This window comes from Salvelinus namaycush, chromosome 20 (genome assembly GCF_016432855.1).
Source record: "Salvelinus namaycush isolate Seneca chromosome 20, SaNama_1.0, whole genome shotgun sequence".
NCBI classification, from domain to species: domain Eukaryota; kingdom Metazoa; phylum Chordata; class Actinopteri; order Salmoniformes; family Salmonidae; genus Salvelinus; species Salvelinus namaycush.
The window spans coordinates 28,214,735-28,322,685 of NC_052326.1; the positions used below are offsets into that span (position 1 = coordinate 28,214,735).

The 107,951-nt window shown below is 44.5% G+C and overlaps 2 protein-coding genes across 2 annotated transcripts in view; both read left to right on the forward strand.

Annotated features, from left to right (window-relative positions):
- LOC120064553 (coiled-coil domain-containing protein 174-like) overlaps positions 1 to 1,956 on the forward strand; it is a 3,780-nt gene extending 1,824 nt beyond the window's left edge. The window contains exons 8-11 of the mRNA XM_039015145.1: positions 179 to 273; positions 402 to 549; positions 689 to 838; positions 1,100 to 1,956. Coding sequence (XP_038871073.1) covers positions 179 to 273; positions 402 to 549; positions 689 to 838; positions 1,100 to 1,734 — 1,028 coding nt within the window. The 3' untranslated portion in view covers positions 1,735 to 1,956. The remainder of the gene's footprint in view (positions 1 to 178; positions 274 to 401; positions 550 to 688; positions 839 to 1,099) is intronic.
- A 52,337-nt stretch (positions 1,957 to 54,293) lies between these two features.
- Positions 54,294 to 106,497, forward strand: LOC120065196 (FYVE, RhoGEF and PH domain-containing protein 5-like). Its single transcript, XM_039015987.1, has 21 exons — positions 54,294 to 54,513; positions 58,638 to 61,413; positions 74,477 to 74,633; positions 74,751 to 74,809; positions 76,648 to 76,678; positions 77,761 to 77,912; positions 78,226 to 78,382; positions 89,101 to 89,188; positions 89,411 to 89,461; positions 90,126 to 90,184; positions 90,391 to 90,462; positions 90,763 to 90,831; positions 101,435 to 101,518; positions 102,381 to 102,460; positions 102,761 to 102,857; positions 103,103 to 103,240; positions 103,381 to 103,483; positions 103,665 to 103,801; positions 104,112 to 104,237; positions 104,567 to 104,721; positions 104,949 to 106,497. Exons 1-21 carry the CDS (start codon positions 54,504 to 54,506, stop codon positions 104,983 to 104,985), a joined length of 4,638 nt encoding a protein of 1,545 aa, XP_038871915.1. The 5' UTR covers positions 54,294 to 54,503; the 3' UTR covers positions 104,986 to 106,497.
- The last annotated feature ends 1,454 nt before the right edge of the window (positions 106,498 to 107,951 follow it).

The following is a 107,951-nucleotide window of genomic DNA, read 5'->3' on the forward strand; positions in this document are numbered from 1 at the left end:
AACTCATCAAATAAAACGCTATTTACTGTACATTTTACAGCAAACCCAGAGAGGTGTGTTCTCTGTGGATATGGATTGACTTGTGCTCTTCTCCACTCTCTGATCTCCGGCCTCTTCCTTCTCCATCTCTCAACCTGCTATTTTTCCTCTCTGTTATCTTTCCGTCTGTCCACATCAGAGGCCCGTGAGCTGGGTGTGGGCTACTTTGCATTCTCTCAGGACCAGGAGCAGCGCAGGAAACAGAGAGAGACCCTGGACATGCTCAGAGACCAGGTGAGTTGCTCTCAGCCTTCGCAACCCCTGAGATTAGGACCTTACTTATATTATGTATCAGTTAATTTAAATGACTGAGTTTGAAGCAGATTGTCAATGTTTTTTTTCTCTCCTTTTCTTTTTCATAGACAACAGACCAGCGCAGTAAGAGGGACCAGCTGAAGGAGAAGAGAAAGACTCTGCTGGATGCTCGGCTGGCCAAGGTGAGGCAGAGGAAGATGAAGGCGGCCAAGCTGGACGGAACTGGGGACGACCAGGGAGATGAACACAACCAAGGTTAGAGGAAACTCCCACAACAATACTGCATCAGGGACAACTGATCACGCTAGATTGAATGGCTATGACTACTGCTCTGTATACTTTGGGCTGTAGTGAATGCTATTGTAAGTGTTGACGGTTGTATTACTTCTCTCAGAAGGGAAGGAGGACCTGATTGGGCCCCTACCCCCATCAGGTGGAGCACCTGAAGAGGCCCCTGCATTGAAGAAGGTGGTGGTGGAGATCCAGGAGAGGAGGGATACCAAGCCAGGAGTACCCCACGTCAGAGAGTGGGACAGGGGCAAAGGTAAACGCTACTCCTTGTTTGGGGCTGGCATGGGTCTTTTATAATTAATGGTAATCATTGATGATTCACTTCTACCACACTAACTCAACATGTATAACATGACAAATTCGAGCAGGAGAGATCTAGGTGTAACCAAGGCCTGTCATCTTTGGCAATTTCCTCCAGTGGGATACTGAAGACTGGTATGCTGCCTGGGGTCGGGGGTTAAGTCATTAACTAACTGTCTTCTCTTTCCAATATGACAACACATTCCTTTCCTAGTGGACTTTTTTGGCGAGTGGACGAGTCGGCGGCGGGATGAGAGGGAGTCGGAATTTGCCCCTCCCTCTGCGTACTTCAGCAATAATAAAAGACAGAGCTATGGGAAAGAGGCCAAACGTGAGAAGGACAAACCCAAAATGGCCTTCAAGTGGTCAGAGGGGCAGGGTGGAGGGCGCAAGGTGCCCCAGGCCAACCCCAAAAGTACTCCTGTATCCCAGCCTCAGCCCAGAAGTACTCCTATACCCCAGCCAAGTACCCCTGTACCCTCACAACCTCAACCCACACCATCCCCTGCTCATTCCCAAAACACTGTCCATCTCCAAAATACACCTGCACCTCCAGCCCCTCAGTGCCCCCCCCAACCCCCACCTCAGTACCCCCCCTCCCAACAGCCCCAACCCTTATATACACCACCTCCACCACCACAAACACACCCTCAGTTTGATAACCCATTTCAGCCCCAATTTGCACATCTACCCTTTCATCCTCAGTATGCAGCCCCACCTCACTACCCCCCTCAATACACCCCACAGTATCCCCCCCAGCCCCAAACTCAGCCCCAGTGCCCCCCTCAGACCCAGCCCCCCTCCCAGAGCCTGGATGACATGTTGTCCTTCTACAAGAATTATTCTTGATCCTCACAGACATGTCTCACACAGGTGACACACACACCTGTATTAATCTACCCTAACACACAAACAACGTCAATGTGTGTTAGACTATAATGACATTACCATGATCTTTGACCTATCAGAGGGCACCAAAGAGAAGGAACCATTTTTGTAATTTGACCTTGGATCTGTAACCTGCTTTCTTTATTTATGATCTGTTATTAAAAGATAGCGTTTTTCATTTGACATTGTGTCTTCTGATTTGCTATATTTGTGATTCAAGGCACTTGTCTATAGCTAAAGATGGTTGTTTAATGGATCGATGCATGACTGAATCAGTCCATAGTTCATTTTGTTTAGACTGGTGATCTTGGTAATATTTGATGATTACGTGTTTTGAGTGACAGGACAATACAGAGGATCAGCCATGAGGTAATAGCTGTTTTCTGGTTAGGTACAGGCATCGAGATGTCTGAAAGCTCGTCATTATATTAAAGCATGTGCAATTACCTGTGCTCAAAACTCAACCTATTTGCATTTAGATGGATCTACAGTGGATTCGGAAAGTATTCAGACCCCTTGACTTTTTCCACATTTTAATACATTACAACCTTTTAAAATTGATGAGAAAACATTTTTTAAATCAATCTACACACAATACGCCATAATGATAAAGTGAAAACAGGTTTTTAGAAGTTGTAGCAAATTTATAAGAAATAAACAGAAATACCTTATTTACATAAGTATTCAGACCCTTTGCTATGAGAATTGAAATTGAGCTCCAGGTCATCCTTGAAATGTTTCTACAACTTGATTGGAGTCCAGCACATATATGGGAAAGACTACCAAAAAATGTCTGCAGCATTGAAAGCCCCAAGGACACAGTGGCCACCATCTCTCTTAAGTGGAAGAAGTTTGGAACCACCAAGACTCTTCCTAGAGCTGGCCGCCCGGCCAAACTGAGCAATCGGGAGATGGGCCTCGGGCAGAGAGGTGACCAAGAACCTGATGGTCACTTTGACAGAGTTCCTCTGTGGAGATGGGAGAACCTTCCAGAAGGACAACCGTCTCTGCAGCACTCCACCAATCAGGCCTTTATGGTAGAGTGGCCAGACGGAAGCCACTCCTCAGTAAAAGGCACATGACAGCCCACTTGGAGTTTGCCAAAAGGCACCTAAAGGACTCAGACCATAAGAAAAAGATTCTCTTGTCTGATGAAACCAAGATTTAACTCTGGCCTGAGTGCCAACCGTCACAGGAAACCTGCCACCATCCCTACAGTGAAGCATCATGCTGTGACAATGTTTTTCAGCAGACTAGTCCGGATCGAGGGAAAGATAAACGGAGCAAAGTACAGAGATCCTTGATGAAAACCTGCTCCAGAGCGCTCAGACCGGGGTGAAGGTTCACCTTCCAACAGGACAACGACCCTAAGCACACAGCCAAGACAACACAGGAGTGGCTTCGGGCAAGTCTCTTAATGTCCTTGAGTGGCCCAGCCATAGTCCGGACTTGAACCTGATCGAACATCTCTGGAGAGACCTGAAAATAGCTATGAAGGGACATTCCGCATTCAACCTGACAGAGCTTGAGAGGATCTGCAGAGAAGAATGGGAGAAACTCCCCAAGTACAGGTGTGCCAAGCTTGTAGCATACCCAAGAAGACTCAAGGCTGTCATTGCTGCCAAAGGTGCTTCAACAAAGTACTGAGTAAAGGGTCTGAATACTTATGTAAATGTATTATTTCATTTTTTTCACAAATGTCTAAACTTGTTTTTACTTGGTCATTGTGGGGTATTCTGTGTAGATTGATGAGGGGAAAATGTAAAAAAACAACTTACCTTGACTTTTTCCAGATTTTGTTGTCTGAATGCTTTCCGAATGCACTCTATATAATTGATCATGTTTGGGGATGGATATAGTTTTAAGTGAGGAAGGATTCACTGACATTACTGCAGAAGGAGCCTCTAGATGGTGCTGTGTCCATTTACTTTTTGTGAGCCACCAGACTAAGAGCAGGGGTGTGTTCAGATTGTGTAACATTGCAATGTTTTTAATGTTTTTCAATCCAGCAAAGTACACCCTGGCCTGAACTGTTCTGGTCCATTTCATGGGCTTGACAGGGAGGCATATGCGTTTGTCCCATCAAGAAGGCAGGTCATGGAAATGACACTGATTCGGGAAAATCTTTCGCTTCTTCAAACGGCCAGTGAAGGGTAACTTTAATCATTCTGATTAATCATTGGATTTTATTAAAGAGTTATTTATGCCATGTGAGTGTATTATATAACACAAGGAGACAATAATATAAACTTTACTGGGTCACATGTTAAATAGCGTTTCTGTTTTGGAGCACTCATTACATGTTTAAACCATTTTGAATACACCTCTGAAGTAAGCTCAGGTAATGTCACCACTGTTTTGCAAATTATGTTTTATCACCTTTTTATAGTTTTGTTTCTTGCCACTAAAAGGCATAGTATCTTACTATGTATCTAATCACTAACAGGCACTAATACAATATTACACTGAACAAAAATATAAATGCAACATGCAACAATTTCTACGATTCTACTGAGTTGCAGTTCATATAGGGATATCAGTCATTTTAAATAAATTCATTAGGCCCTAATGTGGGCAGGGTGGCAGAGGAGATACCCAGAACCCCCACAGAGGTTATTAAAAAGCTCCATGATCTGAGACTGAGCTTCTCATTAATGGATGAATGGGTGGGAGGCTTCCCACACCTGGGCTGCCTGCCCCTTTGGACCCAGCAGGAGGTGGCACTGCCTAGATAAGAAAGCCCATACAGGTAGCAAAATTCTGTATTGCTCATATTTCTGTAAAGTACTGTACAGTAATTGACAGTTTTTGGTCATGCGCAGTGTCTACTATCTGTTCTTCTGGCTAGTGAAGTGTAACAGTATAGATTCCATCCCTCTCCTCGCCCCTACCTGGGCTCAAACCAGGGACCCTTTGCACACATCAACAACTGCCTCCCACGAAGCATCGTTACCCATTGCTCCACAAAAGCCGCGGCCCTTGCAGAGCAAGGGGAACAACTACTTCAAGGTCTCAGAGCGAGTGACGTCACCGATTGAAATGCTATTAGCGCGCACCCCGCTAACTAGCTAGCCATTTCACATCGGTTACAGAAGCAGCTGGTGTTTGTCTGAATTGCGGCTAGCAGAGTGGAGAGCTGTATCGCAATGGTGACCACTACTCACCTTGTGGCCCTGCTGCACTGGATCCTTACAGCCAATTTGTCACTTGAAGAGCCAAGCACAGCAGGTTAGGGGGTACTGGGGGGAGGAGCACTCAACATTTGGTAGATGGCTGTTACTAGGCTGCTTCTGCCATATAATTAGGAATTAGACTACTCGAATTGACATGGACCTTCTTATGATGTGATAAAGATCAGTCATTTTGGTCAGGGAGTTGGTCAACCATGGTTTGCCAGTGCTGTGATAAGATATTGTGTAAAATACTGAATTTGAAGAATTTCTTTGCACTGTATGTTTGTTTGCTAGCTAGCCAGTCAGTTTTAAACGAACGATTCCTTTAATGTTTCAAATTAAATGCCAATATGTCAACATTCCATTCAAACAATGCTGTGAATCCACAGCCATACATACACTGGCTGAAATCTGTTAATGATAAAACTTAGACAAGTTGTAAATGAAACAAGAACATATATTTTAGAGGCTATTTTTACAGAAAATTGGTATGAAACCTGTATAAACTGTTTTTATAATTATATGACTATTTTAGGTTGACAATTCTAATTCTATTGCACATTTTTTTTATATATCAAATGCCGAAAGTGAAATCAGGATTATGCCTCTACTGCCATTCATTCCAATTAGACTGGTTTGGATTTTTACCTGACCAGTATGGCTTCCGTTTTCACCCCATTGTGGAACTTTAAGGGTTTATGACATAGCCCCTCTAGTAATTTAATAGAATCTCTTTTAATTAGGCCTCTGAAATGTTTTGTCTTAAAGGTATACTTAAAGCTGCAATACATAACTTTTTGGGCAACACAACCAAATCCACATAGAAAGTTATAGATCTGTCATTCTCATTGAAAGCAAGTCTAAGAAGCAGTAGAGCTGTTCTATGTTCACTATTTCTATGCTTCTCACTCAAGTTTCATTCTTGCTTACTTTCGGTTTTGTACACCAGCTTCAAACAGCTGACAATACAATGTTTTTGGTTATGGAAAATATATTTTACAGCGGTTTAGACGGTACAATGATTCTCTTGCTTGTTTTGTCACATAAACTGAAATTAGGTGAACTATTAGAATTTTAGCAACCAAGAAATGGAGTGATTTCTGCAGACAACCCAAAAGGTCTTATTGGTTTCAAGCATGACCACCATTCATGAAACCAGCTATTCTGTTGTCTGATGTTATACAGTATTAGAAACGTTGTATTTTGTCTGAGAATTTATATTTAAGCAAAAAGGCACGAGAGGGTGTGGTATATGGCAAATACACAGTTGAAGTCGGAAGTTTACATACAACTTAGCCAAATACATTTAAACTCAGTTTTTCACAATTCCTGATATTTAATCCTAGTAAAAATTCCCTGTCTTAGGTCAGTTTGAGACCAAGCTTTAACTTCCTGACTGATGTCTTGAGATGTTGCTTCAATATAACCACATAATTTCCCTTCCTCATGACGCCATCTATTTTGGGAAGTGCACCAGTCCCTCCTGCAGCAAAGCACCCCCACAACATGATGCTGCCACTCCCGTGCTTCACGGTTGGGATGGTGTTCTTCGGCTTGCAAGCCTCCCCCTTTTTCCTCCAAACATAACGATGGTCATTATGGCCAAACAGTTCTATTTTTGTTTCATCAGACCAGAGGACATTTCTCCAAAAAGTACGATCTTTGTCCCCATGTGCAGTTGCAAACCGTGATCTGGCTTTTTTATGGTGGTTTTGGAGCAGTGGCTTCTTCCTTGCTGAGCGGCTGTTCAGGTTATGTTGATATAGGACTCATTTTACTGAGGATATAGATACTTTTGTACCTGTTTCCTCCAGCATCTTCACAAGGTCCTTTGCTGTTGTTCTGGGATTGATTTGCACATTTCGCACCAAAGTACGTTCATCTCTAGGAGACAGAACGCGTCTCCTCCCTGAACAGTATGACGGCTGCGTGGTCCCATGGTGTTTATACTTGCGTACTATTGTTTGTACTGATGAACGTGGTACCTTCAGGCTTTGGAAATTGCTCCCAAGGATGAACCAGACTTGTGGAGGTCTATAATGTTTTTTCTGAGGTCTTGGCTGATTTCTTTTGATTTTCCCATGATGTCAAGCAAAGAGGCACTGAGTTTGAAGGTAGGCCTTGAAATACATCCACAGGTACACCTCCAATTGAATCAAATGATCAGAAGCTTTCCAAGCTGTTTAAAGGCACAGTCAACAGTTTATGTAAACTTCTGACCCACTGGAATTGTGATACAGTAAATTATAAGTGAAATAATCTGTAAACAATTGTTGGAAAAATTACTTGTGTCATGCACAAAGTAGATGTCCTAACCGACTTGCCAAAACTATAGTTTATTCACAAGAAATTTGTGGAGTGTTTTTAAATTTGTTTTATTTCACCTTTATTTAACCAGGTAGGCTAGTTGAGAACAAGTTCTCATTTGCAACTGCGACCTGGCCAAGATAAAGCAAAGCAGTTCGACACATACAACAACACAGTTACACATGGAATAAACAAACATACAGTCAATAATACAGTAGAAAAAGTCTATATACAGCATGTGCAAATGAGGTAGGATAAGGGAGGTAAGGCAATAAATAGGCCAAGGTGGCGAAGTAATTACAATATAGCAATTAAACACTGGAATGGTAGATGTGCAGAAGATGAATGTGCAGGTAGAGATACTGGGGTGCAAAGGAGCAAAAAAAGAAATAAATACAGTATGGGGATGGGATAGTTGGATGGGCTATTTACAGATGGGCTATGTACAGGTGCAGTGATCTGTGAGCTGCTCTGACAGCTGGTGCTTAAAGCTAGTGAGGGAGACATGAGTCTCCAGCTTCAGTGATTTTTGCAGTTCGTTCCAGTCATTGGCAGCAGAGAACTGGAAGGAAAGGCGGTCAAAGGAAGAATTGGCTTTGGGGGTGACCAGTGAGATAAACCTGCTGGAGCGCGTGCTATGGGTGAGTGCTGCTATGGTGACCAGTGAGCTGAGATAAGGCGGGGCTTTACCTAGCAGAGACTTGTAGACTTGACCTGGAGCCAGTGGGTTTGGCGATGAGTATGAAGCGAGGGCCAGCCAACGAGAGCATACAGGTCGCAGTGGTGGGTAGTATATGGGGCTTTGGTGACAAAATGGATGGCACTGTGATAGACTGCATCCAATTTGTTGAGTAGAGTGTTGGAGGCAGTGTCCAAAGAAGGGCCAGAGGTATACAGAATGGTGTCGTCTGGGTAGAGGTGGATCAGAGTATCACCAGCAGCAAGAGCGACATCATTGATGTATATAGAGAAGAGTGTCGGCCCGAGAATTGAACCCTGTGGCACGCCCATAGAGACTGCCCGAGGTCCGGACAACAGGCTCTCCGATTTGACACACTGAACTCTATCTGAGAAATAATTGGTGATCCAGGCGAGGCAATCATTTGAGAAGGCTGTTGAGTCTGCCGATAAGAATGTGGTGATTGACAGAGTCGAAAGCCTTGGCCAGGTTGATGAATACGGCTGCACAGTATGATATCGTTTAGGACCTTGAGCGTGGCTAAGGTGCACCCATGACCAGCTCTGAAACTAGATTTCATAGTGGAGAAGGTACGGTGGGATTCGAAATGGTCGGTAATCTGTTTGTTAACTTGGCTTTCGAAGACCTTAGAAAGGCAGGGTAGGATAGATATAGGTCTGTAGCAGTTTGGGTCTAGAGTGTCTCCCCCTTTGAAGAGGGGGATGACCGTGGCAGCTTTCCAATCTATGGGAATCTCAGATGATACGAAAGAGAGGTTGAACAGGCTATTAATAGGGGTTGCAACAATTTCGGCAGATAATTTTAGAAAGAGAGGGTCCAGATTGTCTAGCTCGGCTGATTTGTAGGGGTCCAGATTTTGCACCTCTTTCAGAACATCAGCTATCTGGATTTGGGTGAAGGAGAAATGGGGGAGGTTTGGGCGAGTTGCTGTGGGGGGTGCAGGGCTGTCGATCGGGGTAGGGGTAGCCAGGTGGAAAGCATGGCCAGCCGTAGAAAAATGCTTATTGAAATTCTCAATTATCGTGGAATTATCGGTGGTGACAGTGTTTCCTAGCCTCAGTGCAGTGGGCAGCTGGGAGGAGGTGCTCTTATTCTCCATGGACTTTACAGTGTCCCGGAACTTTTTTGAGTTTGTGCTACAGGATGCAAATTTCTGCTTTAAAATCTAGCCTTAGCTTTCCTAACTGCCTGTGTATATTGGTTCCTAACTTCCCTGAAAAGTTGCATATCACGGGGGCTATTCAATGCTAATGCAGTACGCCACAGGATTTTTTTGTGCTGGTCAAGGGCAGTCAGGTCTGGAGAGAACCAAGGGCTATATCTGTTCCTTGATCTACAATTTTTGAATGGGGCATGCTTATTTAAGATGGTGAGTAAGGCACCTTTAAAGAATAACCAGGCATCCTCTACTGACGGGATGAGGTCAATATCCTTCCTGGATACCCGGGCCAGGTCGATTAGAAAGGCCTGCTCGCTGAAGTGTTTTAAGGAGCGTTTGACAGTGATGAGGGGTGGTCATTTGACCGCAGACCCATTACGGATGCAGGAAATGAGGCAGTGATCGCTGAGATATTGGTTGAAAACAACAGAGGTGTATTTGGAGGGCAAATTGGTTAGGATGATATCTATGAGGGTGCCCGTGTTTACAGATTTGGGGTTGTACCTGGTGGGTTCATTGATAATTTGTGTGAGATTGAGGGCATCAAGCTTAGATTGTAGGATGGCCGGGGTGTTAAACTGGGACATGCTTAAGTCACCTAGCAGCACGAGCTCTGAAGATATATGGGGGGCAATCAATTCACTAATGGTGTCCAGGGCACAGCTGGGGGCAGAGGGTGGTCTATAGCAAGCGGCACGGTGAGAGACTTGTTTCTGGAAAGGTGGATTTTTATAAGTAGAAGCTTGAATTGTTTGGGTACAGACCAGGATAGTAAGACAGAACTCTGCAGGCTATCTCTGCAGTAGATTGCAACACCACCCCCTTTGGCAGTTCTATCTTGTCGGAAAATGTTATAGTTAGGGATGGACATTTCTGGTGTTTTGGTGGTCTTCCTAAGCCAGGATTCAGACACGGCTAGGACATCCGGGTTGGCAGAGTGTGCTAAAGCAGTGAATATAACAAACTTAGGGAGGAGGCTTCTAATGTTAACATGCATGAAACCAAGGCTTTTACAGTTACAGAAGTGGAGCTAGGCACTGCACGGCCTGGATTAACCGCTACATCACCAGAGGAATAGAGGAGGAGTAGGATAAGGGTACGGCTAAAGACTATCAGAACTGGTCGTCTACTACGTTTGGAACAGAGAGTAAAAGGAGCAGGTTTCTGGGCGTGATAGAATAGATTCAAGGCATAATGTACAGACAAAGGTATGGTAGGATTTGAGTACATTGGAGGTAAACCTAGGCATTGAGTAATGATGAGAGAGATATTGTCTCTAGAGACGTTTAAACCAGGTGATGTCACCGCATTTGTGGGAGGTTGAACATGGTTGGTTAAGGCATATTGAACAGGGCTTGAGGCGCTACAGTGAAATAAGACAAAAATCACTAACCAGGACAGTAATGGACAAGGCATATTGATATTAAGGAGAGGCATGCGTAGCCGGGTGATCATAGGGGTCCAGTGAGTGGCCGGGCTGGCTGGAGACGCATGGCGATTCAGACAGCTAGCAGGCCGGGGATAGCAAGCTAGCAGAAGGGCCTTAGAGGGACGTCTATAAACGGGTTACCAATGTAATTAGAACAGTAAAAATAAATGTTTTGTCATACCCGTGGTATACGATCTGATAAACACGTTATGGCCTTCAAATTAGTGGATTTGTCTATTTCAGCTACACCCGTTGCTGACAGGTGTATAAAATCGAGCACACAGCCATGCAATCTTCATAGACAAACATTGGCAGTAGAATGGCCTGTACTGATGAGCTCAGTGACTTTCAACGTGGCACTGTCATAGGATGCCATTTTTCCAACAAGTCAGTTCGTCAAATTTGTGCCCTGCTAGAGTTGCCCCGGTCAACTGTAAGTGCTGTTATTGTGAAGTGGAAACGTCTAGGTGCAACAATAGCTCAGGCGCGAAGTGGTAGGCCACATAAGCTCACAGAACGGGACCGCCGAGTGCTGTAGCGCACACTCACTACCGAATTCCAAATGGCCTCTGGAAGCAACGTCAGCACAACAACTGATCGCCTGGAGCTTCATGAAATGGTTTTCCATGGCTGAGCAGCCGCACACAAGCCTAAGATCACCATGTGCAATGCCAAGTGTAGGCTGGAGTGGTGAATCACGCTTCACCACCTGGCAGTCCGACAGATGAATCTGGGCTTGGCGGATGCCAGGAGAACGCTACCTGCCCTAATGCATAGTGTTTGGTGGAGGAGGAATAAGGGTCTGGGGCTTGACTGGCCGGTCTGGGTCAGGTTACCGTGGACCACAGTCCTACAGAGATACATGTCACACCCACCAGAGGGGGGGGGGGGGGGGGGGGGGTAGAGAAGTGGGGGGGTTTACGACATTTTAAATCTTAAGGCAGCAGACAAAATCCTTTGTCCTCTCAGTGTGAAGGATTGGGATGTGTGAGTGGGACGTATGGAGAATCTAACTCAGAACAATAACATGCATTAAATGGACTTCGGGACAAATATTTCATCAGCCAAAATGGTGGTAATAACAATAGATGGAATATGAAAATTAATGTCGTTTTTTAAATGTTATTAAAAGTTAAATGACGACGTTATAATGAAAACATTGTAACTTGAAGAGTTTCCATAATATGCACATGATGTTTACATATTGTACATTGTGTGGAAATGTCCAGATCAAAGAGAATGTTAGTTGTCTAAACTTGATCGGAGTACAATCTTGATGTCTTGCCTCGTAACTACATTCGCCCAGAGAACTTGCCATGAAGGCGGAAACGCCCATTTCTTCCCTGGGGTATAAAACATGTGAGTTAAGAATTTACATATCAGACTAGGTGACCACATGCTGCAGCCAAAGTTTGAGTAGTCACAACCCCAAAACGCAACACCAGATTGGAGAAGACAAAATAACCTCTTAATAATCTATGCTACAGATGAGTAGCTGTGTCTAAGAGGGGGAATTCAAGCAGGACCACCTGGTTATTCTATCCAAGGAATTGTGTGTCTACACTGATTTCATTCCCACGCTGGAACCATCTATACAAGGCTGATCAGCCATCCAGAGAAGACCCCGTTTGAGAACAAGGGCGAGGAAACAGACCACTAAGAGAGAAGACACTGACATCGTGTGGACAATCAGAGACTTACACCAGGTAACCAAAGAGGTACTGACATCAGAGGAGAGAAGGCGAACTCCGTCCACGAAGAGACACCCCCGACAAGTAATTACATCATTATATTCTGACCCATAGGAGCGGCAGTTCGGGGCAAGGTGTTAGGGCTAAACTAAGCATAGTTTACAAATGTATCCAAGTGTGCTTTTTCTCATGCACTCTCTCTCTCTCTCTTTCTAAATCCTTATTTTGTGTAACACGTGTCATATTGTGTTGGCCTGCTAGGGACCTGTTTCACTGTACTAAGTTCTAATCAGTGGCCTAGACTGTGTGTCTGTGTATCTTATGTTATCATTTAGCTTGTTAGTAAATAAATAATCAACTGGTGTGGTACGGAATAATTTAGTGAGACTTGCGTTTGTGCAGATTCCCGAATTATGCGACGTTCAGGATGAGACTGTAGAGGAAATTAATTAATTCTGATTCTTTTGGGAAACGGAAACTCAATAAAAACAACTTTTCCCATGGTGCCCCAGGTTACTGATTAACTTAATCACTTATTTATAAACAGTTAATCATTCGATGAACAACAGTCGTCACATGAATCAATAGAACGTTACGACAGGCTGTTTTTCATGGTTCGGGCTAGGCCCCTTAGGCCACTTAGTTCACTGGAACTATGACATTCTAGACGATTCTGTGCTTCCAACTTTGTGGCAACAGTTTGGAGAAGGCCCTCTCTTGTTTCAGCATGACAATGCCCATGTGTACAAAGCGAGGTCTATACAGAAATGTTTTGTCATGATTGGTGTGGAAGAACTTGACTGGCCTGCACAGAGCCCTGACCTCAACCCCATCGAACACCTTTGGGATGAATTGGAACGCCGTCTGCGAGCCAGGCCTAATCGCCCAACATCAGTGCCCAACCGCACTAATGCTCTTGTGGCTGAATGGAAGCAAGTCCTCGCAGCAATGTTCCAAAATCTAGTGGATAGCCTTCCCAGAAGAGTGGGGGCTGTTATAGCAGCAAAGGGGTGACCAACTCCATATTAATGCCCATGATTTTGGAATGAGAAGGTTGTCGAGCGGGTGTCCGCATACTTTTGGCCATGTGGTGTACCACAGCTTTCAACCAATCAGCATTCAGGTCTCGAACGACCCAGTGTTTCTGACGTACAAGGATGACATCATGGCTGCCGCTGCTAAAGATTGACCTGAGGACACTGACCTCCAGCCATTAGTGAAACATGTCGTTTCTAGGCTGACTCATAATCACCCTTTAACAGATTTATCACCTCTTATTGTGTTCTAGAACTCTTTTGATTGTGACCAACATACCCCTGTAGTGTTGATCCTCCAGGGCAACTGTCTTTGCCTTTCCTTTATTCACAACAGTTCAGTAATTTAATATTTTCCTGTGAATCTTTCTGGCTGGTTAGGAGCAGTGTTGATTATATCTTCCTGGAGCCTAGGGGAAGATCATGGTGCTCCGCATGCACCTGGCCACAGGCTCTTAAGACAGTTCAAAAGCTTCCTGTCTGATATTACACGCCAGGAACACATGGTGAGAGTGAAACCACATGTCTTCATCATGGGGTTTGGACTGTTGGGGGTTTAATGGGGTGATATCAGTTATACCTGACACCATTCACCAATTTGCCTCCTACATTTTCTGCTACTAGACTTTTCTAAGAACTAATTTGTCTTTCAGGTCTATATCTTTATGGAGGTCACAACTGGATGTGTACACCGCTGCACCTCTGCAGATGGACTCAGCCACAAGCCTGGGAGACACAAGGCCATCCCACTGGCCTTCATCAGTGTTGCCATTTTCTATGGCTTATGGGCATTTGATGCCTTTGGATGACAGGCCTAGTGGTTGAAAATAAACAAGTACTATTTTTTTTATTTTATTTTTTTATTTTTTTTATTTATTTTATCCCCTTTTCTCCCCAATTTTTCGTGGTATCCAATCGCTAGTAATTACTATCTTGTCTCATCGCTACAACTCCCGTACGGGCTCGGGAGAGACGAAGGTCGAAAGCCATGCGTCCTCCGAAGCACAACCCAACCAAGCCGCACTGCTTCTTTAACACAGCGCGCCTCCAACCCGGAAGCCAGCCGCACCAATGTGTCGGAGGAAACACCGTGCACCTGGCCCCCTTGGTTAGCGCGCACTGCGCCCGGCCCGCCACAGGAGTCGCTGGAGCGCGATGAGACAAGGATATCCCTACCGGCCAAACCCTCCCTAACCCGGACGACGCTAGCCCAATTGTGCGTCGCCCCACGGACCTCCCGGTCGCGGCCGGCTGCGACAGAGCCTGGGCGCGAACCCAGAGACTCTGGTGGCGCAGTTAGCACTGCGATGCAGTGCCCTAGACCACTGCGCCACCCGGGAGGCGGAAACAAGTACTATTTGCTGCTAAATGCCAAAAGTACTGTATTTGCATGAGACCTTGTTCAAGTGGGTACTGTCAACCATTTCACATTTGTCACAAAGGGTAATCCAGTCATCACACAAAAGAATGTCATTCGAGATAAGTTGTTAGTTATGTACAATCGGCTCAAATGCAACATATCCCCTCAACTACTCTTAAAATGATCATATATATAAGCAACAAATGTCTAGATGAACTATAGTTGATTCGTTTTAAACAGTAGTGCATCTCCAGATGCTCAAATCTAAAAATGCATTCAGATATACAAACTACTTTACACCTAGAAAAGGTGTCACCAGCTTCAATGGATGAATTAAAGTTGAGTCATTTTTCAATGTAATAGCAGCAATTTATAATTGTGTATTCACTTTCATTTAATACATTTTTAGGCCTTTTAGTTTCCACTGCTGGATAAGCAGCCATTAGTTTTGTGTGTTTCCATCAGACAAGCCTTGATATTAGCCTTGTGTGACTTTGACCAGTTGACAGGGCTGCCTAGTTGCCCATTGATGTCTGGTTCTGCTTTATGATATACAACAAATCCCATTTAATGGGACAGTCAGTACAAGAGCTGCTCTCCTTGCTGTCACTCCAGTGCCATAGAATGTTTTCGGAGAGTTCGGAACAGAACTGCATCAGAACGCTCAAAGTTTGGTCATAAAGAGTCATTGTTGACCCATGTTCTAGAATGGACCAGGAACCACCTCAACATTCTATGGGCCAGCCTGAACAGAGAAATCACATGTTCCATTTCCAAAGTTGTTTTCTAATTGTTACACTAATAATCTTCTCTAAATGAAATAGATTATGAGAGTTTGCTGTGTTTAAAGCTAATCCTGAGATTACACTTGACCAATGTTGGCCTTAGCGTTTACCCGGTGACCTGAACTCCAGGGGACAGACATGGACCTGAAGACATTCCAGCGCTACATGGCTGAGGCTCCGGACCTCTTGGAGCATATAGCTCAGCTCCTCCAGGAATGTCGGGAGAAGGAGATCCTGCTTCCCAAGGGAATCCGGAACCTGTGTGCCCTGTCCTGGGAGGAACTCTCAGACATCCCTGCTGACGCCAAACCCTTCCACCAGACCAGGGTGTCTGGTAGACCCCCGCGGCCCTACACCACCCAGGTCGCCTTACCCCCGGACACCCGGGACAGGATGTCCATTGTCACCAGTCAGATCCTGCTGCCCGCTGAGTCCTCCCTGTCTGTCCGCCAGCCAACTGCTCGCTTCAGCACCTTGAAGTTCAAGAAGAAGTTCCCTGTTGACCGTGACAACAACAGTGAGAAACAGATATGTAAGTCACACAAAGCAAAACACTCCCGGTTACAGTATATCTCTGTGCTCAAACAATGCAAATATCATGTGGCATCATCGAGGGAAATGGCAAAGAGGTTGTAAACTATTGGGTTGTGATTGAAAGAATGTTTATTTTGTTCAAAGTGAAGTATCCTGTGGATGAGTGGTACATTGATCTCTGTCTGCAGCGACCTGTATTCCTGTGACGTCCACTCTGAGGCTCTGCCTGGAGGAGTGTCTGTCCCATCTCTCCTTCTCTCTTACGTACAAAGGTAACACACTAATGACAGCAGGACAGGACCCAAGGCCATGCCTCTCCTTTAAAACACTGTCAGCAAACCACCCACACCATCACCATACAGATGGTGACAAAATGCTTAGCAGAGCCTGATGAAGACAATTTAGAGTTGTGAATGCTACACTATTGTCTGGTGGGAAAACATGAATTTTCCGTCCAGACTAGGCTGTAGATATGCAGTAGTGTTGCAAGTGTAACCCTCACCCTTTGTCTCTCTCTCTCTCTCTCTCTCTCTCTCTCTCTCTCTCTCTCTCTCTCTCTCTCTGTCTCTCTATATCTGTCTCTATCTCTCTCTCTCTCTCTCTCTCTCTGTCTCTCTATATCTGTCTCTATTTCTCTCTCTCTCTCTCTCTCTCTCTCTCTCTCTCTCTCTCTCTCTCTCTCTCTCTCTCTCTCTCTCTCTCTCTCTGTCTCTCTCTCTCTCTCTGTCTCTCTCTCTCTCTATATCTGTCTCTCTCTCTATATCTGTCTCTCCATCTCCCTATAGAGGTAAACAATGTCCCCTGTACTCCACGTCTTCACAGCAAGACTCTGGATGTGTGTTACTGGGCTGTCAACAAGCTCAGACCCATCCTGGATCAGATGTAAGTGGTATAAACCTATGGAGCAGAACTCCTCTCTCAGCACTACAGATCAACCTGTAAAACCAGATTCTCATTCCCCCGTCTACCCTTCTACGTCTTCACATATATGACTTACATAGACACTTGTGTAGCCGTTGTGTTGATTTGATTATGCTCCTATAGAAAAGAGGAGAATGCCCGGCTGGATCCGAGAGGCCACACACGCCCCATGGTGGCTCAACACTACCAGGACTATAAGGTCCTCCAGCTGCCACAGCCAGTCCCAGCCCATGCAGAGGACTGCCTCTTCCCCTTAATCCCCAACACCAAGTACTTGAGCTACAGCATCTCCCCAAAACTGCACTACGGCCTGCCTGATGGAACCAGCTATCTCTAGTATCCTTGCCTCGCCACTTCTGCTTTCTACCACTGCTGACTTCCATGTTTTTCCACCCTCTCTATCTCTCTCTCCCTCCCTCTAACCTTTCCCAATGCTCTCTGCTCCTTTCACATCCTTAATCTATTTTAGCATGGAGCCCTCCTCTCAGTGTTGTCCCTGACTGTGTCTCAGCTACCCATCTGGTTCAGTAGCAGTGTGCCAGCTGCCCAGTGCCATGCCCGGAGGGGGCGTTTACACAAACATCTTCTCTGACAGTCCCTATGACATCCTGGTGGCCTCCTTCAAGCCCAGTGGCCATGGTGTTGTGTACCACACAGGCAAGCACAGGTATGGTCAGATCACCAGCTTTTTGAAACCAGAATACACTAACACAGTTGTTCTCAAAGTGTGGTCGGCGCACCCCTGGGGGTTCGCGATGGTGCTGCATAATAAAAAATGTAAAAAATGATATTACTAACGACAACAGATTCAACACATTTTGGCCAAGGGATCCGTGGAATAAGTTAAGATGGTCGAATGCAATACAATGTAATATTATTCATCTACAATGGATGTTCTTAACCCTGGGCAACATGGGCCTGGAAGGCTCACAGGGATATTGGTATCCACAGTACGCCACCAATTCTACAATTTTTCAACTCAATACTTCTTGTATTTAAAAAAAAATGTAAATGCACTGTATTAGCTTTAAATTTGCAACACCAAAAAATCTCTCTGCCACATGACAAAATATGTAGAATTGCAGGAAATTAGCTTGAAAACTGCAATATTTTCTCTCCGATGCCAAGCGACGGGCCTTTAAAAAGTTTCTTCCCAGGATCAGAGACTTGGTTTGTCCGGCACTGCTGAAGTCATAGTACAACTCATTGTATGTTATTTTTTTTTATCTCACTCAAGTTATGTTCTGATTATGAGGGGGTCCCTCATTTGCTACCACAAAAGAGGTCCCAGGCATCAAAAAGGTTGAGATCCTCTGCACTACAGATGTGCAGTAATGGTAGCCATGCAATCACAAACTTTAGCAGTAATTTCAAGAGTAAACCTATGAGAGTCTGTAAAAGAGTCTGTAAACTAAGGACCGTGTGTTGTGTGATCAGGTCCAGCTGGGTTGCCTTGTTGGTGGGATCCTTGGGAGGTCAGCAGTACACAAGAGAGGGCTGTCTCACCAAGGAGTGGACCTTCAACCCCAGGTCTCAGAATGAAGTTCTGCACAAATACAAGGTGTGTGTGTACGTATGTGTGCGTGTGTGCAGCCCAAACACATCTACTATAGATTTTGTGTGTATTCATCAGGTGAACGAGAACATAACACTGACCTTCAGTAACCACTTGAACATGACCCTGATATTCAGCGTCCTGGCGGAGAATGACATCACCTTGAGTCTGAGGGAGGAGGAGCTGGTAAGAACCCAGAATCTAGGGTAGAGCCCCTAAACAGTCCTACATACTGAATATTGCCTCTACATACTCTAGGCACAGAGAGAGTGAGAGCAAGGAAGGGAGGGATATCAGGAGACAGCATGACTGCATTGGGCCTGCTATGATATACTACTGAGCAAAACAATGTGATTGACTGATTAAATTCAGCAGAGCCGTCTCTAGTCTTTTGGGGGGCCCTAAGCGAGATATAGTTGTGCCCCCCCCCCCCCTTTCACCTCGTGGGCAAAGCATTTTAGTGGACCCCCTCTTGATGACAGAGCAATGTTGATTTTAAAGTTAGTGTCCTGCAATTCTACACATTTTGTCATGGGGTGTTTACAGTACCTAAAATTAGCATCCGGGTCATTCCTATTATGCGGTGACTTTTGGACCTCATAACTTTCTGGAAAAAACGTATACACATACAGTACCAGTCAAAAGTTTGGACACACCTACTCATTCAAGGGTTTTTCTTTATTTTTACTATTTTCTACATTGTAGAATAATAGTGAAGACATCAAAACTAAGTATTCGCTATTAAAACTATGTAGTAACCAAGAAAGGGTTAAACAAATCAAAATATTTTTTGGGATTTTAGATTCTTCAAAGTAGCCACCTTTGCCTTGATGACAGCTTTGCACACTCTTGGTATCCTCTCATTCCTATAAAAAGTTTAATGTTTAAGAGATATCTATTTGGTATTTGTTTGATGTGGTTTACTTAGTGTCAGTATGGAAGACTAGACAGCCTTCACTGTAAGCGGTTTATGATCACTATGGAAACAGCACTTTTTTCTGTCTCTGCTGTTGTCTAATGCATCTATTTTACTTATCTTCTTCCCTCTATCCCCTCCTCTCACATCCCTCTCACTCCCCCTCTTATCCCCCCTTCTCTCCCTCTCCTCCTTTCCTTCCCTCAATCCCCTCCTCTTTCATCCTTCTTACTCCCCCTCTTATCCCTCCTTCCCTCCCTCTTCTCCTTTCCTCACACTCCTCCCCATGTATAGCTTGTGAGTAGTGGAAGGGAGGGGCCAGGGGCAGCAGTGGTGGAGTCAGTGGAGGTCGAGGCCTACAGGGCGAAGTTACAGGGGATCAGGAAGAGAGTGAGAGAGACAGCGCTGCGCTGGCTTCAACTCTACCTGATGGCCACAGGTATCCCATCACCCCATGGGCTATTCTCCATGATTGATGGCCCTAGAACAACCCTGTTTGTTGTGTGATGTTTATTTCTTGTAAACTAAACTACTAGTCTTCTAGCTAAACTCCCTCTGTTCTTCATCCCCCAGGCCTCAGTGATAAACCACTGCTCCCAAACTACAAATCCAGACCACCTAAACGCAAAGAGGCTTGGACCGCAACTCCCAGAGTACCTCTCACCATTGAGGAGATACCACCTACCTTTGTGCGTCCAGCCCGTCTGAGGAGGAAGGTCCCGAGGCCAGCCACCTGCAGCCTGCCCATGTCCACACCAGCCAACCTGTACAGACCTACCTTACACAGGTAACACACACACACACACACACACACACACACACACACACACACACACACACACACACACACACACACACACACACACACACACACACACACACACTAATCTTACAGTCTCTCTCTCCCACAGGGCAAAGTCAGCAGGCCTGCCATGCGTCTCATCCCTCTCAGCCCTCTCCCCCAGTGAAACTCCTCCATGCCCTGTGGTTCTCAGACTCCTCCTCCTCCTCCACAGCTCTCAGACTCCTCCTACTCCACAGGGCTGCCACTGCTCAACCCGCCTTCCCCTCCTGTCTGACCTGGAGCTGGAGCTGTTCCTCCGGGCCCCCTGGGCCCCCCGTGGCCACATCCTGGTGATCTACGTCACTTCCTCCCTCTGTCCCCCACCCAGGGCCCGCAATGTGGAGGTCATACTGCGGAGGGTCCATCACAGGCAGGTCCATGCCTCCGCCAATCCCTGTGCCAAGGTGAGGAGCTGGGGGTGTGGAGGAGGTGTTACTTCTGTCCAAATGATACTCTTACTACCCATATATGGTGCACTGCTTTTGGTCTCTGATCCCAAATGTACTCAGTATTTTAGAAAGTAGTGCACAATATGGGGAATAGGGTGTCTTTAGGGACATACTGTATATAGACTATGTCTGATCATGGCTCAGACCAGAGTTGCCAGGTGTGGATAAAATGACTTGATCAAACAAGGCCTGAAAACGACCCACATTTATTGGCGGGCAGCAAGAGAGGAGTTGCCACATTTATCCAATAGGTGTTTCCATTCATGACGTGCGCACATGCTGCTCTCCTCTCACTCACGTGACTCAACTGCCTGCTGCAGTGCTCTCTCAACACACACACCCTTCCGCCCCCCCACCCACTCAGAAACACACATACACCGCTCCTGCCCTCCTCCTCATCACTCACTCAACAGAGAGAAATGCCATGGCGTCTGTGGTGAAGTTTAGAAGTAGCCCAAAAACCTGAAACCCGCGACCATTACATTTTCACGCGCAGCATTGTTTTCAAAGTAGCCCAATTTGCAGCAAAACTGCAGACATGGCAACCCTGGCTCAGACATACAGTGGGAATATGCTAGATGATTTTGCTATTTGTTGAGTGTTAATAATTATGATGTTTATGTCTGTGATAGAGTTCTCAGGACCCGTTCAGGTTGGTCAAATACGACACAGACACGGCCACTCGTCTGACCCAGTCATCACTTCCTGTCCTGGTCCAGAGGCACGGCATTGGACCTGGAACACTTCTGGTACACGACATGGGGGCACAGGGAGGAACGGGGGGTTTGGAAGTAGTTGATTATGGTTGGGACAGCCCAGCTAGCACAGAATGTTCTGAGAACCATATGTTTCTTATAGCTTGACGAGAGCATGGATGTCCTATGGTTATTTTGCATTTTCACAACTTTCTGGGACTGGTGCAGGATAGTTGCTTGGCTTTGGAACATTCTCAGCACGTTTAAGGAACTTGACAAAGTAATGTTATTTTCTTGATAACATTACTTTAACAGAATGTTTCCTAAAAATTCAAACATGGTTACATTTCATAACATTTTTGGTAATGTTCTACATTTGTCATTTAGCAGACGCTCTTATTCAGAGTGACTTAAAGGCGCAATTAGGGTTAAGTGCGTTGCTCAAGGATTTTTCACCTAGTCAGCTCGGGGATTTGAACCAGTGACCTTTCAGTTACTGGCCCAACTCTCTTAACCGCAAGGCTACCTGCCGCCCTAGAAAGGTACTCCAACTGGTTTGATATTGCGAATTTTCTCAGAATGTTCAGAGAACGTTAAGAAACAACATTCTTCTGTGGGAATTTCAATACTTCAGCATAACGTTTTCTGCAGGTTTCCTTATGGTTCTTTTTAAAGTCATATTCTCAGAACAGTAAGAGCTTTTCATTCAAAGAACATTCTAAGAATGTTATTACAAAACATATTCATTCTGCTCTCAGTGTCAACAAAACTCTCTATCCTCTATCTTGTTAAAAAAAATCTGAAAGCGCCAACCACCGCAAGGTGACTAGGAATATGGTCGAATACAAACAGTGTAGTCATTCCCTCCGTAAGGCAATCAAACAGGCAAAACGTCAGAACCGAGACAAAGTGGAGTCGCAATTCAATGGCTCAGACACAAGACTTATGTTGCAGGGTCTACAGACAATCACGGATTACAAACGGAAAACCAGCCAAGGACACCCACGTCTTGACACCCACGTCTTGCTCCCAGACAAGCATAACCCTTCTTCGCCCGCTTTGAGGATAACACAGTGCCACTGACGCGGCCCACTCCCAAGGACTGTGGGCTCTCGTTCTAAATGGCCGACGTGAGCAAGACATTTAAGCGTGTTAATCCTTGCAAGACTGCTGTCCCAGACGGCATCCTTAGCCATGTCCTCAGAGCATGCGGAGACCAGCTGGCTGGAGTATTTACGGACATATTCAATCTCTCCCTATCCCAGTCTGCTGTTCCCACTTGCTTCAAGATGTCCACCATTGTTCCTGTACCCAAGAAAGCAAAGGTAACTGAACTGAATGACTATTGCCCCAACCTCACTTCTGTCATCATGAAGTCCTTTGAGAGGCTAGTTAAGGATCATATCACCTCTACCTTACCTGACTTCCTAGACCCACTTTAATTCTCTTACCGCCCCAATAGATCCACAGACGATGCAATCGCCATCGCACTGCACACTGCCCTATCCATCTGGACTAGAGGAATACCTAGGTCAGAATGCTGTTCATTGACTGTAGCTCAACCTTCAACACCATAGTACAATCCAAGATCATCATTAAGCTCGGGGTCCTGGGTCTGAACCCCACCCTGTGCAACTGGGTCCTGGACTTCCTGACGGGCCGCCAAAAGGTGGTAGGAAACAACACCTCCACTTCGCTGATCCTCAACACAGGGTTGTACAGCCCCCTGCTGTACTCCCTGTTCACCCATGACTGCGTGGCCACACACGCCTCCAACTCAATCATCAAGTTTGCAGACAACACAACAGTAGGCCTGATTGCCAGCAATGACAAGACAGCCTATAGGGAGGAGGTGAGGGCCCTCATGGACTGGTGCCAGGAAAATAACCTCTCCCTCAAAGTCAACAAAACGTAGGAGCTGATCGTTGACTTCAGGAAACAGCAGAGGGAGCATGCCCCTATCCCCATTGACAGGACCGCAGTGGAGAAGGTGGAAAGCTTCAAGTTCCTCATCGTACACATCACTGACAATCTGAAATGGTCCTCCCACACAGACAGTGTGGTGAAGAAGGTGCAACAGCGCCTCTTCAACCTCAGGAGGCTGAAGAAATTTGGCTTGGCCCATAAGACCGTCAGAAACTTTTACAGATGCACAATTGAGAGCATCCTGTCGGGCAGCAGGGCTCTCCAGAGGGTGGTGCGGTCTGTCCTATGCATCACCGGGTGCACAGTCTTGAAGGGAACTCCTTCAAGACTGTTGGAAAAGCATTCCAGGTGAAATTGGTTGAGAGAATACCAAGTGTGCTCGGCTGTCATCAAGGCAAAGAGTGTTCATAGTTGCGATGTCTTCACTATTATTCTACAATGTAGAAAATAGTCAAAATAAAGACCCTTGAATGGACTCCCGAGTGGCGCAGCGGTCTAAGGCACTGCATCTCAGTGCTAGAGGCGTCACTACAGATCCTGGTTCGATTCCAGGTTGTATCACAACCGGACGTTATTGGTTGTCCCGTAGGGCGGCGCACAATTGTCCCAGCGTTGTCCGGGTTAGGGTTTGGCCGGGGTAGACAGTCATTGTAAATAAGAATTTGTTCTTAACTGACTTGCCTAGTTACATTAAAATAAATGAGTAGCTGTGTCAACTTTTTTCTGTACATAGACATGGAATCACTGGCCACTTTAATATTGGAACACAAGTCACTTTAATAATGTTTACTGACTGCTTCACTCATCTCATATGTATATACTGCATTCTATTCTACTCTATTTTAGTCAATGCCACTCCAACATTGCTTGTCCTAATATTTCTTAATTCCATTCTTTTACTTTTATATTTGTGTATATTTGTGTATTGTTAGATACTACTGCACTGTTGGAGCTAGGAACACAAGCATTTCACTACACCAGCAATAACATCTGCTAAATACTGTATGTATATGTGACCAATCAAATTTGATTTGATTTAATTTGTGTACAGGTGTTGGCCACACCCACTAATTAGCCACACCTGATCTTAATGAGGGTTTCCTTTCAAATGGGATTTGTTTGGATAGACTAAAATGAACAGCTTTGTAATGAGTAAATAAAACATGGCATGCTAGCTCCATTCTGTTGGCGCAGTGGACTAATTCCATGGGATAGAGAACAGGAGATCTTATGCTTGAATCTCACTGACACTGTGACACAATAAAAAATAAATGCCTAAGCAAATGCATTTCCATCTGTTTTATCTGTGCTTGGAGTTCAAACCCATTAACCCAAGCTAGCAGTGTTATTAAAAGTCTTATTGAAACATTCAGTGAACATTTTAAGGAAGTTATTCATAAACCTCCAAATACCCTTTACATTTTGTTCAAAACATTCACTACAGAATGTTCTCAGAACGTTATTTAATAACCTTCAAATAACCTATGATTTCTGTTCTCAGAACATTCATTTGTTAAACATCCCAGGAAAACTTTCAAGGAACCATAGTGAAACATTCTAACAACATCCCTGCAACCTAAAAAGTAACGTTCCCAGAAAAGGTGAAATTTCTACTTCCATTCTCAGAATGTTAAAAAACGTTCTGTTTTACCTGTCAGGAAAATGATGGCTTTGTTCACAGAACCAATGGGAAAACAAAAATGTACGTTCCCACAACTTCCAAGGAACCACGTGTGCTAGCTGGGAGTGTAGGAGATCACTGTCCTACAGAAGGTGGGGGTGCTACTGTATAGTTGTCTGTTAATAGTTTTAACTTCCTCTCGTCTCCTTTCCTCCATTTATCACTGATCTGGCATCATTTGAAAGGTTGAAGCAATATGGTGGAAACTTACCCAGTTCTCTCATGAAGGAAAGGAGACAAGGAAACGGAGCCCATGTTATAGTATTGAGAGACTTCCTGTATGGGGGGGCGAGGCGCTTCCTGGTTTGGTGGAGGGAAGACCCCCATGTGACCTTGAGACCCCCCCGCCCTCTTTGTTTCCATTTGCCTCTGGTGAGACCGGCCCAACAGACTGGGAAACAATCACTCAGACAGTCACAGCTCTTCTGTCACCATCTGTGTGTTTGTTATGTGTGTTACTGTTTGTGTGTGTGCGTACGAGCGTGTGTGTATGTGACTGTTTGTCTGGACTCCCATTTATGAAGATGCATATATGTGTTGCTACCAGGGCACATTTTGGAGAGAGGGAGAGAAGAAGAATCTAATATGTTTCTAAACATTAATGCGGATGCTACCGTGATTATGGATAATCCTGAATGAATCGTGAATGATGATGAGTGAGAAAGTTACAAAGGGTCAAATATCATACCCCCGAGACATGCTAACCTCCCCTTTTATTTGTAATGGTGAGAGGTTAGCACAGCGTTTCCCAAACCCGGTCCTCGGGACCCCAAGGGATGCCTTAACACTACGCTGATTCCAATGATCAAAGCTTGAGAATTAGTTGATTATTTGAATAAGTTGTGTAGTGCTACAGCAATAAATAAGACGTGCAACTCTTGGGGTCCTGAGGACTAAGTTTGGGAAATGCTGGATTAGCATGTCTTGGTTGTATGATCTTAGACCCTCTGTAAATTTCTCACTCATCATTATTCACAATTCCTCCTGGATTCCTTACATTTTTTTGAGCATACAACAGCTCAGCATATGAATTATTGTATACAGTCGTTATTGCTAGTTTTAGTTTAGTTTATGAATTCGACCATTTAAAAAAAACAAGCACACATAAAACTTGAAAAAGGTATACATGCACATGAGAAAAAATCATTGAGGATAACACACAATAAAGTCTGGGACTTATTTCAATTGTGGTCCTCTTGAAACAAGATGGCTAGGCAAGATCGAACACGGTTGAACACAGTGCTCATATCTTTATCAACAGTGTCAATAATTTCAGACCCCACTATACATGCATATACACTGAGTGTATAAAACATTAAGAACACCTACTCTTTCCGTGTCATAGACTGACCAGGTGAATCCAGGTTAAATCTATGATCCCTTGTTGATGTTGCTTGTTAAATCCACTTCAATCAGTACAATGAAGGGCAGGAGTCTGTTAAAGAATGATTTTTAATAAGCCTTGAGACATGGATTGTGTATATGTGCTATTCAGGGGGTGAATGGGCAAGACAAAATGTTTAAGTGCCTTTGAACGGGGTATGGTAGTAGGTTCCAGGCGCACCGGTTTTAGTGCATCAAAAACTGCAACGCTGCTGAGGTTTTCACACTCCACAGTTTCCCGTGTGTATGAAGAATGGCCCACCACCCAAAGGACATCCAGCAAACTTGACAACTGTGGGAAGCATTGGAGTCAACATGGGCCAGCATCCCTGTAGAACGCTTTCGACACCTTGTAGAGTCAGTGCACTGACAAATTGACGCTGTTCTGAGGGCAAAAGGGGATGCAACTCAATATTAGGAAGGTGTTTTGTACACTCAGTGTATAATGCAGTGCAGGGCAGAATGCACAAAACAATAAAGAAAAAGCCACTTATTGAAGGTTATGACCAAATAATTCAACCTAATAACAGCAGAGTGATACACACTGATTTTGCTTGCCTCAGATGAAAAACGATAAGCCATATTTTTTGCCCTGTTGTCATTGCTTTATTTTATATGTTATTTATATGTTATTGTGCAGCTAGATAGAGACACTGTAAAATTACCTTCTCTGTGCTAGATGGCCACGAAATTAGATTTTTTGTATTTTGCCCTAAAGTTGAGGTTTCTAACCAAAACCATATCCAAATGTGCAATTTTCTTCTATTTATTTATACCAACCTGACACCCTTTACTGTTTTCTCTCCTTGTGTTTGCAACTGGTCATGTGTGTCCACAGATGTATGCTGGGGGAAAGTTGATTTTCGGAGGCAGTGCTCTGAATGGCTATGGCTTCAGCAAGACCAACCTCCTGAAGCAGATTGCCAAAACCCAGAGTGACTATGCCAAGGGCAACTTCCTACCTCATGATTACAAACTGGGGTGAGTCTGGCACAGAACCACATAGGACCATCACCTCGCTCACTGACTACTCAAACAGCCAAGGGTCGACCCAAAATCTGCCTGTGGGTTAACATGATCAGTGGGGTCATCTAGACCAGAGGTTTTGTAAACTTTTCATGCCCAGGGACCCCCGCCCAGGCAAACCGGCTACCCAGGGACTCCATAGTATGTGAGCAAAGAAAATGAATCATGTCTTGTCTTATCATCAGGTGAATGATGATGGCAAGTAGAATTAATCAACATTTTAAAATGAATATATTTGATAGACAGTTTCATTATTTTGACCTCACAGTTCATTGGAACAGGAAGTGTAAACTCTAACATAGCCTATTAACTAGAAAGGGAACATGGCGCCGAAGAGAACATTTTGCTGTTGTAAAGCTATTTCTCTGCAATTCTACACATTTTTACATTGAACTGAGATAACATTTTCATTTTGGAAGCACATTTCCAGCAATTCTACAAAGTTTGGTATTGAGCTGAGAGAGAATTTTACAGTTTTAAAGCACATTTCCTGCAATTCAATGCATTTTGCCATGGCTAATGCTGTGTTCCTCTGCTCAAACATAACAAAATCATTGGGCAAGTGCCCTGAATACACTGTTTTTCCAATTTTCGATTCTCCCTGACTGTGGTTTTATTTGATTGTTATAGTTCTCAAAGATGGTATTATTTAAAAATATATACACTACCGTTCAAAAGTTTGGGGTCACTTAGAAATGTCCTTGTTTTTGAAAGAAAATCACAGTTTGTGCTGTTCTGTGAAGGAAGTAGTACACAGCGTTGTACGAGATCTTCAGTTTCTTGGCAATTTCTCGCATGGAATAGCCTTCATTTCTCAGAAAAATAATAGACTGACTAGTTTCAGAAGAAAGGTCTTTGCAGGGCCTCCCGGGTGGCGCAGTGGTCTAGGGCACTGCATCGCAGAGTCTCTGGGTTCGCGCCCAGGCTCTGTTGCAACCGGCCGCGACCGGGAGGTCCGTGGGGCGACGCACAATTGGCATAGCGTCATCCGGGTTAGGGAGGGTTTGGCCGGGAGGGATATCATTGTCTCATCGCGCTCCAGCGACTCCTGTGGCGGGCCGGGCGCAGTGCGCGCTAACCAAGGGGGCCAGGTACACGGTGTTTCCTCCGACACATTGGTGCGGCTGGCTTCCGGGTTGGAGGCGCGCTGTGTTAAGAAGCAGTGCGGCTTGGTTGGGTGGTGCTTCGGAGGACGCATGGCTTTCGACCTTCGTCTCTCCCGAGCCCGTACGGGAGTTGTAGCGATGAGACAAGATAGTAATTACTAGCGATTGGATACCACGAAAATTGGGGGAAAAATGGGATAAAATTTAAAATAAATAAATAAATAAATAAAATAAAAAAGAAAGGTCTTTGCTTCTGGCCATTTTGAGCCTGTAATCGAACCCACAAATGCTGATGCTCCAGATACTCAACTAGTCTTAAGAAGGCCAGTTTTATTGCTTCTTTAATCAGTACAAAAGTTTTCAGCTGTGCTAACACAATTGCAAAAGGGTTTTCTAATGATCAATTAGCCTTTTAAAATGATAGACTTGGATTAGCTAACACAACGTGTTATGGTTGCTGATAATGGGCCTCTGTACGCCTACTGTATGTAGATATTCAATTTTTCAAAAATCAGCCATTTCCAGCTACAATAATCACTTACAACATTAAAAATGACTACACTGTATTTCTGATCAATTTGATGTTATTTTAATGGACAAAAAATTTGATTTTCTTTCAAAAACAAGGACATTTCTAAGTGACCCCAAACTTTTGAACAGTAGTGTATATAGTTCAATATCTTTTCAGCATGCTTTCTGGTTTTAAAGATATTCTCTGTTACTTTTGTATATTTTTTGGCCAATAGTTCTGAGAGTAGCGCTCACGAGTCAAAAGCGGTCCCGAAAAATGTGTGTTACGTCACAAATGTGCAGATATGTGCACCACGTCATTGCTCTCTCTCGATCTACCTTGTGTGCATCTTGCTAGCTGAAGCTCATTGACTAGAATTCGAATTGCTAGGGGGCCAGGCCCACGTGGGGGTAAATGTAGGGAAAATGCCGCCGCACAGCTTCCAGAAAAGTCGCATTCAAACTAGGGATTTCGTGGCTAATTGAAGTAAAACAGTAATTCTACTCATAGATTATACATGTATGAACTACGCACATCCAGCCCAAAGCGGGAGGTTTAAACAATATTTACTAGTCACCAAAGTACCGGCCGGCGTAATAATTTTCTATACAGACAAAACCTGTAATTGTCTCCAATGACTAAGTTCCTCCATATTAAAGGGATAGTTCAAGATTTTGGCATTGAAGCCTTTAATCTACAGTGCATTCGGAAAGTATTCAGACCTCTTGACTTTTTCCACATTTTATTATGTTACAGCCTTTTTCCCTCATCAATCTACACACAAACCCCATAACGACAAAGCAAAAACAGGTTGTAAGAAATCTTTGCCAATGTAAAAATAAATATATCATGAAATATCACATTTACATACAGTACCAGTCAAAAGTTTGGACACACCTATTCATCACAGGGTTTTTCTTTATTTTTACTATTTTCTACATTGTAGAATACTAGTGAAGACATCAAAACTATGAAATAACACATATGGAATCATGTAGTAACCAAAAAAGTGTTAATTTGTGGAATTTGGACTCATCAGACCAAGGAAAGGGCTCTGCCCCACCTGCCCTGAATGACGGGTCGCCACTGGAGTCCAGTGAGTGTACATTGAGCCTATGCAAAGAGAGTCAGTGCATTTTTTTTTTTTATTATTCAGGGAGTCAATGAAAATAGTGTGGGTGGCCATTTGATTAACTGTTCAGCACTCTTATGGCTTAGGGGGTAGAAGCTGTTAAGGAGCTATTTGGTCCCAGACTTGGCTCTCCACTTGCTGTGGGGTAGCAGAGATAACAGTCTATGACTTGGGTGGCTGGAGTCTTTGACAATTTTTTGGGCCTTCCTCTGACACTGCCTGGTATAGAGGTCCTGGATGGCAGGAAGCTCGGCCCCAGTGATGTACTGGGCCATATGCACTACCCTCTTTCTGTAGCTATACCAAGCAGTGACGCAACCAGTCAGGATGCTCTCGATGGTGCAGCTGTAGAACTTTTTGAGGATCTGAGGACCCATGCCAAATCTTTTCAGCCTCCTGAGGGGGAATAGGTGTTGTCTGACCTCCTCCCTATAGGCCAGGATTCCCCAACTGGCAGCTCGCAGGGTTTTTTATTTGGCCCTCAAGTTTTCAGAGCAATTTTGTGGATTTTTCATTGTTGGACATAAAAGACTAAAAAACACCAGGAAATCAGCTCCAAGTGATTTTAATTTAAGTTGTTACCAATTTTTCCCACGCATAATAGAGAGACACAATGCGATCGTATACAAATGTAAGTAAGGTTTGAAATGATTATGTTTTAGTCAAACATTATATCTGTTTGGGCTTCTTGCGGACAATTTGCAGTCTACAAATTATTTGTACTTATTTTCCAGCCCCTCAACCGTCCGCTCAAGAAAAAATTGTCCCGGGGCTGAATCTAGTTGATGATCCTTGCTATAGGCTGTCTCATTGTTGTCGGTGATCAGGTCTACCACTCTCGTGTCGTCGCCAAACTTAATGATGGTGTTGGAGTCGTGCGTGGCCACGTAGTCGTGGGTGAACAGGGAGTACAGAAGGGGGTCCCCGTGTTGAGGGTCAGTGTGGCAGATGTGGTGTTGCCTACCCTCACCATCTGGGGGCAGCCCATCAGGAAGTCAAGAATCCCGTTGCAGAGGGAGGTGTTCAGTCCCAGGGTCCTTAGCTTTGTGATGAACTTGGAGGGCATTATAGTGTTGAACACTGACCTGTAGTCAATGAACAGCATTCTTACATAGGTGTTCCTTTTGTCCAGGTGGGAAAGGGCAGTGTGGAATGCAATAGAGATTGCGTCATCTGTGGATCTGTTGGGGCAGTATGCGAATTGGGAGTGGGTCCAGGGTTTCTGGGATGATGGTGTTGATGTGAGCCATGACCAGCCTTTCAAAGTATTTCATGGCTACAGATGTGAGTGTGAGAATTATGTTTTTGCTCAGTCAGTGGGAGAATTATCATGTTTTGCGATCAAATCATTACATTCAAACAGGCCAATGAACATGTGTTAACTCATTCCAGCTCTTAAAGTAAAGGCATTGACAGGGGTGTAAAATATTGTATGTATTGGCATCAGAGAGAGAAAGAGAGTGTCTGTGTAGATGGATGAGTGTTTATATGGATTGTGCAGTGTCAGATCAATGCTGTGATGGATGAAATGAAAAGTGAGAGCCTCCGCTTGGCCTGGAGAGCCAGCAGGCCTGTGGCCAATCACTTCAAGTGGACTGTAGTGTTAGTTTGTCACTTAGCTCTCCTTGATAGATCCCAAGGCTGGGAGGCCAAGTGTCCCCCTCAAACTGAGCCAGCAGGACGCAGTAAAGGGGACGGGCAAATGGAAGACAGACCCCTCAGATCCCGATCCTCCTGCTCCCACTACAAGGAGAATCGGTTCCTTGATAAGCTTCTATCCAGGTAAACACGCACACACACATTGTGAGACCTGTTTCAGCTGTCCAAAAGTATTTTTATGTTTGTGGTAAAAGTTTAAATTGAAGCTAGTGTATTGTAGACACACACACTCCTTTCCCCCTAAGGTCTCTAGGGGGCACGGCCCTGGACTTTGTGGTGTCCAGCATGTCAGACAGGGTGTGCATCCTGGCCATGCAGAGCAAGAGGCTGAGCATAGCCAGACCTGCCACCACAGCCTGATGCAGTGCCACTGACACCAGAGGGATGATGGTTGTTACTCCTCCCTCTGTCATCTTCTCCTGACTCAGGACTTTTTTCATCAGGATGGGGGGGGGGGGGGGGGGGGGGTCTCAGTGACTGATCTGCACTCTTCCCGCAGTAACTGACTGTGATGACAAGGGAATGTAAGGGGGTTTAATTTGATTCTGACAGTGTTAGGAAACAATTTGACAAGTTTATTTTTGTAATAGAAAATTGATTACTTTTCAAAGTGTCAAAGTTCAAATTGTCAATACAAAATAATGCACATTCTTCTCATTTCTTGTTTTGACATCAGTGTAACTACCCAATATGCAGGCTCGTGTACATACAGTTGAAGTCGGAAGTTTACATACACCTTAGTCAAATACATTTAAGCTCAGTTTTTCACAATTCCTGACATTTAATCCTAGTAACAATTCCCTGTCTTAGGTCAGTTAGGATCACCACTCTATTTTAAGAATGTGAAATGTCAGAATAATAGTAGAGAGAATGATTTTTCAGCTTTAATTTCTTTCATCACATTTCCAGTGAGTCATAAGTTTACATACACTCAATTAGTATTTGGTAGCATTGCCTTTAAATTGTCTAACTTGGGTCAAATGTTTCGGGTAGCCTTCCACAAGCTTCCCACAATAAGTTGGGTGAATTTTGGCCCATTCCTCCTGACAGAGCTGGTGTAACTGAGTCAGGTTTGTAGGCCTCCTTGCTCGCACACACTTTCAGTTCTGCCCACAAATTTTCTATAGGATTGAGGTCAGGGCTTTATGATGGCCACTCCAATACCTTGACTTTGTTGTCGCCATTTTGCAACAACTTTGGAAGTATGCTTGGGTCATTAACGACATAACGATGGTCATTATGGCCAAACAGTTCTATTTTTGTTTCATCAGACCAGAGGACATTTCTCCAAAAAGTATGATCTTTGTCCCCATGTGCAGTTGCACCGTACTCTGGCTTTTTATGGCAGTTTTGGAGCAGTGGCAGGCGTTCAGGCGTTTGGAAATTGCTCTCAAGGATGAACCAGACTTGTGGAGGTCTTGGTTGATTTCTTTTGATTTTCCCGTGATGTCAAGCAAAGAGGCACTGAGTTTGAAGGTAGGCCTTGAAATACATCCACAAGTACACCTCCAATTGACTCAAATGATGTCAATTAGCCCATCAGAAGCTTCTAAATCCATGACATAATTTTCTGGAATTTGATGAGGAATTGAAAAATTGTATGGTTGAGAGGGATGAGGCAAAAGGTATGGCAATTAAGTCTGGCAGCCCAACTGATTGGCAAACGTACTGAAAATTAAGAAATCATGTGACTAAACTAAATAAAAATCAAAGTAAACTACACTATGAAACAAAGAAATTATATAAAGAATGATAGTAAAAAGCTTTGGGGTACCTTAAATGAAATTTTAGGTGAAAAAAGCCAAATCGGCTCCATTCATTGAATCAGATGGCTCATTCATCACAAAGCCCACTGATATTGCAAACTACTTCAATGACTTTTTCATTGGCAAGACAAGCAAACTTAGGGATGATATGCCAGCAACAAACGCTGACACTACACATCCAAGTATATTGGACCAAATTATGAAAGACAAGAATTGTACTTTTGAACTCCGTAAAGTCAGTGTGGAAAAGGTGAAAAAATTATTGTTGTCTATCAACCCTGACAAGCCACCGGGGTCTGACAATCTGGATGGTAAATTACTGAGGATAATAGCAGACGATATTGCCACTCCTATTTGCCACATCCTCAATTTAAGCCTAATAGAGAGCGTGTGCCCTCACTCAGGCCTGGAGGGAAGCTAAAGTCCTCCCGCTACCCAAGAATAGTAAAGCCCCCTTTACTGGCTCAAATAGCTGACCAATCAGCCTGTTACCAACCCTTAGTAAACTGACCAGATACAATGCTATGTCACAGTAAACAAATTGACAACAGAATTTCAACATGCTTATAGGGGAGGACACTCAACAAGCACAGCACTTACACAAATGACTGATGATTGGCTGAGAGAAATTGATGATAAAATGATTGTGGGGGCTGTCTTGTTAGACTTCAATGCAGCTTTTGACATTATCGATCATAGTCTGCTGCTGAAAAAACGTATGTGTTATGGCTTTACACCCCCTGCTATAATGTGGATAAAGGGTGTTCTTTAATGGAAGCCTCTCAAATATAATCCAGTTAGAATCAGGAATTCGCCAGGGTAGCTGTTTAAGCCCCTTGCTTTTTTCAATTTTTACTAACGACGTGCCACTGACTGAGTAAAGCCAGTGTCTATGAATGCGGATGACTCGACACTATACACGTCAGCTACTACAACTGAAATGACTGCAACACTCACCAAAGAGCTGCAGTTAGTTTCAGAGTGGGTGGCAAGGAATAAGTTAGCCTTCTTAACAACACTATCAACAAGGCAGGTCCTACAGGCCCTAGTTTTGTCGCACCTTGACTACTGTTCAGTCGTGTGGTCAGGTGCCACAAAAATGACTTAGGAAAATTGCAATTGACTCAGAACAGGGCAGCATGGCTGGCACTTGGTTGTACACAGAGAGCTAATATTAATAATATGCATGTCAATCTCTCCTGGCTGAAAGTGGAGGAGAGATTGACTTCATCACTACTTTTATTTAAGAGAGGTATTGACATGTTGAATGCACCGAGCTGTCTGTCTAAACTACTGGCACACAGCTCGGACACCCATGCATACCTCACAAGACATGCCACAAGAGGTCTCTTCACAGTCCCTAAGTCCAGAACAGACTATGGGAGGCACACAGTACTACATAGAGCCACGACTACATGGAACTCTATTCCACATCAAGTAACTGACGCAAGCAGTAAAATTTGATTTAAAAACAAAACATTGGCACAGACACACACACACATACACACACACGATAACATACGCACTATACATACACATGGATTTAGTACTGTAGATATGTGGTAGTGGTGGAGTAGGGGCCTGAGGGCACGCAGTGTGTTGTGAATGTATTGTAATGTTTTTAAAATTGTATAAACTGCCTTAATTTTGCTGGACCCTAGGAAGAGTAGCTGCTGCTGCTTTGCTATTTACAACTGCGACCTGGCCAAGATAAAGCAAAGCAGTGCAACACAAGCAACAACACAGAGTTACACATGGAATAAACAAACATACAGTCAATAACACAATAGAAAAATATATATATACAGTGTGCAAATGAAGTAAGATTAGGGAGGTAGGGCAATAAATAGGCCGTAGTGGCGAAATAATTGCAATTTGGCAAATAAACACTGGAGTGATAGATGTGCACAAGATGAATGTGCAAGTAGAGATACTGGGGTGCAAAGGAGCAAAATAAATAAATAAATATCAATATGGGGATGAAGAAGTTGAATGGGCTATTTACAGATGGGCTATGTACAGGTGTCATGATTTGTAAGCTGCTCTGACAGCTGATGCTTCAAGTGAGTGAGGGAGACATGAGTCTCCAGCTTCAGTCATTTTTGTAATTCGTTCCAGTCATTTGCAGCAGAGAACTGGAAGGAGAGGTGGCCAAAGGAGGAATTGGCTTTGGGGGTGACCAGTGACATATACCTGCTGGAGCGCGTGCTACGGGTGGGTGCTGCTATGGTGACCAGTGAGCTGAGATAAGGCGGGGCTTTATCAACCAAAGACTTATAGATGACCTGGAGCCAGTGGGTTTGGCAACGAATATGAAGCGAGGGCCAGCCAACAAGAGCCTACAGGTCGCAGTGCTGGGTAGTTTATGGGCTTTGGTGACAAAATGGATGGTGCTATGATAGATGGACTGCATCCAATTTGCTGAGTAGAGTGTTGGAGGCTATTTTGTAAATGACATCACCGAAGTCAAGGATCGGAAGGATAGTCAGTTTTACGAGGGTATGTTTGGCACATGAGTGAAGGATGCTTTGTTGCGAAATAGGAAGCCGATTCTAGATTTAATTTTGTATTGGAGATGCTTAATGTGAGTCTGGAAGGAGAGTTTACAGTCTAACCAGACACCTAGGCATTTGTAGTTGTCCAGATATTCTCAGTCAGAACCGTCCAGAGTAGTGATGCTGATGCGGGCAGTGATCGGTTCAAGAGCATGCATTTAATTTTACTTGTATTTAAGAGCAGTTGGAGGAAACGGAGGGAGAGTTGAATGGAGTTGAAGCTCGTCTGGAGGTTAGTTAACACAGTGTCCAAAGAAGGGCCAGAAGTATACAGAACGGTGTCATCTGCGTAGAGGTAGATCAGAGAATCACCAGCCGCAAGAGTGACTTCATTGATGTATACAGAGAAAAGAGTCGGCCCAAGAATTGAACGCTGTGGTACCCCCATAGAGACTGCCAGAGGTCTGGACAACAGGCCCTCTGATTTGACACACTGAACTCTGTCTGAGAAGTAGTTGGTGAAACAGGCGAGGCAGTCATTTGAGAAACCAAGGCTGTTGAGTCTGATGATAAGAATGCGGTGATTGACAGAGTCGAAAGCCTTGGCCAGGTCGATGAATACGGCTGCACAGTATTGTATTTTGTCGATGGTGGTTATGATATCGTTTAGGACCTTGAGCGTGGCTGAGATGCACCCTTGACCAGCTCGGAAACCAGATTGCATAGCGGAGAGTTTCTTGCTTCTACACCTGCATTGCTTGCTGTTTGGGGTTTTAGGCTGGGTTTCTGTACGGCACTTTGAGATATCAGCTGATGTAAGAAGGGCTTTTCAATAAATTTGATTTGAGAAGGTACAGTGGGATTCGAAATGGTCGGTGATCTGTTTGTTAACTTGGCTTTCAAAGACCTTAGAAAGGCAGGGTAGGATAGATATAGGTCTGTAACAGTTTGGGTCAAGAGTGTTTCCCCCTTTGAAGAGGGGGATGACCGTGGCAGCTTTCCAATCTTTGGGGATCTCAGACGATATGAAAGAGAGGTTGAACAGGCTAGTAATAGGGGTTGGGGCAACAATAATTTTAGAAAGAGAGGGTCGAGATTGTCTAGCCCAGCTGATTTGTTGGGGTCCAGATTTTGCAGCTCTTTCAGAACATCAGCTATCTGGATTTGGGTGAAGGAGAAATGGGGGAGGCTTGGGCAAGTTGCTGTGGGGGGTGCAGAGCTGTTGGCGAGGGTAGGGGTAGCCAGTTGGAAAGCATGGACAGCCGTAGAAAAATGCTTATTGAAATTCTCCATTATCGTAGATTTATCAACCCAATAATGACCATGTTGTTGTGAGCAGCGGCCATCTATCTCCATAAAACTGTTGCGTGTACGTGCGTGTGTACATGCGTGCGTTCCTGCACGCACATCTGTGTGTTTGTGTTGTGTGTGGGATGCTGAGAAGCGCGGTAGACAGTTATCATGCTGAAGTGATGGATGTCTAATCCAGGCGATAAGCAGAACCGCAGCAACCCAATAAGGACTATACAGCCCAGCCATTAAGTACAGCAGAGCGTCCAAACACAGTGGACAGATGGGATTGATCCTGGCATAGTCATGTAGTGAGTTCTCCACTCCTGACAGTGTACTTAATACAAATTATTTACTGTATGTCCAACAGAGTCCACCATGGGGTTAGGACCACCGGTAGCCTATAGGCCTACAGTACTTGTTTTCCCAAGATATTCAAACTGACTTTTAAATATGTTCATTGTCTTCCATCACTGGCTTTATCACAGGATTCCATGCTCGCCAGAGAGGTAGAATGCCAGGACAGTGTGCTACGTTGGTGAGCCTGGAGAAATTGAGATGATTGTGTTATTGGTCAGCTAGTGTGCTTCCTGGGTTAATTGAATCAGACATGCCCTATGTGCCAAGCGAAGGAGAATTCAGTACATGTTTTCCGACCCCTATGCTCATTCATTATCTGCATTACTTGACCATGGATGGCACCTAACCTCGTATAAGGAAAATACTATTTCCTTTTCAACTGCCTGCCAGTAAGTGTGTCTAATCTGTTTTGGGTTGCTTCTGTCAGTGACATTCACATTGGATTGGCAATGAAAGGGAGAGAGAAGAGCAGCAGGGAGTCCCAGTCCATCTTGGTTGAAGTGTTCATTATCATACTATATTGGGTTGTTTGTTTCTAGGAGACAACATTCATCTCCTCCTGAACGACACATTGAGATGCAAGCCGCTGTAAAACTGTTCTCGGACTTCACAGTCAATACCGTATTGGGGTCTGCAGGAAGCATATCACCACTGCCATGAAGTGGTAAATGCCAGATGGGCTGAACCACTTTTTAGGTTGGGTGAGCTGGTCGAAATACATTTTTTTTTAAATATAAAAGTTAACAATGAAAATGGTGACATGGCCAGCTGCCCATGGGCCTGTTAAGATTATTATTATTTTTAGCGCAATTTCTTTGTTATACTATTCTATAACGAGCCTTTGGCTGGTCGATGGGCCCGGTTTTCTTATAGGCTGAGCTGAGGTCACACAAACACATTCAATGTCAAACTCGACATTAGCAAAGAGACCTGCTCCAACTCTGTCATCAGTTAGACAGCCAAGATTCTGGATCGTAAAAAAGTAGAAGAGCACATTGTACATTGTCACCTCACTCAAAATATATTTTTTGGGCTTGAACCATGATTTGCTTTAATCCCTGCCTATAGGTCTCTAGGTTGTAGTCTCTGGGTAGTAGTAATCTCTGGGTAGTAGTCTCTGGGTAGTAGTCTCTGGGTTGTAGTATCTGGGTAGTAGTCTCTTAGTAGTCTCTGGGTTGTAGTCTCTGGGTTGTAGTCTCTGGGTCGTAGTCTGGGTCGTAGTAGTCTGGGTCGTAGTAGTCTGGCTAGTAGTAGTCTGGCTAGTAGTAGTCTAGCTAGTAGTCTATGGGTAGTAGTCTCTGGGTTGTAGTCTCTGGGTTGTAGTCTCTAGGTAGTAGCCTACAACTGCAATGTTTTTTTTTTTACTGTTGGATGAATTTATGGCAACTAGCAGCAGTGGTGTGTATTCATGGGCGCCAAAGGAAGCCAGGCATCCCCAAATATTTGACCAATAAAAACATATATATTATGCAATAATTTCTTTCATCTCTGTGTTTTCATAATTTTCCTTCAATTCGCAACTGGCTGAATCTCACCGGAGAAATCATCCGAGCAAGGGAGACAGAGTATGTGTAGCCCATGTATTGGATGCTGTCTGGACCAAAAGAGTATAACATGTTGCCACCATAGCATTTGATTGATTGATGCCAAGAAGCATTTGGTCTCCCTTGATAAAAAAATATATAAAATAATTACCCACCCAGTATCGGAATGCCGTAATATAGCCATGCAGGCTGGGAATAAAGAGCAGATCGATACCTGGACTCCCATCCATCTGCCTGAGGGGCTCAACAGGAGAGAGTGCCACTATCTGGCATCTATATCACCATCACAATTTCTCCATTAGACTAAACTCATCTTTTATCTTCAGTAGCACTAAACCTACGTTAAACACAAACTCAGTCAATTGATTCATGTCATTGGTGCAAATTAACCTTCATCTATCTTTCACTATTCCTCCTAAGGGCTTTTCACACTACTGAGCCGAGCCAAGCCAAACCAAGCTGTACTGAGCTGGCCTGGTTACGCATCTACCATATTTGCTGAAACCATGCTGAAAAGGACAATTGTGAGAAGAAAATATCCAAGCCAGCAAAGTTTGGTTTTGGTCGGCCCTATAGTGTGAAAAGAGTAATAGACCTTCCATAGTAGACTAGCAGTGTTGCTGGTGTGTTCAGAGTGCCATAAACATTCTATAACATGAAAGAGCCCAAAACCTTATAAGTAGCTATAACTTTCTTTTATCACCCTTTAAAGTTGTTGCTGCAAGGCCTAATCCCTCGTCATCTCAACACAGCTCATGTCTACTTGTCATGGCCTCTGTGTTTGGAAACATCATGAGCTAATAGGATAAGATACAGCCAAGGTCTCTGCCCCCCAGAAACACGAATGGACAGAGAAAGAGAGAGCACCGCCAGTGACTCTTCTTCCTCCCTTCAGCCCCCTTCTCTTTTTTTCTTTTTTCTTTTACTTCGGCGGAATTTACGAGTCCATTACGAGCCTGCGTGCAGTGCCTACAACGATCAGCACTCTGCTAATCTCTTTATCCGCCACCGCAAGGAACGGTCCGTGGAGGACAACAGATACACCGCCCGGGAGACAAACGGCCTATCGGATTCCCATTTCAGCTGAACACACAAGTACACAAACACTCTTTCTGCAATTTGATACATCTCAGCAGTTTAAACACCTTAACCGCTCTCTTTTGAATAGATTTCCATCTACTTAGGGGATCAATTAAAACCATTTGTTACTCTTGCAATCGTCCTTATTGTATCAGCCGCGAGGGCAGGATCTCATTTGTGGGCAACAAAGGGTTATGAGTGCTAAATGACATACAACGCCACAGTATAGGAACTGAAGGCCCTACTCCCTTGGCTGGGGAAGACCGGTCCTCCTCACCACATGGAGTGAACAACAGAACCAGTGAGGAGAAATACAACACTAATAGGAAATGTTTATCAAACTGTGAAGGCGTTATTTACTACATGAATCCAACAGCCCCACACTGAGTTGTATCATGCCAAATGGAGTCATCACATTATCCACAGGGACTATTTTCTCTTCTCTCTCTGATCCATTTGCTACTGGGGTGTACTGGGTAGTCACAGCTGCAGGTCTGCCATTAGCCCCACTGGTGTCGGCCAGCCTGTCTTACATATGCTGCTTTTAGGCTGCTTTACACTAACGCAGCAGGAGTGGCATTACTGTGAGCCTCCATTCTGTCTGGTAATGGCAGAACTAGCCTGTGTTTCACATGCAAACTCCTTTATGGCACTCGGTGTGGTTATGGGGGAGAGAACCTTAAGGTCTAAACTGCCTGCTGAACCAGTCATTAGAGGATCTGCAGGCTATACCACACACAAATGGAATGAATATTACAGAAACTGCTGTGACTATTATAGTAAAGCAACTCTTACTTGCTGAGGGGAGGACGGCTCATAAAATGGCTGGAACGGAGCGAATGGAATGGCATCAAATTCATGGAAACCACTATTCCGCTCCAGCCATTACCACGAGCCCGTCCTCCCCAATGTTTTTTTATTCTTCTCCTCTGTCCAAGGCTGATCGCCGCTGACCGTGTGTTTGTGTTTGCTGACCGTGTGTTTGTGTTTTATGGTGCCATGACTGTTTAAATAAGCATGTCGATGTGAGTGATTGGCAGGACATGTGTAGGCATGTGTACGTGCTGCGCTGTGTCGACTCACTGCACTCCTGCCTGCCTGACTGCTCCCATGGGGCACTCTCTGAAAAGATCTGGTTCATACCCTGCATACATTTTCATTCACTCTACCTCTCCCTTCATCAGTGAGACATCAGTCATGATGTGGGGCATGTACAATGTCAGCAAGGATACCCTTCAGTTTATCTGAAAACGTGGCACTAGATGATAACACTCTGAATTCCTCCCCTATGCCCGATGGTCTCCTCTAAGGTATGGTACATGGCATACAAATGATCCCAACCAGAGGTATGGATGTTGGCATTGCAAAAGGAAATCATGCCTGTCCACCTCATGACTTACTTTACTTAAGCCCTTGGCTTCTATGGCGCACAGGCCGTTGATAAATGTCCTCCATCTCACTCGGTTTAGGACAAGTTTTTTCAGGTCACACCAGTTGAGGCCTCTCTTAGTAATTTCTGCCTGGACGTCTTTCTTCCAAGTGTTTCTGGGTAGCCCTCCTCACGAGATAGGTGTATATGAGACAGGGAGATAGGTTAGCTCTAATTATTGTAGCACTTAGCTAACAGTTCCCATAGGGGATTTAATTAGAGGTGGACCTCTGTCTCTGGCGTGGAGATAATGACTGAAGAGTTACTATACAGGAGTAGACCATTGTGGTTCAGCAAACCAACAAGCCAACTTTCAAAGGCATGCATATAATGGGGAACCTCACTAACACCAGTGTTATGTCACTGACACTTTGACAGGGTATCATTCCATCCCTAGAAACTTCAAATTGACTCACCGTTGGTTACACACAGTGGTCTCCCTTTATGGCCCTTTGCACACTCTTGGCATTCTTTCAACCAGCGTCACCTGGAAGGCCAAACTTCACCCAACTTATTGTGGGAAGCTTGTGGAAGGCTACCCGATAAGTTTGACCCAAGTTAAACAATTTAAAGGTATGTAAACTTCTGACCAACTGGAAATGTGATGAAAGAAATTAAAGCTGAAATAAATCATTCTCTCTACTATTATTCTGACATTTCACATTCTTAAAATAAAGTGGTAATCCTAAAACAGGGAATTTTTACTAGGATTAAATGTCAGGAATTGTGAAAAACTGAGTTTTTATGTATTTGGCTAAGGTGTATGTAAACTTCCGACTTCAACTGTATACAGTTGTTTAACTTGGGTCAAATGTTTCGGGTAGCCTTCCACAAGCTTCCCACAATAAGTTGGGTGAATTTTGGCCTATTCCTCCTGACAGAGCTGGTGTAACTGAGTCAGGTTTGTAGGCCTCCTTGCTCGCACACACTTTTTCAGTTCTGCCCACAAATTTTTTATAGGATTGAAGTCAGCGCTTTGTGATGGCCACTCCAACACCTTGACTTTGTTGTCCTTAAGCCATTTTGCCACAACTTTGGAAGTATGCTTGGGGTCATTGTCCATTTGGAAGACCCATTTGCGACCAAGCTTTAACTTCCTGACTGATGTCTTGAGATGTTGCTTCAATATATCCACATCCATTTCTTCCCTCATGATGCCATCTATTTTGTGAAGTGCACCAGTCCCTCCTGCAGCAAAGCACCCCCACAACATGATGCTGCCACACCCGTGCTTCACGGTTGGATGGTGTTCTTCGGCTTGCAAGCCTCCCCCTTTTCCTCCAAACATAACGATGGTCTTTACGGCCAAACAGTTCTATTTTTGTTTCATCAGACCAGAGTACATTTCTCCAAAAAGTACGATCTTTTTCCCATGTGCAGTTGCAAACCGTAGTCTGGCTTTTTTATGGCGGTTTTGCAGCAGTGGCTTCTTCCTTGCTGAGCGGCTGTTCAGGTTATGTCGATATAGGACTCGTTTTACTGTGGATATATATATATTTGTACCTGTTTCCTCCAGCATCTTCACAAGGTCCTTTGCTGTTGTTCTGAGATTGAATTTCACTTTTCGCACCAAAGTACGTTCATCTCTAGGAGACAGAACGCGTCTCCTTTCTGAGCGGTATGACGGCTGCGTGGTCCCATGGTATTTATACTTGCGTACTATTGTTTGTACAGATGAACGTGGTACCTTCAGGTACCTAACCGACTTGCCAAAACTATAGTTTGTTAAAACTTCTTATGGCTGCATCCCGCTACCGGGATCGATATGACAACAGCCAGTGAAAGTGCAGGGCGCCAAATTCAAACAACAGAAATCTCATAATTAAAATTCCTCAAACATACATGTGTCTTATATCATTTTAAAGGTAATCTTGTTGTTAATCCCACCAAAGTGTCCGATTTCAAATATGCTTTTCAGCGAAAGCACTACAAACGATTATGTTAGGTCACCACCAAACCACAATAAGCACAGCCATTTTTCCAGCGAAAGATAGCAGTCAGAAAAAGCAGAAATAGAGATAAAATGAATCACTAACCTTTGATTATCTTCATCAGATGACATTCATAGGACTTCATGTTACACAATACATGCATGGTTTGTTTGATAAAGTTCATATTTATAACAAAAAATCGGAGTTTACATTGGCGCGTTACATTCACTAGTTCCAAAAACATCAAGTGATTTTGCATAGCCACATCGTTTCAACAGAAATACTCATCATAAATGTAGATGATAATACAAGTTATACACATGGAATTATAGATATACCTCTCCTTAATGCGACCGCTGTGTCAGATTTCAAAAAAACTTTACGGAAAAAGCAAATCATGCAATAATCTGAGACGGAGCTCAGAACAATAGCCAAATTAGCTGCCATGTTGGGGTCAACAGAAACCAGAAAATACATGATAAATGTTTCCTTACCTTTGATGAACTTCATCAGAATGCAGTCCTAGGAATCCCAGGTCCACAATAAATGCTTGATTTGTTCGATAATGTCCGTTATTTATGTCCAATTAGCTACTTTGGTTAGCGCGTTTGGTAAACAATTCCAAAGTCACAAAGCGTGTCCACTATAACGTGACGAAATGTCCAAAAGTTCCATAACAGTCAGTAGAAACATGTCAAACGATGTACTGAATCAATCTTTAGAATGTTGTTAATATACATCTTGAATAACGTTCCAACTGGAGAATTAGATTGACTTCAGATGAGCGGTGGAACGGAGGTCCTCCTCATGTGAACGCGCATGTGAAAGCATGGTCAGCTCGTGGCAGTGGTGACTAATTCCTGTCTCCTTCGGCCCCCCTTCACATTAGAGTCATCAGACAAAGTTCTATTGACTGTTGACATCTAGTGGAAGCCGTAGGAAGTGAAAACTCATCAATATCTCGCTGTAATTTCAATGAGAGCTTGGTTGAAAATCTGCCACCTCAGAAAAAATTCAAACAGGAAGTGGAACTTCTCAGGTTTTTGCCTGCCATATGAGTTCTGTTATACTCACATACATAATTCAAACAGTTTTAGAAACTTCAGAGTGTTTTCTATCCAATATGAATAATAATATGCATATATTAGCAACTGGGACTGAGGAGCAGGCAGTTTACTATGGGCACCTCTGTGCACCTTTCATCCAAGGTACTCAATACTGCCCCTGCAGCCATAAGAGTTAACAAGAAATTTGTGGAGTGGTTGAAAAACAAGTTTTAATGACTCCAACCTAAGTGTTTGTAAACTTCTGACTTCATCTGTACTTCTCTGTTGATATCACATACATTATCAAGCATTTCACACATATTATCCAGATGCTGCCTTTTAGCACTTGGTGGTCTATAGCAGCTTCCCACAAGAATGGGCTTTAGGTGAGGCAGATGAACCTGTAGCCGTACTACTTCAACAGTATTTAACATTAGATCGTCTCTAAGCTTTACAGGAATGTGGTTCTGAATATAGACCACAACACCGCCTCAGTTGGCATTTCTGTCTTTTTGGTAGATGTTATAACCATGTATTGCTACCACTGTATCATCAAAGGTATTATCTAAGTGAGTTTCAGAGATAGTCAGAATATGAATGTCATCTGTTACAAGAAAGTTATTGACTTCATGGACCTTGTTTCTTAGGCAACGTATGTAAATATGGGCTATTTTTAGCACTTTTCTGGATCCAGGGCCTTCTATTCTAAAGCACAACCTACACCATAGTTTCTCCTGCAAAGTGTATTTAAGCAATAATGCCCGAGGAGTTGTGGCATATGGCTAATATACCACGGCTAAGGGCTGTTCTTACGCACAATGCAACGTGAAGTGCCTGGACACAGCCCTTAACTGTGGAATATTGTCCATATATCACAAACCCCTGAGGTGCCTTATTGCTATTATAAACTGTTTACCAACGTAATTATATCAGTAACAATACATGTTTTGTCATAGACTTGGTATACGGTCTGAGATACCATGGCTGTCAGCCAATCAGCATTCAGGGCTCAAACCATCCCAGTTTATAATAGTATTTTAACCAGGGATATTTGTTGTGTGTGTATAGTTGATGATGCCTGGGACCTTAGTGACCATGGAGAGAGGCAGTAAAGTGGAGATGTTGGGCTGTAACTCAGGCAACAGAGCACCGCAGGCCCACTCACTCATTCACTCATTCACTCACTCACTCACTCACTCACTCACTCACTCACTCACTCACTCACTCACTAACACACACCCAACACAAACACACACCCAACACAAACACCCACACACACACTTTGACCTTTCTTAGGTCTAGGCTCTTTATTTTTCTATCCAAACGCACGCATGCACGCACGCACGCACGCACGCACGCACGCACGCACGCACGCACACATACACACACACACATGCACAAGCACACACACTTTGACCTTTCTTTGTCCATTGTTTATTGTTCAGCGGTTGAAATTGCATACATACCATGCTGTTTTTTGGTTGCTATTTTAGTGCATCATTTTCCCTGATGCTATTTTGTTTGCTTTCCATGATTTAAGTGCAGGAATGTTTCAAATCAGGTTTTCAAATAACATTCATTAGCAATTCAAAGAATGCGCCTGAAAGATATAGGTCTATGTTTTCACCATAACCATAATCTATGAGGGCAAGCATTTTTAATAGATCAGTAAATTATTGCCTCTCTATGGTTTCTTGTTTCTTTAACAAAGCTCCTTCAAATCAAGTGTCATTCTTATCTGTGACAGATTATTTCACCCCGATACCATGTTTCCTGTCTGTTAAGGAGTCCACTGTGATTCAATAAAGTTTGATTTATCAAAAACTATTCAGACCTGAGGGGGTAGCTCTTTCTTCTCACCAGGAATCAGAACATTCTTTGAAAAAACGTATTTGCAGAGATATCCAGAGGGAAAGAGAGCGAGGGAATAATGTCCTGTGATCATTGTACAAAGGTCAGGAAGGTCTTACAGAAAAAATAAAAACAACCCTGCTGTGTTTTCGTCCTTAGCCATGATGTGAAATTATATTTAGCTCACCATGACACAACAAGAGGTTGTCAGCACCCCATTGCTCTCCCCTCTGTAGACCTGACAGGACACACAGCTGTGCTACACTCAGCATAGCTGCGCCAGCCAAGAGCACAATCCAAGTAGAACAAACATGTTTTCATTCAGTTTGTGTGTACGTGTGAGCATGAGTGTTTGCTTACATTGTTACATAAATATTTTCTGTCATTTTCAATACTGCGAAAGTGTGACAGTATTTTATGATTAGCGTGACCCAGTGGGAAAATATTTGAATCGACTCCAAGGCTCACACAATAGATATGAAGACAGATAAAAGTGAACACACAGGAACACACTTCAACCCCAACACAATTTAATCCCCTCCTGCAAAACAGTTACTGTTGAATTACAGCTGATGTAAACCACATCAACTACTTGTCAGATGGGTTTTAACAGAAGTAGTGATTGTGTTAACACTGTAAGTGATTACTTGTTATTATCTTACTTTTATAACCAGCTATTTTTTGTGACACTTCACAAAACTTAGAAATTAGACTGTATATATCATAGACTGAAGGACCCAATACATAACTGCTCTGGCCATAACTATCACTCGTACAAAGCTATTGCTTCAGAAGGTGTGAAAGAAAATATGTTTACAAGTTTGGAAACCATTCTCTACCTCTTTCCCTGCCCAATTTTGCTGAACGACCTTAAAACAGTGACAGGAAAGAGTAAATCAAGAGGGAGCACGTACGCACGCACACACACACAGGGATTCTCCCACTTTATCATATACAGTGCCCTCCATTATTATTGGGACGTTGAAGCATGTTTTTCTTCTTTTGGCTCTATACTCAAAGTGTGGATTTGAAATCAAACAACGACTATGAAGTTAAAGTGCTTTAATTTGAGGGTATTTTCCATTTAGCACTTGTTGTACATAGTCCCCCCATTTTAGAGGATCAAAAGTATACAGACAAATTCACTTATATTCATTAAAGTAGTAAAAAGTTCAGCATTTGGTCCCATATTCATAGCAGGCAAAGACTACATCAAACTTGTGACTCTATAGATTTGTTGGATGCATTTGCTGTTTGTTTTGGTTGTTTCAGATTTTGTGCATAATAGAAAAAATTGTAAATAATGTATTGTGTCATTTTGTAGTCACTTGTATTTTAAATAAGAATATAATATATTTCTAAACGCTTCTACATTAATGTGGATGCTTCCATGATTACGGATAATCCTGAATGAATCGTGAATAATGAAAGTTACAGATGCACAGATATCATACCCCCAAGACATGCTAACTTCTCACCATTAAAATAACAGGGGAAGTAAGCATTGTTTGGGGGGTATGATATTTGTTCTTCTATAACTTTCTCTGTTCACGATTGTTCACGATTCATTCAGGATAATCTGTAATCATGGTAGCATCCACATTAATGTAGAAGCGTTTAGAAACATATTCTATAATTATTTACAATAAAAGTGACTCCAAAATGACACAATACATTAGTTGACTATTTCAATCACATGTGTAGTGCCAGGGCAAAAACCAAAATGTGCAACCCTTGCGGTCCCGAGGACTACGTTTGGGAAACCCTGGGTTAGCATGTCTTGGAGGTATTATCTTTGACCCTCTGTAACTTTCTCACTCATCATTATTCATGATTCCTTCTGGATTCCTTAATTTAAACATTAACATATTCTATTCTTTTTTACAATAACGGTGACTCCAAAATGACACAAATACAGTGCATTCGGAAAGTATTCAGAGACCTTGTCACGCCCTGACCTTAGTTCCTTTTTTATGTCTCTATTTTTGGTTTGGTCAGGGCGTGAGTTGGGGTGGGCATTCTATGTTTTGTGTTCTATGTTTTCTATTTCTGTGTGTTTGGCCGGGTGTGGTTCTCAATCAGAGGCAGCTGTCTATCGTTGTCTCTCATTGAGAACCATACTTAGGTAGCCTTTTCCCACCTGTGTTTTGTGGGTAGTTGTTTTCTGTCTTTGTGTCTGTACCAGACAGGACTGTTTCGTTTTGTTTCATTCTATTTGTTATTTTGTTTAGTGTTCTGTTTTAATAAATTAACATGAACACTTACCACGCTGCGCTTTGGTCCGATGATTCCTCATCTTCAGAAGACAAACGTTACAGACCTTGACTTTTTCCACATTTTGTGACGTTACAGCCTTATTCTAAAATGTATTAAACTTTAGTTTTTTCCCCTCATCAATCTACAAACAATACACCATAATGACAAGGCAAAAACCTATTTTTTTGCACATTTATAAAAATAAAAAGTGGCAAAATAGGTATTGTAGCCCAAGAAATAGCTGATGGTCCTTTTCAGCTAACAGTCCGATATGCTCTAGACAGCTAGCGGGCCGCGGCTAGCAGGCTATCGGATGGGCCTTCAGGGGACGTCGCGACGGAGGAGCCTTTTGAAACCCCTCGGGCGGATTACGTCAGTAGACCAGTCGTGGTGGAATCGGCAGGGCTCCGTGTCGGCAGTAAAAGGGGTCCAGGCCAATTGGCAAAATATGTATTGTAGCCCAAGGAGTGGCTGATGGACCTCTTCAGCTAGCCGAGAGATGGGCCTAGCATGAGGCTAATTTCAGGCTCACTGGTGCTTGCTTCGGGACAGAGACGTTAGCCAGGGGGTAGCCACTCGGATAGCAGCTAGCTAGCTGCGACGAACCAGGTGAAAGGGTTCAGAGCTTGCGGTAGGAAACCGGAGATGTGGAGAAAGAGCAGTCCGGTATGCTCTGGGTTGAAACGCGCTGTGCATACTGGCAGGAGTTGACCAGGCTAAGGTTAGCTGATGACCGCTAGCAGTGGCTAACTGACTATTAGCTAGTAGCTAGTTAGCTGGCTAGCTTCTGTTGGGGGTTCCGGTTCTAAAGTATAGAAAATAGCAGATCCATACCACATTGGGTGAGGCGGGTTTCAGGACAGTATGTTGAAACTGAGGTTACAAATATATAATATATATATATATATAATATATAAAAAATATATACGAAATATATACAAAGGGAAAAAAATATATATACACGGGACACGACAGCCCGCTTGGAGTTTGCCAAAAGGCACCTAAAGACTCTCAGACCATGAGAAACAAGATTCTCTGGTCTGATGAAACCAAGATTGAACTCTTTGGCCTGAATGCCAAGCGTCATGGCTGGAGAAAACCTGGCACGGTGAAGCGTGGTGGTGGCAGTCTCTCAGTCCCTGCCGTTGAAAACATCCCCACAGCATGATGCTGCCACCACCATGCTTCACTGATTGCTCAGTTCGGCCAGCTCTAGGAAGAGTCTTGGTGGTTCCAAATGTATTACATTTAAGAATGATGGAGGCCACTGTTTTCTTGTGGATCTTCAATGTTTCCCACATTTATTGGTACAATTCCCTAGGTCTGTCTCACGACACAATCCTGTCTCGCAGCTCTACGGACATTTCCTTTGACATCATGGCTTGGTTTTTGCTCTGACATGCACTGTCAACTGTGGGACCTTATATAGACAGGTGTGTGCCTTTCCAAATCATATCCAATCAATTGAATTTACCACAGGTGGACTCCAATCAAGTTGTAGAAACATCTCAAGGATGATCAATGGAAGCAGGATGCACCTGAGCTCAATTTTGAGTCTCATAGCAAAGGGTCTGAATACTTATAAATAAGGTATCTGTTTTTTATTTTTAATACATTTGCAAAAATGCCTAAACTTGTTTTCACTTTGTCATTATGGGGTATTGTGTGTAGATTGATGAGGCCCATTTTTTATTTAATACATTTTAGAACAAGGCTGTAATGTAACAAAATGTGGAAAAAGTCAAGGGGTCTGAATATTTTCTGAATGCACTATATAAGTTAATTTGTCCCAATACTTTTGCTCCCCTAAAATGGTTGGACTATGTACAAAAAGTGCTGTAATTTCTAAACGATTGTTACGTGATTGTGTTTAGAGGTAGGTGAAGGAGTCAAGCGCAGGAGAGCAGAGATGTCCGAGTAGCGTTTTTTAATAGGCAAGTCCACAAACATATAGGTCAGGTACAATACCAAAATAACAAAAGAGAAACCAGTTACTCACGGAAGGAGGAAAAACAACGCTCCTAAACTTATACACACTTGGTATAATACGTGAAAACAAATAAGGAACAACCTTAACGAGCAACATGACACGAATAATCCCGCACAAACCTAGGCAGGCAACAGGGGTAATTATACAGACAGAAATGAAAGCAAATGAAACCAGGTGTGAAAGAACCAAAGACAAAACAAACGGAAAAGGAAAAAAGGATCGTTGATGGCTAGTAGGCCGGCGACGCTGACCGCCGAGCACCGCCCGAACAGGAAGAGGAACCACCTTCGGTGGAAGTCGTGACAATGATTCAATATGGATAAAATTAAAGCTGACAGTCTGCACTTTAACTTAGTCAGTGTTTGATTTAAAATCCAAAGTTTTGAAGTATAAAGAATAAAAAATGCTTCACCTTCTCAATAATTATGGAGGGCACTGATAGTGGAATGCTTCAGTATCAGACCATTGTGCATGGTATGATAGAGCCAAACCACAGCACCGAGCAGTATGCTTATGTGCCTCTTCGATGCATGGCCTGACAGCCAACTGTGTGAAGGAGGGATTTTGCTGGCTCTTGGTTTGACTGTGCTGTCATTGTTTTTGAATGTCTCTAAATAACACCTGTTCCTACGAGAGGGTGGCCATTGTAAAGTCATCCATGGGATTGTTCTATGAGGCTGCTTCACGGAAAGTCCTTCATGCTCCTAAAGAAAACAACTGAAAACCATTCATGTTTAGTCTAATGTTAAAATCCCCTGTAACACACTGTGCACAAATAAATACCATTTGGTTGGGTCAGTAATTCCCTTTAATGAATGTTACAACCAGGAGAACAAGGCATTGTAATAAAGGGAAGTTATTGACTGGGTTCATGAGCCGTCCTCCCCGTTCATTCGTTTTCTTTCTTTCTTTTGTCTTTTCTTCGTTTTTTCCTTTCTTTTGTTCCTTCTTTTGTTCTTTCTTTCTCTTAGACACACACACACTTTTCCTCACTCTCTGGTTATAAATGCTGATTTGCAAGTGGACCTAATTACTGCATGTGGTGTAGCAGCCACATGAATGGGTCCATCCATTAATCATCCTTCTCCTCCCACAACAACCTGCTCTGTAACACCACAGCTGGCTGCACACAGCACAGGTGTTAAACAACACTGGCCTCAGATCAGTTTGTGGAGCTGGCACGTTGACTAGAACACCTCACATTCCAACCCTGAGATCATCACTGGCCTATTAACCCTCTTTCACATCCGTTCCCCTTCAGGGGGGGGGGCAAGGATTGCTGTGTGTATCCGTGTATGTGTGTGTTAGAGAGTGTGTGTGTGTGGAGGAAACCCCCCCATCTCAGAGCCCAAAACATATTTTCATGTGCTCCACATCTGCAGTCACGTGTTATCAGGAGATCCATTATTCTCTCACACCACAGAGCAGGGCTGCTCTCTGAGCCCACCTCCCTCCCCTTTATTGACTCAATATGAAAACACTCTTCTTGGACAAACAAAAGGGGTCAGAGGTAATGGTACTTAATGTTTTTCAATCATCAGAAAACAATCTGTGCTGCTAGTAGGCTATACTTAGCCTGAGTTGGGGGACTGTTGAAAACAGTTGTCATGCCTATTGAAGTTATGGGATTAGCTTAAAATGATATGGACTGGTCATAATGCATGATGCCCCTGATTGAAAAGTACAAATAGGATAATTCTGCAGAAATACAGTTGTGGTAGAATTCAAGTATGTTTAATCAATGTGTAATATGATCAGAGTGGGTGACCTATTTTAGGCAGGTCTAACTTAGTGGAACCCAGTGTGGTGCCTCTAGTTTGAGTCTGAGAGCACTAGACTGGACTGTAGATAGTTTTTTCTTTACGGGTCAGGTCTACAGTTGGATGTTTTCCTTCTGTGTCTCTTCTTGTAATGCTGCCAGTGCCAGCAATGGTACTTATTTATGTATTTTGCATGTTGAATTATATCTGCAGTAATCCCCAGGCCGGCTTTAATGTGCCCAGATTTTTTGACCATTCAATGTTTTGAGAGAGAGCAAGAGGAAGATGGCACCCCATGGTCCTTTCTCAGGCAGAGGCAGTTTATACAATATCCTCCCATGTGCACTATCACAGCAAGGAGGGATGTCCTGGAGGTTGGGAATGCTGTAATCCTGGCGTTCTGAGTTTTCTCTTTGGTGGTCCTGGGCAGAAATCTACATGCCTTCTGTGCGGGTTTAGCCTCTCTCTGAACTGCATGTGACAGTGAGATTGCTAGGATTACCTCTGCAGCTGAACATGACTGAGTATTTGTGTGTGTGTGTGTGTGTGTGTCACACCCTGAGAGATACAGAGTGAGGTAAAGTCAGTTCAGTACTCATGGATCATAATAGCTGCTGTGGTATTACAGTAAGACTAACCTGACATTGTAGGCGTAAAAGAAATGCCTGAGTGGGGTCCCCACATCCGGTTTCCAGGGGAAAAGGAAGCTTGGTTGAAGATGCTGTATCCTTGATAACCGGATGTTTCCAGTTTCTATCTACGCCGCTGAGGGTGCATTAGGACAAGGCAGTTGAAAGATGGTACATTCACGATAAATATGCCAAATGTGGTTTATAAGTACTGTATAGAAATGTGTACCACAATAGGAAATAGGGAATTCTCCTAAACACAACGCTTCATTGTTGGATTGGAATATAAATTATTTTTGGTGTATCCTATCCTGTGACGTTACATCGTCATCATTTGAGTTTTAACACTCCAAAGGGTTAAATGTGCTCATTTTGTCCATTAGTTGCTAAGGAAGTGAAGCCTCCTTGTGCAGGAAACAGGGAGAGCAATTTCCTGTTATGCAGAAATGTTTTAAGGGACTGCTGTCCTCCAATCAGACTTCTGTCCTCCAATCAGACTTCAGATGTATAGGCAGGAAACAATGTTCAAATGGCAGCAGTCTCTGGGATCCCACACATTCTGTTTTCAGCTGGATGTCTCAGAGCCTATGGTCACACAGCCTCATGTGGAAAAGAAAACAATCCATTTTCCACACACAAAACGTTCATCAGCTTGGACAACATGGAATCCATCAGTTGTTTTTATATCATGCATGTTGTCAATTCCAGTTTGTCAATGCATCTAACATAGGCTATCTGTCTGATGAGGGCATAAAGGCAATGCATTCTGGGTCAACGAGTCTTACAATTTCCTTGGGTTACAGTAGCCTACCCCATATTGGCAATTGGAATGCAAAAAGAAAAGATACTCATTGTGTATGCCTTTTCATGCAATGGCCATATGCTTTTCTATTTAAATGAACCGCTCTCATTAGTAGACTACTCAATTTAAATAATAAGTTCAACTTTTCCTCCTCTATGTGTGTTGTTTTGAGGGCAAGTCAGTCCCTGACAGGGAAAAAGGCGCTTCCTCCTCAGGAAACGCCAGGGGAGCACCTCCCGCGCTCAGCTCCCAACGCCAAACCCTCGTGCATCAATTTAGTCGCGCCTCTCACCACATACAATGCGCGCTTCACCAGGCGAGGACCACTACAGATGGAAAGTAACTTGACGCAATAAAAACGACATAAGAAAACTAAAGTTATTATTTTACCTTGCTTGTCTTTGAATAGCTTGCTTTCTGTTTATTGGGATACGTGTTGTTGCATGGAATGTACGAGTTGTTGCTTTCTCACAAGGATTGATAAATGATAAACGGTTCGGATGTTCGCGCGGATGGTTCACGAAAATGAACACAGGTAAGATCACTTTAATTTGGACAAATGTACAAATCATGTAGGTCTAAACAACGTTTTGGTCACTTCATAATAAAACGCTGATTGTCTGATTTGTTTTGTCCCTATAAAAAAGAGTGTAAGAATGTGTCCTACCCATATTAAAAAAATGGTAAAGGGACTGTGTGTGTAGGTAGGGAGACATACTTCCCACTAAGCAGGGACCAACGCCAACGTCTTTTGGATGTCTTTTATTGGTCCTGTCCAAACCGTTTTTTGTTTCTTTGGTGCAGCCTTGATTTCAAGTAGATTTCTGGTCATGTCCCCCCCAAAAAAATCTGGAACATTCATAGACGTCTGAGTGGTGTAACCCATTTAACCCTTGTGCTTCGCTGGGAAAAAAATATGTCCATTGTGGTATGGGTTAGATTGACCTGCACAGGTTAAACACACTCAAGACAGTCAAAGAATCATGTAAAAACAGCCAAAACGATATTTTGTCTTGTCAGACCTTTCAGAAAGAAGAAATACACGAACATTTGATTTCCAAAACTCTATATTTAAGAACAATTTTTGAACATTTTTGAGTGTCTATGTCAGAGATCTGCTGCTCTCGCACTGAGAAGGAGAAGCTTGGGAAAGCTCATTTTCACCCAAACATAATTATAAAAGTGCAACCAGAACCAGTCAAAACAAAATACATCAAAGTCGTGTTTATTTTGGACCTGTGCAAATACCTATACACATGAAAGTCCCCGGGTAAAATGACCCACATCATGTTTGTATACAAAATCTACACAGACATTCCACAACACATCAGTGTGTCCACATTTTAAAGTTAGGTTCATGACCCTAAATGAGGAAAAGTTATTTAATTTCATGGAGATAAAGAGAGGTTAACTAGTAACTCAAAAGTGGAAATGGGTCAAATTGAACCGCAACATAATAGGAGGGTTAACAAACCAAACATTGAAATACTGTAGAAGGTGAAGTAGAAACCCAAACTGGTCTGTGCATCAATACCTGTATATAGTAAAATACGGTATACCGCCCAGCTCTAGTATTGTACAGTATAATGTATTGTATTGTACCCTACTTTACTCGACTCTACTCTACTCTACTTTACTCTACTCTATACTACTCTCTGAATATAACTACTGTACCGTACTGTACTCTACTGTGCTCTACTGTACTGAACTGTACCTTACTGTACAATCTTGTAAAACATAGCCTAGATGTCTATGATTCGCTCAGATCTGGTCTGGTTTGGGCCAACCAAATTGTGTACTTGTTTGGGGGCGGAGCTCATTAGAATAGCACCCAGCATGCTGTGCACGGGTTTGTTTCACATTTTGGTAATTTAGCAGACTTACAGTCAGTGCATTCAACTAATGTAGATAAACAACAACATATCACAGTCATAGCAAGAAAAAAAATCTCATTGTAGATGAAGTTGTCTGTTGGTTTATTCTGTAAATTGGACTACTTTAAGTATCATTGCTGCCAGATTTAAAACTTTTGAAAAAAACTTTTGAAAAAGCTAAGTGCATGTGACAGATGGGAGCAATAATAAATATTCTATGCTGCAATCTTCAGTTTGGCCCTCTTTCCTATATAAAATAGATGTACAAATGATTATTGTGATATAATGCTAACTTCATTGAGAATTAATGTGCTGTTGATATTTGGCCATAGAATCAATAACCAAAATTCTTAAAAATACCTATACTTTTTTTCAATGTCTGTAATGACATCTTTTCAACTTTCATTCATAACCGAAAATGAACATGATTTTAACATCTGGAAAATATGTTTTTTCAACATCCAGAAAATATGTATTTTAAACACCTTTTGGAAGTCTTCTCAACATTATTTGCTTACTGATTTGTGCAAACTACAATAATTGGTGGAAGTTGACAAGACCTGGGATCATAATGCCACAGACTGGGATAGCCTATAGCCATTCAGGCAAGCCTAATAGAGAGCAAATTGTTGGTTAGATATAGAATTGATCATGCAATTCCAATCATATTATTTCAACCATTGAAGTCCCAAGTGTGAAACAGTCTCTAGGTCTTTAGTGAATATCTGAGACTTTGAAAAACTACAATGCAGTAGTTATCTGCGATGCAGTGTTTAGGGAAAATTGCTGTTGATGGTCTAAAAATATGCTACATGACCAAAAGTATGTGGACATCTGCTCGTCAAACATCTCATTCCAAAATCATGGACATTAATATGGAGTTGGTCCCCCATTTGCTGCTATAACAGCCTACACTTTTCTGGAAGGCATTCCACTAGATGTTTGAACATTGCTGCGGGGACTTGCTTCCATTCCACCACAAGAGCATTAGTGAGGTTGGCCACTGATGTTGGGCAATTAGGCTTGGCTCGCAGTCGGTGTTCCAATTCAACCCAAAGGTGTTCGATTGAGGTCAGGTCTCTGTGCAGGCCAGTCAAGTTCTTCCACACCGATCTCGACAAACCATTTTTGTATGAACCTCGCTTTGTGCATGGAGGCATTGTCATTCTGAAACAGGAAAGGGCCTTCCCCAAACTGTTGCTACAAATTTGGAAGCACAGAATCGTCTAGAATGTCATTGTATGCTGTAGCATTAAGAATTCCCTTCACTGGAACTAAGGGGCCTAGCCCGAACCATGAAAAACAACCCCAGACCATTATTCCTCCTCCACCAAACTTTACAGTTGGCACTATGGATTCTGGCAGGTAGCGTTCTCCTGGTATCCGCCAAAACCAGATTTGTCTGTCGGACTGCCAGATGGTGAAGTGTGATGCATCACTCCAGAGAACGCGTTTCCACTGCTTCAGAGTCCAATGGCGGCGAGCTTCGCATTGCGCATGGTGATCTTAGGCTTGTATGCAGCTGCTCGGCCATGGAAACCCATTTCATGAAGCTCCCGACGGACAGTTCTTGTGCTGACGTTGCTTCCAGAGGCAGTTTGGAACTCGGTAGTGAGTGTTCCAACCGAGGACAGATCATTTTTATGCGCTACGTGCTTCAGTACTCAGCGACCCCGTTCTGTGAGCTTCTGTGGCCTACCACCTCGCGGCTGAGCCGTTGTTGCTCCTAGACGTTTCCACTTCACAATAAAAGCACTTACAGTTGACCGGGGCAGCTCTAGTTGGGCAGAAATGTTACAAACTGAGTTGTTGGAAAGGTGGAATCCTATGACGGTGCCACGTTGAAAGTCGCTGAGCTCTTCAGTACGGGCCATTCCTACTGTCAATGTTTGTCTATGGAGTTTGCATGGCTGTGTGCACGATTTTATACACCTGTCGGCAACATTGTGGCTCAAATAGCCAAATTCCATAATTTGAAAGGGTGTCCTTATACTTTTGTATATATAGTGTAAATCTAATATATCTAGTATAATATTTATATCTAAACACATGAGTGATGAGGATTTTATTGACACCAGATATTCTTTTGATAATGCCATTATGGATTTATGACAAGGTTGTCAATGGCATTAGACCAATTAGTGAAAAGAATATCAGAATTGGGCTGCCTGTCTAAACACAGCCTATGATGCATGTCACATTGCAACTTTATGGAGAATCTGATTGGTTCTTCATGGTCCAGCTAGGGGTTCTGTTTTCCTCAGGGGATGGAGATCATATAGTTGATTGATCTGTTGAGGTCATGTTTGACCAGTTGTGCTGTCATGTGTTTTCTTTTGTTGTTTTGTCCTTTGATACTCACACCTTCAAAGGAGCAAAAACAGTCTGAGAGGGGCTTCTCTCCAGTGAATCGCAGGAAGAGACTTGGGGGAAATCCTTTAATAAATCCTTTAGTGTTGTAACTTTTGTCCCTCTAAGAAAAGTGTCCACTTGCAATACCCTTCCCAGGTTCCCTATCTGTTTGAAGGCTATCACAGCACAAAGATAGTTAGAAACAACTTAGGCTATGCTTTTCATAATGATATGAGGTAGTATGATGAAAGTTGATTTAAAGATAGCCTACAGCATTTAAATCTCTTCTGACGCTATATGCATTGTTCCTTGAACTCCTAGTTAATCGTTTTTTTGTGCAGATCGCTAACCTCACGATTCCTCCCCTGTATGTTTTGAATATTCAATTTCTGATTGAAGTCGCTAATGATGATCTCTTTTGTTTTGTTTTCAGATTTTAAGAAGCCTCCTCTTGCTCCTAAACCAAAGCTTATGAGTTACCTCTCCTTCAAGCTGCCATCCCCACTCATGTCCCGGCCCTGCTCCTCAGCCAGGGGCCCCAAACCTCTCATTGCCCCCAAACCCAAAGTACCACATGACCTTGAGGGGCGTGACTCTTCCCTGTTCTCCAACAACAGCCAGGAGGGGTGCGCCAACGGGGACCTGCTGCCCTCAGGCGAGGAGCTGGACCAGGAGAACGAGCCAGAGGACTCTCTGAGTGGAGAGGAGGGGCTAGAGGAGGAGCCAGTGGAACCTCAGTATTACTCAGACGCTCTCAGTTCAGGGGTCAATGAGAATGGGTATGAAGAGCAGAGGGAACAGGAGGAAAAGATGATGCAGGAGGAAGAGAAGGACTGGAGGTTAACTGACAGGGTTCAAACAGAGGTGGATTCTTTGGAAATGCTGACGGTCAGTAATGCTGGATTCACAATTGACTCAGTGGACACGGTGGAGATGATCGATTCGGACATCAATGATGACATCGACGCTGAGGGCAGCTATGCAGGCGAGGCGCTGGCCGACAAAGATGGCCTCTCGGTGTGCGACCTCTCCATAACCAGCATTGAGGAGGAGGAGTCAGCATGCTACCCCTGTGAAACTGGGCCTGGGAAAGAGGAGAGGGATGTAGAGGAGGAGAGGGAGCAGGAGGTGGAGTGCCGAAGAGAGGAAGAAAAAGAAGCAGCTGATAGCACAGCAGACGAAGTAACAGAATCTCTTTCTGAGGAACCCATAGCTCTCCTCATCAAAGACAACAAAGAGGACCTTGTTACCCAAGAGCATTCATCCTTCAAGGAGGATGAGGAGGAAGCAGAGGAATCCTTACCTAACCCTGGTAGTCCTCACAATGTCCTACAGGAGGACGATGGAAATAATGTAATTGGTCCTACAAATGAGAGAGTAGAAAGGTACCAACCATTTTCCATCATTGACAAAGACCCCATGACTATTCAGTACAAAATGGAAGGAGGTGAGTGCCAACAAAGCCACCATAAAGCAAATCAACTCTTTGACACAGAGGAAGAAGCAGCTGAGTCCAGCCTGGAGCCTTATTACATATCAACTGAGGACATCGTGAACCCAGAGCAGTGCCCCACAGAGGGCAAAGTTCACGGATTGGCAGAGAGTGAGAGCACTCCCGAGGAATCTTCACTGGCCACCACAGAGACCATGGAACCCAGTGAGTATGCAGCCATAGGTGACAATGACTCGCTGTGTGATGACTCTGACGACATGGGGAAGATTGAGTGTGTCTCCTCTGAGGACTACGTTGAGATAGATGACGATGATAATGATGACAGGGAGAACATGACAGGTTCATGTCAGAGAAGGATGCCTGGATTCCAGACGGTGGAGGCTTTCTTTAACCAGAGTAACAACCAGCCCCGTTTCAGGCTGCTGTCCATCTCTGTGCCAGTGGACACAGACACCTCCCAGGTCTTGTTGTTCTCTGACAGCCAGCTGCGCTCCCCAGATGACTCTGATGTGTTCAGGGATGAGGATGACCTAGAGGGCCACATCATTCCCTACCTGGATGAGACAACAGACATAGAAGAGAACCTCAGTGATGAGCATGTCTACGAAGAGGCCGGCCTGGACTCAGAGGGGGAGAATTTCCTGCCTTTTGACAGGAAGTCCATTGTCACCAGGTCCCGGTCGCTGTCGGGGAAAGTGCCTGGTTATGTACCTGAGACGGTCCCTGAGGAGGCGGGCTCAGAGTTCCATGTTCAGAACTACTGCGAGGTGGGATTGGACCGGAGGGGACCCGCGTTGAGCAGCAGCCCCATGTTAAACTCAACCCGGGCCAAGAGCTCATCCAAACCACATCGCTTTCTCCTGTACCCCCGCTCCTTCTCCATGGAGAGACGGGACCTTCCCCTAAGTGTGTACAGGGAGGGCCAGGGTTCCCCGGGGGAGAGTAGGGAGGACAGCCTCTCTCTGCCGTGTGTCACGGGCTCTTCTGGAAGCTTCTCCCAGCGAAGCCCGCTGCCCTCCAGCGGCCTGTCCACCCCTACATCAATGGTGAACATCCCTCCTCCCTTTGAGCTGGCCTACATCACCAAGAAGCCCATCACCAAAAGCTTTCCGTCCCTGTTCATCGAGGGAGACTCCCCAGACAGGCAGAAGAAGAAGAAGTCCTCCTTCAAGCGCTTCCTGATGTTGAAATTCAGGAGAAAGACGGAGAGCAAGCTGCTGGTGGATATCAACGTGTCCTCCTCCAGGTCCTCCTCTGAGTCCAGCCACCACGGCCCTGCCAGGGTCCTTGATTCAGACAGGCGCAGCACAGGCAGCTCCCCGCAGCTCAAGTCCTGGACAGTCAGTAAGCCCCAGCGCTCTCCAGAGTCCCCATCCACCTTTCTGTTCTATAAGGACGGGAAAAGAAAAAGGGGTTCTGTGGCTTTCCTCAACCGCAGCGTGGCCCGGGTAGAGTCCTTCGAGGATCGCACTCTTGCCCCCTTCACCCCCATCCCCCTGACTAAACCCCGCTCCATCTCCTTCCCCAACGCTGACACATCAGACTACGAGAATATCCCCGCCCAGACTCTCAACTCCGACTATGAGAACATCCAGATCCCCTCTCGGAGGCCTGTACGACCGGGGGCCTTTGCAGAGTTTTTTGATCATCCGAGTCGGGCGCTGTCTTCTGCCAATGACACCGATGGTTACGTAGATATGAGTAGCTTCCCTGGGTTTGAGAGAAATGCTCAATCGTCTGAGCAGGAGCCTGAAAGGTATGGGGACATTTTTGTTTATACCTTGAACTTTACTACTTACTTGGATTTTAAGTTGTATAGTTTGCACGTATGTGTTATTAGTGTGTGTATGCATGTGTGTGTGCAAAATGTAAAACTTGTAGTTCAGACTTGATTTTCCCTTAATGTATCAACCTCTGCAAAAATTTCCATTAATTATAATCCACATAATAATTCACATTTATTGCTTTAGTAAACTGGCTCAAATTAAGATACTACATCCGTAGGAGTGAATAAATCATTGAGGAACAGACATAACAATTCATTTGGGCAGTTCATAGTTTTTCTGCCTTGGATGGCTACCTAAGGGATATGGTAGGGGAGAGTGGGGTAAATTGAGCCAAAGTGGTAGGTTGAGCCACCCTTGTTTGTTGGAAACCATACACACAATGTATCATTTGACCAAATATTTTGGAAGAGGTCATCATTTCATGTAGTCTGTGAAGGAGGAAACCACGTGGAAACAGTGGTAAGCAAGTTTGGTAAAAAAAAAACAGATTTTCACCAAGTCAAATTAATTTATTGTGTTGAGGTTTCATGATGCTTGTGTCTAAACCTAGCTCCAACTGCGCTGTTGGAACTACTGTAGGAACTAAAGCATTTCGCTACACCCACAATAACATCTGCTAAATATGTGTATGTGACCAAAAACATTTGATTTGATAATTTTAAGATTGTTCTATACATCACTCTTTAAGCTTCAATATGAGGTCCTAAACCTAGCATGGGCTAATATGGTATTTTTTTTGTTGCCTTGAGGTAAGTTGAGCCAATGGTTGAGCCAATAGCAAGTTGAGAAAATTGAAGTGTTTTCTTCGCAGGTGTAATATGCAAGGCTTTATCGCTGGGATATGAGGTAACAATAGGGACTGGCCTATGTTAAAAGTGTTTGAAAAAAGTACAAAGTATTTGTTAGATGTTCAGCCTGTGTTAAAAGATGCTTAAAATGATTAAAAGACAAAAAAGCTATTGTGATTGTGTTGAATTGTATTTGGGAAATAAAGATAGTGTCACGTTCCTGACCTTATTTCCTTTGTTCTGTATTGTTTAGTTGGTCAGGACGTGAGCTGGGTGGGCATTCTATGTTATGTGTTTCTATGTTTGGTTTAGGGTTGTTTCTAGCCTGATATGGTTCTCAATCAGGGGCAGGTGTTTTACGTTTCCTCTGATTGGGAATCATATTTAGGTAGGCTGTTCTCACTGTTTGTTTGTGGGTGATTGTTGCTGTGTCTGTGTTTGTTCGCCACACGGTACTGTTTCGTTTCGTTCGTTCGTTCGTTTGTTCCTGTTCATGCGTTCATGTTTTATGTTCTCAAGTTCAGGTCTGTTCACGTCGTTTATTGTTTTGTAATTTGTTCAAGTGTTTTTTCGTCTTCGTTTAAATAAACGATAGTATGTATACAAACCACGCTGCATTTTGGTCCGATCCTTGCTCCTCTTCAGACGAGGAGGAAGACGAGCGTTACAGAATCACCCACCAACCAAGGACCAAGCAGCGTGGTAACAGGCAGCGGCAGCAGGAGCAGCGCAAGGAGGAATGGACATGGGAGCAGAGTCTGGATTACACTACGTGGGAGGAGATCGACAGGTGGGCGATCGACCCAGGGAGAATGCCGGAGCCCGCCTGGGATTCTCTGGAGCAGTGTGAGGAGGGATACCGGCGAATGGAGGCAGCACGACGACGCGGTAGGAAGCCCGAGAGTCAAGCCCAAAAATGTCTTGGGGGGGGGGGGGCTACAAGGGAGTGTGGCGAAGTCAGGTAGGAGACCTGCGCCAACTCCCCGAGCTTACCGTGGAGAGCGAAAGTACGGGCAGACACCGTGTTATGCGGTAAAGCGCACGGTGTCTCCTGTACGTGTGCATAGCCCGGTGCGGTACATTCCAGCTCCACGTATCGGCCGGGCTAGATTGAGCATTGAGCCAGGTGCCATGAAGCCGGCTCAACGCGTCTGGTCTCCAGTGCGTCTCCTCGGGCCGGCATACATGGCACCAGCCTTACGCATGGTGTCCCCGGTTCGCCAACACAGCCCAGTGCGGGTTATTCCACCTCCCCGCACTGGTTGGGCTACGGGGAGCATTCAACCAGGTAAGGTTGGGCAGGCTCGGTGCTCAAGGGAGCCAGTACGCCTGCACGGTCCGGTTTATCCGGCGCCACCTCCCCGCCCCAGCCCAGTACCACCAGTGCCAACACCACGCACCAGGCTTCCAGTGTGTCTCCAGAGCCCTGTAACTCCTCCACGCACTCGCCCTGTGGTTCGTGTCTCCAGCCCATTACCACCAGTGCCTACACCACGCACCAAGCCTCCTGTGCGTCTCCAGAGCCCTGTGTGCCCTGTTGCTGCTCCCCGCACTAGCCTTAAGGTGCGTGTCCTTAGCCCGTTACCACCAGTTCCGGCACCACGCACCAGGCCTACTGTGCGCCTCAGCCGGCCAGAGTCTGCACTGCCCGTCTGCCCAGCACCGTCTGCACTGCCCGTCTGCCCAGCTCCGTCTGCACTGCCCGTCTGCCCAGCTCCGTCTGCACTGCCCGTCTGCCCAGCGCCGTCTGCACTGCCCGTCTGCCCAGCGCCGTCTGCACTGCCCGTCTGCCCAGCGCCGTCTGAACTGCCCGTCTGTCCTGAGCCTTCAAAGCCGCCCGTCTGTCCTGAGCCTTCAGAGCCGCCCGTCAGTCAGGAGCCGCTAGAGCCGTCCGTCAGTCAGGAGCCGCTAGAGCCGTCCGTCAGCCAGGAGCCGCCAGAGCCGCCAGCCAGCCAGGAGCTGCCAGAGCCGCCAGCCAGCCAGGAGCTGCCAGAGCCGCCAGCCAGCCAGGAGCTGCCAGAGCCGCCAGCCAGCCAGGAGCTGCCAGAGCCGCCAGCCAGCCAGGAGCTGCGAGAGCCGTCAGTCAGCCAGGATCTGCCAGAGTCGTCAGTCAGCCAGGAGCTGCCAGAGCTACCTGTCACGCCGGCGATGCCGGAATTCCCCCTCAGTCCGGAGCTGCCCCTCAGTCCGGTGCTGCCCCTCAGTCCGGTGCTGCCCCTTAATCCAGTGGGGTTAATATGGAGGGTAGCCATTAGGAGGAGGCCACGGAAGCGGGGATTAACTATGGTGGGGTGGGGGCCACGTCCAGAGCCAGAGCCGCCACCTTGGACAGATGCCCACCCAGACCCTCCCCTATAGGTTCAGGTTTTGCGGCCAGAGTCCGCACCTTGGGGGGGGGGGGGGTTCCTGACCTACTGTCACGTTCCTGACCTTATTTCCTTTGTTCTGTATTGTTTAGTTGGTCAGGACGTGAGCTGGGTGGGCATTCTATGTTATGTGTTTCTATGTTTGGTTTAGGGTTGTTTCTAGCCTGATATGGTTCTCAATCAGGGGCAGGTGTTTTACGTTTCCTCTGATTGGGAATCATATTTAGGTAGGCTGTTCTCACTGTTTGTTTGTGGGTGATTGTTGCTGTGTCTGTGTTTGTTCGCCACACGGTACTGTTTCGTTTCGTTCGTTCGTTTGTTCCTGTTCGTGCGTTCATGTTTTATGTTCTCAAGTTCAGGTCTGTTCACGTCGTTTATTGTTTTGTAATTTGTTCAAGTGTTTTTTCGTCTTTGTTTAAATAAACGATAGTATGTATTCAAACCACGCTGCATTTTGGTCCAATCCTTGCTCCTCTTCAGACGAGGAGGAAGACGAGCGTTACAGATAGACATGGCTTTAAAAAGGTAGTGGTAATATTTTGTTCAGTACAGACATTTGTAGGCGGCTTAACTTACCCTGTACCGCTGCTTAACTTACCTCATACCCTTTTTTTGGACAAGCTATGTTTTCAAAACAGTAATGTTTACATGAATTCTGATTATTTCCAGGGATACACAACATCCTGAAATATATGTAGGTATATTTGTTAGAAAGAATACTATATTTCTTTTGACGGAGTGATGCTGAATGAAATTATCTTTTCAACTTACCCAACTCTCCCCTACCTACGAGTCCCATGATTGGTGGGGCTGGACAGTGGACAAGGGATTCTGTTTTGTTGGACAAGCTGAGTCCATAGTGAAGTGAACTGTGTGAAATGCAGAGTATTCTCCTCACACCTTCACTGTTGTTATGGTTTTTGCGGGGATGATCTCCAGTGCTTGGCTGACATTACCCCCCCTCCCCCCTCCCCCTGCACCCCCACAGTACTGCACCCTTATTATACAGACCTCCCCAGATGATTAATTGTCAGAGCATTTTGGAGTCATCCCTCTTCCCTCCAGCCAATCAGAAACAGGATTGGGAGATACAATCTCAGTGTTCTGTGTGCTCTATGATGTGTTGCCCTCAGCATAGTAGCCACGTTTATTATTCTGGAGGTGCATGGGAGGTAATCATAAGGGTGTGTTGATACACAGGACTCTGGGAATCCTCTGAATTGGTGATGCTGTTGCGTGTTGTTGCATCATACGCATCCAAATTATGTTCAGTTCACATTAAAATTATACATTGGCACTAAGACATTTGAAAGGAAATTGTTTGCAAATAAAGGGTCAGAGATCCACTGCCTGTACCAACCACACGTCTTACTGTATTTTACTCTAACATTTGAACTGATATGGGTTTAGACTGCACATGTTGACTGTCTTTATTGTGCATAGCAGACTATTTGGCTGTTGATCAGTTTGTAATGGTCAGAAGGATCAGACTGTAGTTTCTGCGGGAGGTTGGTCAGCAGTGGTCAGGGGCTCTGTCTGTGGAGGTTGGTCAGCAGTGGTCAGGGGCTCTGTGTGTAGGTGTTGGGTGGAGGTTGGTCAGCAGTGGTCTGGGGCTCTGTCTGTAGGTGTTGGGTGGAGGTTGGTCAGCAGTGGTCCGGGGCTCTGTCTGTAGGTGTTGGGCGGAGGTTGGTCAGCAGTGGTCCGGGGCTCTGTCTGTAGGTGTTGGGTGGAGGTTGGTCAGCAGTGGTCCGGGGCTCTGTCTGTAGGTGTTGGATGGAGGTTGGTCAGCAGTGGTCCGGGGCTCTGTCTGTAGGTGTTGGGTGGAGGTTGGTCAACAGTGGTCCGGGGCTCTGTCTGTAGGTGTTGGGTGGAGGTTGGTCAACAGTGGTCCGGGGCTCTGTGTGTAGGTGTTGGATGGAGGTTGGTCAGCAGTGGTCCGGGGCTCTGTCTGTAGGTGTTGGGTGGAGGTTGGTCAGCAGTGGTCCGGGGCTCTGTCTGTAGGTGTTGGATGGAGGTTGGTCAGCAGTGGTCCGGGGCTCTGTGTGTAGGTGTTGGATGGAGGTTGGTCAGCAGTGGTCCGGGGCTCTGTCTGTAGGTGTTGGGTGGAGGTTGGTCAACAGTGGTCCGGGGCTCTGTGTGTAGGTGTTGGATGGAGGTTGGTCAGCAGTGGTCCGGGGCTCTGTCTGTAGGTGTTGGGTGGAGGTTGGTCAGCAGTGGTCCGGGGCTCTGTCTGTAGGTGTTGGATGGAGGTTGGTCAGCAGTGGTCCGGGGCTCTGTGTGTAGGTGTTGGATGGAGGTTGGTCAGCAGTGGTCCGGGGCTCTGTCTGTAGGTGTTGGATGGAGGTTGGTCAGCAGTGGTTCGGGACTCTGTCTGTAGGTGTTGGATGGAGGTTGGTCAGCAGTGGTCCGGGACTCTGTCTGTAGGTGTTGGGTTGGAGGTTGGTCAGCAGTGGTCCGGGGCTCTGTCTGTAGGTGTTGGGTGGAGGTTGGTCAACAGTGGTCCGGGGCTCTGTCTGTAGGTGTTGGGTGGAGGTTGGTCAGCAGTGGTCCGGGGCTCTGTCTGTAGGTGTTGGGTGGAGGTTGTTCAGCAGTGGTCCGGGGCTCTGTCTGTAGGTGTTGGATGGAGGTTGGTCAGCAGTGGTCCGGGGCTCTGTCTGTAGGTGTTGGATGGAGGTTGGTCAACAGTGGTCAGGGGCTCTGTCTGTAGGTGTTGGATGGAGGTTGGTCAGCAGTGGTCCGGGGCTCTGTCTGTAGGTGTTGGGTGGAGGTTATTCAGCAGTGGTCCGGGGCTCTGTCTGTAGGTGTTGGATGGAGGTTGGTCAGCAGTGGTCCGGGGCTCTGTCTGTAGGTGTTGGATGGAGGTTGGTCAACAGTGGTCAGGGGCTCTGTCTGTAGGTGTTGGGTGGAGGTTGGTCAGCAGTGGTCCGGGGCTCTGTCTGTAGGTGTTGGGCGGAGGTTGGTCAGCAGTGGTCCGGGGCTCTGTCTGTAGGTGTTGGGTGGAGGTTGGTCAGCAGTGGTCCGGGGCTCTGTCTGTAGGTGTTGGATGGAGGTTGGTCAGCAGTGGTCCGGGGCTCTGTCTGTAGGTGTTGGGTGGAGGTTGGTCAACAGTGGTCCGGGGCTCTGTCTGTAGGTGTTGGGTGGAGGTTGTTCAGCAGTGGTCCGGGGCTCTGTCTGTAGGTGTTGGGTGGAGGTTGGTCAACAGTGGTCCGGGGCTCTGTGTGTAGGTGTTGGATAGAGGTTGGTCAACAGTGGTCCGGGGCTCTGTGTGTAGGTGTTGGGTGGAGGTTGGTCAGCAGTGGTCCGGGACTCTGTCTGTAGGTGTTGGATGGAGGTTGGTCAGCAGTGGTCCGGGGCTCTGTGTGTAGGTGTTGGATGGAGGTTGGTCAGCAGTGGTCCGGGGCTCTGTCTGTAGGTGTTGGGTGGAGGTTGGTCAACAGTGGTCCGGGGCTCTGTGTGTAGGTGTTGGATGGAGGTTGGTCAGCAGTGGTCCGGGGCTCTGTCTGTAGGTGTTGGGTGGAGGTTGGTCAGCAGTGGTCCGGGGCTCTGTCTGTAGGTGTTGGATGGAGGTTGGTCAGCAGTGGTCCGGGGCTCTGTGTGTAGGTGTTGGATGGAGGTTGGTCAGCAGTGGTCCGGGGCTCTGTCTGTAGGTGTTGGGTGGAGGTTGGTCAACAGTGGTCCGGGGCTCTGTGTGTAGGTGTTGGATGGAGGTTGGTCAGCAGTGGTCCGGGGCTCTGTCTGTAGGTGTTGGGTGGAGGTTGGTCAGCAGTGGTCCGGGGCTCTGTCTGTAGGTGTTGGATGGAGGTTGGTCAGCAGTGGTCCGGGGCTCTGTCTGTAGGTGTTGGATGGAGGTTGGTCAGCAGTGGTTCGGGACTCTGTCTGTAGGTGTTGGATGGAGGTTGGTCAGCAGTGGTCCGGGACTCTGTCTGTAGGTGTTGGGTTGGAGGTTGGTCAGCAGTGGTCCGGGGCTCTGTCTGTAGGTGTTGGGTGGAGGTTGGTCAACAGTGGTCCGGGGCTCTGTCTGTAGGTGTTGGGTGGAGGTTGGTCAGCAGTGGTCCGGGGCTCTGTCTGTAGGTGTTGGGTGGAGGTTGTTCAGCAGTGGTCCGGGGCTCTGTCTGTAGGTGTTGGATGGAGGTTGGTCAGCAGTGGTCCGGGGCTCTGTCTGTAGGTGTTGGATGGAGGTTGGTCAACAGTGGTCAGGGGCTCTGTCTGTAGGTGTTGGATGGAGGTTGGTCAGCAGTGGTCCGGGGCTCTGTCTGTAGGTGTTGGATGGAGGTTGGTCAGCAGTGGTCCGGGGCTCTGTCTGTAGGTGTTGGATGGAGGTTGGTCAACAGTGGTCAGGGGCTCTGTCTGTAGGTGTTGGATGGAGGTTGGTCAGCAGTGGTCCGGGGCTCTGTCTGTAGGTGTTGGATGGAGGTTGGTCAGCAGTGCTCAGGGGCTCTGTTTGTAGGCTAGGTGTTGGCTGGAGGAAGGCCTGGGTGTGGAACCTGTGAGGTCATTGTCAGGTCATCCGTGGGAGGAATCGTACTGCCTTTGAGCGCCCACTTCCCTGTTTATGCGAAATGCCGGACAAGAGAGGGGGTGGGGGACTTTACAGGGCTTACAGTACATACAGTACTGTACCTCAACTGGCGTGCACCAAGTTGAGATGTAACAGTAGGGTGACCTAACACCTCCAGTAGCCTTGGTGCTAGTCTGCTTAAGCCAATATGTGGTTGAGTTGTTTGTGGTGTTTAATGCAGAAACAGTCAAGCACCGTGTTACACCTCTTGTGATAGCATTAACAGCACTGAACATGATTTGTACCCCAGTCTTCTATACATGTATTTTCACTATTTTAGCCACTGTAGAATACTTACTATCCAATAAACCAAATCCTTCAGTATATTTAAGGTCATTGAGCAGTGTCCACTCACCCTCCCACTATCAGCAGAAGGAACAAATAGGCTCACAAAGAGCCTGGGGAAGCGGGTAAGAATAATTGTTTTTCTCCTTTTGTAATTTGCCACTAGATTTAGCCTTCGGCTGTCCTTAAACAGCATAGCACAAATGCTGCAGAGACTGGGATGCTATTGCCTTGAGTTGCCAGAGTGCGGAAGTTGTAACATGCTGAGATTAAGAAGTGGTTTTGGTGGGAAATGATTTGGAGGTTGAACACTGAGAACTGACTTAATGATCTGATTTGGTCCATGGCACTAGCATTAACTGGGAAGGTACTAATCTGCTATATACAGTACCAGTCAAAAGTTTGGATAAACCTACTCATTCAAGAGTTTTTCTTTATTTTTACTATTTTCTACAAATAATTTAAATATATAGAAATAAATGTATAAATAAATACATTATCTACCTATAAATAATAGTTTAGACATCACACTGTGAAATAACACATGGAATTAAGTAGTAACCAAAAAACTGTTAAACAAATGTAAATATAAAATATATTTGAGATTCTTCAAAGTAGCCACCCTTTGCCTTGATGACAGCTTTGCACACTCTTGGAATTCTCTCAACCAGCTTCATGAGGTAGTCACCTGGAATGCATTTCAATTAATCGGTATGCCTTGTTAAAAGTTCATTTGTGGAATTTCTTTCCTCTTTAATCAGTTTGAGCCAAATAGTTGTGTTGTGACAAATTCTCTAAAATGACATTGGAGGCGGCTTATGGTAGAGAAATGAACATGAAATTATCTGGCAACAGTTCTGGTGGACATTCCTGCAGTCAGCATGCCAAGTGCACGCTCCCTCAAAACTTGAGACATCTGTGGCATTGGGTTGTGTGACAAAACTGCACATTTTATGTGGCCTTGTATTGTCCCCAGCACAAGGTGCAACCTGTGTAATGAACATTCTGTTTAATCAGCTTCTGGATATGCCACACTTGTCAGGTGGATGGATTATCTTGGCAAAGGAGAAATGCTCACTAACAGGGATGTAAACAAATTTGTGCACAACATTTGAGAGAAATAAACTATTTATGTGTATGGAACATTTCTGCTCAGAAAACATTGGACTAAAACGTTACATGTTGCATTTATGTTTTTGTTCAGTGTAGTAACTTCCTATCTGTGAGAAGCAAAGAATGGAACCCCATTCATGTTGTAATTTTTTTTTGAGAATTGTCTAATGTACATTTCAGTGGTGTTAAACCCATTGGAGCATGCAGTGAAGCACAGCATTCACACTGTCACAGCAATAAGAATCACCGGGGTCTGCCACGCTGCTAACTCACGGATGTGTTGTCATTAGAGCATTAGCGCACACTCCCCACTGAGCCGCAATCATTAGCATATCCACCCAGGCTCCCAGCAGAAGTGCATCTGTCAGCATGTACCATCCCATCCCATGGCCTGGGTATGGCTGTGTCGCTGGAGGCACTATAGAAGGTTTATTGGTCTCTCCCCACGCTGAATCTATTGTCTATCTATTGTCATAATTTCACATTCATGCTATCCATACTTCTGATGGTCCTCCACATACTGTAGCTTTGCTATTATTACAGCAGTATTTTAACATGGAGGCATATAAAGTCAACTCAGACGGTTGAGTGCAATTCATCTGCGTCATATATCTCACAGATAAAGCTTTATGGAGAGAGGAGAGTAGGACTGCTCTAACTAAGAGACAAATTATGTGGAGGAAACTGAAATAAACTGTGTACAAAACAGTAGGAACACATTCCTAACATTGAGTTGCACCCCCTTTTGCCATCAGAACAGCCTCAAGTCATAGGAGCACAGGGAGTTCCACAGGGATGCTGGCCCATGTTGACTCCAATGCTTCCTACAGTTGTGTCAAGTTGGCTGGATGTCCTTTGGGTGGTGGACCATTCTTGATGCACACAGGAAACTGTTGTGTGAAAAACTCAGCAGCATTGCAGTTCTTGAGACACTAAAACCGGTGCCCTGGCACTTACTACCATAACCCGTTAAAAGGCACTTAAATCTTTTGTCTTGCCCATTCACCCTCGCAATGGCACACATGCACTATCCAGGTCTCATTTGTCTCAATGTTGAAAAATCCTTCTTTAAAGTGGATTTAACAGGTGACATCAATAAGGGATCATAGCTTTCACCTTGATTCACCTGCCAGTCTATGTCATGGAAAGAGCAGGTGTTCCTAATGTTTAGTGCACTCAGTGTATTGAAACAACTTTATAGACTTTATATCAATGAAAAAGCTGTATGAAGATAAGAGTTCATGTTGTGGTCTGTAGATAAAGACATTAATGATTGAAACGGCATACATACAGCGCGTTGGAGTGGGCAGATAGAATCTTGAAACATTACTCTAACACCGTCATTGTTCTCTTCCTGAACAAATGGTTTTTAATTCGTTTCTCTAAGAGCCTTTGAGTTTTATGAGCCATTCATCAACTGGCGACACCGTGGCCTATGAGAGATCACTCTGGGGTTGATTAATCCTCCTTTCCATTGATCTGACATGTTCCTCTTAATTTCCTATAAAGACGCGTTACCAAATCTCTCTGTGTTGGTTTGGAAATGGACACCAGCTGAAGACAAGCTGTGTCTCACTGTGTCTCCGGACTTCATATTCATCTGAAGAATGTTTTTTATTATGTTTCATCATTTTTTATCTGTCTAACAATCAGAGTTTTGTCTTTTATGGATTTGATCCACTGCCCATCCGATGAATTCCTCCCTGTAAATGTCCTTTGGTTTAGCAATATCTTTGATGGGGTCACTACTGCCCCTCTCTCGCTCCCTCTCTCTCTCTCTCTCTCTCTCTCTCTCGCTCCCTCTCTCGCTCCCTCTCTCTCTCGCTCCCTCTCTCTCTCTCTCTCGCTCCCTCTCTCTCTCTCTCTCGCTCCCTCTCGCTCCCTCTCTCTCTCTCTCTCGCTCCCTCTCTCGCTCCCTCTCTCTCTCGCTCCCTCTCTCTCGCTCCCTCTCTCTCTCTCTCTCTCTCTCTCTCTCTCTCTCTCTCTCTCTCTCTCTCTCTCTCTCTCTCTCTCTTGCTCCCTCTCTCTTTCTTTCTTTCTTTCTCTCTCTCTCTCTCTCTCTCTCTCTCTCTCTCTCTCTCTCTCTCTCTCTCTCTCTCTCTCTCACACACTCTCAGTCTCTCTCTCTCCCTCATCATCTGCCAGATTTCAGTTTACCAACAAAAATGTTATGGTATTGCACTGTGTGTGTGTGTGTGTTTGTTGATGTACTGTACATATGAAGAGATTCATTCCAAAACGCTATATATCCATTTTCAGAAATGTTGGTAATTAGCTTTTTTTGTTAAAGAACTTATGAAAGAGATTGGTGTGTTTTTACATTATCTAATCATGGCATGGGGTTGTTTAATGACAGACATGCACAGTATTTGTTTGAAATCTATCACTTGATGGTTTCATTTCAGAGAGACAAATAATCATGTTTTTTTGCAAGACTATATAAGTAGTACTGCTAGGTTTTACACAGTCAAATGTATTTTTTTATAGAGAACCTTAGAAATGATACATTTGTGACATCAATATTAGTATTATTTGTATTATTATTAACCAATACAGTAATATGACATCTTTATATAGACATTTACATTTGACATTTTGGTCATTTAGCAGATGCTCTTATCCAGTGCGACTTATAGTTAGTGTTAATATTGAGTTGCACCCCCCCTCTCTTTTACCCTCAATTCCTCGGGGCATGGACTCTACAAGGTGTCCAAAGCGTTCCACAGGGATGCTGGCCCATGTTGACTCCAATGCTTCCCACAGTTATTTCAAGTTGGCTGGATGTCCTTTGGGTGGTGGACCATTCTTTGAATTTTTATTTCAACTTTTACCCCTTTTTCTCCCCAATTTCATTATATCCAATTGGTGGTTGCAGTCTTGTCCCATCGCTGCAACTCCCGTACGGACTCAGGAGAGGCAAAGGTCGAGAGTCCTCCGAAACATGACTCTGTCAAGCCGCACTGCTTCTTGACACACTGCACGCTTAACCAGGAAGCCAGCTGCACCAATGTGTCAGAGGAAACACTGTACAACTGGCAACCAAAGTCAGTGTGCGGGCGCCCGGCCCGTCACAGGAGTCGCTGGAGTGCGATGGGACTAGGAAATCCCAGCCAGGCCCAAACCCTACACTGCGCCACCTTATGGGTCTCCCGTACATGGCCGGCTGTTCACAGCCCGGGATCGAACCTGGATCTGTAGTGACGCCTCAAGCACTGCGATGCAGTGCCTTAGACCACTGCGCCACTCTGGAGGCCCCACATGGGAAACTTTTGAGCATTAAAAAATCCAGCAGTGTTGCAGTTCTTGAAACACAAAAACCGGTGCACCTACTACCATACCCCGTTCAAAGGCACTTTGAACCCATCACCCATCTTTTGTCTTGCCATTGACCCTCTGAATGGCACACATACACAATCCATGTCTCAATAGTCTCAAGGCTTAAAAATCCTTCTCTTCTTTAACCTGTCTCCTCCCCTTCAGCTACACGGATTTAAGTGGATTTAACAAGTGACATCAATAAGGGATCATAGCTTTCACCTGGATTCACCTTGTCAGTCTATGTCATGGAAAGATTAGGTGTTCATAATGTTTTGTACACTCAGTGTATAGCATTTTGCAAATAAAACACATTTCAATATACATCTAAAATCTATGAATAAAAAATCTGAGAAGAGTAATATTTTACACACACGTGATGATACCCATAATCAATAATTTCTAGTGAAAAAACACAAATGTGTTTTGGAAATAAACTCTCATATGTTGATACGTATGTGTGTGTTTGTTGACCTGTGTGTGTTTGTTGACCTGTGTGTGTTTGTTGACCTGTGTGTGTTTGTTGACCTGTGTGTGTTTGTTGACCTGTGTGTGTGAAGTGTGAACGACAGTATACTGATACTCTGATTCGGTCCTGTCCATTCAGTGCCTATACAGAACCCTACACCGTGTGCTCCCTAGCTGTTGGTCTCCCTGGTGGGTCATCGGGTGAGGCGAGGGGAGGGACAGCTGAGGAGGAGGACCAAGGACGCACCTCTGAGGAGGAGGAGGAGGGAGGAGAAGATAACACATATGGCAGACAGGTGAGACTTCAAAACCTTTGAGACCGCTTGAGTGTTAAAAAATAAGTTAAGATATTGCTATTGTATTATGTTTGCTATTCAACAGAGATTTGTTAGTGATAATGTTGTTCTTGACAGAGCGACGGTCGATCCAGAGCCTTCTACATTGCCAAAGAGCTGGTGGACACTGAGAGATTGTGAGTATCACATAGAACAGGTATTCCCAAGCTGGGGTACGCGCAATGCCGTAGGGGGTACGCCAAATAAAAATGTGATTCTCATTTTCTGCACATTTTCAAACAGTCCATTTATATTTTCCAACGGGGCTATACATTTGGCTGAGTTTTATTTCTTGCCTGAATAGCCTCGTTTCACTGCCAAGAATAAAATTCAACCATCTAGTGTTCAGCAAAATAACAATGCAATGTCAAATATAGGTAGCCTAGTCAAATAATCACATTAACCGTTACTCTCTCGCGGGAAGCTGCTGCTCATGTTGAAATCTGTACTGATGGCGCAAAAGCCATGATAGGGAGACATAGTGGAATGGTAATGCGCGTGCCAGCAGTTGCTCCCGACGCCACATGGGTACACTGCAGCATCCACTGAGAGGCTCTTGCTGCCAAGGGAATGCCTGACAGCTTGAAAGACGTTTTGGACACTACAGTGAAAATGGTTAACTTTGTTAAAGCAAGGCCCCTGAACTCTCATGTATTTTCTGCACTATGCGATGATATGGGCAGCGACCATGTAACGCTTTTACAATGCTGGTTACCATTGGCAAAGTATTGACACATTTTTTTAAATTGAGAGACGAGCTTAAAGTTGTCTTTACTGGCCATAATTTTCACTTATCTGACCGCTTGCATGATGACGAGTTTCTCACACGACTGGCCTACCTGGGTGATGTTTTTTCTCACCTGAATGATCTGAATCTAGGATTACAGGGACTCTCTGAAACTATATTCAATGTGCGGGACAAAATTGAGGCTATGATTAAGAATTTGGAGCTCTTCTTTGTCTGCATTAACAAGGACAACACACAGGTCTTTCCATCATTGTATGATTTTTTGTGTGCAAATGACCTCAGACAATGTCAAATGTGATATAGCGAAGGACCTGAGTGAGTTGGGTGCGCAATTACGCTGGTACTTTCCCGAAAGGGTGACCCAAACAACTGGATTCGTTATCCCTTTCATGCCCTGCCTCCAGTCCACTTACCGATATCTGAACAAGAGAGCTTCATCGAAATTGCAACAAGCGGTTCTGTGAAAATGTTATTTAATCTGAAGTCACTGCCAGATTTCCGGATTGGGCTGCGCTCAGAGATTCCTGCCTTGGCAAATCACGCTGTTAAGACACTGATGCCCTTTGCAACCACGTACCTATGTGAGAGTGGATTCTCGGCCCTCACTAGCATGAAAACTAAATACAGGCACAGACTGTGTGTGGAAAATGATTTAAGACTGAGACTCTCTCCAATACAACCCAACATTGCAGAGTTATGTGCATCCTTTCAAGCACACCCTTCTCATTAACCTGTGGTGAGTTATTCACAATTTTTGATGAACAAATAAGGTTTTATATGTAAGATGGTTAAATAAAGAGCAAAATTATTGATTATTAATATATTATTATTTGTGCCCTGGTCCTATAAGATCTCTTTGTCACTTCTCACGAGCCGGGATGTGACAAAAACTTACACTCATTCTTATGTTTAATAAATGTATCGTATAGTGTGTGTGTGTGTGTGTGGCAGGCTTACAATGATGGCAAAAAACAACATTTGACAGTGCGCTGACCCTGGTGCTAGAAGGGGTACACAGCTGGAGGTTGAATGTTTGAAGGGGTACGGGACTATAAAAAGTTTGGGAACCACTGACATAGAACACTAATGATCAGCATCACTGTAACTCTGTAACATTGTTGTGTCCCTTTCACCTTGTTCTTTCACCTTAATAACCTGGAAATTGATGCATTTTTACATTTGTCTGCACATGGAAACCTGACAGTGCCTCAATTTCTCTCTCTGCAGACATGTGAAAGCCCTCAAGCTTCTCCAGGTGGTAAGTATCAAGAAGTCTTTGAATTTGACATGTTTTTATTGATGATTTTGCCCCTTACTTTCATGGGGCAAAATCTGCTCCAAGAAAGCTACCTGTCGTCCCCTATGAGCTGGGTAGGAGAAAGATACAGAAGATGTGGAGTAAGGGTTAGGATGGTAATCTACAGTGATATGTTTGGTACTTGGTACAGCAGTATAGTAGTCGGAACACTAGCAGCCATGAGTTCAAATGGCAAACAGTACTTTTTAGTCTGTGGAAAGTCAAATCGTGTGAATCACAGACAAGATAGAATCAATGGGATGGCTTTGAATGATGTAATGGAGGGTTACCTACAGACTGGAGAACAGTGCTGTCTGCACTAGCTGTGGAAGAGTTTTTAGCAGCAGAGCAACTATCCTATTTTAGGGGAAGGTAAGTGGTTCATTGCACATTTCAAGAAGAAGGCAAGGGATTTGGAATGCAACCCTTCTGGGGTCAAAGTTCATCTCTGTGCACTTCTCTCTGCATTACATCACAATGTCTGTCACCCCTCTCCTGAGAAACCAGGGTGGGGTTGGTAAGGCGCTTCAAAAAGTGGGTCAGCTCATCATGGTTAATGGATTGACACAGCAATTTTAGTGTGTATTATTTCTGGGTGAAAAGAAGAGAACCTGTTGTTGTGATCAGAGACGTAATCGTAAGATGTAATGAAAATTCCATCACAAAATGTGGCAATGCCCCTATTGCAGTCATTGATAGGGTACTGCGCTATACTTCTGTATATGTAGGCAAGTAAACATACATGTACCATAGCAGGCCTACATCTTATGGCTTATGGAGATAATCTAGTGCTCTGGCTCTGTACATTATAGGAGCTAACTGGCTGCCTCATGCAGTCATTAGCAGTCTGTCTAAAAATAGACATCATGACCGACAGACAGACAGACCGACATAATGCTCAGAGATTCACATTTTTGTTGTGTGAATGGAGGACTCTTCCAGCCGTAGGGCTGGCAGCACTGATTGACTTCATAAAATGAGTGTGTGTCATGTACAGTATGTTAATAACCCATATAATCAAATCATGTTCATCTCTGTGTCAGGACTTCAGGGAGGCGGTGGGGGCTGCAGTAGGGGATGAGGGAGATCCTGTGCTGGAGGAGGAGAGGCTAAGGGAGATCCTCAACAAGCTGCCTGATGTTTACACTCTGCACCGCAGAATCCTCACCGAGTTAGAGAACCGCATCCGACAGTGGTGAGACACTGCAGACTCTACACCACACACACACACACACACACACACACACACACACACACACACACACACACACACACACACACACACACACACACACACACACACACACACACACACACACACACACACACACACACACACACACACACACAGCCGACACACACAGTACTCATGACCGACAGAACACACATTAATGCAGCACAGAGGTCATTCATCAGATCAGATGGACCATGTGTCTGCTGCAAACTGAGCACAGTGTCTAGTGTGCAATCCTTCATTTTTCTTCATACCATTCTTTCTCTTCCTTCAGGGAAGAGAGCCAGAGGATTGCGGATGTCATCCTATCCAGGAAGTTGGAGTTTGTGGTCTTCACGGCCTACATTGGTCACTACGACCGCAGCATGAGCCTGCTGGACGAAAGCTGCCGGACCTCGCCCGCCTTCTCAGCCATCGTCAGCCAGTATGAGGTCAGACAGCAGGGCTGTTTAAAGTCAAGTCAGGACTGTTCATAGCAAACAGACTGTTTTTGGAATAAGACCAGTGTTAGATGAGCACAATGTTAGATGAGTGTGAGAATGTCATGCTATGCCACCTAAAACACATCCTGTGGCAGGGAACTGCAGGCCATCCTTCTGTCTCTGCTGAAGAGTGGACTTTTCTGTGGAATATCATTCTTACTTTTAATCAGGTGTATGTTGATTACTGTTTAATTTCCAGCTCTTATTCTATACAGTATGCACCCATACACATGACAGATAATAACTAATGACTAATGACAGATAATAACCCAGTGTCTTAGAACTTAGCACAAACCCAGTTTACATCATTTACTTGTTTAATTTATACTCAATACAATAAAATACATATTAGCTGTATGCTTTGAGAAAATCGACCCACATCACTTGGTTTTAAAAAGGACACATATCAGAAATAGACCTAAAAGTACCAAACTAAAGATAGATCAAACCTGATATACAATATCATAGAACAAAAACATACACTTATAAAAAACAACTAAATATGCTAAATGTAGGCATAAACTTAAAAGTTATCTGATATTGACAGTTTCAGTTTCAGTTTGATTAAAACATACTGTAATTCACATCATCAGACTGTTTGACATCTGGTCCAGCTGCTCTGCTCCTCTTCTTCAGTAACAATGTTATAACCACAATGACTGCTATAACCACAATGACTGCTATAACCACGATGACTGCTAGAACCACAATAACTGCTATAACCACGATGACTGCTATAACCACAATGACTGCTATAACCACAATGACTGCTAGAACCACAGTAACTGCTATAACCATGATGACTGCTATAACCACAATGACTGCTAGAACCACAATAACTGCTATAACCACGATGACTGCTATAACCACAATGACTGCTATAACCACAAGGACTGCTATAACCACAATAACTGCTATAACCACGATGACTGCTATAACCACGATGACTGCTAGAACCACGATGACTGCTATAACCACAATGACTGCTATAACCACAATGACTGCTATAACCACAATGACTGCTATAACCACAATGACTGCTATAACCACAATGACTGCTATAACCACAATAACTGCTATAACCACGATGACTGCTATAACCACAATGACTGCTATAACCACAATGACTGCTAGAACCACGATGACTGCTATAACCACGATGACTGCTATAACCACAATGACTGCTATAACCACAGTGACTGCTATAACCACAGTGACTGCTATAACCACAATGACTGCTATAACCACAATGACTGCTATAACCACAGTGACTGCTATAACCACGATGACTGCTATCACCACGATGACTGCTATAACCACGATGACTGCTATAACCACAGTGACTGCTATAACCACAATGACTGCTATAACCACAGTGACTGCTATAACCGCAATGACTGTTATAACCACAATGAATGCTATGACCACAATGACCGCAATGAGCGCTGACACAATACTAAAGGAGAAGTACAGGAGGTGTCTGGTCTCTGTTAAAATGTTACTGTACATGCAATATCAAGCCATGTGTATGTGTGTAAAATAGTTCCTTCTGAAATTGTATTATAATGTTCTCATGGAGTTGCTATATCATAATGAGTATGTAATTATGTATTGGCACTTACCTATGCTTGTTGGTTGGGTGGTTGTTGTTGGTTGGGTGGTTGGCTGGTGGTTGTTGTTGTTTGGGTAGTGGTTGTTGTTGGTTGGTTAGTGGTTGTTGTTGGTTGGGTGTTGGTTGATATAGTGGTTGGGTGGTTGGGTGGTTGGTTGGTGGTTGTTGTTGTTTGGGTAGTGGTTGTTGTTGTTTGGGTAGTGGTTGTTGTTGGTTGGGTAGTGGTTGTTGTTGGTTGGGTAGTGGTTGTTGTTGGTTGGTTAGTGGTTGTTGTTGGTTAGGTGTTGGTTGATATGGTGGTTGTTGGTTGTGTAGTGGTTGTTTTTGGTTGGGTAGTGCTTGTTGTTTGTTGGGTAGTGGTTGTTGGTTGGGTGGTGGTTGTTGGTTGGGTGGTTGTTGTTGGTGTTGTTGGTTGTTGTTGGTTAGGTGGTTGTTGTTGGCTGGATGGTTGTTGGGTGGGTGGGTGGTGGTTGTTGTTGGTTGGGTAGTGGTTGTTGTTGGTTGGGTAGTGGTTGTTGTTGGTTGGGTAGTGGTTGTTGTTGGTTGGGTAGTGGTTGTTGGTTCGGTGGTGATTGATGTTGGTTGGGTAGTGGTTGTTGTGTTTTTGTTTTTTTTGATTAGGCAGTTGTTGTTGGTTGGGTGGTTGTTGTTGGCTGGTTGTTGTTGTTGGTTGGGCGGTTGTTGTTGTTGGTTGGGTGGTGGTTGTTGGTTGGGTGGTTGTTGTTGGTGTTGTTGGTTGTTGTTGGTTAGGTGGTTGTTGTTGGCTGGATGGTTGTTGGGTGGGTGGGTGGTTGTTGGTTGGGTAGTGGTTGTTGTTGCTTGGGTAGTGGTTGTTGTTGGTTGGGTGTTGGTTGTTGTTGGTTGGGTAGCGGTTGTTGTTGGTTGGGTAGTGGTTGTTGGTTCGGTGGTGATTGATGTTGGTTGGGTAGTGGTTGTTGTTGGTTGGGTAGTGGTTGTTGTTGGTTGGGTAGTGGTTGTTGGTTCGGTGGTGATTGATGTTGGTTGGGTAGTGGTTGTTGTTGGTTGGGTAGTGGTTGTTGTTGGTTGGGTAGTGGTTGTTGGTTCGGTGGTGATTGATGTTGGTTGGGTAGTGGTTGTTGTGTTTTTTTTATTTTTTTTATTAGGCGGGTGTTGTTGGCTGGTTGTTGTTGTTGGTTGGGCGGTTGTTGTTGTTGGTTGGGTGGTTGTTGTTGGTTGGGTGATGGGTGATGGTTGTTGGTTGGGTGGTTGTTGTTGGTTGGGTGGTTGTTGTTGGTTGGGTGGTTGAGTTGAGTTTATTTTATTTTTACAGGGACAGTGCACATGAATCAACGTTTCAGTAAAAGTGACGGTTTTAGCCAGCCGGCTAATTTTCAACTGCAGTCCCTGGTTGTTGTTGGTTGGGTGGGTGGTGATTGTTGTTGGTTGGGTAGAGGTTGTTGTTGGTTGGGTAGTGGTTGTTGTTGGTTGGGTGGTTTTTGGTTGGGTAATGGTTGTTGTTGGTTGGTTAGTGGTTGTTGTTGGTTGGGTGTTGTTAAATATGGTGGTTTCGTGGTTGTTGGTTGGGTAGTGGTTGTTGTTGGTTGGGTAGTGGTTGTTGTTGGTTGGGTAGTGGTTGTTGGTTGGGTGGTGATTGTTGTTGGTTGGGTAGTGGTTGTTGGTTAGGTAGTGGTTGTTGTTGGTTGGGTAGTGGTTGTTGTTGTTGTTGGTTGGGTGGTGATTGTTGTTGGTTGGGTAGTGGTTGTTATTGGTTGGGTGTTGGTAGATATGGTGGTTGTATGGTCTATAATGTGAGAGGAGATGATCAATGATTTTCTTTCCACGGCAGAAGCACTTATAGAGGCACTGTTACAACAGGTATGGCCACTTTCTAGAGGCAAAATATTTTAATGCCTTTCAAATGATAATCGTTGTCATGAGTGTTTATGAAGACATTGTGTTTGGTCTAGTAGGCTACACTCTATGCTACTGCCAGATCTGGGACAGAGATGTATGATAATGGCTCTGGTCAGGGAGTCAGATAAAGACTCTGTATTTTAGTGAAAATTGACATCCTTTGCAGAAGTGTTTCGTAATCATGATGTCTTGACTTTCTAATGGATTTGGTGTAAAATTGACTATTTAAAATGAAATTAAATATACATACAAATAAATGAAGATCAGAATCAGGTGTCTTACCTTTAACATAAAGAGTGATGTCTCTGTATTCTCTATTTAAGCAATTAGGCCCTTACCACGGCTAAGGGCAGTTCTTGGACCCAGCCCTTAGCTGTGGTATATTGGCCATATACCACAAACCCCCGAGTTGCCTTATTGCTATTATAAACTGTTTACCAACGGAATTAGAGCAGTAAAAAAATATGTTTTTTCAAACCCGTGGTATATGGTCTGATGTACCACGGCTGTCAGCCAATCAGCATTCAGGGCTCAAACCACCCAGTTTATAATATTGATTATACACCTGTAATCTCCCTGGTCCTTCTCAGTGAGCTCTGAGAGGAGGACAGAGGTTTCCAGGAGAGTTCTCAGTATCAAACATCTCCACTCTGTCTCTGTAGAGATCACTGGGTTAATGAAATCTCAGGTCTCTTTCCATTCTAGAGTTTAGTCCATGTGATGCTGGCAGGTTTAGTCTGAGGGTCAGTACAGGAGCAAGGCATGAGAACAGACTGGCCTGGTGATCTAACTACTGTATATCCAGCTGGGTTTGAGTTTTAAATCAGCTTCTCGTTCTCACAGGCAGCTCGTTTGAGTTTCAGCCACAAGTCACAAGATCAAGAAGTGGACAGATAATGTTAATACTGTACACAGGCATATTTGGAAATCAAATGTATTACATGTATAAGATCTTATTCTGTTTTTCCTTTTGATGAAGAAAAACGTTTTCTTCAAGTCATCATCCTATAAGATTAGATGAAGTGTTGCCTCATCAGTAACATGTTGGAAATGTCTGAATGTCAATGAACACAGTTCCTATCTCATTTGCTTTATTTGGCTTTTAGTATGGACAAAGTAAAGCTCTTCATACATACATTAAGCAAGATCCATTTAGCAAGATAACTACATTCATTCACAAAGCAGACCGACCGAAAGGAGTCTGTTTTATTAACCACATCAACATGTATTGTAATTGCCAGGCTTTGAATGGTTGAGGTGTTGGACGGTAGGCCTGTAGGATTGTAGAAACCACAGCGAAGGGGAAGTATTGAAGGGGTCGGGTCTCTGTCAAAATCCTTCAGATCGTAAGCAACCATGAGCTATCCATGAGCGTGTGAGCTACCGTGCATATTGGATAAGTGCAAACTTCTCTGGATATCTGCATGCTCCAGTTTATATTGCATGCATTGACGGCATTCCCTTGCAGTACATTATAAGGAGTCGATTGTAGTGTATTTGTAGTGTCTTCATTGACATCCATACTGTAGCTACCATGGAGCATGGTGCATTCTGGGTATAGGAGTGTATTGATCTTCAGGCTGTTAATTGTGAATTGTGATCTTCAGGCTGTTAATTTAGAATAAGAGTCCTATTGATGCTTATGCCACCTTCAGAAGTTGATACTCCAGCCTTATAGAGGATGAGTGTTGAATGAATCTGGGATGGGAGAAACAGCCCTCCTCCCCCTCTCTCTGCCCATTCCCTCTAACGGATCTCCCATCAGAAGCTCCTGTGTGTATCATGTACAGTCGCCATGATGAAGCTCCTGTGTGTATCATGTACAGTCACCATGATGAAGCTCCTGTGTGTATCATGTACAGTCACCATGATGAAGCTCCTGTGTGTATCATGTACAGTCACCATGATGAAGCTCCTGTGTGTATCATGTACAGTCGCCATGATGAAGCTCCTGTGTGTATCATGTACAGTCGCCATGATGAAGCTCCTGTGTGTATCATGTACAGTCACCATGATGAAGCTCCTGTGTGTATCATGTACAGTCACCATGATGAAGCTCCTGTGTGTATTTATTTATTTATTTATTTCACCTTTATTTAACCAGGTAGGCAAGTTGAGAACAAGTTCTCATTTACAATTGCGACCTGGCCAAGATAAAGCAAAGCAGTTAGGCACGTACAACAACACAGAGTTACACATGGAGTAAAACAAACATACAGTCAATAATACAGTAGAAAAAATAAGTATATACAATGTGATCAAATGAGGTGAGATAAGGGAGGTAAAGGCAAAAAAACGCCATGGTGGCGAAGTAAATACAATATAGCAAGTAAAACACTGGAATGGTAGATTTGCAGTGGAAGAATGTGCAAAGTAAAGATAGAAATAATGGGGTGCAAAGGAGCAAAATAAATAAATAAATAAATACAGTAGGGGGAGAGGTAGTTGTTTGGGCTAAATTATAGATGGGCTATGTACAGGTGCAGTAATCTGTGAGCTGCTCTGACAGCTGGTGCTTAAAGCTAGTGAGGGAGATAAGTGTTTCCAGTTTCAGAGATTTTTGTAGTTCATTCCAGTCATTGGCAGCAGAGAACTGGAAGGAGAGGCGGCCAAAGGAAGAATTGGTTTTGGGGGTGACCAGAGAGATATACCTGCTGGAGCGCGTGCTACAGGTGGGTGCTGCTATGGTGACCAGCGAGCTGAGATAAGGGGGGACTTTACCTAGCAGGGTCTTGTAGATGACCTGGAGCCAGTGGGTTTGGCGACGAGTATGAAGCAAGGGCCAGCCAACGAGAGCGTACAGGTCGCAGTGGTGGGTAGTATATGGGGCTTTGGTGACAAAACGGATGGCACTGTGATAGAATGCTTCCAATTTGTTGAGTAGGGTATTGGAGGCTATTTTGTAAATGACATCGCCGAAGTCGAGGATCGGTAGGATGGTCAGTTTTACAAGGGTATGTATGGCAGCATGAGTGAAGGATGCTTTGTTGCGAAATAGGAAGCCAATTCTAGATTTAACTTTGGATTGGAGATGTTTGATGTGAGTCTCGAAGGAGAGTTTACAGTCTAACCAGACACCTAGGTATTTGTAGTTGTCCACATATTCTAAGTCAGAACCGTCCAGAGTAGTGATGTTGGACGGGCGGGCAGGTGCAGGCAGCGATCGGTTAAAGAGCATGCATTTAGTTTTACTTGTATTTAAGAGCAATTGGAGGCCACGGAAGGAGAGTTGTATGGCATTGAAGCTCGTCTGGAGGGTTGTTAACACAGTGTCCAAAGAAGGGCCAGAAGTATACAGAATGGTGTCGTCTGCGTAGAGGTGGATCAGAGACTCACCAGCAGCAAGAGCGACATCATTGATGTATACAGAGAAGAGAGTCGGTCCAAGAATTGAACCCTGTGGCACCCCCATAGAGACTGCCAGAGGCCCGGACAACAGGCCCTCCGATTTGACACACTGAACAGAGAAGTAGTTGGTGAACCAGGCGAGGCAATCATTTGAGAAACCAAGACTATCGAGTCTGCCGATGAGGATGTGGTGATTGACAGAGTCGAAAGCCTTGGCCAGGTCAATGAATACGGCTGCACAGTATTGTTTCTTATCGATGGCGGTTAGGATATCGTTTAGGACCTTGAGCATGGCTGAGGTGCACCCATGACCAGTTCTGAAACCAGATTGCATAGCGGAGAAGGTATGGTGGGATTCTAAATGGTTGGTAATCTGTTTATTGACTTGGCTTTCGAAGACCTTAGAAAGGCAGGTTAGGATAGATATAGGTCTGTAGCAGTTTGGGTCAAGAGTGTCCCCCCCTTTGAAGAGGGGGATGACTGCAGCTGCTTTCCAATCTATGGGAATCTCAGATGACATACGAAAGAGAGGTTGAACAGGCTAGTAATAGGGGTTGCAACAATTTCGGCAGATAATTTTAGAAAGAAAGGGTCCAGATTGTCAAGCCCGGCTGATTTGTAGGGGTCCAGATTTTGCAGCTCTTTCAGAACATCAGCTGACTGATTTGGGAGAAGGAGAAATGGGGAAGGCTTGGGCGAGTTGCTGTGGGGGGTGCAGTGCTGTTGACCGGGGTAGGGGTAGCCAGGTGGAAAGCATGGCCAGCCGTAGAAAAATGCTTATTGAAATTCTCAATTATAGTGGATTTATCGGTGGTGACAGTGTTTCCTGTCCTCAGTACAGTGGGCAGCTGGGAGGAGGTGTTCTTATTCTCCATGGACTTTACAGTGTCCCAGAACTTTTTTGAGTTTGTGTTGCAGGAAGCAAATTTCTGCTTGAAAAAGCTAGCCTTGGCTTTTCTAACTGCCTGTGTATATTGGTTTCTAGCTTCCCTGAAAAGTTGCATATCACGGGGGCTGTTCGATGCTAATGCAGAACGCCATAGGATGTTTTTGTGTTGTTTAAGGGCAGTCAGGTCTGGAGAGAACCAAGTATCATGTACAGTCACCATGATGAAGCTCCTGTGTGAACTGAAACAGATAAAGTTGATATGGTTGGTGTTACTATACAGTGTGCTACAACTGTGTGTGTGTGGGAAAGGGAAAGGGGGATATCTAGTCAGTTGTACAACTGAATGCATTCAACACAAATATGTCTTCCGCATTTAACCCAACCCCTCTGAATCAGAGAGGTGCGGGGGGCTGCCATAATCGACATCCCCGTCTTGTGTGTTCTGTGTATGTGTTAGTGCTGAGCAATCAGTGCTTTTGGAGGTCAGTTTGGTTTCGGTTCAGTTTGGTTTTTAGATTTAGATTATATTTCAACATGAAATGCACTATGCATTATGTGGGTTGAATGCTGTAACAACAAAGAATAAAACTATTAATACAAGTCCCATGATGGTAGTGACTGCCCATTACTGCTTATTACTTATTAACCATCATTTAATCACGTTACTTCACGTTAATAAAATATTTCATCTCATCTCTATAGAGCTGCTGCTTAACTTTTCTGCGCTACGGATACCGAATAGGGGTTCACTTTCCTAAGCAACCGCTGAATTGCAGGGCGCCAAATTCAAAAATATTCCCAAAAATATTTATAATCATGCAATCACAAGTGAAATATACCAAAACACAGCTTAGCTTGTTGTTAATCCACCTATGGTATCAGATTTGGAATAAATATTTTACAGCGAAAGAAATCCAAGCTTTTGTGAGTGTAGCTTTCAATGCTACATCAGCTAGCCCCAAATTAGCATGGTCACGAAAGTGTGAAAAGCAATAAAATTAATCGCTTACCTTAGATAATCTTCGGACGTTTCCACTCACGAGACTCCCAGTTACACAACAAATCTTCTTTTTGTTCAATAAATATTACTTTTATCACAAAAAAACGCCATTTGGGTTGCGCGTTATGATGAGAAAACTACAGCCTCGTTCCGGTCCTGAAAGGAAGATGAAAATTTCCAAACGTATCAGATTAAAAAATATTACAAAAAATATTTATAATCATGCAATCACAAGTGAAATATACCAAAACACAGCTTAGCTTGTTGTTAATCCACCTATCGTGTCAGATTTGGAAAATATATTTTACAGCGAAAGAAATCCAAGCTTTTGTTAGTGTAGGTTTCAATGCTATAACAGCTTAGCCTTATATTAGCTTGGTTAGCTTGGTCACGAAAGTAAGAAAAGCAATCAAATTAATCGCTTACCTTTGATAATCTTCGGGTGTTTCCACTCACGAGACTCCCAGTTATCACAAAAAAACGCCATTTGGGTTGCGCATTATTTTGAGAAAACAAAAGCCGTGTTCCGTTCGACAAATCCCCAAAATAATCCGAAATGGTCGTAGAAACATTTAAAATGTTTTTTATAATCAAACCTCAGGTTGTCTTTAACAAACATAATCGATAATATTTCAACCGGAGCATAACCTATTCATTAAGAGAGAAAAGGAAAATGGTGAGCTCCTCCCGCGCGCGCAGGAAATATTCAGAGGACACCTGACCTCTTTTGAAACATCTCGCTCATTTTTCAAAATAAAAGCCTGAAACTATGTCTAAAGCCTGGTCACAGCATGAGGAAGCCATTGGAAAAAGAATCTGGTTGATACCCCTTTAAATGGAGGTTAGACAGGCCAGGAAACAAAGATTTAAAAAATATATATATCACTTCCGGGTTACTTTTTCTCAGGATTTCGCTTGCAGAATAAGTATTATTTTTCTCACAGACAATATTTTGACAGTTTTGGAAACTTTGGAGTGTTTTCTATCCTAATCTGTAAATGATATGCATATTCTACGATCTGGGCCAGAGAAAATGTCAGTTTACGTTGGGTACGTTATTTATTTTTTTTAAAGAAAGAATTCTGACCCCTAGCGCTAAGCTGTCTGACAAAATCACTATTTTAGGAGTTCTTCAAAGTAAATAAGGCATACTTTATGACTGCTGAATACCAACTATCAATCACTTAGGTCACGAATTTTCAGGTAGAGATACCTCACGAAGCAACTGCTCTGTATCCCTCTCCATCGTGCTTTATTCTGTCTCTTCTCTCCATGTCTGTCCCACAACGACTGGACAAGTACTGTAGATGCACAGTGTTTTATGGCCATGGTAGTTCATTTCCATGTTTTCTGTGCAAAACAAGTCTGTACTACTTTGCACAGTTCGAGCTTGATCTGATTTCTCTCTAGAGAAACTGCGCAATGAGCTCACAGAAAAAAACCGACGTCAGTCAATTAGTTGTATAAAAAATGAAAAATAACTGACATTTGGTTAATCGCTCGCCACTCGTGTGTGTGTGTGTGTGTTTGGTTGCATTGCTGCTGGCTAGCTCTCCCTTATCAAATCAACATATTTCTCTGCCAGGACTTGATTTGTGAACCATTCTGTTTGTGTGGGTAGTATGAAATAGTGTGTGCATGTGTTTGTGTGTGAGTTTGTGTGTGTGTGTACATGCTTGTTTGTGTGTGTAAGAGTACAAGTGTATGGAGATGTTTCTGCAGGGGACTGTGAATGCTGACCAGCACTCTGTTGAGTTATTGGTCTTGGCTCGCCACATACGTGACTTGGGATTCTGCTGAAATATCTCACCCCACCATCTCTTTTTCTCTCTTTCTTTTCTCTGTCTCTACTCTACTTCGTCTGTCAGTGCAAAAGCTAATTTGGTCAATGTTTCTCTTAAGACATTTCGGGATGATATGTGTGTGTCTGTCTGTCCCAGCAGCAGAGTCCAGCAGGGGACAATGTCTCTCTCAAACACCAGCTTCTGCAGGTCATCGTACGGGTGGCTCAATACCGCATGCTCCTCACCGGTAAGTGTTTGCGTGTGTGTGTGTGTGTGGGTGTGGGTGTGTGGGTGTGGGTGGGTGTGGGTAGGTGTGGGTGGGTGGGTGTGGGTAGGTGTCATAACGTACACATTTATACATCAGCCATTCTTCAGATGAAAATGATCTCATTATGTCTGATTGTACCGCGGTTTTATTAATGGTCATGTGTCTTTCACTTTGTCTGAGTCTGTTTTCCTCCTGCTCCAGATTACCTCAACAACCTCTCCCCAGACTCCAAAGAATATGAAGACACACAAGGTACAGTGGGGCTCTGCTGTAAGCCCTAGCCATGTATAGTACCTATTTATTCTGCGTTGTATTATTCACAAGAGGGCCATATCAGTTCTGTTTCTATGTGTTTACAAGGGATTTATTTGGCATTCTTACCTTACTAGGGAGCCATTTTGTCTGTTTTTCTGTGTGTTTGTGTGTGTGTGGGTAAATCACTAGGTAACCATTTTGGCTCTCTTGTCTCTGTGTGCTGTATGTGTAATTCATGAGTGGGTTAGCCACTGTGCTATCTCTGGCCACTAGGAAAGCCACTTCCAGCCCAGATGGTAAGTGTGTGTGTGAGTGAGAGAGTGAGTGTGTGAGTGAGTGTGTGTGGGAGTGAGTGAGTGAGTGAGTGAGTGAGTGAGTGAGTGAGTGAGTGAGTGAGTGAGTGAGTGAGTGAGTGAGTGAGTGAGTGAGTGAGTGAGTGAGTGAGAGTGAGAGATTCATTTATCAGAGAGAGGAGGAAAATTGTAGGGGATGTTATCTCTCTGTGTGTGTATGGGGGACAAGGCTGGAATGAACACCTCATGATAGATGAGAATAGTCTCTGGTGAACATGTCCCTCTCTGGTTCTCTGTGTGTCTGATGTTTTTCATTTTGCGTTAACGACAACTCTTTGTTTCCGTCTTGTCACTGTCTCCTCTCTCAGCTGCTCTGGTGGTAGTATCAGACATTGCAGATCAAGCCAATGACAGTTTGAAACATGGGGTGAGTTTCAAGACGAGTGTCTTTCAACATAGTGTGTGCCTGCCTTTGTGTGTTTGTTGCGTGTATGTTTGTTGTGCGTGTGTGTGTGTGTGTGTGTGAGAGTGCTTGTAAGAGAGAGAGAGAGTGCACACATGCAGTGTTGTTATTTGGTAGTTATTGCTCAACATGGCATGTCTCTCCCTCCTCTCTCTTTCTCACTTTCTCAGGAGAACCTGCTACGTCTTGTCAACATAGAGTACAGTGTTGGAGGCCAGAGGGATCTGCTCCAGCCTGGCAGGGTAAGCTCCGTCCTGTCTGCCTGCCTGATAACACCATTGTTTCTGCCCAGGGCCCCGGGCAATGGTACACCCTCTCCCCCCTTCAACCTCTACCTCTCCATCCCGCCCGTGTCGCCCTTTATATAACCAGTCAGCTGGGAATCCCCTGGCCCTCTCTCTGTGTCTGGGTGGAGAAGAGCGGACACACACGCTCTTTAAAGCCCTCTCTCCAACCCTCTTGCTTCTCATATGTGGCACACTGTCCTTAATTGCCATTTCATCTACTATATATCTGACCCTGTGTGTGTGTTTTGTACTCAGGTGTTTGTGAAGGAGGGCACTCTGATGAAGGTCAGCAGGAAGTGCAGACAGCCACGCCACCTGTTTCTGGTAAATGTCACTTCCTGTTTGGAGGGAGGGTAGGGGACTCACTGTCACAAACCTGTAGATAACGGACAGAGCTTTTAGGCCAAAAATCTAAAATAACAATTTTCTCAAATTTGAACATGGTCACCGCGCTTGTCATTATGACTACACAACTATGCACCATCTTGTTGCAATGTAAATGTAATCTGAAAAGGATAAGCAGCAGATCTGTTCTGTTTGCTCTATATCTATGGCCCTCCCAGACCCAGACCCTGCTATTGAGAGCAGGGTTTCCTGGCAGGATGTTTCTGAATGGCAGCTTCCTGAGCTGCTCTTTACTGACTGACCGGGGAAGGTCAGGAATGCTCCTCATACACCCACACACACACTGGACCTGCTTCTCTCTGTTTAATACACCAACACACACACTAGACCTGCTTCTCTCTGTTTAATACACCCACACACACACTAGACCTGCTTCTCTCTGTTTAATACACCCACACACACACTAGACCTGCTTCTCTCTGTTTAATACACCCACACACACACTAGACCTGCTTCTCTCTGTTTAATACACCAACACACACACTAGACCTGCTTCTCTCTGTTTAATACACCAACACACACACTAGACCTGCTTCTCTCTGTTTAATACACCCACACACACTAGACCTGCTTCTCTCTGTTTAATACACACACACACACACACACACACACACACACACACACACACACACACACACACACACACACACACACACACACACACACACACACACACACACACACACTAGACCTGCTTCTCTCTGTTTAATACACCCACACACACACACTAGACCTGCTTCTCTCTGTTTAATACACCCACACACACACTAGACCTGCTTCTCTCTGTTTAATACACACACACACACACACACACACACACACACATACACACTAGACCTGCCTCTCTCTGTTTAATACACACACACAAGACCTGCTTCTCTCTGTTTAATACACACACACACACACTAGACCTGCTTCTCTCTGTTTAATACACACACACACACACACACACACACACACACACACACACACACACACACACACACACACACACACACACACACACACACACACACACACTAGACCTGCTTCTCTCTCTGTTAATACACCCACACACACACGAGACCTGCTTCTCTCTGTTAAATACACACACACACACACACACTAGACCTGCTTCTCTCTGTTGAATACACACACACACACACACTAGATCTGCTTCTCTCTGTTTAATACACACACACACTAGACCTGGTTCTCTCTGTTTAATACACACACACACACACACACACACTAGACCTGCTTCTATCTGTTTAATACACACACACACACACACACACTAGACCTGCTTCTCTCTGTTTAATACACCCACACACACACTAGACCTGCTTCTCTGTTTAATACACCCACACACACACACACTAGACCTGCTTCTCTCTGCTTAATACACCCACACACACACACTAGACCTGCTTCTCTCTGTTTAATACACCCACACACACACTAGACCTGCTTCTCTCTGTTTAATACACCCACACACACACTAGACCTGCTTCTCTATGTTTACTACACCCACACACACACTAGACCTACTTCTCTGTTTAATACACCCACACACACACACACACACACTAGACCTGCTTCTCTCTGTTTAATACACCCACACACACACACACACACTAGACCTGCTTCTCTCTGTTTAATATACACACACACACACACACTAGACCTGCTTCTCTCGGTTTAATACACCCACACACACACTAGACCTGCTTCTCTCTGTTTAATACACACACCACACACACACACACACACACACACACACACACACACACACTAGACCTGCTTCTCTCTGTTTAATACACACACACACACACACACACACACACACACACACACACACACACACACACACACACACACACACACACACACACACACACACACTAGACCTGCCTCTCTCTGTTTAATACACCCCCACACACACAAGTCCTGCTTCTCTCTGTTTAATACACACACACACACACACACACTAGACCTGCTTCTCTCTGTTTAATACACCCACACACACACTAGACCTGCTTCTCTCTGTTTAATACACACACACACCCACACACACACTAGACCTGCTTCTCTCTGTTTAATACACACACACACACACACACACACACACACACACACTAGACCTGCTTCTCTCTGTTTAATACAGACACACACACACACACACACACACACACACACACACACACACACACACACACACACACACACACACACACACACACACACACACACACACACACACTAGATCTGCTTCTCTCTGTTTAATACACCCACACACACACTAGACCTGCTTCTCTCTCTGTTTAATACACCCACACACACACTAGACCTGCTTCTCTCTCTGTTTAATACACCCACACACACACACTAGACCTGCTTCTCTCTCTTTTTAATACATCCACACAAACTAGACCTGCTTCTCTCTGTTTAATACACCCACACACACACTAGACCTGCTTCTCTCTCTGTTTAATACACCCACACACACTAGACCTGGTTCTCTCTCTGTTGAATACAGTCACACACACTAGACCTGCTTCTCTCTCTGTTGAATACAGTCACACACACTAGACCTGCTTCTCTCTCTGTTGAATACAGTCACACACACTAGACCTGCTTCTCTCTCTGTTGAATACAGTCACACACACTAGACCTGCTTCTCTCTCTGTTGAATACAGTCACACACACACTAGACCTGCTTCTCTCTCTGTTGAATACAGTCACACACACTAGACCTGCTTCTCTTTCTGTTGAATACAGTCGCACACACTAGACCTGCTTCTCTCTCTGTTGAATACAGTCACACACACACTAGACCTGCTTCTCTCTCTGTTGAATACAGTCACACACACTAGACCTGCTTCTCTCTCTGTTGAATACAGTCACACACACTAGACCTGCTTCTCTCTCTGTTGAATACAGTCACACACACTAGACCTGCTTCTCTCTCTGTTGAATACAGTCACACACACTAGACCTGCTTCTCTCTCTGTTGAATACAGTCACACACACTAGACCTGCTTCTCTCTCTGTTGAATACAGTCACACACACACTAGACCTGCTTCTCTCTCTGTTGAATACAGTCACACACACTAGACCTGCTTCTCTTTCTGTTGAATACTGTCACACACACTAAACCTGCTTCTCTCTCTGTTTAAACCTGATGTTAGTTTGTCCAATCATAACTGTATTTAGATATCTATTTTGTATGTATATCAGTAGGAATTAACTTGGATGTCCTACTATTGTTTTACCATTGTAACGATCGTCCTGGAAAGAAGATGACCAAAGCCCAGCATGGTAAGTGTTCATTGTAATTTAATAAAATAACCTGAACACTGAAACAACAAAAACAACAAAGAGAGTGAACGAAACGAAACAGTTCTGTCTGGTGCAACAACACAAAACAGAAAACAACTACCCACAAAACACAGGTGGGAAAAGGATACCTAAGTATGGTTCTCAATCAGAGACAACGATAGACAGCTGCCTCTGATTGAGAACCACACCCGGCCAAACACACAGAAATAGAAAACATTGAACACAAAACATAGAATGTTCACCCCAACTCACGCCCTGACCAAACCAAAATAGAGACATAAAAAGGATCTCTAAGGTCAGGGCGTGACAGTACCCCCCCCAAAGGTGCGGACTCCGGCCGCAAAACCTAAACCTATAGGAGAGGGTCTGGGTGGGCATCTATCCGCTGTGGCGGCTCTGGTGCGGGACATCGCCGCCGACCCCGGACTGGGGACCCTCACAGCGGGCCCCGGACAGGAGGGCGACTCTGGCAGCTCCGGACAGGAGGGCGACTCTGGCAGCTCCGGACAGGAGGGAGACTCTGGCAGCTCCGGACAGGAGGGAGACTCTGGCAGCTCCGGACAGGAGGGAGACTCTGGCAGCTCCGGACAGGAGGGAGACTCTGGCAGCTCCGGACAGGAGGGAGACTCTGGCAGCTCCGGACAGGAGGGAGACTCTGGCAGCTCCGGACAGGAGGGAGACTCTGGCAGCTCTGGACAGGAGGGAGACTCTGGCAGCTCCGGACAGGAGGGAGACTCTGGCAGCTCCGGACAGGAGATCGTCGCTGGAGGCTCCGGACTAGAGATCGTCGCTGGAGGCTCCGGACTGAAGGATGTCACTGGAGTGGAGAGACACACAGGAGGCTTCGTGCCATGGATCATCACTGTAGGCTTCTTGCCATGGATCATCACTGGAGGCTTCTTGCCATGGATCATCACTGGAGGCTTCGTGCCATGGATCATCACTGGAGGCTTCTTGCCATGGATCATCACTGGAGGCTTCTTGCCATGGATCATCACTGGAGGCTTCGTGCCATGGATCATCACTGGAAGCTTCTTGCCATGGATAATCACTGGAGGCTTCATGCCATGGATCATCACTGGAGGCTTCTTGCCATGGATCATCACTGGAGTAGAGAGACACACAGGAGGCCTGGCTCTGGGAGTAGGCACAGGACTCACCAGGCTGGGGAGACATGCAGGAGGGTTAGGACTTAGCACAGGCACAGGACTCACCAGGCTGGGGAGACATGCAGGAGGCCTCTTCCTTGGCCGAGGCACCGGACACACTGGGCCGTGGAGGCGCACTGGAGGTCTCAAGCGCAGAGCTAGCACAACTCGTCCTGGCTGGATCCCCCCTGTAGCCCGGCAAGTGCGGGGAGCTGGAACAGGCTGCACAGGGCTGTGCTGGCGAACCGGGGACACCGTGCGTAGGGCTGGCGCAGGATAACCCGGGCCGAGGAGACGCACTGGAGGCCTGGAGAGCAGGGCTGGCACACTCCGTCCTGGCTCGATGCCCACTCTAGCCCGGCCGATGCGAGGAGCTGGGATATAGCGCACCGGGCTAAGAACACGTACTGGAGACACCGTGCGCTCCACCGCATAACACGGTGCCTGACCAGTACGACGCTCGCCACGGTAAGCACGGTGAGTTGGCTCAGGTCTCCTACCTGACTCTGCCAATCTCCTCGTGTTCCCCCCCCCCAAAAAATTCTGGGGCTGCCTCTCGTGCACGTTTCCTCGAGCCAACTCCTCGTAGCGTCGCCGCTCCGCTTTAGCTGCCTCCAGCTCCTCTTTAGGACGGCGACACTCTCCCGGCTGTGCCCAGGGTCCCTTGCTGTCCAAGATTTCCTCCCATGTCCAGGAGTCCATTCCACCGCTTGGTCCTTTGGTGGTGGGTAGTTCTGTAACGGTCATCGTTGCATGAAGAAGTGGACCAAAGCCAGCATGGTAAGTGTTCATTTAATTTAATAAAATAACCTGAACACTGAAACAACATAAACAACAAAGAGAGTGAACGAAACGAAACAGTTCTGTCTGGTGCAACAACACAAAACAGAAAACAACTCCCCACAAAACACAGGTGGGAAAAGGATACCTAAGTATGGTTCTCAATCAGAGACAACGATAGACAGCTGCCTCTGATTGAGAACCACACCCGGCCAAACACACAGAAATAGAAAACATAGAACACAAAACATAGAATGCCCACCCCAACTCACGCCCTGACCAAACCAAAATAGAGACATAAAAATGATCTCTAAGGTCAGGGCGTGACAACCATGCCATGTTCATCTAAAATTGTTTCATTACTAATTTCTTAGATTAAACCCACCTCCCCCACCTAGAATCTGTCATCTTTAAAAAAGAACACACTCGTCTTTAGCACCCACACAACCACACTCAGGATATGGTAGTAGGGGTGACATGTCTGAGGAGGAGGAGGGTGTTATTTGTATAGCCATAAGTCCAAACAGAATAACGACTTCAGACAGGCCATTCTTTAGCAGCCTGGCAGTGAAAGCCCCCTCTGTAACTATGCCAACAGAACACTCTGATTCTGCCATCTCAAAGTGAGAGAGAGGGATGTCGGCAGAAGAAGAAGAGAAAGAGCTTAAATCAAGGAATGGGTTAATATGATGGAAAATTACAGAGTTAAAGGGGACTTCCTTATTTTTTCAAATGTACAGCCCTCTCAGTGACAGTAAACGATGATCGACAATAGAGTTAACGAAAGAAAAATCTGTTATGTGAAAATGAAAAGATAATCCCAAATGCCTATTCTTGAATGACCAATGACCTTTGTTTACATCTACCCAGAATGAGTCAACTTTAAGGTTTTCTAGGTCACTGTTGTCCAACTACAGGGATTTGCACTAAGACAATTCACTCAATCATATTTTGGAAATATTATCCAACCGGATAAAACGTAATTCAAAGTATTATAGGATAAACTATAGGAACCGCTTGTAGGAAATCGCGTTAACATTTAAGAATAAAACACTGCAGTCAGTCCACTCATGATCACACACAACTATATAATCCATTTAGTTTTTTTCTGAGATAAAATCTGTAACATCTCTCACTCTCTTTAGGAGGTGGAGTTACGGTGTGCTTAGGGCCCCAATGGAATGATGAGTCATGCCCAGAGTTTTAACTGGTCAAGTCATGCGGACAGAAAAACAGGAGAAATCTTGATTTTTGACATTGAGACACATTTAACCAGTGGCGACCCGTCATTCAGGGCAGGTGGGGCAGACATTTTTTAGGCTTGCCTGTTTTGCATGTTATTTTGGCATTAATACGCGTCACGTATCAGTTTGCAAACAATGTAAAAAATAATATATATAATTGAGTTAATAAAGCCGCATACAAACATGGTCTCTTTTTTGTTTTCTTGAGTAAGGCAGCTCCAAAATGCAGGTGTTAGCTCAGTGCTTTCTGTGGTGGTGGGGCAAGCCAGCAGAAAATACGGAGCGTTGCGCGGTGATTGGCTCAGTGTTCTGTCACTCATGGGGACTTTACGTCACTGCCAAGTGTAAGAGGGGACATTGAATATTCTAGCCCTTCGGCTCCTGCCATAGAAGTGCCCATCCAAGAAGGCTCAATGTCATTGACACAGTAGCTTTGATTGGACTGATCATGTCAACGTCATACTTTCACAATCTTAGCTAGCAGTCATCATCATGAATCAAGTCGACAATCTACTGGCAAGTCCTTTTTAATCCTTGTCATATGAAGAGAAATATTGAAGAGAAATTATAGATAAAACGTATCGGTGCTCATCGGCCATTGAACATAAACATTCGCAAATCGCAAATTCAACGAGTGGTTTGGAAGGAATCAGTGACAGTGGCTGTGTAGTCCCAAATCCAAGTTTAAAATGATAAACATTCAACATTGGCCATGCTGTCAATGAAGCATGGTTTGTGTCGCGCTTCAAACAACTGTTAACTTCTACCGCCTCAGAAACCCGGATCCGGGAGCACCCCCCACCCCCCCACCAGTAAAAAAGCTGAATAGCATAGCTAGCATAGCGTCACAAGTAAATACTAGCATCTAAATATCATTCAATCACAAGTCCAAGATACCAGATGAAAGATCCACTTCTTGTGAATCCAGCAATCATTTCTGATTTGTAAAATGTTTTACAGGGAAGACACAATATGTAAATCTATTAGCTAACCACGTTAGCAAAAGACACCATTTTTCTTTGTCCACCATTTTTTCTCTCCACCAGTAGCTATCACCAATTCGGCCAAATAAAGATATTGATAGCCACTAACCAAGAAAAAACCTCATCAGATGACAGTCTGATAACATATTTATTGTATAGGATAGGTTTTGTTAGAAAAATGTGCATATTTCAGGTAGAAATCATAGTTTACAATTGCACCCACCATCACAACTCGACTAGAATAAATACAGAGAGCAACGTGTATTACCTAATTACTAATCATAAAACATTTCTTAAAAATACACAGCTCACAGCAATGGAAAGACACAGATCTTGTGAATTCAGACAATATTTCAGATTTTCTAAGTGTTTTACAGCGAAAACACAATAAATCGTTATATTAGCATACCACATGTGCAAACGTTACCCGAGCATTGATTCAAGGCAAAAGAGCGATAGCATTATCACCACCAAAATTTATTAATTTTTTCACTAACCTTCTCAGAATTCTTCCGATGACACTCCTGTAACATCATATTACAACATACATATAGAGTTTGTTCGAAAATGTGCATATTTAGCCACAAAAATCGTGGTTATACAATGAGAATAGTAGCAAAACTGGCCTGAAAATGTCGGGCGCCATATTGGACAGTGATCTAGTCTAATGAATAAATATTCATAAACTTGACTAAAAAATACAGGGAGGACAGCTATTGAAAGACAAATTAGTTCTTAATGCAATCGCTGAATTACATTTTTTAAATTATCCTTACTGTGCAATACCGGGTGCGCCAAAGCGAAGCTACCCCAAAGAAAATGGCGGAATATGCGTTTAACATTTTTCTACAGAACAACGATTTATCATCATAAATAGTTCTTACTATGAGCTGATCTTCCATCAGAATCTTGGGCAATGTATCCTTTCTCCGGTCTAATCGTCTTTTGGTCGAAAGATGTCCTCTTGTCCCGTCGAAATGGCCACTAACGTTCGGTATGTACAGGAAAAGTGCCCAGCTCTTGGAAGGGCGTCACAAAGAAATGCCTCAAAATCGCACTAAACGGATATAAATTGCTATAAAACGGTTTAAATTAACTACCTTATGATGTTTTTAACACCTATAACGAGTAAAAACATGACCGGCGATATATTACTGGCTAAACCAAAGCTTGGAAAGAGGCCAGTCCGACGTCCATCGTGCGTCAGGCGCAGGGAACAAAAGAAAGGTACATCCGGTCTTTGGCCTTTTATACAGGCCCTGATTGCGCAATCGACTCCATTCAAATTGTCACCACTTACTGACATCTAGAGGAAGGCGTAGGCAGTGTTTGTATCCTCATAGCATTCACAGGGACATTAAAACTGACCTGGGACCAGAGGCCAAGATTTCTGAAATCTCACTCCCTGTCAGGAAAAGTGCTGTAGAATGAGTTCTGTTCCACTCAGAGACATAATTCCAACGGTTATAGAAACTAGAGAGTGTTTTCTATCCAATAATAACAATAATATGCATATTGTACGAGCAAGAATTGAGTACTAGGCAGTTTAATCTGGAGACCAATTTATGCTAAGTCGAAACAGCACCCCCCATAGGCTCAAGAGGTTAACTCGTCCTGTTCAAGTCAGCCGAGCACAACAATGTGAGTCCAAAAATGTATGGTATGCTGCTTCATAAAAGATGTAATATGCCAGTGGGATATGTATACTGTAGCTAAGAAAGTAATACTAAGTGTATGTTGTGTAGTAAGATGTTAGTAGCCCATGTGCATCACCCTAATAATTTGGTCTATTTCCCCCTCTTAATTTCGCCTACTGTTCTGACTGTTCTACTGTAGCCTATAACCTGTTTTAGAGAAATGTAATCATCGACTATTGTAAGAGCTTTCATTGTCTGCTTATATGCCCCCTTTATTTATCCTACGGTTCTGACTTGGTGTACAGGGAGAATACTGTAACAACTGCCCATGTTCTGAATTCTGTTGCTGTACATTTCAGAGGTGCTGAACAAATAGTTATATTGATTACGCCCGTCCTAGCTCGCTCATTGTCTTAATCAAAATACAGATGGACTCTTATCCGCTTGTCGTCCCCTTAGGCCATAGTTTGTACATCTCAGTTGTCAGTAGAAACCACACTTGTTTAAACAAGTCAGCCATATCAGCTATGTTTTTTTGAAAGGCAGTAAATGAGGCTGAATGAACTGTTTCACTGCCAGATAGGCTCCGCTGATAGCCAGGTGTAGCAGTGGTAAGGTGTTGGGACTGCTGTTGGGACTCTGCTGTTGGGACAGCTTTATGTAGGCCCTAACAGGTGGTAGGCACCGTTTGTCACCGTTATAGTGCAATTCATGTATTGTTTAGTGTTGTGTTGTGTAGTGGCTTTGCTGGCATGCAAAACATCCCACTTTTATTTATTTTTTGCCCCACCAAGATTTCTATGCTAAAACCGCCACTGCATTTAACTGTAAAATCTGATGAAAAGATGATAAGTAAAACAGCCCACCTCCTCGTTGAGGAGAAGATGGTTTCCTCTTAGTTTAGGGCACCACCATGTGGTTATTTAACATGCAGGAATAATGTACAATGTATTTTTAATCAAATCAATTTTTATTTGTCACATGCGCTGAGTACAACAGGTGTAGACCTTACGGTGAAATGCTTACTTACAAGCCCTTTCCCAATTGATGCAGAATTAAACAAGACTAAATGAAAACACAAGAATGAAGCTACTTATATACAAGGAGTACCAAAACCATATCAATTGGCAGGGACATGTGGTAATAGAGGTAGATACAGTATGTACATGAAGGCAGAGGTAAAGTGACTAGGCATCAAGATATATAATACTTAGTAGCATGCTATTTTGATTGGAGAGTACTGACAATAATAAGTCATTTCTCCATGCACTTGTCCTATCCAACAGCGGAATCAGTGAAATGTTTGTATACTGTATTATCTTGTTAATTGGCTCTGAGGATACAGAATGAAAGTATGTGTGATTCTGAGGTTTGTTAGTGAATTCTGAGTGTGTTTGTGTGTTAACAGATGAATGATGTGCTGCTGTACACCTACCCTCAGCAGGACGGGAAATACAGACTGAAGAATAGCCTCCCACTGACTGGGATGAAGGTCAGAGTCCTCCATCTCTCCCTCCCGTTTTTCTCTCTCTCTCCCGTTTTTCTCTCTCTCTCCCGTTTTTCTCTCTCTCCCGTTTCTCTCTCTCTCTCCCGTTTCTCTCTCTCTCTCCCGCTTTTCTCTCTCTCTCCCGTTTCTCTCTCTCTCTCCCGTTTTTCTCTCTCTCTCCCGTTTTTCTCTCTCTCTCCCGTTTCTCTCTCTCTCTCCCGTTTTTCTCTCTCTCTCCCGTTTTTCTCTCTCTCTCCCGTTTCTCTCTCTCTCTCCCGTTTTTCTCTCTCTCTCCCGTTTTTCTCTCTCTCTCCCGTTTCTCTCTCTCTCTCCCATTTCTCTCTCTCTCCCGTTTTTCTCTCTCTCTCCCGTTTCTCTCTCTCTCTCCCGTTTCTCTCTCTCTCTCCCGTTTTTCTCTCTCTCTCCCGTTTCTCTCTCTCTCTCCCGTTTCTCTCTCTCTCTCCCGTTTCTCTCTCTCTCTCCCGTTTTTCTCTCTCTCTCCCGTTTCTCTCTCTCTCTCCCGTTTTTCTCTCTCTCTCCCGTTTTTCTCTCTCTCTCCCGTTTCTCTCTCTCCCGTTTCTCTCTCTCTCTCCCGTTTTTTCCCCATCACCATTTACCAAATTTCTCTCTCCTCTTTGTCTATATCACTTACCCCCCTCACTTCTCCCTCTCCCTCGCTCTCTCCCTTGTCCTCTCTATAATTTTGTTTTTGTCTCTATGTTACTCCCTCTCACTTTTATATCTCTCCTTCTTTTCCTCTCTCTCTCTTTCCTCATCCTCTCTTTCTCTCTATACCCTTCTCAAACCTATTTGTCCTCTCGCTCACTGATTCCTGATGGGTCTGTGTAATGTGTTGTTGATGTTCCAGGTCAGTAAACCCGTCATAGAGAATGTACAGAACGCTCTGAGTATCGAGGGAGCAGACATCTCCATCACCTTGGCAGCCAGGTGGGTCACACTAACACACACTCACACCTTGGGTGGCATGGTCGGTATAATGATTGTAGTTCACAGTTCCCACGGTCACCAAATGCACTGTTTAAACAGTGAATTAAGTATAGTAAAGCTTCTCGTTACAAGGCCTTTTGGATCTTTTATAAGTAGTGTCAGTGTTGCTTTCCTGACCATCTGTCTAGACCACTCTGGGCCATTTATAGCCCTGAAAGTAGTGTAGTCAAACACATCACTGGTATATGACAAGTATGGTGAGAGGGCTTAATGACCTGTGCTCTGGGTGTCCCTGTGCAGCTCCTGTAGTGAGAGAGAGGACTGGTTCCACACTCTGAGTCGGACAGTGTCTGACCACGCCAGAGGACCTGCGCCATTCAGCAGCTGCTCTGGAGAGGTGAGGAGGACTTTGACTGGGAGACAGAGCATACAGAAAAGTGACGCTAGCAATGTTAGCAATAGCATAACAATGCTCCCCACTCAATGACAATGGAAAACCAATACTCATACATTTACTGAGGTTATATTAACATTGCAGAGGGAGTATTTTCTCTTTTAAGTTGAGTATGAGTCACTGAGTATGACTGTGAAGTCTAGTATGGTAGCCGTAGCTCTAACTATATTGTCCTGTCTCTCTTCCAGGCCAGAGAGCGTCTGTGGCTGTCCCTGGGGGAGAAAGCTCCTACTCTGGTGCCTGTGTCCCATGTGATGATGTGTATGAACTGCACCTCAGACTTCAGCCTCACACTGCGCAGACACCACTGCCACGCCTGCGGGAGGGTGAGTCTCTCGCAGACAATGCATGGCTACGTCACATGGGAGCACAGTTTAGCGCAGTATGATGTGGCTGGAGTGTGTTATCCACAGTCAGGCCTGACCTGTGTGTGTTGGGTGTTGTGACGGGGTCCTGCTCTACTCAGATTGTGTGTCGGAGCTGCTCCAGGAACAGAAGCCGTCTGAAGTACCTGGAGGACCGCATGGCCAACGTGTGTGACCACTGTTACAGCGAGCTCCAGAAGAGAGGTGCATAACTCCTCCTCCTTTCCTGTACTGTATTGTACTAAACTGTACTGTACTATACTGTATTGTACTGTACTGTACTATACTGTATTGTACTGTACTGTATATGCTGCTCTTGACTACTGGAGCGTATTGAATGTGTGTGAGTCCAGGTGTTAAGGTCAGGGCTTCTCTGTCTCCATAGGAGGAAATGTGTCTGTGGCAAGTGGTACTGACAGTCCTCGTTCTAATCGCCGCTCCATCCGCCCGCTCTCTGCCGTCTTCCAGAACTTTCACCCCCCCAGCCTGTGGAGACGCAAGGGCACCGCCTCTCTGACCCAGGTAATCTCACACACACACACGCACAAACGCACGCACGCACGCACGCACACGCACACACACACACACACACACACACACACAAACCACTAATATTCTACCAAATGAATGGTAAAAGCTATTGTCCACGCACTAAACTTATATTTTAATGTAAACATACATTTTCCTCCAAAAGTGTCTCTTAGACGGGTTTTTTTCTAGCTTGATCTTCAATTCAAGCACCTTGGTTGTACTGAGGTAGTAGCAGTATACGTTCCCTTTGCCCTGTTATGTATGTAAGTAATCTCTCTGTGTGTTCCTGTGTTGTCTCTAGGTGAGTGTGTCAGAGGAGGGCTCTATGAGCGGGACTCTGCAGCGCAGTAAGAGGAGCAAGAGGAACTGGAAGAGGCTGTGGTTCCTCCTCAAAGACAAGGTGCTTTACACCTACCAGGCCTGCGAGGTGAGGGGGAACACACACTCCCCTTAAACCTGAACCCTCACACATACCTTTACACAAACCACCTATCCCTGTAACTCTGTAATGTACACATACCCGACTCAGATGGAGAAAGAGCATAGAGTGTCTCTATTAAAGCTAATTCACCCTCTACTTTTTTAGTCAGCAAAACCTCCACAAACTGCATCCTTAAAACGATGCAGGTTAATGATCACTGTGTATTTCTCTCTCTGTCTCTCTTCCTCCTCTCTCTCTCCCTGTCTCTATATCTCTCTCTGTCTCTCTCTTCCTCCTCTCTCTCTGTCTCTCTCTCTGTCTCTCTCTGTCTCCAGGAGAAGGTGGCATCTGAGAGTTTGCCTCTGTTGGGCTTCACAGTGAAGCTGCCTGACAGGCCAAGTGGAGCGGAGACTACCAACGTCTTTGAGCTGTACCACAAGAAGACCCTGTACTACACATTTAAGGCCGAGGACAACCACACTGCTAAGAGGTGAGCCCTGCACTGCACCAAAAATATATCACCACATGATCTAACCAAAACTAACGCTGGGCCATAGTTATAGTCTTTAGCCTTTTACGTGGTGAGGTAAAACTCCTGGCCCCACTTACAGGCCTCATTAAGTCATGTCATAGGCATGACTCACATTGGCAGCAGCATCAATCAGATTGTTATTACAATGTATTATAATTACAGTCAGAACTTTTCTTTCTACCCAGATGGGTGAACGCCATGGAGGAAGCGACAGTTTTATAGCAGTGGCCATCTTGGGTGGGTTGTTGAGACTGTATCTTTGGATGTGCATCACTCACCTTCCAGTCTTACCCTGGAGACCTCACTGCCACTCTCCTGCTACACATAGCAGTGCCTCAGAATGCCTGAATGTAAAACAAAAAGGGAAGAGGAAGAGGGAGGAATATGTTAATTTTGCCTTTAGTCAGCTGTGACGGCTGTGTCTTACTGTGTGTGGACCGAGAGAGGAGAGAAGGAAACATGGTGTTCTTAAAGGAGGGGACACGCTCGCCTACTTTGTCACCCTCCAATGTCCCCATCCCGCTGCTACAGAAGGTGTGACGCCCAGAGCCAATTGAGGAGCTGGCACAGATATGTACCATTCTGGAAAATTCCACCAAGACTACCTATGGATTACTTATAAAAATGGAAGGAAAATGACATGCAAACAAAATGCTGGATTTATTAAAGCAAAGAAGAGAATGTTCGTTGATATCAAGCTATCACTACATTGACATGTTTTTGACACTAAGAGCCCTGACAAGGGGTTACATTTGGGGGTAAAGAAGACAAAACAGAAAACAAACATTAGCAGTAAATGTGTTTAAACTGCATGTCCTACTAGTGTGTAACCTACATCCAGAGGTTATGAAAATGATGAATCTGTTATTAATACACGTTGAGCACATGCCAACGTGACTGTAGTCTTAATGTGATGTCAGAAGAATGAGAGTGGATCTCCAGGTATTATTACACCATCCACCAAGGTCTGAGGTCGTAGGGTCATTCACCCCTCCCGGTAGACCTAGTATGTGCTTCCATGTTCACAGTGCAATACAGCCTTTCTAAACCAACATGGCGGTACTTTAAAAGATCTCCCTCTATTTACTGAATGGACTCCCTATTTCCATCGTTTTATCAGAACACGTTTCCGCACTGGACTTAGCCAGCTTCACGTGCCTGACATTTTGAAGCACAGGTTCTGCTCAAAGTATGACTATTGTCTTGTATGGTTTTGCATTTAATGTGTTTCTTAGCTACATATTTTCACCATGTACTGTATTTTCTGAAATGGCCTTACATACAGCAATTAGTTCATGTAAATACATATGTAGAGATTTTGATAGGCAAAAATGATTTTGCTATATTTGCACTCATAAAAGAAGAATGGAACTGAAAGAGCAATGTAGTGAAGTGCACTCTTCTTCTAAATGTTATTATTTGATCATGTGTCTTGGTCAGCCTGTGCCAAACTCACTAAGCCCAGTGCCTGGAGTTCGTTCTCTGTGTTCGCAAACCATGGATATATCAATTATCAGATCAATGACAAAAAAGAGGCTTGTCCTCAACGTTAAGTTGCATAATATGTCAAATTCCTATTTGTACCAAGCCTCAGCTCCGCCTTATAATGGGAGTGGTTTCCCTGGTGTGAAACACTGCTATCAGCCATAATCACTGTAGTGGACTTTGAAATGGATGAGTTATTTATTTCAAACTGTTGGGGTTTCTCAAACAAGTAAAGTGACTAAGGTTGGATATCCTTTGCGTGTATCATTTTGTGTGATTTCTTCTCGCTACCCTGTGCTATTCCTATATTGGTCACTAGATGGCATATACACTGAACAAAAACATAAACACAACATGCAACAATTTCAAAGATTTTACTGAGTTACAGTTCATATAAGGAAATCAGTCAATTGAAATAAATGAATTAGGCCCAAGTTTATAGATTTCCCATGGCTGGGCAGGGGAAGAGCCATGGGTCGGCCTGGGAGGGCATAGGCCCACCCAGTTGGGATCCAGGCCCACCCACTGGGGAGCCAGGCCCAGCCAATCAGAATGATTTTTCTCCCACAAAAGGGCTTTGTTACAGACAGAAATAATTTAAATACGTTTTTTTGCCGGCATTTACCGGCACTGGCCATATTCAACAGGTGTTGAGCGTTTGTAAATGTATCAGTTATTCTGCGCTCTGACACACTCAGACGAGATTGCTCTGAAATTGGAATAGATAGCCAGAGCGAATTTACGAACGCACCCTTAGACTACCGCCCTTATTTCCACTGTGCCTAACTGGGCACTAAATAAGCAGAAGTTGCAATAGTATAATGTTCTCCAATGCTGGAAGGGGTCCTGAGTGAAAATTAGATGACTGTGAAGGCTGCAGCAGTAAGGCAACAGAGCCTGGGTGATCCAGACAGGTAGACAGTCAGGCAGCAGGTTGCAGTACAGGAGAGTAGGGCAGGAGAAAGGCCAGCACTGCTCTGTTTCTTACCTCTCCCCTGAGGTTTCCTGACCCAGAATAGTAAGGGGGAAAGTTTGTTTTCTGGGGTACCTGAAAGTTGCAGACACCTCGTTCTATATAGGTTGGATGATTCATCATCCGGTGCTCTCCTTTTTTCTATCTCCCAGGCTCCCTCTCTTTCTCTTTACTTTCTTCAACAGCATCCCTCATTCTTTCAACTCTTCCTCATTATTTTTGTCTAGCTCTCTTTGTGTTTCACAACGTATCCTGTTTCTCAGTTGTAAGGCTGTTGGTTAGGTCCTCTTTAGTTCATGCAGGTCTCATCCTATTTTCATGATCTGACTAGGAAAAACTTAAGGCCCTACTCATACTGCATACCATTCCAGTGATGCTTGCTCTTCTTGACTAATGGCCATTCATTTGTTCCAATTCATCTCCCTCTCCAGAGACAAGCCCCCACCCCCCCCCCCCCCCCCGTACCTGCCTTCTGCACCTGTTCCTATTATCCAGCCTGGGTTTTCTTAAAAAGTCTTCATTAGCAGTCGTACGCCATTATCCCATACTACCATACTGTTTCAATGAAAACACCAAATGTGAGAGATTAGAAACAGAGCAGGATGGGACAGGACAGTATGAAACAGGGAGATAGAGTGAGAGATTAGAAACAGAGCAGGATGGGACAGGACAGTATGAAACAGGGAGATAGAGTGAGAGATTAGAAACAGAGCAGGATGGGACAGGACAG

What these genes read in the sequence shown, in the direction of transcription:
- LOC120065196 (XM_039015987.1), top strand. An exon ending in TCTGAGCAGGAGCCTGAAAG is followed by an intron (nt 61,414 to 74,476) that starts GTATGGGGACAT and finishes CTGTCCATTCAG; the next exon opens with TGCCTATACAGAACCCTACA. An exon ending in TCCATCACCTTGGCAGCCAG is followed by an intron (nt 102,461 to 102,760) that starts GTGGGTCACACT and finishes GTCCCTGTGCAG; the next exon opens with CTCCTGTAGTGAGAGAGAGG.